The sequence below is a fragment of the Capra hircus genome, chromosome 10 (genome assembly GCF_001704415.2).
Source record: "Capra hircus breed San Clemente chromosome 10, ASM170441v1, whole genome shotgun sequence".
NCBI classification, from domain to species: Eukaryota; Metazoa; Chordata; class Mammalia; order Artiodactyla; family Bovidae; genus Capra; species Capra hircus.
The window spans coordinates 44,096,423-44,212,681 of record NC_030817.1 but is presented as its reverse complement, the minus strand read 5'-3'; the positions used below and the strand labels follow the sequence as shown (position 1 = coordinate 44,212,681).

The window sequence follows — 116,259 nt, the reverse complement described above, 5'->3', positions numbered from 1 at the left end:
AAAGAATTGATGCTTTCGAACTGTGGTGTAAGAGAAGACTCTTGAGAGTCCCTTGGACTGCAAGAAGATCCAACCAGTCCATCCTAAAGGAGATCAGTCCTGAATATTCATTGGAAGGACTGATGCTGAAGCTGAAGTTCCAATTCTTTGGCCACCTGATGTGAAGAACTGACTCCTAAGACTCTGATGCTGGGAAAGATTGAAGGCGGGAGGAGAAGGGGACGACAGAGGATGAGATGGCTGGATGGCATCACCGACTTGATGGACATGAGTTTGAGCAAGCTCTGGGAGTTAGTGATGGACAGGGAAGCCTGGCGTGCTGCGGTTCATGGGGTTGCAAAGAGTTAAACACAACTGAGCGACTGAACTGAACTAGGAGCAAGTTAAACTGGATTTTCTCCTGGCATCCAAAGGGACCAGATCACATTCTTTAAAACTATATTTGGGTAGTTATAAAGTAATTGTCCACCAATTAAAAATTTTTAAAAAGTCACAAGGAGAAAAAAGCCAGATAACATATATTAAAAAGAAAAACTACATTAGGGTAAGAACAGTTCATCAACTGCTCTTTTGGGGGACACACTTAATTTTATGCTGTTCTCACCCTTGCGCTTTACTATAAACTCAAAGCATATAAATGACCACTTTTTAGTCTGAAACAAAAAAAAATATAACAAACAGGCTCAGGTGAATAAGCCCTTCTAAGAATCAGGCTCACTTTACTATTCTAGATCAGGGGTTGGCAAACTACTGCTGTAAAGGGCCAGAAAATAAATGTTTTAGGTTTGGGGAGCTGTTACTCAACTTTCTTAGAGTGATTCAACACTGCCAGTATACAGCAAAAGTAGTCACAGCCTATAATACGCCGGTGACTGTGATAATACGCAAATGCCTCTGATTGTGTTGAATAAAACTTTATTTACAGAAATGATGGGCTGCCTTTGGCCCAAGGGTCACAGTTTGCCCATCCCTGTTCTAGATAATACCCACGAATGGCACCTTTCTTCTGAAAACTGCAAAGTGCCTCTCAAGGTTCTCGCTGGATTAATGTCCACTTGCACAGTGTTTGCTCTGAGAGCAGATCCAGATCTAGGGCAGAAAGACCCTGCAAGACCTGCAGATTCAATGTTTACGAGCCCAGCTGCAGGTCGGCATGGTCAGAAATTGACAGGAATCCAGAAGCGCCTGTTTCTGCTTCAATGCAGGCAGCTATTCCTGGCTTTGGCTAATTTTGGCGGGGTAATCAGGAGCTAAGGATGATGCCCACTTTGACGCTCTGGTGGCAGGTGAAGATGCAGAGAAAGGTAATAAGTTAGGGGTAATAAGGTACCTCAACAGCCTTAAAGGGTCAGTGCAACTTCCAAAACAATAAACATAAGTCGGCACTAAGGAATTTATTGCTCAGGCCACCAGGCTGATCAACTCAGAGGTAAATCTGCTCAGCCATGGCTAAAAGCCAAAAATAAAATCCAAAACCAAATACATAAAAGTTGCGAGAGCAGCAACAGCTAGGAATCACAGAATTCCCTACAGGTAAGGAAACCTTACCAATCAGCTTAGCCAGCCCTTTCATATTACCAGTGGGAAAAACAAGACCTAAAGAGGCAGAGGTAACTTGCCCAGCTAGTTTGTGAAGGAATTACCAAATGCCAGCCATCTTTGAGTTCCAGTCTGTTATTTCCCCCTACAGAATCAGAATTAAAGGGGAAACACCACATAAGCGCCCATGTCGTGCGATTATGACAGCTAATTACCTGACCGCCCTTAAAGACAAGTTTCCTATTGGGACACACATGGTACCAGAGAACAGCTGAAATTTACTGAGGGGAATAGAAGGCTTCCTATCACTGGTGTAATGCGGCTGACAGAAATTGCACAGGATAAAGCATTAAATGGCCATCTTCCCAAGAATACAAATGCTGGTCTCTCATATTGTATGATAACATGGCAAGAACAGACTGCGAAGTTCTTAGAGCAAAGTTTGCATTGATCTGTTTCCCTCCTAACAGATCAAAGGCAAACGTTATCCTCGTATCTTTGGTGTCAGTGACATAGAGGATCCCTTGGGCGATGAAGGCGTTGCCAGCCTTGGACTTGGGGTATGTAGTGTTGATGTGCTGCACCACGGAGAAGGTCCTCTCCTCCAGCTGTGCAACAAGGATGCTTGAGCCGTCCGCGCTGGAAGCATAGATAATCCAAAGGCCCTTTTCATCTACAGCTAAATTGAAGTACGTCTTGGAATTCGCAAAGAGGTATTTTCGATCAAAATACAAGGCATTTTCAAGCTTCAGAGTTTGGGATGTTTCTTTGCCAAATTCAAACCTGAAATGTGTAAAAGAAAAAAAAGTAGATATGAGACACCATTTTTACGGACAAGCGTGGTTTTTAGGACAAGTGTGGTTTTTAGGCTCCTCTGTTCACCTAGGGTGGGGCCTGGGATTCTGCCTTTCTAGTAAGTTGCAGGTTGTGCTCATTCTGCTATTACATCTGCAACACCGTGAGCAGTGCGGATGTAGAGGCTGGTGACTGCATCTCAGTGTCCACCTACTAACCATGTGACCCTGGTAAAAGTCCTCACTTCCTGAATCCTCAGGTGTCTGCTCACCTCCTGATATGCCCCCTCAAAGCTGCAAGGGGCCTTAAAAGATAATCTAGTCTGTCATTTCATTTTACTAATGAGAAAAGGAGATGTGACCAGCTCAGGAATACAGATAAGCAGTTTAAACTCAGGCTTTTGATCTCCACATTTGGGGTGATTCCTCTACTCCATGCTGGAGTTTTAAGATAAAAATTTCACAGCAGGCTCAATGAAGGAAGTCAGCAGCTGAGAAGTGAAGTAGCAAAGTCATGGCTGTGAAGTCACTTTTCTTTCTTTGGTAAACAAGGAGATCAATGAAGTGACGGCGTGAAACCCCATGCCCCTCAGCTCCTGGAGGCTGTTTGATCTGGCAGACTCCAAACCTACATCATAGCAAAGTGGATTTTGATTCAGCTTCAGGAATGAAAATTCAGGGACTCAAGGTTAAAAGAAAAGAAAAACACCAGAGGGCGCCATTGGGCAGCAGCAGAACTGTGACAGGCGCGGAGCTGTGGGTCTGCACTGGAGTACAGCAAGCTTGAAACCAGTTAAGAAATCCTGAAGTAAATCTGAAAAGAAACTAGATAAGAGTGAGGGCTTGAGAAGGTCTTTCATGCCCATCTCTGCTCTCAGGGCTCCCTTCCTCTGAATGCCAGGGATTCAGGACTGCCACTGGGTCCCTGTCTGATACTGGCGCTTACAGTTGCTTTTCTTGAAGAGGCTCGTCTCTTCCAGCAAAAAAGGGTCTAATTCCAGTCTGCCTCTGATTCTCCTCCCAGACTGTAGCCAGGCACTAGAGCAGGGCCCCAGTATAGTTGTTCTAACCTCACACAAGCTTAGTGTCATTAGAAGCCACTCTTTCTTAGGGTGGCCAATCCTCCTCTGGGCCTCATTTACCCCAGAATACCCCACGTAACTGCTCTCAGTTGCTCAGTCATGTGTGACCCTTTTGTGATCCCATGCAGTGTAGCCTGCCAGGCTCCTCTGTCCAAGGGATCTCCCAGGAAAGAATGCTGGAGTGGGTAGCCATTCCCTTCTACAGGGAATCTTCCCATAGATTGAACAGCTTTGACTGAGCCTGTTTGGCAGGTGGATTCTTTACCACTGTGCCACCTGGGTGGCTCTATATATGGCAGCCACAAGGCTTCCTAGTGGTAAAGACCCTGCCTGCCAAGGCAGGAGACAAAAGAGATGTGTGTTGGATTGCTGGGCTGGGAAGATCCCCTGGAGGAGAGAATGGCAATCCACTCTGTATTCTTGCCTAGAGAATCCCATGGACAGAGGAGGCTGGTGGGCTACAGTCCATGGGGTCGCAAAGGGTCGGACACAACTGAAGCGACTTGGCACATGTTCACATGCAGGTAGCCATGGGACTGAATGGGAACAAATGTCACAGAAAGCAGTGTGTGGGGAGAGAGGGCTTCTGGATGGGTGGCGGGTCAGTTATCTCTTTCTTTTAGTGCAAGATTCTGTCTAGATGAGGTAGCCAGGAGGTGCTGAGGTGGTGAGGGAACCCAGGGGGGGAGGTGGTGCAGAGGCACAGGAGGGGGTGCCTCCAGCCACAGCTGACGTGTGTGTCTGACGTGGTTGGTTTGACCACATGATGTACTAGCAAGCCCATGCCCATGAGGGAATCCAGTCCTCCCTCAAGATACAGGTCTCTTGTTTGGAATAATGAGGACCACAGCTTTCATAACACTGGAATTGTCATTTCCAATGGGAGTACAGTTGGAGGGCTGCAGAGGTTCTCATCCATCTTTCCATTTGTAGTGAGGACACAGAAATTACCAGAAGTGGTGTCTCTCCTCTGAGGTCACAAATAAGTAGGTGGGAGGGTTGGAACTTGATTGAGTTCACTGCTCCATTGATTTGCCCAAGATGACATCTGCTTCTAAAGCCCAGGACTTGATTTCTTCTTGAGCCATGCAGACAACCTTTAGCAATTCTTGTGTGGAGCCAGGAAGCCTGGGCCGCTGTCCTGGGCCCCGACTACCTGGGTGGCCACCTCTCCTGCCCATGGGAAAATGGAGGGCGTGTGGAGGCGGCTTGGTGAGGGCTCTGTCGGGACGAAAGAACCACCTGAAGGCCTTGCAGTCTCTAGTGCTCAGAGATCTCAGCTGTGACACGAAATTCTTCACACCCAACAGTTTTCAGAACAAAACTGATTTGGGGGTATGACACCTTCCTGCCAGAGGGAGGCCTGGATTCTGCTTTCTTTCCTAAAGGGTAAGAAAGCTTCTGCGTGCCCCCACCCCCGCCCCCGACCCCCCCATCAGTCCCAGCCTCCTTCTCGCTGGCCCTGAACTTACACTTGGTTCCAGACCAGCAATAAATGCAATGGGGGCTCACTCCTTGTGGCCTGCGGTTCATTCAGTCAGCAAACCCTGACTGACCTCTGGCTGTGTGCCAGGCCCCAGGAACATAAAGAGGGTAGACCCACAGTCCCTTCCCTTAAGTAGCTGAAGTGTGACTAAAGCGCCACGCACAGTAGGTGCTAGCTGGGATGGGTGAGGAGGGGCAGCGGGGCCCTGAAGGACTCACCTCACTATGGTGTTGGAGCCTCCCTTGTGGTAGTAGAGAGAGTTATTGTGAACAGTGTGCCCACAGCCGTGGAAATAGTACGGGAGGTGGATGAGCGTGTAACTGCCGTTCAGCAGTGAGGGCTGGTCTTCGAATTCCTTCACCCTGATGCCTGTAGGAGGGAAATCAGGGAAAGGCAGTCACAGCTCGGAGGTGAGTCGGGGGAAGAGGGGTAAAAGGACAGAAGGTGAGACTCAGACGTCCTGCAAGGGTCCTTGTCCAGTTTCAAGATCCCAGGCTCCCAAACCCCAAGGCCAGTTCTCTTCCGTGGATTCCTGAACCATCTTTTGAACACAGTAACCAGAGTTGCTTTTGCTCCTCCCAGGAAAACGGTACCATGCCCTCCCCTACAATTTCATCAACTTTTCTGCCAGACTGCCACGGGCCTGCATTGTGAAGAGCACCTGTGCGGTCACCTCCCACCACTGCACTCCAAGGGGGCCATGCTGCCTCAATGGCCTTGCTCTTCCCTTTAGAGTCACAGATTCCCTTTCAGCTGGTCATCTGGACAGTTACTGGCAGCTGATGAGTGTGCCTGGATGAAACCAAAGTAGCATGTCTGAGCTGTTGCTCTGACTAGTAGGCATGGCCAGGCCTCTTCCGGCTTGGGGCCACTGCAATTCCTGACCACATCTGTTTGGGACAGTGTGGTGCAGTAGACCTTCAAGATGGTACCTCACCCACTCCCCTGGGCTCTCAGATACTGCAGTATCTGAGAAAAGTGGCCAAAAGGATTCTCCTTAAAGAAAGAGAGCCTGTGCAAAAAAAAAAAAAATGTCTCTGGCATTTCTTCTTCATTATGGTTTCAGGGTTTATAAAGGGTTTATCAGTCAGGATGCTATTTGTTTCCTCCCGGACACTTTGCCAAAAAGCTACAGTGGAGGTACCCTGGTCATGTCCCTATTATCTGAACTGTGAGGTTTGTCACCAGTGTGCTCAACTGAGAAGAGCATTCTGCCCACTCATTTGGGCTTTCTAAAATTATAAAAAAGCAATTCTGTTACACCAGTGAGCAAGGATTTCAGACACAGAAACAGGATAAGCCTGAACGGAGGCAACAGAGGAAAGATAAAATTACGACAGAGATATGGATTATCTGCCAAGTAAAAGCACCTGAGAAATGTTCAGTCACCCAGATGCGTTCATCACTCTTGTTAGCAGACTCTCTTATCCAAGTCCCAAACGTCTCTTTAACTTTCAACACTTGTATTGGATTTCCAATGGATGTGATCATGGATTCTATCAAAAGAAGAGAAAGTTACTCACCTCCCAGTTATGACTGTCACCTACAAACTGGCAGTTGCCATTGGCACTTGCCACCTACCTCTACAAGGATTAAATCATGTGCTGATGCAGCTGCTGACTTTCCACATCCCCTGAAAGGAGCTAAGGGTGGAGAGCAGAAATGAGGCACGCTGTCCTCAGTGGAGGCAGAAGTGGGGGACTGGTAGAACAGGTCTTCAGAGATATTTTCAGGAGCTGATTTTATGAGCGCAGGCTGAAGAATTGATGCTTTTGAACTGTGATGTTGGAGAAGAGTCCCTTGGACTGCAAGGAGATCTATCCAGTCCATCCTAAAGGAAATCAGTCCTGAATATTCATTGGAAGGACTGATGCTGAAGCTGAAGTTCCAATATTTTGGCCACCTGATATGAAGAACTAACTCAATGGAAAAGATCCTGATGCTGGGAAAGATTGAAGGCAGGAGGAGAAGGGGACGACAGAGGATGAGATGGTTGGCTGGCATCATCGACCCAATGGGCGTGGGTTTGAGTAAACTCTGGGAGTTGGCGATGGACAGGGAAGCCTGGCATGGTGCAGTCCATGGGGTCACAAAGAGTCAGACATGACTGAGTAACTGAACTGAACTGAACTGAAGTCATGTTCATATGGTGGCTCAGACAGTAAAGAATCTGCCTGCCATGTGGGAGACCTGGGTTCAATCCCTGGGTAGAGAGATCCCCTGGAGAAGGAAATGGTAATCCACTCCAGTATTCCTGCCTGAGAATTCCATGGACAGAGGAGCCTGGCTGGCTACAGTAAGTGGGGTCACAAAGAGTCAGACATGACTGAGAGACTAACACTTTCACTTTCTAAATATCTAGAAAAGTACCCAAATCCTTCATGGTGATGACTGCTCCATGTGACTTGCAGAAACTTTGATTGCATGTACTCCTCCTTCACCAAAATCACATATATACTGACCTTTCCCCCTACCGTTCTGGAGCAGTTTCTCAGAGCTACCTGAAATGCCTTCTCCTGGGCTATAGTCCTCATTTTGCAACAAAAGAAACATGACTCACAACTCGCACATTGTGCTTATATTATTTTTTTAGTCCATATGACTTTAAGGTATCTGATTTCTGAGTTTTAAAACAGGATGCTCTGAGACTTCCCTGATGGTCCAGTGGGTAATAACCTGCCTGCCAATGCAGGGAACACAGGTTCGATCCCTGGTCCGGGAAGACGCCACATGCTGCAGAGCAACTAAGCCCGTGACCACAACTACTGAGCCCACACTCTGCAGCCCTCGAGCCACAGCCACTGAGCCTGTGCAACACAGCTACTGAAGCCAGTGCACCTAGAGCATGTGCTCCACAGCAAGAGAAGGTGCCGCAGTGAGAAGTCCTTTCACCGCAACGAGAGTAGCCCCCGCTACTGCAGAAAACCTGTACACAGCAATGAAGACCCATACACAAATAATTGAAAAAATAAACAGGATGCTTTGTTTCTGTACCTGCTTGTGGGGAATGGTGTTCACTGACTTTCTCATCAGTTTTTCCAACCAAGGTATCATCATTTGGTACAGCACACGTCTCACCTAAAACAACAAAGATAATCAGAGCAAACGCAGTTGGCGCGGTGAGATGTGTATAACTTTATAACTGGTGCTTTCAGCCACCTCATTCCAGATTCGAGTTCCATAAGCATCCTTGGTTTTTGCTTGCTTGCTTTTAAGCACCAACTCATATGCTTCCATTTTTTCCCCCTCTGCCTGGTGAGTTCCCAACAAGCATTTCATGACCATAGTTGCTAAGACTGTACAATCCCGAGAGGATGTCAGTAATAGGAAAATGTCACCTGAGTCAGCTATCCTAACCCTCAACAACCTGGAGGAGAGGGGGAAGGCTTACTGACACATTCCTGGCCACTCTGGGCAGGTGGGAATCTATCACAGTTTGCATTTTCTGGAGGGATTTTCACCCTCAGGGAAGTTGATGGGGATGAGGAGCAGCCTCATGATGGGGTGGCCCATTTCACCCTGTCTTCCTGAACTGTCAGGGAGCAGAGGAAGAAGAAGCCTAGAGACAGCCCAGACCAGAGAGGTCGGGGCCCCTTTCCCCTCCCCATTTTCCATGTTTTTTTTCTGCTCAAAGACCTGTGGGACCCAGGCCCTTGAAGGGCACCTGATTCATAGTTGGTTTGAGGCTATGAAGCATAGATTCATCTTCCTTAGCAAATGGGCTGAACTCAGACCTTTGGTGAAGAGGTGGCTCAGGTGGCAGAAGCAGCCCAGAAGGTGGGGGTAGTGTGGCCAGTGGGAGATGAGAGGGCGCAGACCGGCTGGCAGCAGGTCTCAGCAAATCGGGCTTTCCGGGAAAGGCCAGGACCCCACTTCCCTAGGCAAATTCTGAGGGTTTCCGATCACCTTGTGGTTGCTAGATAGAAAGGAGCACCTCCACCGTCACTAGGGAAACACACAGAATAAACTACAGAGGCATCTATATTAGTAAAATAGGGAGACTCTTCTCAAACGTTCCTTTAGCTGGATGAGCCCTGTCTCTCTGCAGCCCATCTGCCATGGATGAGAGTGGTCTCGGGGCTGTGACTCTCCACACACAATCCTGCCTCTCAAGTCCCCCCCCCCCCCCCCCCAGCCCCGAGTTTCCACTTAAGGGCCTGGGCTTCGCACAGAGAGGGTCAGAGAGACCCTCCCATTCTCAGTCTGAAGAAAGGGTCTCATTAACTTGCGCAGGGCTTACCCACCAGCTCCTGAAGCCGAGGGGGTGGGACGGGGTTAAAGGAAAGGGATAGAAGGGGCAGGAGCGAGGGCCAAGCTCGGATGCTGGATGCCTGGCAACCAGGACTCACTCCTGGGAGGCAGAGCAGAAGGAAACGCCTCTCTTTCAAAGCAGTTTTCACAACCCTGAAGCCCCACCCCTGCCGACCAGCCTCTTAGCAGATAGGCTAGGCTGGGAGGGTACCTCTCTAGCACCCCTCTAGCACCCCTCTCACTGCTGACAGAGCCTCTGGCAAGTCCGAATTCCACAGAATCAGGGTCGGACTTCCCCTCCTCTCAGGGGATGGTTCTGCTCAGCCTGCACCCCCAGGGAAGCTGAACAAAGGGCTGATGCTAAGGGAAAGGGTGGTGTTGAATTAACAGCCTGCTCACTGCAGGGCAGGGTCATAATCAGGCTCCATTTACTGGACGTGATGGTGACATCTCCGAAAGCTCAGATTCACCCATTTTGACAGGTGAGTGTGTGCCCCTCCACCCACTCAAACATCTTCCAGAAAGAACAGTGTACCAGACAGAATGAAAGAGTGTTTAGGAAAGTGGTGGAGAAATCCACAGCAAGTGAGAAAGAAACCCCAGTCAGGACCCTCTTCTCTGCTTGCCAGGAAGCCAGGCATCCAGTTGTGCCTCCTCATGGCCCAAGTTAGGGGAATAAGTCCCTGAACATCGCTGTGTGGAGAAGTTATAGCAGCATCTGAGACTGACTTTTCATTAGCATGGCCCATGATTTCTTCTTAGCTCTCAACCCCATGGCCACCCCTGTCACAACTGGCCGAAGAACAAGCCATCCAGGCCGGCCAGAGATCGGTGCCCTTGCATTACTTTGCCAACAAAGGTCCGTCCAGTCAAGGCTATGGTTTTTCCAGTGGTCAAGTATGGATGTGAGAGTTGGACCATAAAGAAAGCTGAGAGCCAAAGAATTGATGCTTTTGAACTGTGGTGTTGGAGAATACTCTTGAGAGTCCCTTGGACTGCAAGGAGATCCAACCAGTTTATCCTAAAGGAGATCAGTCCTGGGTGTTCATTGGAGGAACTGATGACGAAGCTGAAACTCCAATACTTTGGCCACCTGATGCGAAGAGCTGACTCATATGAAAAGACCCTGATGCTGGGAAAGATTGAGGGAGGGAGGAGAAGGGGATGACAGAGGATGAGATGGTTGGAGGGCATCACCAACTCAATGGACATGAGTTTGAGTGAACTCCGGGAGCTGGTGATGGATAGGGAGGCCTGCTGTGCTGCAGTCCATGGGGTCGCAAAGTTGGACACAACTGAGCAACTGAACTGAACTGTCCTTTGTTGGCTTATTCTCAACGTGTGGATTTCTGTCTCTGAGAGGAAAATGTTCCAAGCAGGGGCTTTACAGGCAGGCACACAGGTTTGAATCCCAGCTGTTGCTTACTGAGTGGCCGTGGACAGACTATGTAGCTCCCTGGGGTTTCAGCTTTGTATCTGTGAACTGGTCAGAATACGACTCCTATATCTTAGGGCTAGTGTAGAATTAAATGAACTGAGCACTTAGCCCTATGCCTACAATGTCACTAGCACTGTTAGCAAAGCTTAGAGGTGATGATGGCAGTACTGGGGTATCTATGGGGAGTTAGACGATCTGAATTTCCCCATAGTCTCCATCCCTCCAGCATCAGTCAAGCCCTCCATGCTCCAGAGATGGTGGATCTGGCAAGAAAGAGGAATAGTCTGGTGATGGCTCAGCCTTTATAGAGAATCCACCTGCCAAATAGGAGACCTGGGTTTGATCCCTGGGCTGGGAAGATTCCCTGGAGAAGGGAATAGCTACCCCATCCAATAATCTTGCCTAGAGAATTCCATGGTGGAGCCTGGCAGGGTACAGTCCATGGGGTTGCAAAGAGTTGGACACGACTGAGCAACTAGCTCAAGTGAAGGAAGAGGGATGAGGGCAGGAGGCAGGAGGCCTGATTCTAAACCTGCCACCAGTCCTTACCCTGGGCAGGCTATTCAGGCCTCCCAGGTCGGTGGAGAAGGGGAGGGAATACTCGCTTTGGGCAAAATCTCCCCTTATTTAAAACAATCTGGTCACAAAGTCTGGGTGAAGCCTGAGAGCTTGGCATTGTTAACTGAAGAGGTGGCTCCCTAGGGCAGGGGTGTGTGACCTGGGCACTGGCCGTTGAACATGTTTGGCTGCCGAGGGCCTTTGGATCTTCTGCTTCCAGGGGGACCTGGAGGACCTGGAGGGCCTGGGGGCCCAGGTGGGCCAGGTGGGCCAGGTGGGCCTTGGTCACCTTTGGTACCTGGAGAAAGAGAGAGAGAAGCAGGGGTGGGAGTTGATTAGAGAGCTGTAAGCAGAGATGGGTTCCACACAAGGGAAAAGGAGACGGAGCCGCTCCAGGGAGGCTGGCCAAACCCTGGACAGTGGTCCTCCAGCACTCACTCACACAGGGTCAAGGGAGCTCCCACAGAAGGCGCTGAGTTTCAACTCTGTGCCAGGAACTGTGCCGGGAATTTTAGAAATCTCCCCCTTCTTCCCTCCCAAGTACTCTGTGAGGCAGTACCAGCAGGTCCTCGGGTGACCCGGGTCTCAGGGAAGTTCAGGGCTTTGCCCCAGGTCACAGCTGGAGCAGAGCTGCCCCCTCCCCCCACAACACTCAGGGCTATCTCACTTCTTAGCTCATCCTCTTTTTGTTGGCTGATGTTGGGAGATCTCAACCCTGACTGTTTATTAGAATCACCCAAGGAGCTCAAATACAATTATAATGCCTGGACCCCATCCCAGATTACTTCATCAAAATGATGGGGAAGCTGGTCATCTGTAGTTTTTAAAACCTCCAAGGATACTTTCAGGCATGAGAAATACTGCTCCATGTTGTGGAAGAGATCAGGGGGTGGCTGTCCAGCTTTGGGACCTTGGGCAGGCAGTGTATCCCTCTGAGACTGGTTCTTCATTTCCAGATTCTCATATCCCTGCCCTGCCCTGTGAGAACCCACTGAGGTCACCAGGGTGAGTGTGCTGATGGTTGGATTCCCTACACATCAGCAGGTGGAGTCACTACACACCTGATTCTGGTGGCCACGTGGGTGCAGCCCTTTGCAGGGGCCTTTGGTTCTGCAAGTTGCGTAAAGATGCCGCTAGTCTGGGATATTCAGCCCTTTGGCTCTATACTCCTTTTCTGGGCTGACTGGTGATCTGACATCTCTTTAGCTGCCTCTTCCCAGCCCCACCAAATAGGCCTTTTCAGCTGCTTTAGAACTAAAGGGGCAAGCAGGGGTCACAGAGGCTGAGGGTGGTTCTAAGCCCCCAGCAGAAAAGGCAGAGATCATGGCAGATGTGGTCCAGCCCTCCTTTTCCTTCTCTGCCTTCTGGCCAGAGGACACACTGAGCTCTGGCCTAGTCTCTAGAATTGGAGTACACTCAGAGATGCTGCTTTCCTGAATGCTTTGTGGTCACCCTCATTTGTTTGGTAATATAGGGGTGTGTGATATTCTGGATGTGTAGATTTCCCATATAACTGAATATAACATGATCTTATAGTTTCAAAATATATTCACACACACATATATATATATGAACCCTGTTGAAACACCTCTTAAATTTTACATATTTTGTGCACAACCTCCTTTTTTGGAACAAGGCATGCTAAACCTAATTTGATTTTTCCTGGGTGCTTTGATCTTTACATAGTACCTGGTAAATGGCAGGTGCTCAAGAAATTTTGAAAGCTGGATGGGACACTGATTCAGGGTCACTGTCCTGAACATCTATCATCCTGGCTTCTTGAGGACAGATATCATGTCTTACTCATTTTCATATTTCCATTTTCAGCTGTTATAGCAAAGTCCCTAATTCATAAATGGTATTCTCTGATATTCAAAAATGCTTATTGAACACACGAATAGGGTAGTTATGCTTTTATAGTACAAATGGTCCCCAAAGTAAAGTGCTTTTAAAATTCTGTCTCTTCCTCCTCCATGACCATCAGCTGTACTCTTTCCACCATGTCATTGCCTTTCTGAAGCTTGCTGTGCCATAGACACCAATTACCTGCTTTTAACCTGGGCTGGAAACCAGATAAAGAAGATCAGCAACCATGTTTGCCTCAATCCTATGTTAAGAACCTTAGGATAAGGGTCTGAAGACGGCCTGAGCTCAACTCTGAAGCTTGTACTTTCTGCTGTCCTTTGAAATTTCTCACTTCTCTTGTTCTGGATTGCGCTGGATTTAACAGATATTTGAGGGAAGTTTCCTTCATCCTAAATCCAGCCAACCATGGCATGGTGCTTTATCTCAACTACTTATGCTTAGATCTCAGGTTTGGTCTTACTAGCACTGGGCTTACACATGGTTTTCTCCCTGTCAAAAGCACAGGACTGTAAAACATGCTAAGAAACAGATGGGCATCCAGGGCAGATAAGGAGAGATGACCCAGAGCAGCCTTGGTACAAGAAACCAGGATGGTTTCTGGGCCCATTTACCCCAGGAGAAGACCACAGCACCAGCCCCTTACCTGCGGGGAGCACATCATTGGACACGTCCCCTTTGTCTCCCTTGTCACCCTTCTGCCCTGCTGGGCCCTCATTTCCAGGCAAGCCCAGCTCACCAGGGTCTCCCTTTTCCCCTGGAGTTCCTGTGGCTCCAGGTGGCCCTGAGGAAAAAAAATGATTTATGAGCCTGTTGTGCAGGAAATTCTGGTATACTACTTTGCAATACTATGCTTTGTGTTTTTAAAGTGAAGCAGCTTCAGAAACCAAATACATAACACTTCATAATCATTTTAGGACAGCAGCAAGGTATAAATTCATGAAAGAATATACTTCTAGGTCATTCTGTTGAATTTTTTTTAGAGACATTTTGCTGGGCCAACAGGTTGGAGAGAGGAGTGAACCCCAACAGGGACAGTCACAGTGAGAGCAGAAAGAAGGGGAAGCCTCATCAGAAATCTGCCCTTCCCACCCCACAAGGGAGGGCTGAGCACTCGGAAGACTTTGTTAGGCCCTTGAACAGTGGATGTTGTCATCTGCATTATCTGGTGTATCCTTCACAATACTGGGGTTGTAGGCTGGTCAGTTTTCCTTACTCTCACTTGGTAGAAATTGTAAATTAGGCTTACAGGGTTTACAACTGAGGCTGCTAAGTGAGCAGCAAAAATCTTGATTCCATCTCCAACACCCTTTTCTTTGACATTTGGATGCAAAATCTTTTTAAGCAAAATAGCAAAACAGATCACACTGCTTTAGGACAAGCATTATGAGGGATGGAGATATTGTGAACAACAGGTAATGGACAAAATTTCTGTCTCTGCTCACAGGGAGACATCACTACAGGAACTAGAGTCCTATGAGGAGGAGTCAAGATCACGCAGTGACTCATCGCAGCATTGGAAAATGGGCAGCACAGCATTCTGATGCTGGGAGAAAGGAAACCAATCTCACGCATCATGTGATGCCCCAACTCGTAGCAGCTTCCACACAGCAGCTTCGCTGAGGTGAGGAGACAAAAAAGTAGAGTTTGGGGACATAAAGGTGGCTGGGATTCATGGGACAGAATATGAGAGAGGAGGTCATTGTGTAGAAAGAGCTCTGGTGAACTTCAGAGGGGTTTCCTCAAGTCTTTGGCAGAGTAATAGTCTGTATAAGGTGAAAGTCTACCAGGCAGGGAAAAGAATGAACAGAAAGCCACTCACTATATGGCTCTCAGAGCTTGAACAGGGAAGGGTCCTAATTCCCGCCAGTCAAAGCAGAGGGATCTCAGAAAACGGCAGGCTGTGAGGTAGAGCCCTGGAAAGACTTGTGTTAGTAGTGAGGCTAAATTAGCCCAACAGTCAAGGCTGCTGTGGATCTATCGTAACAAACCTTAAAAATACTGAGCCGTAAGCTTAACTGCCTGCCAGGATAGAATTCAAAATCTGAATCATTTAGTCAATGTAATGTAGCATATTAATAATTTAAGCAAGGAAAAAATTACATGATCATCTTGATGGATACAAAAAAGACATTTGATAAAATTCAACACCTATTTTGAATAAAAATTCTCGTCACACTAGGAATAGAAGGAAATGTCCTCAATATGAAAAAGGGAATTTATGGAAAGAACCTACAGCTAACATCATCTCTAGAGCTTCCCTGTTGACTCATATAGGAAAGAATTCTCCTGCCAATGTAGGAGACTCAGGTATGATCCCCAGGTTGGGAAGGAGGAGGGCATGGCTACCCACTCCAGTATTCTTGCCATGGACAGAGGAGCCTGGTGGGCTAGAGTCCATCGGGTCACAAAAGGTGGGACATGACTGAGTGACTAAGCAACAACAACAACATTCCTAATAATGAAAGACTAAATGCTTTCCCCCTAAGATCAGGAGCAAGACAATGGTACCTATTCTTGTCACTTTAAATAAAGTACAATAAGGCAAAGAAAAAGAAACAGAGGCAAACAGATTGGGGAGGGATGAATTAAAACCGTCTTTATATATGATATGATTATTTATGTAGAAAATTTATTAAAAAGCTGCTAGAACTTATGGGCACCTAGGGATACTAAGAGGAAAAGTGATTGCTTACTATGTGCAAAGATATTGCCAAATATGGATGAATTAATATGATATCCCATTGCAGGCATCGTTTGTTCATTTTGACAAGAGCCTCCTGGAGATATCACTCAACAGAGATATTTTTCAAAGGGGCAGAGATTTCAGGCAACAGAGCCAGAGGCAAGTTTCAGTGAAAAACTTCAGTTTCTCTCAACCTCTATAACCAAGAGGCCTTAGGATTCATTGTTTTTCTAATTATGTGGCCAATCCCAAGCCCGCCTTAGGATTCATTGCTTTTTCTAATTATGTTGCCAAGCCCCTTCTTAAAGGTTCTGGCTGAGTTCCCCACCAGCTTGGCCAGTCCTCATTCCCTAACTGTCATTCTATGACATTGCAACTGTCCTCCCTCCAGATTTAAAACCAATTCTGATCCCCACCCCCAACTTCCTACCAGCTACACAGGATTCCTATATAACCATCCCAAGAGAATCATAGAATTTCAGATAGGAAGGCACCTTAGAGGTCATTTAGATTAACCTCCCATCCAACCCTGAACACCTCTCGACTCCCACCTGACTGGCTCTTCTCAAGCCCTTGCAGCAGTGGGGAGGTTATTATTAATAAATCGCGTCACACCACAGATGGCGCTGCCATCCTAGCCCATGATTCCCTAAAATGTGCAGCTGGCACTCCTAGCACCTTTTCTCTATGCCAAGGGGGTGAGAAGCTCTTTTAGATTCAAGGGAGCCTACACAGACCATCCCAAGGAAGACAGCAGTGTATGAAAGAACCTGAAAGTGCTGATCACATTAAAAAATGCAACAAACAGGGAAACATTAGCTCAATTTCTGCCAATGGAGTTGCTGGGGACACGGTGCAAGAGCATGTGAAGAAGAGCAAGGGACGCCCCTGCAGGGTAGCTACTGGAGGCTCTGCCGTGGAGTCAGTCACATGGATGAGGCAGGCCCCACAATGCATCTCTCACACCACGCTGAGATCCCACGGCTGGGGGTCACCTCTGCCCACAGTTATCAGGACATCTTTCTGGAAAGAGGCTCACTCACTGAAAAGCCCTTAATCAGGGACCTCTGCACGAGCCGATGTTCTTTTGTCAGTATTTTAAATAGGCAATTTGGCACATTATCTGAAGGACACAAAAGATGAGAACGTTGCCATAGAGTCCAGCCAGCACAATGCACCAGAAGATAACTGACACCTCCGAAAGGTGTCGTGTGACTCACATTCAGCAGCGCTCAGGGAAATGGTATCTTCTAGTTGCTTGAGGGTTTTCTTTTTCAAGCATTTATTCTAGTCACAAAGAGCCTTTGGCATCATCATTCGATTTCCTCTTCTTTTATTCCTTCCTTTTATGCATTTTTCCCCTTTCTCAAAAAGGCCAGGTGTGAAACAGGAGAACATTCTCACAGCTGGCATAATGCTCAGGGGCTGGTGCCTAATGCTCGGGATATTAAGGACTTTGCTCATGGGTGTATTTTGGCGCTCAGCTGTGTGTGTGCATGATCACTTTCTTCAAGAAACGGGAGGGCACGTTTTGTCTCTGTCGTCTTTGCCACCTCCACAAAGTTGTCCCTCTTCTTGGTTGGTGCAACCACCTTGGCCGTGCCTGGCCGTAGCGTGCAGAAGCATACCACCACCTCATCATGTTCGCTGGCAGAGGTGGCGGATGTGGCACTGTCTGCCTTCCCTGACTTGGCTACGGGCAGGGACACTGTTAAACACTGAGTGGCCTGGACCAGGGCAGTGTCTGTCCCATGACTGCTGGCAGGCTCGGAGTCAGCACATTCTGCTGCAGAAGAAAGGCCAGACTCTGCTCTCCTTGCTCGGGTGCTGGGTGTGGCTTTCTGCTGTTTTCCTTTCTCGTCGCCAGTGCCCACTCAAAACAAGTCATTTTCCCAGCTTTAGAGTCTGGGGTTGTGTGATCAACTGGGGTAAACGCCATCTTCATTGCAGGGGGTGAAGGAGGACATCTTATTTTTGGCAGCGCCATCTGTCACCCACTGAGGTGGAGGAGATGGGAGCTGAGGGTATTATGCAAAACCCAGACCCAAGGCTGGGATGAATAGGAGGAGGATGTTTATTTCTGTTTTTGTGGGGACTCAATTTTTAGAGAAAACACTGAAGCATTAACTCTTGAGTGAGAAAGTGAGAGGCAGATGGAAAGAAAGAAAATGCTTGGTTTTGAGGCATAGCATGTCAAACTTCGGAAAAGACGCTGTTTGCAAAAATGTCCGATTCTCTCTAAATCTAAGTTGATGGTTTCAAATAAATGTAGGCATTTCCACTCAGATTTCCTTCCCCACCCTTTGAAACAACACTACCACGTAATATCTAAGACTAATGCAGCACTTGCTCTGTGTCAGACCCTATTCTAAGCACTTTATATATATAAATTTAATCTTCCTAAAAACACTATTACTATTCTCATTTTCCAGTTAAGGAAACAGGGCGATTAAGTAACTTGCCCAGGTGCACACAGCTAGTAAGCAGACAAGCTGGGATCCAAACCAAGACTTCAAGCTCTGACTCTGGCCTATTCCACTCTTGTTCTTAGCTTTCCTAAGATCAGAAGGTGAGGGTTAGCTTCATATTTCAATATCCTGGAAACAACCGTTAGTCTGGAGCTCTAAACTCTGGTCTCATTAGGTTGGTCTTCTCAAGAGCCCACAGTGGCTCCCGGCTGCCTCCTGCAGACACAGAGCTGAAACCCCTGCTCCCTCCCCACCCCACCATCCTCACCTGGGGCCCTTCTCATAGGCAGGGCCAGCCTCCCAAACAGTGCCTCCAAGTAGGGCCTTTTCCTTCTCTTCTTGCAGTGCCCTCCCCATTTTCCCCTCTATTTATTGCCAAGGTGTGGATCACATGTCTCTCTCTTGTCCTTTACACTTAGCTCCACGGTACAACCCATCCTCTATACAGGATCCTATTTGTCCATTATCTTCACAATTAAGTTCAGATTTTTCTTCTGGCAGCATTCCCTGCTGTACAGAATAAAGCATCATCATATCAGAATAACGAGTTACAGAATTCATGCTGTACATAAACTCTATCTTCTCTTTCAACAGGACTGCAAGCCCTTACGGACAGAAGCTATGTCCTACTGTTCTCATTCCTTCCTTCTTCACTCATCAGTTCTTTACTGAGCCTTAGCTGGGGTCGGCAGAGAGCTGTGGCAAATAACAGGATACACAAGGCACAGTCTCTCCTTCACAGACAAACACTGGAGCAGACTGTTTCAAAACTGGAAGCCATGTTAGAGTTGTTGGAAGCCCGGCTCCTCGGTGTACAGGTGAGGAGACCCAGGCCCTTGAAGCCAGGCAGAGTTCACGGCAGGTGCTCCCCGAATGCCTTTCCTGGCTCCCTTCTGCTTGCAGAGCAGGGGTAATTCTTTCCGCCTGACACGTGGGTTCTTGATGAACTGTGCATCCAGCCTGTGTCCTATGGGCTTCTCTGAAGGGCTGGTGTCTTCCCACCTTCCTGGTGAGACTCAGAATGAAGCTCAGCAGCATCCTTAGACAATTAATAGCACTAGCTCCCAGGGCCCGGGCTTCCTTCCCCCTGCTCCTGCTTTGTAGCATCTCGGGTAATGCCTCTTGGACTCAACCCCCTCCAGCCTGGAAGTGTTGCGTGCTGTCGTGTTTAAGAGCAGGGGTCCAGGAGCCAAGGCCTGGGAGTCAAGCCTGCCTCTTACGCTTATTAGCTTTTGGACACTGGGCCTGTTATGTCCACTATGATCACCCGCCTTCACTGGGTGCACCAGGCTCTGGAGCCTGGTTCTCACGGACCTCATGTTCTCCCTAGGTGGCCAGACCATCAGCACATCAGCGAGCAACACGAGCAGAGGAGTTCAGGGAGGGATCTATGCTTCGGAGGAGAGCAGGGGATGTTACTGAGCTGGTGAGGCAGGGGTGGGAGGGATTGAGGGGGGTCCAGACACGGAGGTCAGGGGCGATCTTGAAGAGGAGGAGGAGGTATCAGCTGCGATTGCTCCAGGGGAGGGATGGGCCGGGGCAGTGGTGCACAGGCCCTGACAGAGGGCCCGGGCCTGTTTGGAAAATGGAAAGATGAGACTTCTTCATCTGGGAAAAATAAGGCTCGCAAACATCCGCATCTCCTGGGGCTGTGTGAAGACTCAGTGAGGTAAATGTAGAGAGGATTTGGTAGAGTGCCTGACAGTGAATGTCAGCTATTAATATATACCATTGTTCAGAGACCACTGCTAGAGTGCACAGCCTGCTGCTGCTGCTAAGTCGCTTTGGTCGTGTCCAACTCTGTGCGACCCATAGACGTGCACAGTCTAACCCAGTCCTATCTCTGCGGAACACGGGCTCTTTAGCCTGTTTTTGGAAACAGCACTTGTTGTTCCCTCTTTCTGGAAGGCATACCCACTCCTCCCCTCTCCCAACCCTGCCTGCCAAACCACCAAAGATCCTGGAGCTCTCTGCTGACATGATGGCCCCTCCTTCTCCATGGCCATGACCCTGGCCCTGAGGGTCACATCCTGCATGTGGCGGGCAGAGAGACCCAAACCACCATGCAGAAGGCTCTGGAAGGGCCTGGCCCCCGCCTCCTACCTCACCTGGCTGTATGCCGCCTCCCCCAGCTGCCCTAGCAGGGCGTTGGCAGGTGTGTGCACCCCACTTGGGCCACCGTCTGCCTTGCTCTTGTCCCTCAGGTCTGACCTCCGACATGACCTCTTGACCCTCTTTCTCTGCCCCGCTTATAGCACACTGTTCTTTCCTTTCTGCACCTCACCCCGTGATTACAGATGCATCTGATTGTGGACTTTACGTCCGCCTCCCCACCAAGGACAGTAAGTTCCACGATACAATAGGGGCTGCATCTATTTTGTTTCCGCACCAGCACTGGGAACCCTCTCAATAAATGCCTGCTGAGGAATGTTCCCACCCTCTCCTAGGGCTCCTCCTGCTGCTCAGCCTGTCCTTGGCCTCCTTTGCTGGCTCCTCCCTTCTACTTGGTCACTAGACACTGCTGCTCCTCCTGGATGGGCCCAGGCTCTCCTCTTGGGTGGCTCCCTCCCGAAGGGGCTGGGCCCATGGCCCCAAAGCCCATCGCCTCGGGTGACTCCCTAAGGTACACCTCGAGCCCCAGGGTTTCCTCTGACTGCAGACCAGCATCTTCAAGGCCCTCTGACACCTCCTCCTGGACATTTCAAGGCGTTTCAAACTGAGCACATCCCATGCTAGAACCTAAGTCGGTCCAGGGCTCTCTCCACCTTAGGGAAGGGTGGTCATGCAGGAGGAAGATCTTGGAGTCAGCCTTGGTACTTCCCTCCCCCTTCCTACTTTTATTTGCCTTCCCCAAGTACTGTTGATTTTACCCCCAAAACATCACTCAGCTCATCAAGCTTTGCACATCCCACCTGCATCCCTTCTGCCTGCCTGCTGAGTAGCCTCTTCACTGTCTCCCTGTCTTGGCTCCCATGCTTGCTGGAGTTTGTCCTCCCCCAGTGGGGGTATCACAGAAAGGCAGATCTGATCATGTCCCTCTCCTCCTCAAAACCCCTCTGTGGCTTCTCTTGGCTCCCAGAACAAAGCCAGTTCCTCTCTGTGGCCCTGCCAGCTCTGGCCCCTCCTCCCACTCTCTGCAATTACACTGGTCTCTGGGTGGGATGAGAATGCATCCTGGGCCCAGGAAGGGAGCAGGGGAGGGCATTCACAGCCCCTGGGCTTTGGCAGGGTGGCGGGGACAGCACAGCCCTTGGTTTCTAGTCAGATGGTCCAGGCTAGAGTCTGAGCTGGTTGAGGGCTGAGCCATGCTCCCAACAGCCCATCCTTGGACACAGGGTTTTCACAACCTCCTCCCTTCCCTCCTGCAGCCTCCCTTGTGTGGCTGCCCAGGGAGGTGTGCAGGGCAAGGGGCCGAGTACAAACCCTGGTTCTTAAAATGCCCAGGGCTAACCTGATTTGGCTGTGTTACCTCTCTGGTGTCAATTTGACCACATTCACCTCTCATCCTCTCTGTCCAGCTACCCTGGCCAGGGCAGGAACTGACCCTTGAACAAACTTGGGGTACCAGTACAGACACTCTTTCCTCTTCCATCTGTCTGTTTGCATCAGAGCAAGCAGAGGAGTGGACATCAGTTCCCAGGAACACTGCTTCTCCCAGGCAGCCTGGACATACACCGTCATCAGGGTTGGACCAAAAAGGAGGCCCTTATAGCCTCAGAACACAGCAGCTTCCAGGCAACACTTCACCAGCCTTGCATTCAGACATGCAGCACTTTCCCCCACTGCACCAGTGTTGGCTCATCCAACATGCTATGAGGGAGACAAAACAACCAAGGGATTTAATTAGAAAAGCTGTGCCTAAATACCCATTTTTCCTCTTTTTCCATTGGCTCCTTTTTCGCCTTTTGGGCCCTGGGGACCAGGCTGTCCGTTTGATCCATTGTGTCCTGGTAATCCACTGACTCCGGGAGGCCCTGCATCAAAACACGGGAAACGGGAACACTGAAAAAATTTTTCACTGAGGTTAATTTCCTTTAGCCAGTGAGACTGGGCAGGCATCAAGACCTCTCCCAGAGCTTCTCCTGCTTCTTCCTTTCCTTCCCCACCACCACCCAAAGCAGTGTCAGGTAGGGAATGGTGATGGCAGGCTCTCAAGTGGAAGGGGGCCAGAGAGCTGGTGACTCGGGTAGAGAGAAGGTGGGGACACAGCTGTAGTCAAGGCTGCCTCTGGACTCTTCCCCTCTCCCTGCCTCAGTCCCTTCTGAGGGATCCTGGGGAGCCAGCCACCCACATCCTCCCTGCAAACTCAGAATATCTATAGGTTCTTACCTGCTGGGCCAGGTGGTCCTACAACAGAAGAAAAATTTAGATGATAAACCACAGATAGAAGTAAGCTAAGTTAACTTCCGAACTCAAAGAACAAAGAGCATCTTCCCCCTCTTAAAACATACTGATCATCTATGAGCCCTAAGGAATTGCCCTGTGCCTTTTATTTAGAACTCAGTATATTTGCCCAAAGAGCCTTAAAAACAATTAGACAAATACCCATAGCCCAGTCAAACCCACTTTTGCTCAAGTTCTAGTGGACTAAGAATAATTTCTAAGTGGCTTCACCATAGACTCCAAAGTCAACTTAATTATATGAGGTTTGGTGATCATGTGGGTGGGCCTGCAGCAGTTTGTGTGCAGCTAGGTGTCAGGAAGTGCTGCATCTGCAGGGCTGAGCCAGCTGTCCTGGGAGCAGCCCTGAATGCACTCATCCAGACAGCCTGTCTCCTCTGGGCCACCCAGGGGAGTTGAGAGCAAAAGCTGGTTTGCTGGGTTTCTATTTTGTTGCACAAAATTGCCTGAGAAAACCTGAGGGCTCAGATCAGGTAACAAATACCTTTCTTCATTTGTAATCACCCTAAAAACGATCTAAGGTGTTCGGGTGAATCATTTACACATAATCTAACACAATAAACTGTTCCACAAACAGTTTTAGTGTCAATTATTCCACTTAATAAGCACTCATACAGACCAGTCAGGTTGCAACATGAACAGTTGAGGGTCTTTGTTTCTCTGACCACATAAACAGTCACCAATATTGGAGTGGGTGCGTGCAGGCTCAGTTGCTTCAGTCATGTCCGATTCTTTACGACCCCCTGAACTGTAGCCCACCAGGCTACTCCATCCATGGAATTCTCCAGGCAAGAATACTGGAGTAGGTTGCCATGCCCTTCTCCAATTGGAGTGAGAAGGTCTGTCTAAAGATCCAAGTCCTGTGACTTTTCAGAAAACCACCATTTACGAAGCACTTACTGTGTGCACCAAAATCTACCCATAGAAACCCTGGGACTTCCCTGGTGGTCCAGTGGTTAAGAATCCACCTAATAATGCAGGGGACAGAGGTTCAATCCCTGGTCTGGGAAGATCCCACATTCCTCAGTGCAGCTAAGCCTTTGCACTGCAACTACTGAGCCTACACACCCTGGAGCCCATGTCCTACAACAGAGAAGCCACTGCAAGGAGAAGCCCATGAACCAGCCGGCAGTGAAGAGTAGCTCCGGCTTGCAGCAACTAGAGAAAGCCAGTGTGCATCAATGAAGACTCAGTGCAGCCAAAAATATTAATAAAATAATAATAATAATAAAGAAATCTTGGTCCTTGAATCTGTCATGTTTACAATCGAACTGAGTTAGGTGAATACTCTGAAACCACAGCGAGATATGAGGGAGCAACAGAGAAGCAACCACAGAGGTGCTGGGACAGTCTGGGCAAAGGGCAGTCTGAGCAGGACTTCAGAGAGGGTAAGCCTTCACTGGTAGCTCTGAAGGCCCAGGGGGCCTGAGACAGCTGCAGGGCTGAGGGCTGGGCACCCCTGCACGAGACCAACTGGAGCAAAGGTCCAGGGGTGAGAGAGAGAAGGGAAACTGGCCCAGCTGGAATGTGTGGTGACGAGGCCGGGGTACTTGGCGGAGGGATATGGCGCAGCAACGCTTGAAGGCCTGGTGGCGGGGCATAGGCAGTATCTGCAAGGCAGCGCGGAGCCGTAGTAGAGTTTTAAGAAGGGAAGATGACACAAATCTGCGCGCTTGTGATCCTTTCTGTAGATGGAAATAGAATACAACTAGGGAGAAGGAAATGGCAACCCACTCCCGTGTTCTTGCCTGGAGAATCCCAGGGACGGGGGAGCCTGTTGGGCTGCCGTCTATGGGGTCACACAGAGCAGGACAGGACTGAAGCGACTTAGCAGCAGCAGCAGGGAATGAGATGAGAGAGAGAGAAAGAGGCGGGGGTGGGGGTGTGGAGGAGAAAATATTCAGAGGATGTTTGTAGTTCAAACTTGGGACAAGGTTGAAGATAAATGTGGTTGGTGGCTGTAGCGTTCTAGAGGGAGCTAGAAATGCGAGAGGTATTTTCAGCAGAAGAACGGGCAGGACTCCTTGTCTGGTTGGAGGCAAAACAGAAGGCCTCTCAGATGATTCGGTGCCTGGAAGTATCCAGGCCTATTTGAAAGACATGAAAACTTTCAAAAGAGCAAGTGTTTGACCGTATTCTTTTTATATATATATATATATATATATAGTCCTATGTTGCGCAAAAATGATTTGCTGAAAATGACACGGCATTTTCTAGGATCAGGGTAGCCTGTAGTCATACCACAAGATGGCGCCACAAACGCCCTGGTAAGGACGCAATGTGGACTTTGCATAGCTGTCAGACAGAAATCAATCCACAGTCAATCCAGATTGCCGATAGAGCCAAATTCAGATGTGCAGGTTGGTAGAAAAAAGGTGAACAAGCAAGGATCAACTGTATATAGTAGGTTGCAAGAGTTCTCGGGACAGTCCGTTTCCATGCAATGGAGTATTAGAGAGAGGTCCTGGCCGGAGCTGTACACTTAGGGCACATTAGTTAGGGCCAAGGATGTTGCTATGATGAGGTGCTTAGATTAGGGTTTACTGACCCTGACCCGACGTCCTTGACATCCTACGGCTACAGTTCTTAGTCACTTGAGGCCTAGAGTCAACTAGAATGCTTGTAAAGATGCAGATACCTGGGACCAATCTGGAGATTCTGATCCAGTTTGAATTAGCATGAGGCCTGGGAACCTGCATTTTTACCAAGCACCACAAGTTACTGGAGTGCAGATGGTCCTGGGTCCCCTGGACCTGATGTGAAAGTTCTCTGGGAAAAGAATCAGTCATTGTCCTTACAGGGGTTCCTGACCCTAGAAAGACTGGGAGATACTACCCTTGAGGTAAGAGTGAAATATCTGAGCCAAATCTGGGGATGCAGAGAGGGGGACACACCCTACCTGGAGGGAGGCAGGAGACAGAAGCAGCACCAGGAAAGAGAGAGAGAGTGCTCTGAAGATGGAAGAGTGAAGCCAGCCCAGCAGGCCTCATGCATGCGTGCAAGCTCAGTTGTGTCTGACTCTGTGACCTCAAGGACTGTAGCCTGCCAGGCTTCTCTGTACATGGGACTTTTCGGGCAAGAATCCTGGAGTGGGTTGCCATTTCCATCTCCAGGGGATGATCCTGGCCCAGGGGTTGAACCCACATCTCCTGCATCCCCTACATTGGCAGGCAGATTCTTTAACAATGCACCACCTGTGAAGTCCACGCTCAGGCCTTGAAACTAGAGAATTTCAGAAAAGAAAGGATGACAGTTTCAAAGAGCTCAGGAGCAGAGTGATGGTGACTGTCCTAGGGTCCCCAGGATACCAACAGAGCTGCTCATGGCCCTTCACATCCAGAAGAAGCCCCAAATATGAGTCATTATAATAATGTCAGATGTCAAATAACATGTGCCAACTAGCCACTAGAAAACTGTCTTGCGGGATGTTTTCTCAGCTCCTGACCCTTGTCTCCTTCTGGAATAACAGACCCTCTAGGAACACGTGTAGGCAGTCACATTCATATTAGGGCTGTACGCAGAGCTGTTCCCTGGGCCTGCCACCAGTACACTTATACAAGGTTCCATGCTAAGAAGGGGGCTTCCCACTTGGGTTGGACTGGCTACAGCTTTGAGGCCTCAGCTCCCACCCTCTGTGTGCTGGTCTACCCTCTGCAACTGGCCCTGCTGCCAGCTATTCTGCCAGTCCCAGGGCACCTGATGTGGAAAAATATGTATCTTTCCCCACATGCCCCATTAAAGTGGAGCTTTGGTCTAATCTCTTTTATTTGGTGCATTTCAATTTTGGATTATGGCCATGAAAACCTTAAAAATGAGAAGAGTTGGATATTATTTCAAGTGCCAACTCCAATCAGTTAGGACAACTTTCTGCAATGCCACAAAAGAATGACCTGGGACCTGAGGCCATGCTAGGTAGCAACAGTGGTCCACGACTGATGCCTGGGTATAGGATAAGAAGAGTTATCACAGACTTGGAGTCATGTCTCTGCAAGGAGAATGGGCACTGTGGATCTGAAGCACCTTGGTCCCAACAAGCAGTTCAGCAATATGATGATTTAGAGATTTTCCAATAAGCCTATATGTGGAGGCCACTGGAAGTGAAGAATTACCCAAGACCTGCCTTCTTCACGATAGCCTGCTCTTCCAGAAGACACACTTCTGAGGTCCCAAGGAAACCTGGGATCAGGGGTAAGATGTATCCAGAAAACCATATGTCATTTGACAAACTCTGCATTAGCAAAATCCTAAAGCCTGACTACTCTGGCTTGTGAACTGCCCTCACTATTCACCTGAGATGTCACAGGCTGCACAAAACTCCACAGCATCTGTCCTTGCCCCCAGAGCAACCACAGCTGAGTCCTGGGAAAGGAAGAGGAAGGGGCTTTCCTGGTCACAGCTGGACTAGCCTCAAGTCACAAGCACCTGCTTTTTCAAAGATGACTCCAGTGAAGAGCTAGATCTTGTTCTCAGGCCCAAACCCAGGGTCTGTCCTGGCAACCCTTCCTGAAGGTGTCATCTGGGAGCCTTGTAACCTTGTAACCTCTGGACTGCTGCTCTCTGCCTCTCCCCCTGAAGCTCCCCAGTTCGGTCCTGGGTCCTCTTACCTCCCTGCCCCCAATACAGGCACCTTGGCCCATCCCTGGGTGCCTCCTTGCCTTGTAAAAAAGTACATACAACTAGTACTTTTCACACCTAAGTTTTAATTGAAGAGCTTTCTGTGTAAAAGAAGACCTAATTTCAAGCTGTCATGAAAAAAGGAACTGGCTTTTGAAAAGCATTTTTAGGTGCCAAAGAATAACCTCCTCAACCCATCTCCAGCACAGATGCGATCCTGTCAATCTCCCCTAAGTGGTCTCAATAGCTCTGGCCCACATTCACTGAACAGCCTGGCTCTCATTCTATCACTATAAAAATCAAAAAGGAAGAGGCTTTTCCTGTGCCTCTCAACAGGGCTTTTGTGCCTGTAATTCAATCCATTTGAGCATTTCTCTAGCGCTCATTACTGTCACATGCAGCAACGCTGAAAAGGGACTCCCAGAGACTGTAAGAAAGGTGCTTAAGCCACAAGGGTTTCAGAATAAAGGACTAAGCTGTTCTGAAGATATTTAATTTTCTGTAAGGGCTGAAATGTGACTTGAGTAATAACTCAATTAGCATTTTCTAAGAAGCTACAGGATTACAGCTTTTCTCTCAGGTTAAACTAAGCCAAGAGTCAGGTTTGGACTCAGAGTTCCCCAGGAAGCATCTTTCTTGCTAGCCCACCACTCCCATTAATCACTTACAAAAGTCAGATTTAGTCACTCTACAAATGCGACCAGAGCTCCTAATGCCCGGCAGGTACTGAGAGGTCCTGGGGAGAATATTGCAGCATGGGTTTCTTCCAAGTCCATGCACACTGTGCAGGGGTTCTCAGCCTTCCCCAGTGCAGCCCTGTGAAGTGACCAGGACCTCCTCAGAGCCTGGAGCCTAAGACTGAGGAGACCCAACACAAGCTCCAGCAGGCTTCAAAGTCTTGTGGGTATCTTTAGAGTCCATGAGAGCTGTGCATTTATTCCATAATAGAATTTTTTTTCAATTGAAGAATAGTTGGCATACAAATTATATTAGTATCAGGTGTAGTACATCATGATTCAACAATAATATATATTACAAACTGATCACCACAAGTCTAGTAATCTTTCACAATACAAAGTTACTGTGATAATATTGACTATATTCCTTATGCTGGACACTACACTCCCATGACTCATCTATTTTATAACTGGACATCTATACCCCTTAATCTCCCTCACTTATTTCACTTATCCCCTAACCCCTCCCTCTTGTCTCCTCTGGCAACCACCTGTTTGTGTCTGTGAGCCTGTTTCTGTCTTATTATGTTTGTTCACTTGTTTTGTGCTCTAGATTCCATATGTAAGTGAAATCATACATTTGTCTTTCTCTGTCAGACTTATGTCACTTAGCATATTACCCTCGAGGTCCATCCATTTTGCTTCAAATTTCGTTCTTTTTTAATGACTGAGTAGTATTCTATTGTGTGTATTTCTACCATACCTTCTTTATCCATTCGTGTATCATGGGCACTTAGGTTTTCATATCTTGGCTATTGTAAATAATGCTGCAGTGAAGACAGGGGTGCCTATATCTTTTCTAATTAGTTTCTTTTTTTTTTCAGATAAATACCCAGAAGTGGAATTGCTGGATCATATGCTACTTCTATTTTTAATTTTTTAAGGAACCTCCATACTGTTTTCCATAGTAGCTGCAACAATTTACATTCCTACCAACAGTGCATAAGAGTTCCCTTTTCCACATCTCCTTGACACTTATTTTTAGTTGTCTTTTTGATAACAGCCATTCTAACATGAATATGGTGATATCTCATTGTGGTTTTAAACTACATTTTCTTGATGATTAGTGAAAATGAGCATCTCTTCATGTGTCTGTTGGTCATCTGTATGTCTTCCTTGGAAAAATGTCTATTCATGTCCTCTATCCATTTTTTAATTAAATACATTTTTATATTGTGTTCTTTATATATTCAATATATTGGATATTAACTACTTATCAGATAAATCAGTTGCAAATATATTCTCCCATTTGCTTGGTTTGCTTTTCTGTTGATGTTTCCTTTGCTGTGCAAAAGATTTTTAATTTTTTATAGTCCCATTTTTTAATTTTTTCTTTCGTTGCATGTACCTGAGGATACAGAGCCAAAATTTATTGCTAAGACTGATGTCAAAGAGTATATTTCTTGTTTTCTTCTAGGAGTTTTATGGATTCAAATCTTATATTTAAGCAATTATTCTGTTTTGAGCTTATTTTTGCAGATGGTGATCCAGTGTCATTCTTTTGCATGTGGCAACCCACTTCCCCAACACGACTGAGCGACTTCACTTTCATGCATTGGAGAAGGAAATGGCAACCCACTCCAGTGTTCTTGCCCGGAGAATCCCAGGGACAGAGGAGCCTGGTGGGCTGCTGTTTATGGGGTTGCACAGAGTCGGACCCGACTGAAGTGACTTAGCGACTTAGCAACACCATTTTATTGAAGAGACTGTTTTTTTCCACTGTCTGTTATTGGCTCCCTTGTCATAATAAATTAATTGATGATAGAAGCATCTATTCTGTTCCATTGATCTATATGTTTGTTTTTGTGCCAATACCATACAGTTTTGATTCACTGTGTTGTACAGCAGAAAGTAACAACACTGTAAATCAACTATACTCCAATTTTTTTTTAAAGAACCATACAGTTTTGATTACTCTCTTTGCAATACTGTTTGAAATGAGGAAGTCTGAAGTTCTTTGTTCACCTTTCTTAAGATTGCTTTGGCTATGTGGGGTCTTTTGTGGTTTCATACAAGTTTTAGGGTTATTTCAGTTCTGTGAAAAATAAAATTAGCATTTTGATAGGGATTTTATTGATTCTGTAGATTGCTTTGAGTAGTATAGTCATTTTAACAATCTTAATTCTTCCAGGTCGTGAATACAATACATCTTTCCATCTGTTTGTGTCACCCTCAGTTTCTTTTATCAGTGCCTTGAAGAAAAGCTACCCAGACAACCCAGATCAACCCAGACAGCATATTAAAAAGCAGAGACATTACTTTGCCAACAAAGGTCCATCTAGTCAAAGCTATGGTTTTTCCAGTAGTCATGTATGGATGTGAGAGTTGGACTATAAAGAAAGCTGAGCACCAAAGAATTGATGCTTTTAAACTGTGGTGCTGGAGAAGACTCTTGAGAGTCCCTTGGACTGCAAGGAGATCCAACCAGTCCATTCTAAAGGAAATCAGTCCTAAATATTCATTGGAAGGACTGATGCTAAAGCTGAAACTCTAATACTTTGGCCACCTGATGTGAAGAACTGACTCTTTGGAAAAGACCTTGATGCTGGGAAAGATTGAAGGTGGGAGGAGAAGGGGACAACAGAGGATGAGATGGTTAGATGGCATCACCAACTCAATGGACATGAGTTTGATTAAACTCTGGGAGTTGGCTGCAGTTCATGGGGTCACAAAGAGTCAGACACTACTGAGCAACTGAACTGAATTGAAATGTAGTTTTCTGAGTTGTTTTTGTTGTTCAGTTGCCATGTCCGACTCTTTTGTGACCCCATGGACTGTAGCCCGCCAGGCTTCTCTGCCCATTGGATTTCCCTGGCAAGAATACTGGAGTGGGTTGCCATTACCTTCTCCAAGGCGTCTTCCTGACCCAAGGTCTGAACCCGTGTCTCCTGCATTGGCAGACAGATTCTTTACCACTGAGCCACATGGAAAGCTCAGTTTTCTGAGTACAAGACTTTTGTCTCCTTAGTTAAAGGTTCACATATAATAACTTATGTATAGAACAGTCTCTTTTAAGTTGGTGGTCACTTAAGTTTGAGCATGTTCTACAAGCATTACACTTTTACCTTCCTTTCTTTCATTTTATGTTTCTGACATCATATTTTACATGTTTTTATTTGTGCATCACTGAGCTAATTATTTTAGTTATAGATAATTTTACTACTTTTTGCCTTTTAAACTTAATATTAACTTTCTTGGTAGTTGATTCACTACCTTCACTATATGTTTGCCTTTACCACGGAGATGTTTTCTTTCATAATTTTATTTCTAACTATGGCCTTTTCTTTTCTATTTAAGGAAGTGTTTTTAAAAACAAAAAAACAAAAAAACAGGTTTCTTGTAAGCCCTCTTTAGTGGTAATGGACTCCTTTACAAGCTTTCTCTTGACTGCAAAACTCTTTATGTCTCCAATTCTGAATGATGACCCTGTTGGGTATTCTTGGCTGTAAATTATTTTTCTTTCAATACTTTCAATATATCATGCCACTCCCTTCCCACCTATAAAGTTTCTGCTGAAAAAACAGCTGATAGACTTATGGGGGTTTCCTTGTACATAATTAGGTTTTTTTTTCCTTGCTGCTTTTAAGATTCTCTCTTTAATTCTTGACATTTTAATTATAATGTGTCTTGGTGTGGACCTCTTTGGGTTTGTCTTTTGGGGGGATTCTCTGTGCTTCCTTTCCTTGGATGTTTGTTTCCTTTGACAGGCAAGGTAAGTGTTCAGACATTATTTAAGTAGGATTTCTGTCCCTTTCTCTCTCTGTCTTCTTCTGGGACTCCTGTGATGCAAATGTTAGTACCCTTGATCCAGAGGTCTCTTAAACTATCTGATTGTTTAAAGTTCTTTTTTCTTTTCAGTGTTTTGATTAGGTGGCTCCCACTGTTCTTCCAGACTGCTGATCTGTTCTGCATCCTCTAATCTGCTGTTCATTCATTCTAGTGTATTTTTCATTTCAGTTACCGTATTCTTCAGTTCTGATTGGTTCTTTTTTCTTATATTTTCTCTCTTTGTTTAAATTCTCACTGAGTTCATCCATTGTTTTCTCGAGTCGGTGCGCATCTTTATGACTGTTACTTTGAACACTTTATCTTGTAAATTGCTTATCTTTGTTTAATTTAGCTCCTTTTCTGGGGTTTTGTGTTATTTTTATTTATTTGTTTTTTCATCTGAAAGGTATTCCTTTGTCTGTTTATTTTGCCTAACTCTCTGTACTTGTTTCTATGTATTAAGGGTGTCAGCTACATCTCCTAGTTGTAGAAGAGTGGCCTTATGTAGAAGGTGCAGCTCAATGGTGCAACTGCCGCCTGGTCACCAGAGCACTGCTGCGGGCCTGCTGATGTGTGGAGCTAGCCTCCAGTGCAACTGGCTTTAAGGTCCGGCTGGGACTACTGTGAGTGCTCTGTGGTGTGGGGTGGGCCCCCTAAAGTGGGAGCTGCTTTGGAGGGGTGTTGATGCCAGCTAGGGCTGCCCTCTGGGTAGGGCAGGGCAAGAAGTATTTGGAGGGACTGGCTGGAGTCAGTCCTCAGGGGAGCATCAGGGTGGGGCACACAGTGTCAGTTTGGTGGAGAGTGACACAAATGGTGTCTGCCAGCGCTTCCATTCCCAGAGGAAGTTCCTCCAGATCCCTGTCCCTCAAGCACATGCCTTAAAATTCATCAGTGAATCTCCTTCTTATGTGACCCAAGCACTTTTCAAGCTGTTGCCTCTGTGCTGGAAGTTAGAGTGAATGAAAGTGTATGCAAGGAGCAGAGTCCCAGATTCCCACAGCCCTTCAGCTTTCCTGAATGAAAGCCTCACTGGTTTTCAAATCCAGGTGTTGTGGGGGCTCGTCTTCCCCATGCACATCCCACAGGTTGGGGAGCCTGATGTGAGGCTTTGACCCCTTGCTCTTCGGAGGGAATCTCTGTGGCTGTGACATCCCTCCTGCTTGTGGATTGCTGCACTGGGGGTGTGGGTTTGACTAGACTGTGTCTCTCTTCATCCTACATGGGTCTCTCACTGTGTCCTTTTCTTTCTGTCCTTAGTTTAGAAAATCTGTTCTGCTAGACTTCAGGTTGTTCTCAGAGATAATTGTTTTGTAAGTAGTTGTAGTTTCGGTGTGTCCACGGGAAGATGAGAGCTCAGGATCTTCCTACCCTACCATCTAGATCCAAACCTCTTCATAATAGATTTTTAATGCAAAAATAACTTCCCTCTGTTTCCTCAGAATGCTGCACTCCTTTCAAAGAGACAGGAAATGCAGTGTCTGAGACCAGGCACTGTAGGCCTGTCCTTGGTGGTCAGTGCCTGGTTGGGGCAGAGAGTGATGAATTGGGTGACTGGCCTCATTTCAACGTACTACACATTTCTGATTACCCAAGACCTAGTTATTTTCCATGGTGATACTACTATGGTAATAATGAAAATGTTATTATTTTTCATAATTATAAATTGATTTTTAGCCCATTAAAAATGTCTGATAAAAGCAAATCAACATGTATTTTCATAACCTAAAGTGTTTCTAGGTACTCATTCTGTCCCCAGCCCTTTGGCCAGAGCAGCATTCCGCATGTGAGCTCTGAAGGCAGTGGGTAGGCACTCCTCCCCTGAGACAAGAAGCCAGTCTCTGCCAGAGTCAGGTATAATCACACCAAGACCACTCCCCAGGGACTTCCCCGGCTGTTTAGTGATTCAGACTCCGCCCTTCCACTGCAGGGGACACGGGTTTCGGTTTGATTCCTGGTCAGGGGAACTAAGATCCTGCATGCCCGCATGCCTTGCAGCCAAAGAAACCCAAACAGCATGCCTCTCTTCCCCTGCTCCATCCATCAGCCACTCCAGGTCCTAAGGCTTGATGTGCCTTGAGGTTAATTCCCTCCTTCCTTTCTATTTGTTTTTGATTCACTGAATAGAAGGGGACAGGGTGTGACCAACCTCCAGTCCCATCGAGCACATAGTAGGCACTGCACAGAGAAATGGTCATAAAAAACATTTTCTTAACTGATTAGCAGTTTGCATCTAGAGCTTCCCATTCAAGCTATATGTATGATATGGGGAAATAACTACTTCTGGTAAGGGCTCTCTACTTCTTAGCAAGGGCTTTTTCCTTTCTTTTCCCTTTTAAAGCACTAATGGGAATTAGTGTTGGCCTCAGTTCAAGGTACCACATATTTCTAATTACCCAAGACCTGGTTATTTTCCATGGCTGGATTTCTATGGCAATACCAAAAATATTATTGTTTTTCAAAATTTATGTTACTACTGAGTTTTAGCCCATTGAAAATATCTGGTATACAAGTAAACCAACAAGCATTTTCATAAAGCTAAGGAGTTCCTAGGTGTTCACTCTACCCCAGGCCCTTCGGCCAGCACGCGCGTTCCCCATGTGAGCTGCTCTTGTTCAGTGCCGGCCAGCTTACCTGTGAGGCAGATCCCCCTGGTACTGTTGCACAGGTCCACCATCACCCGGATCTGTGGGAAGAGAGGACCATTACCAGCAGCACGGTAGGCAGTAGACCCTGAACTTGCTCTTTATTCAGAAACACAGAAAACAATAATAAAAATTTCCAAAATAGTTTCAGAAGAATAGTTAGAAGTCTGAGGAAAAGTTAATCTAAAACTTAAAAGACACCCCTGAAAGACCTAAAGATACAGATTTTTCTTGTATCAGCAGCTATTTCTATCGACATCCTCAACAGAATCTCCTTGATTTCTATCAAACTCTGAGAAGGCAGAGGATGGGGGAGGAACAGCCAAATCTAAACCCAAGCTGGCTCCCCAGGGGCTGAAGGACTCTGTGGATCTGAATAAACAGGACTGGTGAACTTAGCAGTCTGAAGCACATACTTAACTCTGTGAGTGGGTATGGATAAGGTACTTCGCTCCTTGATGTTTTGGTTTCTTCTGAAAATGTAGATTATGTGAATAGCTGCTTTTAGGGTTAGGGAGCTCCATGCATGGCGTGTGGAAACTACCCTGAAAGCAGTGATTCTCATGTCGTGGGGACACTGCTTACTTGCCATTGGATGGCCATCTGGAGTGCACGGTCACTGCACCGCACTGTCAGCCTGACACAAGATTCCCTCACACCATTTAACACTTCCCCCATTCGTTTTCCATGCTGTTGCTTGTGAGCTCCACAAAACCCAAATCTGATCAGGTTAGCCCTGATTCAATCACTTTGGTGATGCCTAGCTGCTCTAAAGATACAGCAAAATTCCTCTGTATCTGGCCTCATCTCACACCATCCCCTTCTCTCTTTCTGTTCTCTAGTTCCACTTTCCTAGTGGCTTAGTGATAAAGAATCTGCCTGCCAATGCAAGAGATGCAGGTTTGATCCCTAGGTCAGGAAGATCCCCTGGAGAAGGAAATGGCAACCCACTCCAGTATTCTTGTCTGGAGAATTCCATGGACAGAGGAGCCTGGTGGGCTGCAGTCAGGGCTATAGTCCATGGGGCTGCAAAAGAGTCGGACACGACTTAGAGACTAAAACAACAAATTCCATTCTGTCTCAGTTTGCTTATCTGTGAAATGGGGCTATTAGTAGTACTTCACATCTTAGGATTGCTGTGAAACTTAAGTGAAGTTATATATGAAGTTCTTAGAACAGCTCCTTTGATGTAGGAAGCATACACAAAAGTGTTTTCTATTTTGTGAAGGCAGCAGAAAGTACAGATGAAGGCATGAATCCTGAAGTCAAATTGCTTGTGTTCAAATCACGGCTTTGTCATTCACAAATAGTATGACTTTGGGAAAGTTACTTAACCTCTCTGTGCTGTCCTCGTCTAACCTCATCCTTGTCTAGAAAGGCGCTAACAGTACTTACCTTACTTATAGCATGGTTATGTGGATACATGATTGAATACACACAGTACACTCACAACAGGGCCTGGTATGGGATAAGCAAATTCTATTTATGCTATTGTTTTGATGGTCTCTTGGATATGCCAGGAATGATTTAGTTAATTTATCAATTTACCATCTAAGAATTTCAAATTCATACATAGAGAAAATTTTAAACCCAAGTAACGTGGCATTTCAAAACTGTGGGAAGAAACCTTATCAATTGGGAAATGGAGTTGACACAGCTGGATACACATCTAGGGAAAAACATAAATTCAGATCTCTGTTTCACTCCTTACACTAAAAAAGGTAATTGAGCAGCCTTAGTTGAAAATTTTAAAGTTAAAAACAAACTACTGAAGGAGACCTTTGGAAAAATATTTATAATGGTATTAGAGTAGGAAAGACTTTTCTAAGAAAGAAACAATCCCCATACTATATATAGGAAAAATGTGATAAATTTGACTGTCTAATAATTAAACATTTCTAGAAGACATAAAGTACTATAAGCAATAACAAAGGAGAAACACAAACTTAGAAGAATAATTATGCAAAGAGCTTGTATACAAAGAGTTGCTACAAAGCCTTAAGTAAAGGAACAAAAAAACAAAGGAAAATGGGCAATGGATCCATGCAGAAAGCTCAAAGAAGAAAAATAAAAGAGTGTCTTATCTTCACTTATATTTGAAGAAACACATCAAATTATGAAATACTATTTTTACCTTTCAGTTTGTAAATAAAAAGAATAACAGAGTACTTGTCACAAGGGTATCAGGAAAGGAGCACTCTCATACTGTGTTGATGGAAATGCAAAGGGACACTGCCCCTTTGGAGGGCATTTTGACAATATCTACTAAAATTTAAATGGATCTGTCTTTTGACCCATTATATTTTATGATTTATCCTACAGATATACTCATGTATGCATGAGAAGATATATGTACAAACATGGTTATTTTAGAAATGTGGGCAAGAGCAAAAGTTAGAAACAACCTCAGTATTTATCAGTGAAGTCTGGTTAGAGAAACTGTAGCATATTCATACAATGAAATACTGCAGAAAAGACTAAATTTAAATCCATAAAGCCAATATTGAAAGATCTCTAAGATAAATTAAAAAAAACACAAAATATAGAGCAGCATGTATAACATGCTTTCATTTAAGTAAAAAAGTAGTACATATGAAAATGCTTCTATACACTTTCTCTCTTGCTGCTTTCCAGATTCTCTCTTTGTCTATGACTTTCTAGACTATTTCTGGAGAGAATCCTAAAAAGGGGAACTAAAACCTAAAAACTCCTCCTCAAGTAAGGAGGAGTAGAGAGCCAGGGTGGAAGGGAGCTATACTAATGCCCACACTTAATAAAATGCACTTTTGTTTTATTCCAAAAATTTTGGTGATTTCTCTCTCAAACTCTTTTTAAAGGAAACTTGTTTTGATTTGAAGAGAAAATTTGTTTTGTCTTCTACCCAGGTTTATTTTGTTTGCTAGGGGACCTGGAGGAAAAGACTTGTACTGCATTTACTGTTTGTGAAGTGTGTCACAGGTGCTTACTGACTACTTTAGAAATTTATTGTGAAATATATCATATATACCACAAAAATATAAAATGTGTGCCAATAGTGCAAGACAGATAATAAAACAAACATCCATATACCACCTCCAGCCGAGCAATGCATTAGGACATCCCAGGTGTCCCTCCCAATACAAACCGTTCCCTCCTAGCCCCCAAAACTCTCTGAGCTGAAGTATGTTGGGCAGTGGGACTCTCCCTTTTGTATAGATAAGAACAGAGAGGCTTAGCAAGGTGATGTCGTTTACTCAAGGTCACACAGCTTGCTGGTGGAAAAGCTGGGCTCAACTCCAGGTTTCCTGATTCTAGGTGTGCTGTATTTTCTGTTGTGGCTCGGATGAGCATTATAACACAGGCAGAAGAAATGTCGATTCACTGCTTTGAGTCATTTTCATAAATTAATGCAATCAGCTGCACTACAAAATTTATCATCTTAAAATATGCATAATTGTTCACTGAGAGAACCATTAGAGACTTCACAAATGCCTCATTTGTTGCCTGGGGGATCACAGCAGGAGAACTAGTTGGAAACAACAGAAGCATCAATAGGGAAAATTAACCTTTCTCTCTTTTATGTTCATCACTGGTCTGGAGTTAGCACAGCTTCTATAAAAGTGATAAATAAGGAGTTTGCATTTCCTGACCTTTTGGCTTCATTTATATGCTAAAAGTTAATTTAGATATTTATCAGTGGATTGTGTCAATCTTCACTTGGGAATATTCTTTAACAAACATGGTTTATATAAGATTGTATCAAAGTAAAACATGGTGTGAAAAGGTATGACCATAAGGAAAAAAGAAACATTTTTTTTTCCTAATAATAATGCTTAAGAGTTTGGATGAAAATCAGAAAATTCAAAATTGAAAGTCATAAAAACCTAGCTTGTCAAGTTAAGGAGTCATATTTGGTATACCAGGCTTTCTAGATCTTCATTTAGGATTTGAGAATGGTGAATTGAAAACAGCCTTAAAACTCATAGCCCTGGGGGTTATGAGGATCCATGCAGGACGTGGCCCTGTCCTTTCTCAAGACCATCTACCCCCACTTCACCACTGTTGGACACCAATCACACTGACCATCACCACTGGTCTTTGCTAAGCCTTATAAACTGTGTTCACATCTTCATAGAGGCCTCAGCCCAAATGTCACCTAGTTAAGAAGGCTTTCCCTGACTCCACACCTGAGAGTAACCCTAGCAGCCAGTCCCCATCACCTCAAGGCTTTTAGCCTTTGTAGCACTCACTGTTATCCAATATTATCTTGGCTTCTGTATGCATTTGTTTATTACCTGTGCCTTTTCTCCAAAGAATGAAGGCATTTTGACAGCAGGAGAATTTGCTATTTTGTCTGTATCCCTGTGCACAGAACAGTACCTGTTTCCAGACCTAGAACTTTTCCACTGGTGAGATAAGGTTCAAGTAGGAAAGTATGTCAATGGTCTCCAAAAGACAGCTTGTCTTGAGAGCCGGTGACAACGGCTGTCAACCTGGGTGTAACATAAAGAATGGTACCCCCGGATAGCTTAGGTCAGGAGTTTTGCTGAGGAGGTGGGGCCATCCTCCCAGAAGAAATGCTGTGGCATCTCAGGGTCACCTTGAGGTCATGCTGCAGTGGACGAAGACATATCACAATACATGGGGACTTGCTTTCAACTTTTGTAACATATGGCAGCAATGAAGGAAAAGACAGCCCAAAGAGGTCCCATCTGTGGCCTGACCAGATCTCCCAGTTTTCTCTCTGGATACAGAACTGGTCTCACTGGATTAGTAGAACCCATGGAATCTTGGGCAATTCAGGGGCAAGGAAAAAGCCTCTGGAGAAAAATAATGGACTTCTTGCTAATTTGGCACCAGCTGGCTTGAGTTGTGTTTAATTCAAACTAAAAATAGATGGGACTAATTCAGCAGCCTCTATGAGAAAGACCCTGCTTATTTAACTTATATGCAGAGTACATCATGAGAAACGCTGGACTGGAAGAAACACAAGCTGGAATCAAGATTGAGAAAAATCAATAACCTCAGATATGCAGATGACACCACCCTGATGGCAGAAAGTGAAGAGGAAAGAAAAATCCTCTTGATGAAAGTGAAAGAGGAGAGTGAAAAAGTTGGCTTAAAGCTCAACATTCAGAAAATGAAGATGATGGCATCTGGTCCCATCACTTCATGGGAAATAGATGGGGAAACAGTGGAAACAGTGGCAGACTTTATTTTTCTGGGCTCCAAAATCACTGCAGATGGTGACTGCAGCCATGAAATTAAAAGATGCTTACTCCTTGGAAGGAAAGTTATGACCAACCTAGATAGTATATTCAAGAGCAGAGACATTACTTTGCCGACTAAGGTCCGTCTAGTCAAGGCTATGGTTTTTCCTGTGGTCATGTATGGATGTGAGAGTTGGACTGTGAAGAAGGCTGAGCGCCGAAGAATTGATGCTTTTGAACTGTGGTGTTGGAGAAGACTCTTGAGAGTCCCTTGGACTGCAAGGAGATCCAACCAGTCCATTTAGAAGGAGATAAGCCCTGGGATTTCTTTGGAAGGAATGATGCTAAAGCTGAAGCTCCAGTACTTTGGCCACCTCATGCAAAGAGTTGACTCATTGGAAAAGACTCTAATGCTGGGAGGGATTGGGGGCAGGAGGAGAAGGGGATGACTGAGGATGGGATGGCTGGATGGCATCACTGACTCGATGGACGCGAGTCTGAGTGAACTCTGGGAGTTGGTGATGGACAGGGAGGCCTGCCATGCTGCGATTCATGGGGTCGCAAAGAGTCGGACACTACTGAGCAACTGAACTGAACTGAACTGATGAGAAAGAAAATGCTATGAACTGGGAACCTCACTTGTAAGAAGACTATACAAGGATATCTGACGAGAATGTTCATCTCCACACTGTGATGGCCAAAGCATGCAAACAATCTAAATGTTTATCAGTAAGGCACTTATTGGGCTTCCCTGGTGGCTCAGATGGTAAAGAATCTGCCTGGAATGTAGGAGACCTGGGTTCAATCCCTGGGTCGGGAAGATCTCCTAGAGAAGGGTATGGCAACCCACTCCAGTATTCTTGCCTGGAGAATTCCATGGACTGAGGAGCCTGGTGGGCTACACAGTCCAGGGAGTCACAAAGGGTTGGACATGACTGTGCAACTAACACACACACACACACACACACACACACAACAAGGCACTTATTCAGTTCAGTTCAGTTGCTCAGTCGTGTCTGACTCTTTGTGACCCCATGAATTACAGCACGCCAGGCCTCCCTGTCCATCACCAACTCCGGGAGTTCACTCAGACTCGCGTCCATCGAATCAGTGATGCCATCCAGCCAGCCCATCCTCTGTCGTCCCCTTCTCCTCCTGCCCCCAATCCCTCCCAGCATCAGAGTCTTTTCCAATGAATCAACTCTTCACATGAGGTGGCCAAAGTACTGGAGTTTCAGCTTTAGCATCAGTCCTTCCAAAGAATATCCAGTACCAATCTCCTTTAGAATAAGGCACTTATTAAGCAGATGCAAAAGAATGAAGTAGATCTATGTGACTAATCTTGAAAGCATACTGCTGAGTGATTAAAAACAACACAAGCCACATAACAGTAGAACTTCTTGGTTGAAAAAGAACATTTAGATATGTCTGGATAAGCACAGAGAAAACTTTGAAGGCTTATGAACCAAACCACTGAGATTTTGTTTCCTCTTGAAGACTGAGACTAGGAGATTAAAGGGTAATTTTCACTTCTTAGTTTATATCATTTGAAAAGATATATTGGGATTATGGGTGGTTTTTACTTGCTGTGTTTTTAATAATTCAGAGTGAGAGAAGAGAGCATGCAAACATTATATGAGCCCAGAGGATGGTTTTAATTACAGAGCTTTCCCTAGGAATCTCAATGTCATGTATTCCTCATTACACCCATCACTTGCAATAACACGGACAGATCTCTGTTTCTTCTAGACAAGTGAACGTAGAATGAACTAGAATAGCTGTCTAGTGATTTTGAAGTTGTTCATTAATCTTAAGATTTTTCTTTTTCCCACATAAATTGCCAACCCCTCAATAGAAAACAAATAGAATGGAGCTACTTTGGGTTGACTTATCCATAAAATGAGACAGTTGGATGATTTCAAATTCTACTCCCAGGAGGAGTTGGGGAGGAAGTAGGGGGAGACAACCAGAGACCTAGAGTCAAGCGGAGGAGGGATGAGAAAGCTGAGGTCCAAAGAAATCAAGTGAAGTAGCTGGCCCAGGCTCCCAGAGCTGGCTTCCAGGGCAGAAGTCCTATTTCCTACCACATCTATATTTTTTGCAGCTTCCCAGGTGAAACTAGTGGTAAAGAACCCGCTTGTCAATGTAGGAAACCTACGAGATGAGGGTTTGATCCCTGGGTCAGGAAGATCTCTTGGCAACCCACTCCAGTATTCTTCCCTGGAGAATTCCATGGACAGCCTGGTAGGGGTTGCACAGTGTTGGACACAACTGAAGACTTAGCATGCACTACCATTTTTATACCATTTAGATTTTGCAAAAGGAATTGTGTGAAATTCAACAGGAAATGCAAATCTCTGCTTTAGTTTACTTTGAATGTGAACAAGACACTGGATTTTTACTAGTTGATTATGCATCAACTTCAAGCAGTCTCTTCTGTTCAAAAATGAAAGGCTTAATCAAATGTGTTTCTTTCTCATCAGGATGAATAGAGCAAAATTCCGTGTACTGCCACTTCTCATCTGCACACAAAGCCTCAGGTGGTTGGCTGGCTGCCCTCTTGAACTCCCTTCCTCTCACATTTTACTCTCAGGACTGATCATAAAAAAAAGTAAAAGAGCGAACCAACCCATCACCACCAGTTTGCATGCTGCTGAAATAATATGTCCTGTCACAGCTTCTCTGCCGTTCCCTAAGTACTGGCTCTGGTTTGCTGTGGAGAATGCTGTTTAATTTCAAGTCACCTTTCAGATGTGACCTATTTTGTAACTTAAATTCCATTTTTCTTAGACAACTGAATACCCTTTATGGGTCTCCTTAATTGTGCAAATTGCTGCTATTATGTGCATGAAAATGGTCCTTTAGAAACAGCTTCCTGGGAGTGGATAATCAGCCTGGGATTAAGCTAGGAAAGCCTTGGCCCAGCTGAAGGATTCGACCACAGGTGTTGGAGGAATCCCTCATGGAGTCTGAAGCTGGGGTCAGCTACCCCGGACTCATCCCTCTGAAAGGCAGGAATTCACACTGGGACCAAGACGTGGTGATGACAATCTATAGACCCCAACAGGAAGGCAGGCTTTGCCATGTCTGCGGATGAAATACTGAGGCATGACCTTTTTCTTGCAGCCCCACAGGAAGATCAGCCAAAGGTCCAGGCGTTTGTTGATACAAGGGAACAAATGTTGGCCATCCCATGCTGATGGCTTGGGGCTGAGTGCTCTTGGTTCAAATGGGTATCTTCAGAGTCCAGCCAAATCCTGCCCAACCTTCCCCAAAGACCTCCATCCCCACTGACTGATCCCTTTATAGCCCAGCAGCATCACTGTGCTCCTTCATGTTGCTCTGGCTCCCAAACCAAATAGGCACCTATTGGTGAGAACTCTTTCATCTTCTTCCTGTGTGCCCCATTCTCTCATCTGGTCCCTTTGCCAGCATTAGAATGACATTCAGCATATAGTAGATATTTCATAAGTATTAACACCTCCGTCTAGTCAAGGCTATGGTTTTTCCAGTGGTCATGTATAGATGTGAAAGTTGGACTGTGAAGAAAGCTGAGCACCGAAGAATTGATGCTTTTGAACTGCAGTGTTGGAGAAGACTCTTGAGAGTGCCTTGGACTGCAAGGAGATCCAACCAGTCCATTCTAAAGGAGATCAACCCTGGGATTTCCTTGGAAGGAATGATGCTAAAGCTGAAACTCCAATACTTTGGCCACCTCATGTGAAGAGTTGACTCACTGGAAAAGACTCTAATGCTGGGAGGGACTGGGGGCAGGAGGAGAAGGGGGCGACAGAGGATGAGATGGCTGGATGGCATCACCGACTCGATGGCCGTGAGTCTGAGTGGACTCCGGGAGTTGATGATGGACAGGAAGGACTGGCGTGCTGCGATTCATGGGGTTGCAAAGAGTCGGACACTACTGAGCTACTGAACTGAACTGATTGATTACTCAGTCACCTGGGAACAGAATGTGCTCTTCAGCCAAAGACATTATTCATTTTTGACCAGTAGATTATGGGAACCAAACGTCTAGCATGTGGTTACTGTTTCTCTTTGTGTCTATTTGCTTAAGATAACTTTATTTTGGCAAATACTCCATTAATCCCTAGAAAATGGGAGCCCAGAGATTTGAGGCTTATCTTATTGGGGTCCCTGAGACATGGCCATCTCTCTCTTGCCCATAGCAACGTCACTGCAAAACCAGGAGCTATTGATGTGCCCCTGGTTTGGATGGAAATAACACAAACCTTTCATGCTCTCTTGAGTAGAGACATCTGGTTAGGGCTGGGTCAGCCAGACAGAGACTGGGGTGCTGAATGAAAAGTGGTCTCATACATCAATGAAAATACAGTGTAAAATTAAAAGACTTGCTCCTTGGTAGAAAAGCTATGACTAACATAGATAGTGTATTAAAAAGGAAAAACATCACTTTGCCAACAAAGGTGTGTATAGTCAAAGCTATGGCTTTCTAGTAGTCATGTACAGATGTGAGAGCTGGACCATAAAGAAGGCTAGTCTCCACTGAATTGATGTTTTTGAACAGTGGTGTTGGAGAAGACTCTTGAGAGTCCCTTGAACAGCAAGGAGATCAAACCAATCAATCCTAAAGGAAATCAACCCTGAATATTCACTGGAAGGACTGATGTTGAAGCTCCAATACTTTAGCCACCTGATGCAAGAATCGACTCACTGGAAAAGACCCTGATGCTGGGAAAGATTGAGGGCAGAGGGAGAAGGAGGTGACAGAGGATGAGATGGTTGGATGGCATCATCCACTCAATGGAAATGAGTTTGAGAAATTCTGGGAGATAGTGAAGGACAGGGAAGCCTGGCATGCTGCAGTCCATAGGGTTGCAAAGAGTTGGGCACAACTTAAGAGACTGAACAACATAATCACTGCCCCCCCCCCACCCAGAAAAAAAGAAAACCCTGTAGAAGAATTAAAAGATAACACCCAGGGCTGAAAGGTGTGGTATAAAGTATGTGCGTTTTGGGAGTCAGACACAGTTAAGTCTGATGTGAGCGCCAGTTCCTTCACTCACTGGCTCTGTGACGTTGAACAGGATGTGTTATCTCTCTAAGCCTCAGTGACCTCAGGAGTAGATGGACTGTTGGTTAGAGTCTCCCTGTGTCCAGGTAGTGAATATTATCATGCTCGGCCTCCCCACTATTTCTTAGGTACACTGCCAGCAGGGATTCCCTCCCTCACAGACTCAGGTATTCAGCTGCCTCTTCAATATCTTCACATAAACATCTAACAGAAATCTTGGTGTTAACATATCCCAAGCTGAACTCTTGATATTCCCCTCAAAATCGTTCCATCTGCAGTTTTTCTATCTCATTAATGACAATTCTGTCTTTCCACTACTTGGGCCACTAACTTTGAAGTCATTGAACTCCTTCCCCCGGCCCTCCACCTCACATCGCAGGTTCAAGCTGTCAGCAAATTCTAGCAGCTTGACATCAGACATATCTAGACAGAGTCCACTTAGCATTCCACCCCTCAGCCAGTACCTTTTTTCACTGCAATAGCCAAGTAAATAGCTTCCCTGCTACCACTGCCCATGCTTCCCCTCCAAAGAATCTAGTCCACTGTAGTGATCCTTTGGCGGAGAAGGCAATGACACCCCACTCCAGTACTCTTGCCTGGAAAATCCCATGGATGGAGGAGCCTGGTAGGCTGCAATCCGTGGGGTCGCTAAGAGTCGGACACGACTGAACGACTTCACTTTCACTTTTCACTTGCATGCATTGGAGAAGGAAATGGCAACCCACTCCAGTGTTCTTGCCTGGAGAATCCCGGGGACAGGGGAGCCTGGCGGGCTGCCATTTATGGGGTCGCACAGAGTCGGACATGACTGAAGCGACTTAGCAGCAGCAGCAGCAGTGATCCTTTGGAAAGGCAAGTCAGATCATATCACTCTGCCTAAAATCCTTCAAACACCCCCCCACCCCACCCCCCACCCCCCGTGCATAAAGGCCAATGTCTTTACAACATCCTGCAAGGCTCTACATGAACTGGTCCTCTGGTCCTTTCTCTGCCCAGTTATCCTCTGACCCCATTTCCTACTACTCCCTCCCACTCCCTCTTCTTACTGTTCCTTGTGCTCTCTGTACACTCCCCCATCTCAGAGCTTTTGCTCTCGCTCTTCCTTCTGCCTGAACAGCCCTTCCGTAGATTTCCACATGGCTCACTCCCTCACCTCCTTCAAGTTTTCTGTTCAGATGTCACCTTCTTAGTGAGGCCTTTCCCACCCAGAAGACTTCTAACTGCATCTCCCCCTTCCTGCTCCCTAACCCTCATGCTGCTTTCTTGTTCTTCACAGCACTTTCACTTTCTAATGCTGCAGGTGATTTACTTACTTACCTTGGCTCTTGTCTGTTGCTACCCTCCCAGAATGTAAACCCCAACAGGACAGGGATTTGCATGGTTCGCTTAGACTGTTTCTTGTACACCCACGATAGTGCCTGTGATATAGTAGGTAACTACATGTCAAATGAATGAAGGAATCTCCAACAGGTAGAGCAGGCCTGCTAAATCAGTCTTACCAATACCTGACACAAACTCCTATTTGAGGGATAGCAAGAATTCTTAGAAAAGACTTTAAAAAATACTCCAGGACTCATCTCCAAAACTCCTCATGTGTAAAGAAACTAGATTCAGAAACCGGCAGATATCTTAGTCTATATTTGCCCTTGCTGAGTTGTAGATGCATGTATCAGTGAAGAGATATTCATCAAATACCTCGCTAATGGTGTAGCAGAGTGGTGAGATATATTTAAAGAGACAAAGGTGACTAGAGATGACAAATCAGAGACCAAAACTGTACACAAACAAAGTTTTAGTTGTGTGATACAGACGATAAGTGCCTAAGAGGTTATGGGTGGAAGAGATGAGTGTTTTGAAGTGAGCTAAGAATCACTTGTCTCCCCTAGGCCTCTAATGGATTTTTCTGAAGCAGGCGTGCTGCTGGAATAATCTTTCACTAACTGTTAATAATACTATTCCGTGCTCTCATTATTCCTTTCAACAAGCATCTTCAGATAATTTTGATTCTTATCTAAGTATGCTTATCTTCACCTTACAGTCAGAAAAGTATACATAAATGGTAGTTAAGTAACTTGTCCAGTGTTGGGGGGAAGGACAAAGAATTAATCCATTATCCCAAACTCTGCCCTCTGGCATCCTTTGTACATAGCAAAACCATTTGTGAAGATGTTTTGTCAAGCTACTCCCTGCTCAGCCCCCTCCTGCCTCTGCACAAGGAACAGCTATAAGAGGTTAGCCCAGAAAATATTTAGAGGAGGTCCCTGAGTTGAGAGGAGAAGGAAATGGCAACCCGCTCCAGTATTCTTGCCTAGAGAATCCTGTGGACAGAGGAGCCTGGTGGGCTGCTGTCTATGGGGTCGCAAAGGGTTGAATATGACTGAAAGGACTTAGCAGCAGCAGCAGCAGCTGGGTTGAGATGCTCACAACAGTTGTGGATGTTGTTAGCATTGAAATATTGGCTGGATGAAACTGTTGGTTTGACAAACATGCTGTTTCTGTGGCATTCAAAAAGCTTTGATCAACAGAAGGATGAAAGCATGAGTCCACCTTGAACATGAATATTTACAAATTATGCTTAGTGTCATTAACTTCCCTAAATTCAATACCCAGCATATATGTATGGTTTGAACCCATGAACCATAAAAACGACTATCTGGGAAATAACATTCTTTCTAGAGGTCATTATTTAGGCTTTGGGAACTGACTTTTACTTTTTAGACTTGTAAAGACCTCTCTGATGGAGAACACATAGTTCTTGGAAGAAGGGTATTCTCTTTTCCTTGAATATTCTTCCATTCTTCAGTTTTCCTTCCCCTTTTCCTCTATTTTCATCTCATGTTCAATCTCAAAACAAATGTAGCATTCTCACATCTAAACTAACCCACTTCAGTTTCCTCAATTCTGATCACTCCACCATCTTTGGATGGATGTGGACCAGGTGGCTCCTTTCTCTTTTCTTACATCCAATTAGTTCCCAAGTTCAATTCATCCTTATTTCATGGTATTTCTAGGATATAGATCTTCTCCATTTCTGATACCATCACCTCAGCTAGACAAAATCATTTCCTGCCTGGACTAAGGCAATAACTTCCTAACTTTCTTCCAGCCTCTCATCTCTCCCCAGTACAATCTTTCCTGTATTGTACAGCCAGATCAGTCCTATAAAATCGCTTCCTTCATGAGTGCCCCATGGAAAATTCTCCCAATTGCTCATCAGATTCATTCTCAGCTTTTCAAAAGGAGAAATTCAAGGCTGTCCTGTGGCCCCCTTAATTCCTCTCCCACAGCCCAGACTCCTCAGTGTAGGAAAGCTTCTTGCTCTCTCAGCCTTGCAACCATGTTCGTTCCTGTCCCCAGACCTTGGCTCAAGTTATTAACTGTACTTGCACTGATTTCCCCTCCTTGCCTGCTCAAATATCATCCACTCTTCATTACCCATTTCCAGTTCTGCCTGCTCCACAAAACCTTCCTTCATCACCTGAGTGAGGACTGGTTTTCTCTGTCACTGCCCTGATGCTCACTGTTAAAGAATTTTCTCTAAAGGCCTGACTATTCAGAGGGATGGATTCCAAGGACCTCAAGTATTGCCTATAGGAAGACGGCATTTTCCACTTTTGAGTGAAGATTCCAGACCCCAAAAGCACTGAGTCACTGAAAAACTGGGGAATTATTTTGCAGTTGCTAGCTCATCATTTTAGCTTGGGTACAGTTACCTACAATGCATTTCCAAGTCCTTCACAGTTTTTACATATAGCTTATGCAGCATCTCCAATGGAGAAGGTGATGGCACCCCACTCTAGTACTCTTGCCTGGAAAATCCCATGGATGGAGGAGCCTGGTAGGCTGCAGTCCATGGGGTCGCTAAGAGTCGGACACGACTGAGCGACTTCACTTTCGCTTTTCACTTTCATGCATTGGAGAAGAAAATGGCAACCCACTCCAGTGTCCTTGTCTGGAGAGTCCCAGGGACGGGGGAGCCTGGTGGGCTGCCGTCTATGGGGTCGCACAGAGTCGGACACAACTGAAGCGACTTAGCAGCAGCAGCAGCAGCAGCATCTCCAAAATTCCCAGCACTTTGACGAACACAAGAAACTTTCCAAGTGGCCGGAAGATGGGGTTACTCTACTTAGAGCATTCTGAACAATTCCACGAATTGCATTTTAAGTGATCTTTAGTTGGCCTTGTTCTTTTAACTCCACCTTTCAGTAAAGAAAATTGTGTCTGAACTTCAGTTAAACCAGAAGTAAATTATATCTACTTAAAATATAGAGCTGTTACAACTCAAAGAGCTACATAAAAAAAGCAACTGATGGGCTGAAAAATGCTCCCTTTGTAGCAGAATTACAACCTAAAAGCTTCAGCTTGTTTTACACAACATGACCTTTAGTCTGTAGATAAAATGCATGTAAATTAAGCTTGAATGTCAACTAGATTTGGCCAAGGATATTTTTCTGAGGCAGGGAGGGAAGAAGAGTTTGAAGAATGTAGATTTTTAAAATGTCTTTTTTCCCCAGATATGTTATGTCTTATAAGATCTAGGACTATTTTGATAGTTCCCACATAGGTACCCATATCCTGGAGAACATGAGACACCCCACCCCAAGAAGGAAATTGTTTCCCTTTCTTAGAATGTTTTTGCTCTACCTTCCACTCACATTTTATCACTCTTTCAAATGAAAGCATCCAGAACTTTTTTTCAGAACTGCCATCAACAGAAATCAACAGGAGTACACAAGAACTATGCCAGTAGCTCAGAATGGGGGTGAAGATGACTCTCCTCATGGGTGTCAAACCTCGTCATCAGTGACCATGAAGCAGGGGTGAGGCCCTGGGAAAGCCTGAACTGTTGAAGAAGCCACATCAAGGCTAATTCTGTTTTGCTTTCAATGACGAGATGATTTAGGTTGGTGTGATGCCACCCTAGGCTTCAAAAGGCAAAATAGGATCCCAAAGCAGCAGCTGATAACAGCACATATGATCAGACAACTCGGCATTCTGCAGAGACTAAAGATAAATAGCAAAGCCAAAAACAAGATACTGAGGGCATGGGGCAAGGAGGGCTACATGATAAACTCACAGCGATTAATCTCAGCAACAGCTACAGTGAACAGTTACTGGAAGTCTGGCTATACTGGGCACTGTCCTTTACCTACTTCCAAACAACTGTATGAGGTGCATATTCAATATTATTATCTCAGTCTTACAGAGGAGGAAACAGGCTGGGGGAAGTTAACAGACTTGCCCAAAGGTGCCCAGCTACCAAGCTGTGGGCCCAGGATGAATCTGTCTGATTCCCAGGTTCACACTACTTACTGCCATAACATACTTCAGGGAAGCAATGGGGAGAGAGAATTTGCTTGGGAACCTGACCATGAAGAAGAAGGAATTTCAGGTCTCCCGAGTTAAGGGCAGCCACATAATGGCAGCAGCATCACCTGAAGGCAAGCCTGGACCAGCCAAAAAGAGATCCTGAGATAAAGGCTTTGTGGAGGGTGAACAGTATCTCGGCTTTGGAAGATTCATGGTCTGAGAAGTTCTGCAACGCACCCAGAAAGAGCCTTCTACCCAGAGATCTCTCAGCCTGTCATCTAGTGGGCAGTGGTGTGAAATGACAGGCAGGTCTGAGGGATTCAGCCATCTCCCCGGAGTGGAGTGGTGCTTTTCCAGAGGGTGGAACATGACCTTGAGTTCATTTTATCCTTGGCTCAGAAGGTTGAAAGAAAGGCAGGGAAACAGCAGAAAAAGATGGAAGTGGACAATTCACCAGGCCCTGGGAGGTTCATCCTGCTCAGGTTGTATGGGCTCAAGGAGCCTTATTCCTGCTGCCCTCATCTCTGCTGCTATGGCTAGAAAGAAACTAGGAGCTTTCGCATAACCACAGGACCTGAGAGTAGGTCCAGACAGTTCAATGCCTTCCATGTGGCCAACACAACTTCCCTGTCCCACAGGTCCAGATGCTCAGTCTTGACCCACTTGTTTCTTCCATAAGTCCTTAGACAAGCATGACAACTGTACATCTTCACTGAAGGTTTTATCTGCATGTGCACAGAATATGTATCAATTAAGAAAGTGTCTGAAGGATGTAGCTAAGGGGCCAGCTCTCTCCTGTCTTCCTCACATACCATCACGACCTGATACATGAATAAAATTTATGAGTGTATTCATAGTACCAACACCAGACAGTCTTAGCTGAGATGTAGCTTCAGGTTTTCTCTTACCCTTAACTGATACTTGGACATGGCTTCTGACACGCAAATTAACATGTGACATCCCAAGTGCCCATTAGCACATGCTGCTATGAGAAAGGCTGCAGAACCTGCCCTCCTCTCCCGCCACAATCAGGCTCCGCATGTGGGTTACTGCTTTGGCCGCCCGGTCTTATTTTGTTCTGCTCTGTCAGGCCTCTGAGCTCTCATTAAGGCCCAGTCTATATGACAGGACCTAATGGGGTATAAGTGTCTCCCCTGCAACTGAACAGAATAGATGTGGTTTGAAACAAGGCCTTGATATGCGGCTGAAGGGGTGGCTATTCTAACATTATCCATTCCAGACTTGGGAAGTCAGCTTAGAAGGAACCAGGCTTGAGGGCTGGCTCAGTCCCATTGCCTCCCTCTAGAGTGAATCCCTCTCAGTGCAGCTCTGTCCTGGACTCTGTCTCCTGCGGGAGGGCTTAAACCCCAAGGTTAACACTCTGCTTAAACAACCCCGATTTAGTAGCTTAGCTCTCCAAAGGTACAATGACTAGGGCCCTCCAATCCCATGGGCCACTGTCTAAATGAGAGGTCGGTAAACTTTTCTGTAAAGAACAAGATAGGAAATACCTTAGGCTTTGTGGGTCATATGGTCTCTGGTGTGACTACTCAATCCTGTGGTTGTCATGTGACAGTAATCACAGACAATACATAAACAAGTGGGCATGGATGAATTCCAATAAAACTTTATTTATAGTTACTGAAACTTGAATTTCATACAATGTTCATGTGTCACAAAATACTGTTCCTCTTATTTTTTTCCTATGCACGTGTAAATGTAAAAATCATTAAGTCACAAGCTGCACAAAAACAAATAGCAGGCTTGATTTGAACTTAGGCCATGGTTTGTTGACTCCTGATCTAAATCCTCAGCTTTTACACCATGGAAGTGACCCAGTTCAAGGGGTGGGAAAGGCAGGTAACCCCTGCCATGATGAAGCTAAGGCCTTCAGGGAGATACAGCATCCATGCAAGCAGAAGCTGTGACTACGGTCATGTGACTTTTGTTCCCTGTAAACAAGATAATGTATAGATCCATGCACCTCAAGGTGGTCATTATGAAAAGCTGTTTGCTACAATGCAATACTAGTTAACATAGCTGGAATCTCCTCCATGAGAACTGCCCACAGTAAATGCTTTTGAAAAGCCACGTGACAGGAAATCTCCATCCACTGAAGGTAGAATTTATGTTTTGTGCTCGCATTTAGTCGCTAAGCTGTGTCTAACTCTTTGCGACCCTATGGACTGCAGCCCACCAGGCTCCTCTGTCCATGGATTTCCCAGGCAAGAATACTGGACTGGATTGCCATTTCCTTCTCCAGGGAATCTTCCCAAACCAGGGATCAAGCCCGCGTTTCCTGCATTGGCAGGCAGATTCTTTACCACTGAGACACCAGAGAAAGCCCTATGGTTGATGTTTGATCCAAAACCAAAACAAAATGAATGCAACAAGCAAACCAAATGAAATGCAAAAAACCAACTCCACTTAACCACCAATAATGGTAACAGTGGCACAGATTCCACTATCCTTTCAAAATTAGGCTGGGAAATCAGTGGTGGGGGTGGGGGTTGTGGTGGAACTACATAAAGCCATTTTGTTCAAAACCAAGTCTTAACTCAGCCCCTAACAATGTGAGTGTTGTTTGGCCAACACACTGTCAGTCAAATAAAAAACATGTTGAGAAAATTTTTGTCAATACTTAAAAGCCAAGAGATTTCACATAAAAAGACAGATTTTTAATACTTTTCTTGACAAAAATCAAAAGATCAGGCACACGAGGCTCTCGTTCATGTACAGCAACCATTAACAAAAGCCTCCCCTGTAAACAGAGCACATGATCCTTGGGTGGGCACAGTCCCTACTGCGCCCTACTGCCCCCAGCCCAGTGGCAGCTGCCATGTAATCTCGGGCTTACAGCCTTTTCACTCACAATAAGAGTAACACAATCACATGGTTCAAAAGTCAAAATAATGCACAGAGCTATGCACTGAAAGGCTCATGCCCACCTTATCCCTAAGTAAGTAATTTTGTTCATTTCATTTATTTTTACCCTTCTTCCTTACACTTTTGTCATTTAAAAATATATCTTCGGGGTTGTTCCAATAGCAGAACAGAGAATTTACTCATTCTTGCTTTACAGCTACCTAGTATCCCAGTGGATATATATGTCAGTTTATTTAATTAGTCCTGTAGTGGACACAGGATGTTAGTCTTTTGTTTTTACCAATATTCTGCAGCAAATAACTATGTGCATATGTCATTTCATAGGTGACAAAGTCTTGTGCAAGATACATTCCCACAAGTAAGATTGCTGGGTGAGAGAGTAAATGTATTTGTTATCCAAAGGTATTGCCAAATTGCCTTACTTATGGGCTGTAGCATTTTGCATTCCAAACAGCAGTATAAAAGCAAGTCTGTTTCCCTTCAGTTTCCCCAACAGAATATGTTGTTGAATTTTTGCAGTTGCCATTCTGAAAGGTAAGAATTATATTTTGGAGCAGTAATTGCATTTTTAAATCAAGAGTTCTTTTCCTGTGTTTTTAAGAGAAATTTGCATTTCTTTTCCTGAGACCTATGCGTTCCATATTCCTACTGGATTCCTATTTCTGTTACGGATTTCCCTATTAAATTCTTACCTTGTTAAATCAGCTTCTAGAACTGCTATATATATATATATATATATATATATATATATATATATATATATCTTCTGCATATATATAATCTGCATATATAATATATGCAGAGGATTAGCCCTGTACCTATGATATGAGCTCCAGATATTTCTTTCCAGTATATCATTTATCATTTGCCTTTGATAATGGTGTATGTGTTTGTTTCTATAATTGTTTGTTATGCAGTTTTTGTTGTTGTGTGTGTGCTTTTTAAATGTGGTTAAATTTGTTCATTTATTGTTTGCTTTTGGCTTTTGAGTTATAGTTCTCATTTCCCTTTCCAAGATTAAAAATGAACTTACTCATATTTTATTCTAACAGTTTTAGAACTTCATTTTTTAAATGTAAACTTTTGACCCATTTAGAACTTTTTAAGGCACACATTATAAGTAGTAAAACTTTCTTCCTACTGGGTGCTCAACCCAAGATTCTAGGGAGGATGATAAAGCTACCAGAACATCAATAAGGGTGAGATTTGAAGAATGGGATGAAAAAGAGAAACTGATGGCGGGGAGGAGTGAGAAGAGCAGTGGGAGGGAGTGGAGACTACATAGCACCAGCATCTCTTGCTGGAGCTCCTGGCAGATGGGTTCCCATTACTAGTCTAGCTCAGTGGTACCCAGGACCCTTTTTATTACTTTTCTCCAAAATACTCACTTCCTTTTAAAGACTTAATGGTTATACCAAACTAATGGGCTTCCCAGGTGGCTTCAGTTCAGTTCAGTTGCTCAGTCGTGCCCGACTCTTTGCGACCCCATGAATCGCAGCACGCCAGGCCTCCCTGTCCATTACCATCTCCCGGACTTCACTCAGAATCACATCCATCGAGTCCGTGATGCCATTGCCTGACAAGCAGGAGACGTGGGTTCGACCCCTGGGTTGGGAAGATCCCCTGGAGGAGGAAATGGCAACCCACTCCAGTGTTCTTGCCTAGAGAATCTCATGGACAGAGGAACCCGGTGGGTTACAGCCCACCCATGGGGTCACAAAAGAGTCAGACACGACTTAGCGACTAAACAATAACAACCATACTGATTGTACTTAAGTAATAATTAGTTATTCTGTCCTTTTAATAAAATCATTTACAGCTGCCAATCAGTTTCTGGTCAGACTGTGCTAACCAGAATTAACATGCTGAGTTGAAGTGCTTTCAGCCAAAAGCATAGAACTTAGAAGCACTGGTTGGCTTGAGAAGGCTCATCTTGGATAAATGAGCCATTTTTGGAAGACTTTTTGCAATGCTGAAATTAGTGTGCATACAGTTTCTTTGTTCCGAGATCTCTCAGGACATGGGACTTCAGTAGTGAGGGGACCTCTGATCTCACCCTCACTGAAGACCTACTGGTGCTATAGAAAAAGGTGAGGTAAAGTGTAGACTTCAACCCTAAGAAGTTGGTACACTCACCTCCATGCTGTATACTACATCTTTAATAGTGCTCTTAGCAATTTTTCTACTTAGGTGCCCTGTTGTTGTTCAGTCGCTAAGTCATGTCCAACTCTACATGCCCTGAGAAAGTTCTTTTTAAAAATTGTTTCCTCATGTGAATAATTCTCTGTTCTGAGAAACACAGAGAGTAAAGATGAGGAAAATCTACAGAGGTGGATGGTGAGAATGTTGTCACAATAAAGTATGCAAAAAGCTTTTCACCTTAAGTTTGTTCCTTTGCCTAAAGCAGAGGCCTCAAGGGAGACCTGGTGAGAATGAGGTGCTTAATACAACTGACCATCATCAGGAAGGCATGCCAAGGCCCTTTGTGTTGGTGAGTGGGCACCCGCCCTCGAGCTGCACTCCTAACAATTAATTAAGAATCTCTGGGAGATGGGTCCTAGGCATCAGTCAAGTTTAAACTCCCTATATGGTTTCACTGTGCCAACCACTGCTCTAGAATGGAGTTATTTAAAGTGTGGTTCTCAGACCAGCAGCACCAATATAAGGGGGAGCCTGCTATAAATACAGAGCCTCAGCCCCCAATTTAGAGCTTCTGAATCAGAATCTGTATTTTTTATAAGATCTCCAAGATCTTCATATGCACATTAGAGAAGTGGTGGTCTAGAGGAGAGTTTCTCAAAGTGTTGGCACCTGGACCACCCGTATCAAACTCACCGAGGGGTTGGGAGGGTGGGAGATGGGTAGGTTGGGGGACTTAAGGAAGCTGGTTTTGGAGATTACAATTCTACAAGTCTGAGTGGGACCCTGAAATCTGCATTTTTAATGTGTTCCCAGGTGAACCCTAAGTCTACTGTTTGGGAACTACTTCCAAAAAGACTGTGATGGTGACTTTCTCCTGGCTTGCATGGAAAATCCCTCAGTGACTCCTAAAGGTCAAAGCATATCCATTGCAAGTGGGGGATGAGTTGGGGATAATCTTCAAGTGTTTCTCATCCAGATAAATGTAACGTAATGTCTCTTCTCTGACTTGCTACAGAGCAGGTAGTGGTAGTTAAATCAGCTTTCATACTGACACAGATATGAGTGTCTGCATTCTCTTGGATTAATGATGAACAGAATGCAATCTGGATACATAAGCCTCTACCTTAAAAGCAGGATTTAAAATATAAAAGGTTGGTGCTCAGGTGCAACCTTCTTGGATGGTTTAACAAACCCCTAAAAATGTACAGTGGAGAGCCAAGAGAAAGAGTGAATTTCCCTAAAGAGATTTCTTTACTTTACAGAGGTCCTTTTCTGAAACTTTTGCTTGCATCCAGATTTTTAAATGATAATGTGGGTAAAAAAAAAAAAATGAACTCGGGAATGGAAAAACGTGATCTTTCCCAAAAGATGTGCTTGAAGTGCGTAGTACTTTCATGTAGTTATGAAAGCACTTCAGCTCATGTAAGATATTTAAAAGCTTCTATGATAATAGGATTAAGTGAATTTATCTTCAAACACCTAGGATTCTGAAATATGGCTCACACTTGAGATGACAACTGAAATCTTTGTAAATTTAAAGTAAAATATCCATCACAGCTGTAATAGATAATGAAACAGAATGGGGAACTGCAATGTGATCCAAGTGTAATGGTTAGATAATTACTGAGCTAATATCAGCAAAAACAAATGAAGTTAAAACTGGAAGAAAGATTTTTGAGGCTTTGCTTTAAAGACTTTTTAAAGTGCAGTGTTTCTGAAATCATTTTTGGGGAGCACAGTGGCCTTTGAAAATCTAATGAAAAGCTCTGGACTCTCCCCTAGATGCATGAGCCTGTGAAGAGCTCACTCTGACATTTCCTGAGGTTCGATAGACTTCTTGGGGGCTTCCCAGGTGGCACTAGTGGTAAAGAACCCTCCTGCCAATGCAGGGGGCGTAAGAGAGGTGGGTTCGATCCCTGGGTTGGGAAAAACCCCTGGAGAAGGAAATGGCAACACACTCCTGTATTTTTGCCTGGAAAATCCCATGGACAGAGGAATCTGGTTGGCTATAGTCAGTAGGGTCTCAAAGAGTCAGACACGGCTGAACGACTAAACTGATAGACTTCTTGCAGCCCACATGATAAACCCCAACCTTCACATTGCGTTTTGACAAAGTGGCTCTATGTTGATTTCCATTATTTGTAACCACTTGGTACCCAAGAGTAAGTTTCCCCTCAAAAAGGTCCCAGGGGTTGGTAAAATTAGGGCTGTTTTCACATAAACCGAAACTATTAGGTTGTCAGTCTTGGGTGGGATGAGCTGAGGCCAGGTGAAAAGCCAGACCAATAGATGATGTCAGAGAAAGAATCACTTTACAGAAGTGTGTGCTCTTCCAGAAACGTTGCGTCTGTGCTCTCAGGGGCCCCCTACGAATTTCACAGGCAGAGCTTAGGCCGCTGTGGTTCCTGTCACACCAGAAGGTGAAAACCTGTGTTCAAAGTTACAAAGTAGGCTCTTAAGAACATTGCCTGTCCCCTAATTTATCTGCAGTCTGAACGACGTCAGAGCTGGAAGACTTACCCCCTCCCCCATTTAACAGATGAGGAAACTGACCACAGATGGGATAAGGCGCTCGCCAGGGTGATTTCCCCAGCGGGTTCACACCCAGGACTTCTCCCCAAGGCACCCTGCCATCTGGCCAGGGGAGGAGAGGATGTCCGAGGCGCTCTTCCTACACTGCCCGCTGCCCACCCCGGCGGGGGCGTCAAAGGGAGCTGAGACCCCGCCTACCGGCACCATGGAGTAGGTCATCATCATCAGCATGTCGTGGCTCTCGGCACGGATGTGCTGCGCAGGCTCCCCGCCGTGACTGCGCTTGTTGCGCGCGGCGCTCGCGGGGTCTGGGGGTGGCGCGGGCGCCCGGCGAGGCGCGCGACTCAGCTCCGCCAGGAAGGCGCGCAGGGCGCTGTCCTCGCGCTGCTCCCGGCCCCGCTGCGCCTCCAGCGCCCGGAGCGCAGCGCTCAGCCCGCGCCACTGGCACAGCGCGAACACCGTGCCTGCAGCATTGAGCGCCGAGAGCAGCGCCACCGCGGCCAGGGCGCCGCGCAGCCCCCAGCCCGCGCCCCCGCGGCCTCGCTCCGCGCCTGCTGCCATGCTCTGCGCGCCTCGGACCGGGTCCGGCAAGGCTCTGCCGCCTCTCACCCCGGCAGCCTTTATATGCCTCGGGCAAGCCGTGGGCTGGTGGCAGCGCCGTGAGTCACGCCGCCCTTTGGCCCTGCTGGCGGGGCGGGTTGGGGACAGTAGTAGTGGGGCTCGAGCAGCCCGGAGGGACAGGCCGGCGGAGTGGGGGACAGGAGCGAGACAGTCTGCGGAGGCGGGCAGGCTCACACTCCTGGTGCCTGGCCAAGCAAACTAGCAAACCCGCTTCTCCTTCCTTCTCCCCCACTGCCCTGACCGTGGCCATTACCATGGCCCAGACGGGCAAAAGGAGGGTCAGACTGAGGGGGAGAGCAGGAATTCTTATGGCCTGAGATGTCGCTGGATTCCACCCCCTCCTCCCCCCACACTGCCCTCTCTGGAGAAAAAGATCAGCATGCCCAGATGCCAAGGCATGTGCCCACTGCCCCTGGGCAGTCTGCTGTTGGGCTGAGTCCCAGGCTGCCTGTCATTCCTCCCCAGGGTCACAAGGCCTCATGTGGCCACTGAAGACCCTACTCCATCTTTCCTGGGAGAATGGATAGAGACAGGGAAACAGCTGGCATTGGATGGTTCAAAAAGCCATCCATCAGAAGGAGAGAGGCCCAGCCCTGCATGACAAGCAGGGGGCATCTGTGAAGGCCAAGAACTTTCCTATGAGATCCATATCTGGGGGGTAGCAGAGAGATGAGAAAAAAAACCCGAGTGGAAACTGGGAGGAAAAAAAATAGTCCTGGTTCTAACCTTATTCTGCTGCTACCCAGCTGGAGGGCTTTGTCCCAAGACCACTCTGGTCTGATTCTGAGGTGCTGTCTGGCTGAAGTTTGGGATGGTGGCCAGGCCCCTACTGGACTTTACCTTACTTAGTCTGTCTTACTTGAGGGGGCAGTTGCTTCATACCTCCTGGCTACCTCTTCACAGCTCCCTCCAACTCCTGTTACCTCATATGCTTCTTGTGCCTCAAAGGCCACTAACCACCCCTGCCCCTGCCCCCCAAGGCAGAGTCACTTCTCAGTCTCTCCCAGGACCTCTTCACTCCCCATTTTTCTCAGCTTCCTCTAGAATGACTGCCTCCCTGGGGCCCCAGGGCCTTCAGGAGGCCCTGGTGGTGTGGAAGCCACAACTTAAAACCAAGATTGCTGTTTCCATAGCCCATTATCTCAGAGAAGGAGCTGGCTCCCTGCCATTGAGCCAGCTGGAGCTGTCAAGGTTCTGTGTCAAGGTCTGGATTCCTTAGTTTTAATCGAGGCTGACCAGCTTGCTTATTCTTAAAAGAACATCCAGGATGAGGAATCAGGAGAGCATAAAGGCCCAAGTGCTTCATGAACGACCTCAACTACAGGGACATGAGGTCTGGTAGGGGATGGACGTGATATAGACAGTGTCCCAATCCCAGCATACTATGACCTATTGGAAGAATTGCCATGTATCCTCATCTCTTTATTTAGGCTTAGGATGGCAATTGTCAGGCTTACAACCAATAGGGAGAAGTCACAGAGAGGCAGACTGGGGGTCAGCCCCAGTAAGATCTTCATTTAATTTATGCTCAGAGGTTAAAGAGTCTGCCTGGAATGCAGGAGACCCGGGTTTGATCCCTGGGTCGGGAAGATCCCCTGGAGAAGGCAATGGCAATCCACTCCAGTACTCTTGTCTGGAGAATCGCACGAAGGGAGGAGCCTGGTAGGCTACAGTCCATGGGGTCGCAAAGAGTCGGACACGACTGAGCGACTGTACTTTCACTTTGCTTACTGACTGCCTACTGTATTTCAGGCACAGTAATGGGTGCTGAGTACAGAAATGAATAAGACAGTTTGCAGAGGAAGCAGTTGGAGTCTCATGGAGCCTCCTGAACGTCGTTTTAGCCCAGTGTTCATATAGTTACTGTTGCCTGACTATCTGTTACCAATGTCCACCATTAACGACAGTGTACAGCTTCTGAAGTCAGGGGCCACATCTTGCTTAACCCTGTCTCCTCGCAACACCTGACACAGTCCCTGGCTTAAAATGGGCATTCAGCAGTTACCTGTTGAATGAGCAAATTAACAAATGAATGAACGAAAGGCTGTATGGTGAGCGCATGGCTTTGTCAAATGATGTGTGTGTAGCGATAGCAGAAGTTAAGCATGAAACTACTTATGCCACAGAACATGCCCCCCTGTCCTTGGCAGGCTGCCTGTCTAATGGTCATGGGAGTGAAAGCAGCCTGAAACACACATCCCCATCCCTTCTGGTTCAGAGCCCACAGCCTGTAGAAGGAGTTCCCCTTGGAACAAGCCTGGCTTTATCTGACAACCTCAGACCAAGTTGCTGCCCATCTTGGGATATAGGACTCCAAACCTTCGGCATGTACACTGGGCTGGATGGTTAGAGTACCTGAGATATTGTATTGAGAGGCTAAGAAGTGGGCAAGAAGAGGACAAAGGAAAAGCCAGATTTCCCAGAATCTCCCACCTGATTCTTCTTCCCATTCCCTCTCCAAGTCTTTCTGTGCAAGAATACAGTGTTTTACAAGAAAGGAGAAAGGTGGGGCATGTTACGGTGGCCTATGAGGCAGATCTCTTCACTCATCCCTCACCCCAGACTAACTGTATGCAAGCAGCTGACTTTGCTCTGTTCTCTTTCCCTGTTCTCCTCTCTCCTCCCTGTGCCCTGTTCACCGCACACCCATCTTTCTCCTTCTCCGGTCTATCTCAGGGCTGCCCCTGTTTAAGATCTAGCTCAGATCCTCCTTCCTCGTCAGGCCTTGCCATCTATGCCCACCTCAAGCTTTCCCACTCCCTGAACTCTGCAAGCCTCAGGTACTCAGAGGTTCTGAGCAAGGGCTTTGGAATCAGATGGAGCTGAGCCTGAAACTGCTTTTTATGCAACTTTGGGTACCTTACTCAACTCATCTCCGGAGACTGTAATTATACGTATCTCATGGGGTTTTGAAGATTTAATGAGAAAATGCATGTAAAGCACCTGGCAAAGAGTTAATATTCCATGGGCTTTAGTGCGGTTGGCTATGGGCTGTCTGAACTTGCTGACACCCATACACTGTGCCTTGTGCTACTGACCAATTTCTTAGTTCTTCCGGATCTTAGTTCTTTAGTTGGGTTATAGTGTGCTTAAGGAAGGGACCTCTCTTCACTGTGTCTGTCACAGCAGGGACTTGTGCCAAGTAAGAATATTTGATTAATTGATTGTCAGTGTTTTTTTTCAGGAACAGAGCTTTGAGTGGCTGGTAAACTTGGCCTCTTGTCTGAATACAGTGACTTTGAGGTTGGTTATAGGTGGCCCTTCAATCTTGGGCTTCTTAAGTCTCCTGAGACTTTTGAGAGGCAGGTATGTCTGTAGACTGCCTTGCCTAGTATACTCTGGATGAGCTGGTACATTCTACTTATTATTAAAAAATAAAGTTAGCTATTAATCTGGCCTGTTGTGGTCACATAGAGGGTTCAAGGTACAATGGGAACCTGGGGAGATATCTGAGTTTCCTTTGCTGGAGACCAAAGGAGCCAAGAACATCATGTGCTGTCTTTACAATGATAAGTAGTTTTTCCATTAAAAGGCAGATGCTTCATTTTCAAAGGTTAAATAGAATGGTCTTAAAAAATGATTCCAGGTTAGCTTTAGGGCCCCAGAGTATAAAATCCAATTCAAGAATATACTCCAACTTTAATTCCATAGCATTTTCTCCTGATGGTGAAGTGAATAGTTTTCATTTACTTTAAGGCCTGGCACTTGGGTATTTTGGTCCAAAGGTTGGCAGCTATGTTGTGACTTCTGATGGTGCTTTGCTGCCTCCCCAGCCCCATTCTTCCTCTTTACCACCAGTTAGGGAGAAAGTCTCTCTGATTTTTGTCAGCATGTACATCTATCTCCCACCCAACCGCCTCTGCTTTTAACTCCCTATTTCTACATTTTAACCCCAAGAAATTCAAGTCACCCAACCGAAGTGAGAAATTCTCTCATTTTCCTTGTTTGTTCACTCACTCATTCATTCAATGTTTGTTTATCCACTTATTCGACAAATTGAGTGCCTACTTTCTGCCAGGAACTGTGCCGGGATCTAGGAATAAGATGGAGAGCGAACTGGGACACCATTCCTGCCTTCCTGCAACCTACAGTCTAAGTAGGGAGGTAATTAACCAAATAGATCTCACAGATGTGAGGGTATAATTCCAAATGAGATGATGAGATAGACACCCTGAAAAAACTGAATGTGATGCTGTGAGACGGGACCACTGAGGAACCCGTCCTACATGTGGAGCAGGGGGCCAGGGAAGGCTTCCCAAAGGAACTGATGATGGTCGTGTTGGAAACTAAAGGTGAGTTGTCATTAACAGGTGACAGTCTGAGTGGGAGAGTTGCAGGCAGAGGGGACAGCATGTGTGAGGCCCTAAGGAACCATAAGAAGGCCAATGTGGCTGCAGCGTGGAAAACACTGGAAACAAGGAAGGGAGAGCGTGCAGTGAGCCTGGAGAAAGAGTTAGGGGCCAGTTTCTGTGGGTTAGACCTCATTAGGCTGGGGTCTTTACTGAAGAAGGAGTGGGAAGCCAATGAGGAGTTTTAAGTGTGTGTTTTGGGGTGGTGGGAAGTTCGTTTGGTGGACCACAAATGACAGATTTTCATTTTCAGAGATTACCTTTTATTGTAGGATTTTCAGTGGCTCCTGTCACTACTGAAACTATGTATAATCCCTAACCCCCACCAGACTAAATCTGTCTTTAAACACATTTTTCTGAATGAAATAAGAAAACAGTGAGTTCCAGGAAATGCCACTTTTTCTTTCACTGCACATTTAAAGGCAGTTGAAACATAAAACCCTAACATTTGGACGATTTGGCTAATCTTGATATTAACTGAGGTTTTTGTATAATACCCAGTAACATTTGCATTTTCTGAGAAGTCAGCCTTCGGTGCCTTAGGCTGAGACCACCAAATCATGTTATGCCTAGGACTGAGATGATGAGATAGATGCCCTGAATAAGGCTGGATGATACTGCGTCCCTTATGAGATTTTGGTAGTAGCACATTTCCACCTATCATAGTTATAGTTTCTTAGACATCTGGGTAACCCAATCATTGATGGATTGGAGCTGTCCCAGGTTGTACAATAGTGCTATTTCAGATTTCCCCTCTACCTTTCCGGTGCTTTCTTTGTTCCCTTTGTTTGCAGTAAACCTACCCCTCCCCCAAACCCATCCTGCCCTTTTTGAGCATGGTAGCCAATTGTCACAGATTGGATACCCTGGAGTAGATGCTGAGATGGAATTTGGGGTACAAGATATTCATTAGGGATCAGTACCTATGAAGGAAAGAGAGGAAGTAGAACTGAGCAGAAGAAGTCCAGTTCAGTGTAGTTCTACCAAGCCTTAGCCAGACCAACTGGGAGGCTCTGGATTGAGTACTGCCCATCAGTTATTGTGTCAGGCCAGAATGACTGGGCTTTCTTCCTCGCCTCTCTGGGTCACGGGGGCAGATGTGGGCTGTACTGGGGAGGGTGTGGCCTTAGGCCAGGCAGCTCTTGAAGCTGAGGCTCACCTGCCCTACTCCTTGCAGCAAGTCCTTCCTTGAAGGGGGACGTGGGCACATCCCCACGTCTACATCTCCACCTGATTGGTGACAGAGAGGGCCCCAGACTCCAACATTAGTAGAATCTAAGTTGTAACCTTGTTACACTGTAAAGAGAAGCTTTCTTTTTCAACCTGAGTTAAGATCTTTGAGTAAATAAAAGAAGTGATTGTTTTCAGAAACTGAAGGAAACATATGAAGAGGAGCTTTGAGTGGTTCTGAAATGGCTAAATCCATGGAAGTAAGTTAATACTGCAAAGTCCCACTTAAGAAACTTGAACCACTGTTTTCAAAAGAATAAAACAAAGCTTTATATGTGTAGAGCAGTTCTGTTTTCAAAGTACTTTCTCATGTCATTTGAGCCCTATAATAAGCCTGTGAAGTTTGCAGGGTAAGTCTTACAACCATTTTACAGATGGAAAAGCAAGGCTCAGGTTGGGTAAGCAATTTGCCCAAACATCACTCTATTGTAACCTCACCAACATCTATCCATGCCCTTTTCATTGAAAGTGGGAAACTTTTGGGCCCAAATCTTGGCCAGTCAGGAATGCTCAAGATGATGGGCAGGAAGTAGGGAAAATAGGACAGGGAAAGGATTCAATTTGATGAAATGGAAAAGGGCTTAGAGCGGCGCTTGGCTCCAAGGCTTAAAAACAAAGGCGGGGTAAGCACTCACTGCTAGAATGTGTGAGCTTTGCAAGGGAGAGGAAACCAGTCCTAGATCTGGCATTTTATGGTGGGTTCACAGAGAGCAATGATGTCAGAATATGATCTCCTGGAGACTAGGTAGTGGAACCATCATTTCTACATCTCAGAGATGAATAATAAACCTGAAAGAAAGATGAACTAGGAGACTAAGAGCCCAGGACCTTTTCTTCTTGGGGTCAAAAGGCAGAGTGACAAGCAAGATTATATATGCCTCATCTCTCCAGCGGCTAAGTGGGAGGGACCAAAGGGATTCCTGCCAATATCAAGACTGGTGAAGATGGCACTCTATCTACAGAGCCAGGGGACTGAAACCAGGCATTGGAGGACTGCCACCAGCCAGGGGGAGTTCAGGTCAGACTACAGATCCTGACTTCGATGGCTTTCTTTTTTTAAGAGATGTGCACAGCTGTGATATTGGGCTATGTCTCACCTATCTTTCCCTCTCTCTCATTCTTTTTTTTCCCCCCACTATCTTACACAACAATTAGGAATGAATTACTCTTGTGTATCATTTTACCTTCTTTCTTTTTAAAACATTTGTTGTGGTAAAAACACTTAACATGAGCTCTACCTGCTTTACAAATTTTAAGTGTGTGATACAGTATTGTTGACTGTAGGTACAGTGTTGTACAGCAGTTTGCTAGGATGTAGTCTTTGTGCTTAACTAAAATATTATGTTCTTTGATTAGAAACTCTCCATTACCTCCCCCGCGCAGTCTCTGGCAACCACCATTCCACTCTTTGATTCTATGAACTTGACTATCTTAGATACCTCACATAAATGCAATCACGCAGTATTTGTCTTTCATGACTGTCTTTTTTCATAATGCCTTTTTAGTATAATGTCCTCAAGGCTCATCTATGCTGTCTTGTATTGCAGAGTTTCTTTATTTTTTAAGGCTGTGTAAATGTTCCATTGGGCTTCCCTGGTGGCTCAGACAGTAAAGAATCTGCCTGCAATGCGGGAGACCTGGGTTCAATCCCTAGGCTGGGAAGATCCCCTGGAGGAGGGCACGGCAACCCACTCCAGTATTCTTGCCTGGAGAATCCCCATGGACAGAGGAGCCTGGCGGGCTACAGTCCATGGGGTCGCAAAGAGTCAGACACAACTGAGCAACACATGACTGAGTGACTAAGCACACACACAGACGTTCCATTGAATGTATATACCACATATTTTTAATGCATTCATCTGTTGATGGACATTTATGGTTTCCACATTTTGGCTATTGTAAATAGTGCTATAATGAACACAGAAGTGCAGAAATTTCCTTGAGATCCTGATTTCAATTATTTTGGATGAATACGCCAAAGTGGGATTGCTGGATCATGTGATAGTTTTAACTTTTTGAGGAAACTTCATACTGTTTCCCATAGCAGCTGCACTATTTTATAGTCGCACCAACAGTGTACACGGAGAATGCAATGGCACCCCACTCCAGTACTCTTGCCTGGAAAATCCCATGGATGGAGCAGCCTGGTAGTCTGCAGTCCATGGGGTCGCTGAGGGTTGGACACGACTGAGCGACTTCACTTTGAGTTGTTACTTTCGTGCATTGGAGAAGGAAATAGCAACCCACTCCAGTGTTCCCACCTGGAGAATCCCAGGGACAGGGGAGCCTGGTGGGCTGCCGTCTATGGGGTCGCACAGAGTTGGACACGACTGAAGTGACGTAGCACAACAGTGTACAAAGGTTTCAATTTCTCTACATCCTCACCAACACTGTTGACTTTTGCTTTTTGATGATAGCCAGTGTGAAATGATATCTCATTATGGTTTAGATTTGCATTTTCATAATGATTAGTGACATTAAGCAGTTTTTCATATACCTGCTGGCCATATACAACAAATGTTGGCATATGTATATATTCTTTGAAGAAATGTCTACTCAAGCAGTTAGCCCATTTCTTTAATCAGGTTATTAATAGTTTTTGTGTTATTGAATTGTGGGAGTTCATTATATATTTTGGAGATTAACCTCTTATCAGATATATGGTTTGCAAATATTTTTTACCACTCCCTATGTCATCTTTTTACTCTGTTTATTGTTTCTTTTGCTGTGCAGAAGCTATTTAGTGGGATGTAGTCTCACTTATCTATTTTTGCCTATGCTTTTAATGTTAGATCCATGGAACCATTACCAAGACCAATGTCATGAAGGATTTCCACTATGTTGCCTTCTAGAAGTTATAGAATTTCCAGTCTTACATTTAAGTCTCTAATCCATTTTGAGTTAATTTTTGTGTATGAGGGTCCAATTTCATTCTTTTTAATATTTATATCCAGTTTTCTCAACACCATTTGTTGAAGAGACTATCCTTTTCCCTTTATGTATTTTTAGCACCCTTGTCAAAGATCAGTTGATTATACATGCATGAATTTATTTCTGGGTTCCCTATTCTGGCTCATTGTCTATATTTCTGTCTTTATGCCAGTACCATACTATTTTGATTACTACAGTTTTGAAGTATATGTTGAAATCAGGAAGTGTGATGCCTCCAGCTATGTCGTTCTTTCTCAAGATTGTTGGTCTTTTGTTGGTTCACGTGAATTTTAGAATTGTTTATCCTATCTCTGAAAAAAAAAAAAAAGTTGCCACTGAGATTTTGATAGGGATTGCATTGAATCTGTAGATAACTTTGGGTAGTATGGACATTTTAAAAATATCAAGTTTTGTTATCCATGATCACAGACTCTCTTTCCATTTGTGCATGTTTTCTTTGATTTTTGTTGTTGTTGTCAGTTTTGTAGTTTTAAGTATGTAAGCCTTTTACTTCCTTAGTAAAAAGACTTTTACCTTTTTGGTGCTGTGGTAAAGGAATTGTTTTCTTAATTTCTTTTGCAAATAGTTTGTTGTTAGTGTATAGAAACACAGCTGATTTTGGTATTTTACAACTTTACTGAATTTGTTTATTCTAACAGTTTTTTTTTTAATGGAGTTTATAGGGTTTTCTATTTATAAAATCATGTTGTCTGCAGACAAGAATAAATTTACTTCTTTTCTTCCAATTTGGATGCCTTCTGTTCCTTCTTCTTGTCTATTTGCTTTAGCTAGGACTTCCACTATTGTACTATGTTGACTAAAAGTGATGAACGTAGGCATCCTTACCCTGCTCCTGATCTTGGAAGGAAAGATTTAGTTCTTCAATAATGAGTATGGTGTTAGCTGTGGGCTTCTCATTTATGGCCTTTTTTTATACTGAGGTATCTTTATGCTATTTCTAGTTTGTTGAGAAGTTTTTATCATGAAAGAATGCTGAATCTGTCAAATATTTTTCTGTATCTATTGCAATAATCATGTGATTTTTATCCTTTATTCTGTTAATGTGGTGGCTCACATTAATCAATTTTCATCTGTTGAAAAATTGTTGCAACCCAGAGATAAATTCCATTTGGTTATGGTGTATGATGATCTTAATGTGCTGTTGAATTAAATTTGTTATTAATAGTAAGGATTTTTGAGTCTATATTTATCAGGGATGTCAGCCTGCAGTTTTTTTTGTTTTTTGTGGTATCTTTGTCTGCCTTTTGGTATCAGGGTAGTCTCATAAAGTGAATACGGAATTGCTCTCCCCCGCCTTTAAATCTTTTGGAAGACTTTGAGCAGGACTGGCACCAATACTACTTTAAATGTTTGGTAGAACTCACCGATGAAGCCATCTAGTCCTAGGCTTTTCTTTGTTGCAAGGTGTTTGATTACTGATTCAACCTCTGTATGAGTTACAGGTCTGCTCATATTTTCTATATATTCATAATTCAGTCTTGGTAGGTTGTATGTTTCTAGAAACTTATCAGTTTCTTCCAGGTCATCCTAGTTTGTCAGTGTAGGATCATGCATAGCAGTCTCTTTTAATCCTGTTATTTCTGTGGCATGGGTTGTTTTGTCCCCTCTTTCATTACTGATTTTATTTGAGTCTTCTTTTTTTCTTAGTCTAGCTAAGGGCTTATCAATTTTGTTTATCTTTTCAAAGAACAAATTCTTAGTTTCATTATTTTCTATTAATTTTTTATACTCTATTTCTGCTCTAATCTTTATTATTTCCATTCTTTTGCTAGCTTTGACCTTAGTTTGTTCTTTATTTTTCTTGAGCTGTAGAGTTAGGGTGTTTAATATCTTTCTTCATTTGTAGTGTATTTATCTCAATAAAATGCCCTTTTAGTATTGTTTTGGCTACATCTTATAGGTTTCAGTATGGTGGCTCAGATGGTAAAGAATCTGCCTGCAGTGCAGGAGACCTGGGTTCGATCCCTGGGTTGGGAAGAAACCCTGGAAAAGGGAATGGCTATCCACTCCCATGGGGTCACAAAGAGTCAGACACGACTGAGTGACTTTCATTTTCACATGTATTTATTTGTCTTGAGGTATTTTTCTAATTTTTTTTTTGACCTCTTCTTTGAGCTTATTATTGCTTAACAGTGTGTTGATTAGTTTCAACACACTTGTGAATTTTCCAGTTTTCCTTCTGGTGCTGATTTCTAGTTTCATTCCATTGTGGTCAGAACAGGTAACAATCTTCTGAAATTTATTAAGGCTTGTTTTGTGACCTAATATGGATCAGCCCTGGAGAAAGTTCAATGCATAATTGAGAAGAATGTGTTCTGCTGTTGCCTAGAATTGTCTGTGTATATCTGTTAGGTTCATTTGGTCTACAGTGTTGTTCAAGTCATATGTCTTCTTATCAATCTTCTGTCTAAATGTTCTATCCATTATTGAAAGTGGGGTATTGAAATATTCTATTTTTTATTGTTCTCTATTTTTCCTTCAGTTGTTATAAACATTCTGTTGATGTTTACTTATATGATGAAGTGCTCTGATGTTTAGTGTGTGTTTATGTATATGTGTATGTATGTATATATGTGATATCTATCTATCTTCCTGGTAGAATGACACTTTTATGTAATATACTTCTATGTAACAGTTTTTGCCTTAAAGTTTATTTTGTCCGATATAAGATTAGCCACTTCTGCTCTCTTTTGTTTATCATTTATATGGAATATCTTTTTCTATCTCTTGCTTTTCAGCTTATGTGTGTCCTTAAATCTAAATCGAGTGTCTTATAGAGTATTTGGGTGCTGTTTTCTTATCTGTCTAGCCACTCTATGTCTTTTCATTGAGGAGTTTAATCCATTTACATTTAAAGTAATTATTTATAGGGAAGGATTTCCTATGGCCATTTTCTTGTTTTCTGATAGTCTTGTAATTCTTTTGCTTGTCTTTTCCTGTCTTACTGTCTTACTTTGTATTTTGTTGATTTTTTTTGTATTGCTATGTCTTGATTTTTCTTTTGTGTAACTTTAGGTATTTTGTCTCGATGGTTACTTTGAGGCTTACATAAAATATCTCATAGCTATCAGAGTCTATTTTAAGCTAATAATTTAAATTCAATCAGATACAAAAGTTCCACCCTGTAACTTCTCCTGATCCTTCCTTCTGTTACTATTGTCACAATTTACATCTGTTCATGTTATGTATCTTTTAACATATTTTAAAATTATAGTTATTTTAGTATTTTTGTTTCTTAATATATACACTAGAATTAAAAATTATTTACCTACCACCATTACAGGAATACAAAATTCAGAATTTGTGTATGTATTTACCTTTACCAAGGTTTTCATATTTCTTATACTATTGCGTTGTTGTTTGGTACACTTTTATTTTAATTTGAAGAACTCCCTTTAGCATTTCTGATATGGAGAGTCTAGTGGTGATGAACTCCTTCAGCTTTGGTTTGTATGGAAATTCTTTGTCTTTCCTTCATATCTGAAGGATAGTTTGCCAGATGTAGTATTCTTGGTTGGCAGTTTTTTTCCTTTGAGCACTTTGACTATCACACCATTCTCTTCTGTCCGGCAAGGTTTCTGCTGGGGAATCACTGATTGTTTTTTGGTGGCTCTCTTCTATGTGACAAGTTGCTTTTCCTTTGCTGCTTTTAAAATTCTCTCTTTGTGTCTGAATTTTGACAATTTGATTAAGTTTCAATGTGGGGTGTTTTCTTTTTTTTAATTTGGTTCATCTTATTTAATATTCTCTGGGCTTCTTGGGTCTAGAAGTCTATTTCCTTCTCCATATTTGCTAAGTGTTCAGTTATTATTTCTATGAATAAGCTTTCTAATCCATCCTCTCTTTTCTCTTTCTGGGATACTCACAATGCACCTATTGGTCTATTTTATGATGCCCCATAGGTACCTAAAGTTTCTATATTCTCTCTCTTTCTTTTCCTTTTGCTCCCCTGACTGAATTATTTTCAATGATTTGTCTTTGAGTTCATGGATCCTTTCTCTGTTTAATCAGTCAGTTGCTGAATTCCTCTAGAAAAATGTTCAATTTAGTTATTGTGTTCTTCAACTCCATGACTTCTGTTTGGTCTTTAAAAATGCTTTCTGTCTTTTTGATAAAATTATAATTTTGTTCATGCATTGTTCTCTTGACCCCAGTGAGTATCTTTATGACAGTTATTTTGAATTCTCTGTCACGTGGATCATATAATTCCATTTCATTAGGGTAGTCTTCTGGAGATTTATGTCTTTTCCTTGTTTGGCACATCTTTGCCTGATTTTTTATTTTCCCCAACTTTCTGTGTTAGTGTCTGTGCTAGACAAATTAGACTGGCCTTGTATAGGAGGAGACATCGACCAATTAGCCTAGCCAGCAGTTCTGAGGGCCTCTCGTCTTTCATGCTAAGCTAGTCTACTTCTGTTGTTATTTGCAGTCTGCAGATATCTAGGGTTATTGGACACTCTTTGTAACTTTTTTCTTTCCTAAAGAGAATCTGGAAACTAGGTATAAAAAAAAAAAACCTGCTTGCTCTATGCTGTACAATGAAAGGGTACTATGCAAAGAGCCTCTTGATGAAAGTGAAAGAGGAGAGTGAAAAAGCTGGCTTAAAGCTCAACATTTAGAAAACGAAGATCATGGCATCTGGTCCCATCACTTCATGGAAAATAGATGGGGAAACAGTAGAAACAGTGGCAGACTTTATTTTTGGGGGCTCCAAAATCACTGCAGATGGTGACTGCAGCCATGAAATTAAAAGATGCTTACTCCTTGGAAGGAAAGTTATGACCAACCTAGATAGCATATTGAAAAGCAGAGACATTACTTTGCCAACAAGGGTCCGTCTAGTCAAGGCTATGGTTTTTCTAGTGGTCACGTATGGATGTGAGAGTTGGACTGTGAAGAAAGCTGAGCGCCGAAGAATTGATGCTTTTGAACTTTGGTGTTGAAGAAGACTCTTGAGAGTCCCTTGGACTGCAAGGATATCCAACCAGTCCATTCCAAAGGAGATCAGTCCTGGGTGTTCTTTGGAAGGACTGATGATAAAGCTGAAACTCCAATACTTTGGCCACCTCATGTGAAGAGTTGACTCATTGGAAAAGACTCTGATGCTGAGAGGGATTGGGGGTAGGAAGAGAAGGGGACAACAGAGGATGAGATGGCTGGATGGCATCACCGACTCAATGGACATGAGTTTGGGTGAACTCCAGGAGCTGGTGATGGACAGGGAAGCCTGGCGTGCTGCAATTCATGGTGTCACAAAGAGTCGGACATGACTGAGCAACTGAACTGAATTGAACTGATGGTGACTGCCAGCTAAAATCTATGTCTTTGTTTTCACTAGCCCCAAGTTGTATAGATTTTGCCAGATCCCATCAACATTCCAAGACAAACAAGTTAGAAGCTAGTCTTGCAGGAAGCCCTGGGAGAAGTTGTGGTATTGGAAATCTGGGCCAACTCTTTCCCTTGCCAAGGAGAATCAGGCAGCTATGTCTTTTGTTTGCTCACTCTGTGCTAAATAGAGAGGAGAAGCCATGGTATCTACCAGTCCACATGGCTGTCTCTGTTCTCCCCTGTGCGGTTAGACTATGCTGGACATATCAGAGCTCTAAGACTGGCAAGACAGAAGTCAGTTCTCTGAGTAGCCCCCTTGAAAAAAAACTGGCACTGGACATGTGGAACAGCTTTTTCCTTCCTAGGAGAAACTTGGAGCTATGGTTTCTCTTCTTGGTCATATGGAACTGTACTGGGGTAGCAATTATTGCAAACAGGTGTCTTGACTTTCCTTACTAGCTTCAGCAAGTCTGGCTTAATGTTTGCCTATGGTACATGAAATTTTCAGTTGGTTTCTGGGTTTCTCACTGAAGTAATTTTGTCCACAAATTGTTGCCGAATTGGTGTGTTTGTAATAGGAAAGAGGGCCTAAGTCTCTCTACTGTAATATCCATCTCAGATATCACTCTGAAATGATTTCCCGAATGGAATCATACTGTTTTCTTAAAGCTGGGCATGTGAGCACCTGATCTCTACACTGCCCCTTCTTCTGTGATCATAGGAAAGCACCAGTATCTGGCACCAGTAGGTATCCTGGCAAAGGGACCTGGCTGGGTGAGAGGGAGAGGAATCATACAGGTGTACTGAGTTTATCTTTGTTCCTGAGAGTAGGAAGTGAGAGAAAACTGGGGAATGAGAGTCTTCCTCCTGTGGCCTTGATAAGGGGACTAATACCCACCACCTGTGGGGCTGCTGCTTCTTAAGCTTCCCTAGCAGCTGGCACTGAGCCCAGGGATCAGACAAAAGGAAAGACTACCATAATACCTAAGGGGCCCAGCAATACTCTTAGAAGAGACTTACATGAAACCAAGCCAATAGAGAACAATGATAACTTTAAAAATAAGATTAGGATGTAACGATTGCACTGAACACAAAAAGACTTTCTGAAACTAGAAGGGAAGCTCTGCAGACAAATTAAGTAGATGGAAAAGAGGTCCATGGGGGTCACAAAGAGTCAGACACAACTGAGTGACTAACACTTTAAGTAATAGGAAGTAAAATTTCCAAGCTAAATTAAAGTCTGCTGATTGGAAGGTTTCAGTAAGTCGTGGGCAAGACAAATGAGTCATAGCTTGGTAAATTCCTGAAGTCTGAGAATAAAAAGAAAAGCTTGTTCTCTTCCAGAAAGAAAGTACAAGTTACTTACAGAGGAAGAAGTATCATGAGGGCATCAAATTTCTTGTCTATGACACTCAAAGCAGAGAAGACTAGAGTGAATCATGTGAGGATTACCAGAAAAAAAATACTGCGTACTGAGAATCCTGTAGCAAGATCTTACCCTCCTGTCAGAGCGATAGAAATATATTTGAGGATATGCAAGAATTCAAAGGACATGTCACCCACATCTTTTATCAGAGAAAATGATACTAAAAAGAGAGCTGATCAAACAATGAATGAATCAGTTTAAAGGCTTCAGAATGAAGGGAGGATAGAAAGGGAAAAAAAAAAAACAACTGTTGAACAAGGATCTGTAAAATATATAATTAGTTACATTTGGGTGGATAATAATAGTCCATTTAGGAATGTGTAATAGAACTGCACAAAATAGAAGAGACATATTTCAAGGGAAATGTTAATAATAGCCTGGAACTAAAAGTACTAAAGGAGAAAGAGGGGAAGTAAAAGTTTTCCACAGGTCTCATGTTGCTGTGTGAGAGTGGGAAGTGAAAGCCTTCTAAAGATTTTATCCTGCAGAGGAAGAGAAATAGCAGGAGAATAGTGACTTTGGAGGAAATAGTTGGACACATCTTCATATAATGGGTCTGCCTGTGAGTGACACAACAGAGATGGCAGCTGGTAGAACGGAAAGGTACAGCTCCCAAACTAAGAAGGAAAATAAAAGAAATCAATAGCAACTTGAGCTAATTAATACAAAGGAAATAGGGGGAGGGATGAAATAAGTAATGAATATTAAGTGAAATAAAAGATATAAGTCACCAATGACTTGTTTGCTAAACACAGCATATACTTTTCTGCCTCATTGTCAGTCTTGCTCGACCTCTCTGCAACATTTGGCCACTTACTCCCTCCTTGTCCCTCCTTCCTGCCTTGGTTTCCATGATATCGCTTTATTCTAGTTTTCCTTCTATCTCTCTGAGCATTCTTTCTCCCCTCCTTCAGCTGCCCTTCCATTTCTTTTCACCTCAGTGGCCAGTATACTTCTGGATTTTGCCTTCTGTGCATGCTTAGTCACTCAGTCTTGTCCAGCTCTTTGCAACAACATTGGACTAACCCCATTGGACTGTGGCCCACCAGGCTCCTCTGTCCGTGGAATTTTTCAGGCAAGAACACTGGAACAGGTTGTTATTTCCTACTCCAGGGGATATTCCTGACCCAGGGATCAAATCCATGTCTCCTGCATTGCAGGCAGATTCTTTACCTGCTAAGCCATCAGGAAAGCCTGGGTTTTGCCCTTACATCCTCTCTATAGACTCAGACTCTCTTGGTGACTTCATCTACTTCCAAAGATTTTGATCACCGCCTACCATGAAGACTTTCAAACTCTGTCTGTAGCCTGTGCTTCTCTTTCGAGCTCTAGACCCACAAAGTCAACTACCAATGGACTCTGCCTGGAGGTCCACAGGGACTTCAAACTCACATCCAAACTTTCTGCAAGTTTCCTACCACTTTATTCCCTTCAGTTCAGTTCAGCCGCTCAGTCATATATGAATCTTTGCGACCCCATGGATTGCAGCACGCCAGGCTTCCCTATCCATCACCAACTCCCAGAGTTTACTCAGACTCATGTCCATTGAGTAGGTGATACCATCCAACCATCTCATCCTCTGTCGTCCCCTTCTCCTCCTGCCCCCAATCCCTCCCAGCATCAGAGTCTTTTCCAATGAGTCAACTCTTCGCATGAGGTGGACAAAGTCCTGGAGTTTCAGCTTCAGCATCATTCCCTAAAAAGAAATCCCAGGGCTGATCTCCTTCAGAATGGACTGGTTGGATCTCCTTGCAGTCCAAGGGACTCTCAAGAGTCTTCTCCAACACCTCAGTTCAAAAACATCAATTCTTCGGCGCTCAGCTTTCTTCACGGTCCCACTCTCACATCCATACATGACCACAGGAAAAACCATAGCCTTGACTAGACGGACCTTAGTCAGCAAAGTAATGTCTCTGCTTTAAAATATGCTGTCTAGGTTGGTCATAACTTTCCTTCCAAGGAGTAAGCGTCTTTTAATTTCATGGCTGCAGTCACCATCTGCAGTGATTTTGGAGCCCCCAAAAATAAAGTCTGCAACTGTTTCCACTGTTTCCCCATCTATTTGCCATGAAGTGATGGGACTAGATGCCATGATCTTGGTTTTCTGAATACTGAGCTTTAAGCTCACTTTATTCCCTTCAAATGAAACAAAAACCCTTATCAAGTTCATAGAAGGAAATACCATACCCTTTTACTTCTTATTACTTTATTAGTGATGGCAATATTTTTTTCATATATATCGTGTGTGTGTGTGTGTGTGTGTGTGTGTGTGTACACACAAACCCTTCCCCCCTTGATATTCCTTATACCCCTTCCTTCCTCCCCTGTGCCTTAATTTGCCTCAGGCAGACTCCTGCAACATTGTCCCTAATGCTTTGACTGTTCCCAGTCTGCTTTGACTCTTCAGTCTCCGTGATATGTTTATTACACAGATCTGATCATGTAACTCGTTTGCTTAAAATGTTTCAGCTGCTTCCTACTGCCTTCACAGTGAAAACCAAACTTGCTGACGTGATTCACACAGGGACTTCCGTGACCTGCCCCCGTCTGCTTTCTCTGGCCTGTTTCTTACCATCCCACACTGCGCCTTATATTCCTTCTTCCAGCTTCCAGGCGGTACCCGCTCCTTCCCTGACTTCTGCCACCACAGCACTCATCTCTAGCCTGTTTTGTCCTTCTTCTCTTCTCTATCTGCCCCAACTTAAATTCAATCTTCAAAATTATGCTGAGTGAAATGAATCAAATACCATATGATAGCATTTATATGTGGAATCTAAAAAAACAAATATAACAAAACAAACAGGCTCATAGATACAGACAAAAAACTAGCGGTTGCTGGAGGGGAGAGGAATGGGACAATGGGCAAAATAGGTAAAGAGGATTAAGAGGTACAAACTTACAGTAATAAACTAAATCATGGGGTGTAAGGGCTTCCCTGGTGGCTCAGACGGTAAAGTGAGATCCCCAGGAGAAGGAAATGGCAATCCACTCCAGTACTCTTGCCTGGAAAATCCCATGGACGAAGGAGCTTGATAGGCTACAGTCCATGGGGTCGCAAAGAATCGGACACGACTGACCGACTTCACTTCACTATGGGGTGTAACGTACAGCATAGGGAATGTAGCCAATAATATTGTAATAACTTGTATGGTGACAGATGGTAACTAGACTCATAGTGTGATCTTTTCACAATGTATAAAAATACTGAATCACTATGCTTTACACCTGAAACTAACAAAATATTGTATGTCAACTATACTTTAATAAGCAGAACATCTTACCTCTGGTATTCCCTCTGGGGAAACCTGCTCATCCTTGGGAGGGATAAACGCCCCACCCATATGCTTTCACTGTGATTGTGTTTACTTCTCCCGGTGTGCATCCCATCATTATATAATTGCCTTTTTACCTGTCTATCTTCCTGTCAGGCAGTGAGCTTCTTAGTGTAGGCCTACATCTTGTTCATCACTAAAGTCTCAGAACTTAACGCAGGCCTGGCATGCAGGAGACATTCAACGCATTTTTGAATGAGTGAACGAATACTTGATAAAATGAAATCCCCTTTCTCCAGTTTCTTTCTGAAGCCTTCTTTCCTGACCACAAGATTCAGTCACTAAAGGGGAACTAATCAAATGATCACATTGCCATTCCCTGTGCCCAGAGAGAAAGGGTGTGCCTTTGAGAAACTTTCTTCATCCCAGGTGGCATTTGAAGGGGTTCTCTATATCTGCCTACTTTGTAAAATTCCCATCTTTGGTCCTAGCCTTATTGGCCTCCTGGGAAACACTACTAATACCAATGTCTTTCTGAAAAGGTACTCTCTGTTTCACAGAACACTCTAAACCTGAATGTCCAAACAGATACTGAAAAAGGGCCCAAGCCCCGGGGGGCCAATCAGCTGTAAGAGCTGCTTGTTGGCCGTCCCTCCCATTCCTGTCTGCCACTCCCTGCTTCCCGCTGAGTTTGGGGTGGGGTCCTGTGTGCTGCAGCTGGAGCCTCCTGATACAGTGCTTCAGGGTATCTTAGGGTGGACCAAGGGCTCCGATGGCGCGAGCCCAGCACCCTGGAAGGAGGCAGGCCAGGGCAAGGACAGGGCTCAGACTTGTGTGGGAGTGTATTAGACAGGGCCCTTCAGAGAAACAGAACCAGTATAATGTGTATATAGCTAAGCATAGATAATACATAGATGGTCTATATACACACATGTATGTACACACGTGTGCACACACACACAGATTTATTATAAGGAATTGACTCATGGTATTTTGGAGGCTGACAGATTACTCAGGGTGTTGGCAAGCTGGAGAACCAGAAATCTGATGGTGTGGCTCCATTCTGAATGCCAGCAGGCTTGATACCCAGGAAGAGTCCTTGTTTCAGTTTGAGGCCTAAGGCAGGAAAAAGTCGTTTCAGTTTGAAGACAGGCAGGAGGAATTTTCTCTTACCCAAGGGAGTCTCAGCCTTTTTGCTCTATTCAGGACTTAAACAGACTGGATGAGGTCTCCCCACATTAGGAAGGGCAATCTGCTTTACTCAGCCGATTTAAATGGGAATCTCATCCAAAAATACACTCATAGAGAACTGTATGGAGGTTCCTTAAAACACTAAACAAATAGAGCTACCATATGCCCCTGCTATCCCACTCCTGGACACATATCCAGAGAAAACCATGACCCAAAAAGATACATGCACCCTAATGTTCATTGTAGCACTGTTTACAACAGCCCAGACATGGAAACAATCTAAATGTCGACAGAGGAATGGATAAAGATGTGGTATATACATATACATGCAGCAACATGGATGGACCTAGAGAGTGTCACACTGAGTGAAGTCAGACAGAAAAGGAGAACTACCATAAAAAAGATACAAATGAACTTACTTACAAAACAGAAAGAGACTCACTCACAGACTTAGAAAATGAACTCATGGTTTTCAGGGGGATTAGATAGTTATGGATTTTGGGAAGATCATGTACACACTGCTATATTTAAAATGGATAACCCACAAAAACCTATTGCATAGTACATGGAACTCTGTTCAATGTTATATGGCAGCCTGGATGAGAGACAGGTTTGGGGGAGAATGGATACATGTATATGTATGACTGAGTCCCTTCACTGTTCACCTGAAACTACCACAACATTGTTAATTTTCTATACCCCAATACAAAATGTTTTTGGTGTTAAAAAAAATAAAATTTAAAAAATTAACTATACTTCAATTAAAAAAAAATAACTAATCTGAAGAAAGTTTATGTTTGTGTACCAACTCTGTGACAATTTATTGTAACTTCCTCCTTCCTAATAATAAATGATTTCAAGTAAAAAAACAAAGAAAGAAAGAAAGAAAAACAGCAACAAAAATACACTCATAGAATCACCCAGAATATTTGGCCAAAAAGCAGGCACCCCATGACCCAGCCAAGTTGACACATAAAATTAAGCATCACAGAGGGCAATCGGAGAAGGCAATGGCATCCCCCTCCAGTACTCTTGCCTGAAAACTCCCATGGGCGGAGGAGCCTAGTAGGCTGCAGTCCATGGGTCGCTGAGTCAGACACGACTGAGCGACTTCACTTTCACTTTTCAATTTCACGCGCTGGAGAAGGAAATGGCAACCCACTCCAGTGTTCTTGCCTGGAGAATCCCAGGGATGCCGGAGCCCAGTGGGCTGCCGTCTGTGGGGTCGCACAGAGTTGGACACAACTGAAGCGACTTAGCAGCAGCAGCAGCAGAGGGCAATAGGGTAAGCAGAAAATCCCTAACTCTAGTTATTGGAAGACACTCCCTCCCCCACAATACACCCCTGCCCTCTAATTTAGACTTCCCAGAGAGAGTGGTTCCACCTCTTAAGAGGCATTTTTAGAATTTATGGAGGCATTTGTCACAATGATGGGGGGGGGGGTTGCCACCGACACTTAGTAGACATGGGCAGAAATTCCAGGTGTTCTGCAGTGGTCAGGACAGTCTGCACCACAAGGGACTATCTTACTTGACTTTCAAACATCTCACTGGACGTTCATGTCTGTGAAAATCTTATTCATAACTAACAGGGCTGAGCTTCCAACTTCATTTTATATATAAACACAAAGGCGGGATTATTTTTTGTTTTTGCTTTTAGCTTTAACACACATTGAACTTTTCAGGATGAAAAGGCTGGATGAAGGTGGTAAATTTTGTTCCGAACTTTACTGAGGGTTGTTCACAATTCTGGGAAATAATATTACAAATGGCAATGCCAGTCACAGCAGTTGAGTGGCCCTTAAAACACACGTGCACCTGTGCGCACTCATACGCACTGAATCCACAGTCATTCTGCACGTAGGGGCGGACATCCAGCTCCTTATTAGGTCTTATAAGTAGCCGTGTACACTATTTTTTTTCAGGTATTGACATACTTATTATTTTACTATAAATTGTTTTTCTTTGTTCCTTGAATATAGTGCAGTGAATGTATGATTCTATTTTTTTTAATTATGGATTTTAGAGGGTAAATTTTGTGTATAGGCAGATTGTTTTATCTCTGGCTTAGCTTTCGTTTGAGTATGAGAGAGGGAGAGTTACAAATTATTTGTTATAAAAGGTGCATCAGATCTAATGTTACTAAGAGCCACTATTCCAGGTGATCCAGTGTCCTGAAGAAATGCTTCTCTATCCATCAGTCACAAGCCTGGCCCAAGGGGCCTGTACAGTGAGGAGACTGGGTCCTCACAGCCCAAAGTAAAAGATAGTAATATAAGGTTATTATCTTTCACTTTTGGCTAACTTCAGAAATTAACAAATCCCTTGGCAAGTACCTGATGTGTCCTGCTCCTTAGCGTCGTTGAGATATTACTTTATTTAACCAAGGGATGGAAGGATCAAGGGGCTTCCTACTTAGTTACTCCCAGGAGCTTATCGACTCTGCCTCCTCCATGAAGTCTGTCTGGATCAGTTCCACCTCAAACAACCTCTCTCTTCCCTCCCTAATCTGCCTATGCTTGCTCTGTTTTAACTTCTTTTCATGGATTCATTTCGTATCTCCTCAAATGAGCTATAAATTCCTTGAGGGGAGAGGTTGATGTGTCCTGTGTCCCAAGGTACTCATGAAAGAATTTTGAATGAATGAATGGGTGAGTGAATAAATAAGTGGATGTATTATCATGTGGAAGGAATATTGGATAGCTCTACTAACTTATTTCTAGTGTCTGTGGAAATAAAATAGAAGGGACTGTTTCATACTTTCTAACCAGCCAGCTCACCAGCGAAACCCCTAGTGGTGCCTTGGGCTTTAATCAGGAATTTAATTAGCCCTGGCACCTGATTCTGGAAGAAATGGAGAACAGCAATGAGTTCAAGCCAGAGAGAGCTGGGCTGTCACCAGTGTGACATATGGTGCCTTGTATCACCTGCCAGCTTTCACGTAAGTTACTTTACTTCTAAATGTTAGAAGTGTTTATTCTTTTGAGATGCTAGATAACTAAGATCTGTTATTGACTGCCTGAAACCAAGAATCTGAGCCAGTTTGGCTGATTAGGAGCGTATGCAAAGTAGCTGGAGGTGTAGAGGGTATAGGGAACACAGGTCTAGATTTGGATTCAAGAGGCTGACTTGATCTCTGGCTTTTTACCAACTAGCTATATGGCCACGGACAAGCCAGTTCATATTTCCAGGTTGAAAGTCTATGAGTCAGTGAAATACAGTAAACTACTATTTGAAGGAATTTCACAGTGATGCGTTGGCAGAGGTACATGTGCCATGAAGTGAAAGACACTTGAGCTTTAAAGCCCCTCATTATACTGGCTCTTCCCAAAGCCCTGTGCCTTTGTGTTTGAATGCTGTCATATGTATATTGCTCCTTTCTTTAGGTACTTCCCATAACTTCAGACAGTTTTGATTAAAAAAATATGAAAGTTTAGATACCTGGGATTTACTAGTTTAATATTAAGCTTTAGCCATGTTTTATGCTTTATTGCAGTTGAGATTTATTCCAACAAGATTTTTTTTTTACTGTAAGGTCCATGTCATGTTCCTATTAGTTTTGCTATTGTCTTATTCTTTGTTATCCAGGAGTTCTGGACATTTGACTTAGTTACTGCAGATGGATTTTTTCTTTCTTCATTTTCCTAGAAGAACTTTGCCTCTGGCCTCTTGGAAATCATGGCTAGGAGATGTTAGGTAAATTATGGATTGAGCTGACTGCATTCAGTTAAATCGGTCCTTACTCCATAGCAACCTGATTTGGACACCTACCTTAATCAAATGGGAGAGACTAAGGAGACTCAGGAATTCTCTTGGTTACTTGTTGGATAAGTATGAGACAAGCCCCATGGTTTAGCATCATACTGTGAGCACAAGAAGACAGAGCAGAGAAAGCAGATGGTGAAGGAGGTGAACATCTTTAGGCTGCAAGTTCTTACAAGCACCCACAGGATATCTCTCCTCAGCCTGCTTTTCAGAATCACTATAAGGGCTTTGCAGTGCGTACTCCCTCCAAACAAACTGGGCCAGTTTATCTGGGCTTAGGAGTTCTCTTAATTACTTTGTCTTTCTTGTTTACTGGTATTTTATTTCCTTTTATGGGAAGCAGAGAAAGAACTGTTTTCTTTGTTTATTTTTCCTGGTCATTTTCACCAAAAATGAGGTTACATCTCCACTTCTGACTTCAATTTGTGTCAAAGACAAGACCCAGCATTTTGTTACAGTTTTTTTTTTTTTTACCTATGACCTTTATTTTCCCAGTATAATCATTTCCTCCTCAGAATTATGGCCCATAGAGCTCCGTATGGCTGACAGAAAAGACTGTGCATCAAAAAAAAAAAAAAAGACTCTGCATCAGAGGACAGCTGAAATGGGTTTACTCTGTCTGTCTGAAACTTGCATTACCCACTTATGCTTTTTCTCATTTAAATTTAATTTCCATATGTTTGTTTACTGTTGGATTTAAATCAGTGTTTAGTTTGTTTTAAAACAGCTTTGAATTGGCCTTTTATCTTTTTGGCTCATAATTACCTTTTAGCTTATATTATTTTCTGTTTCATTCTCAACCAGCCATGAGTGGATTAGGAGAACTGGGTTCTCCCCCAACTCTGATCAGTGTGTGACTTTGTCACCCAGCATGCATTACTTAATTTCATCAGCCTGTGGCTTAATAAACATAATGGCACCTCTCTTTACAATATTTGAGTGTCCTATGAATTGGCTTTCTAAGAAAAAATAATTCACTCATTTCTGTTAGCATTTTAAGAAATATTTTCAAGCACATTGTTATCATACAAGCCTAATGGTAATTAGGAATAGCTAGAATAATTGCCAGTGTAGTATTTATAAATATTGATTTGGGGAAACTATGAGAAATGTTTACATTTAAATAAGGAGAATGTCCATTATGTTGGGTGTTGGAGGGCTGTCCTTTGACTGAAAGAAGAGTGTGGGAATAGCCCCATTTCATGGGCTGCCTCATTTTAAAATAGCACCAAAAAGTGTTGCCCAGTCTTTAAGGGGGCTGAGAGATGCTATAAATAGTGCCAGAAGGGCCACATTCTTGTCTTGGTTTAAAAAAAAACAAACCATGTCTCTGGGTTTTATCCGCAACACAGACCCTCCCCTCTCCTGCCCTGCGTGCCAGTCTCCCGCTGCCCTGTTACAGCCCAAGCCAGAAACCCTGCCTGTGGTGAAATTCGGTGTTTTCTTGTGGGGCCAGGATCCCTACAGGGATTAGGAGGTGGGAAGGGGAGAGAGCATGATCCGCAGGCTGGAAGGGAAAGTGCCGGCTGGCACCTCTCCCTCCCCAGGGCTTCTGAGTGGCAGAGCTGTGGCAGAGCCGACTTGAGGAGGGGGCCGCCTCCAGGCGCAGGAGGAAGTGGTGAGGGGCACCCACATGCTGTCCTGCTGAGCTTTACAGTTGCAAGCACTCTCACATGATCGAGTGGGCGTAGCTCAGAGGCTCCAGAGCTATTTTATGGTCATAAAAGTCAGATTTCAGAGTGGTTAGATAAATTTCCCAAGAGCACACAATTTTTAAAGACAAGGTAAAGCCAAACCCAAACCCAGAAATTTGGTGTTGGAAGCCTTCTGCGCCACAAAACATCTCGCTCTCTTGGTTCATCTTTGATGCCTCAAATTCAACTCTTCAAAATTGATTTCTGTGGGAATGTAATGGCTTCTTTCCTCCTATGAGATGTCCATATTTCCATTCCTGAGGGAACGTCGAACCTGAGTGTGAGTTAGTCAGAAGTCTCCTTCCCACTTGAGTGCAGATCCTCTAGAAGGAGTTTCTTAGCAGTCAGGGGAGGAGAGGGCCGGAGAGCCCCACAAAGTGGGCAATTGTAAGCTGCCCAAGGGCCTGGATTTGTGGGGCGGTGGGGCTGTGAAGAGGGGTCCAGAGGAGGCAGCCCAGGAGGCCACTGAAAGAGTGAGCTTGGGAGGAGGGCAGAAGGTCAATTTCCTCCTTTCTGCTGGGCCAGCTAAGGCCTGTCCAGGGCCCCTGTGGTTCCGGCAGTCATCTGGTACAGAAGAAAAAGCTGAATTCCTTGGAGTCATTATTGAGGCTTGAAAGTTTGGAACCTCTGTGTAAGCAGCAGTGTTGGGAACAGTTCAGCCAGAAGAGGATGGTGCTCCCTGAAGACCCATAATTCTAGGAACTGCATTGTTTCCTAATGGGATCACTGGTTAAAGACTCATGGAACTGAAAGGGGCTCCAGAGTGGAAGAGAAACCTAGAGGTCCTGCCATGAGGGACTTGCCCAAGGCCACACAGTGAGCTAGTCTCACCCCAAACTGTTGAAATTAAAGGTACTTGCGAGGCCCCGACGCGAGAGTTTGGAAAGCGAAGGTGGACACTGTGTTGTCAAGCATTAGAGTATGACAGTTTCTCTCACAAAGTTCTCTATTCTTCCAAGGATTTAAAAAATGACAGCTGAAGTGGGGGTGGGGGGCTATGATATATTTTAAAGCAATTTGATGGTGTTATTGACATTTGAGTACTTCCAATTTGTTTTTACTGCTTGGATGGTGAACAGCAAGCAGCAGTAGCAGCAACAAACTCTTACATCACACTTCACTCTAAAAGCCAAAGCAGTTCCTTTCTGTAAATATAGTACAAAAAGAGACAGGCATCTGCATACAGTAGCTCTCTATCTTAATATTCCCTTCATGCTTCCAAATCAGGTAAGGGACTGAACAGTTCAGAGAAAGCGTTCATCTGTTCTCGGCGGGAGGTCAGGAGAGAACAGGGCCTGGTGAGCAGGCCACCTTTCTCCAAAAATGCCAGGGCCCTTCAAACTCACAGATGAGCCCCACCCCGACCCAGCAAGGTGGCAGGAAGGAGCACTCAGTCCACCTGCAGTCCAGGAAGCAGCCCTGGCAGCCAGCAGTGGGAAGGCCCTGCAGACAGGGCTTAGGAATAGAGCCTGAGCTCTACACTCTCACCTCTGACACAGGGGAGTAGCATGCTCCCTGGCTTAGCTGCTGCTCTCAAGAATTTCAGTTTCCAGGCTTCTTTTCTAAACAGCCTTGCTCTCAATGTAATTCACAGGATATTGATGAATTTCCCTTTTTCTCCTTCTAGGGAGCTCTTCCCACAAGAGCCTAGGCAACCTCCTTCCCAGGAAGGGGTCCCTCCTGCACGCTGTTTTGCAGGCAGGCCTCCAAGGCCAGAGGATGAGCCCCTGGTGCTGTCCACTGCTCTGTTTCTGTCTGCTCAGTTCAGTAGGTGTTCACTGGGGACAGCCTCTGGGTCCAGCCTGGTATGTGTGGCAATGGAGCCGTCCACTGTCTGACCTCGCAGCTCCTATAGGCCAGTGAGGGAGACGGCTGTGGGGGTCATGAAGGGACAGGGCAGAGGGGGCCCTCCAGAGTGGGGCTGAGGAAGAGGCGGATGGTGCACATCCTGTCTCTCAGCTTGCTAGGGCCACAGAGCGCCAGAGCCTCCGGGACTGTCCTATTTTTCTCGCTCCCTTGGCACCTGACCATGTGCTGTTTTGTTCGGGACTGTGGCTCACCTGTGCATCTGAGTTCTGGCCTCAGCCAGATGACAAGCCTCTTCTGCTTGCCCTAGTGCTTACTCAGCCCAGGGCTGGGGTGGAGGCAGAGGTTCCCTCCACAGGGGTTTGGGAAACACACTTGTATTGCAGGGAGTCAGGTGGCTGGGGCCTAGGAGAGGGCTCATGGGCAGTGGAGGCGTTGGGGGCTTGACTACTTCCTTTATTCCCTTTCTCCCCAGAGACAACCAATTTGCTCCCAGACTTAAGGCCAATGGCTCATGACAGAATGGTGAGAAAGGACGGTGCCAAGAAGCTGTGCCATTGCATAGAGGGGAAGGATCATTTGACAAAGGCGAAACGAAAAGTAAATGTGTGTGAGAAAAATGACGAATATTTGATTGTTGTTTCATGGCCTTTGATTGTTGCTTCATGGCCTATCAAGGATTTCTCATCCTTGATTAACCTCAGATGAGGTGCGCATTGGTATCATTTCCATTTTGCAGATGAAAAACCTGAGGTTCAGAGAGTGTTGACCTACTAGAGATCACACACTATTAAGAGGCAAACTGGGCCTGGATCCCAGCCTTACTTAGACCAGTCTCTGCTGTTGCTTGGCTAAAGGAGAAGCTAGTACATGTGCAGTAGTACAGATTTCAGAGTTCCTTTTGTGCCCATCAGCTGGGTGTAAAAGGGTGTAGCTGCTGCTACTGCTAAGTCACTTCAGTCGTGTTCGACTCTGTGTGACCCCATAAACAGCAGCCCACCAGGCTCCCCCATCCCTGGGATTCTCCAGGCAAGAACACTGGAGTGGGTTGCCATTTCCTTCTCCAATGAATGAAAATGAAAAGTGAAACTGAAGTCGCTTAGTTGTGTCTGACTCCTAGTGACCCCATGGACTGCAGTCTACCAGGCTCCTCCGTCCATGGGATTTTCCAGGCAAGAGTACTGGAGTGGGGTGACATTGCCTTCTCTGGGACAGCTACATGTAAAAATATGAAATTAGAACATCCTTTAATGCCATATACAAAAATAAATTCAAAGTGGATTAAAGACCTAAATGCAAGACTAGATACTATAAAAACTTTAGAGGAAAACAGAGGCAGAATACTATTTGACATAAATCTCAGCAATATCTTTTTTGATCTGTCTCCTGCTGCTGCTAAGTCACTTCAGTCATGTCCGACTCTGTGCGACCCCAAGACGGCAGCCCACCAGGCTCCTCCGTCCCTGGGATTCTCCAGGCAAGAACACTGCAGTGAGTTGCCATTTCCTTCTCCAATGCATGAAACTGAAAACTGAAAGTGAAGTCACTCAGTTGTGTCCGACTCTTAGCAATCTCATGGACTGTAGCCTACCAGACTCCTCCGTCCATGGGATTTTCCAGGCAAGAGTACTGGAGTGGGGTGCCATTGCCTTCTCCGGATCTGTCTCTTGGAGTAATGGAAATAAAAACAAAAATAAATAAGTGGGACCTAATTAAACGCAAAAGCTTTTGCGCAGCAAAGGAAACCATAAATAAAACAAAAAGACAACCCACAGAATGGGAGAAAATATTTGCAAAGAAAGCAACCGACAAGTGATTAATCTCTAAAATTTACAAACAGCTCATGCAGTTCCATATATATTAAAACAAACAAACAACAGAATCAAAAAAACCAACAGAAGATCTAAATAGACATTTCTTTAAAGAAGACATACATATGACCAAGAGGCATGTGAAAAGATGTTCAACATTGCTAATTATTCAGTTCAGTTCAGTTCATTTCAGTAGCTCAGTCATGTCCGACTCTTTGCGACCCCATGAATTACAGCATGCCAGGCCTCCCTGTCCATCACCATCTTCCAGAGTTCACCCAAACTCATGTCCATTGAGTCGATGATGCCATCCAGCCATCTCATCCTCTGTCGTCCCCTTCTCCTCCTGCCCCCAATCCCTCCCAGCATCAGAGTCTTTTCCAATGAGTCAACTCTTCGCATGAGGTGGCCAAAGTACTGGAGTTTCAGCTTTATCATCAGTCCTTCCAAAGAACACCCAGGACTGATCTCCTTCTGAATGGACTGGTTGGATATCCTTGCAGTCCAAGAGACTCTCAGGAGTCTTCTCCAACACCACAGTTCAAAAGCATCAATTCTTCAGCACTCAGCTTTCTTCACGGTCCAACTCTCACATCCATACATAACCACTGGAAAAGCCATAGCCTTGACTAGATGGACCTGTGTTGGCAAAGTAATGTCTCTGCTTTTGAATATGCTATCTAGGTTGGTTATAACTTTCCTTCCAAAGAGTAAGCGTCTTTTAATTTCATGGCCACAATCACCATCTACAGTGATTTTGGAGCCCCCAAAGATAAAGTCTGCCACTGTTTCCACTTTTTCCCCATCTATTTCCCATGAAGTGATGAGACCAGATGCCATGATCTTCGTTTTCTGAATGTTGAGCTTTAAGCCAACTTTTTCACTCTCCTCTTTCACTTTCATCAAGAGGCTTTTGAGTTCCTCTTCACTTTCTGCCATAAGGGTGGTGTCATCTGCATCTGAGGTTATTGATATTTCTCCTGGCAATCTTGATTCTAGCTTGTGCTTCTCCCAGCCCAGCATTTCTCATGATGTACTCTGCATAAAAGTTCAATAAGCAGGGTGACAATATACAGCCTTGACGTACTCCTTTTCCTATTGGGAACCAGCCTGTTGTTCCATGTCCAGTTCTAACTGTTGCTTCCTGACCTGCATATAGGTTTCTCAAGAGGCAGGTCAGGTGGTCTGGTATTCCCATCTCTTTCAGAATTTTCCACAGTTTATTGTGATCCACACAGTCAAAGGCTTTGGCATAGTCAATAAAGCAGAAATACATGTTTTTCTGGAACTCTCTTGCTTTTTCCATGATCCAGCGGATGTTGGCAATTTGATCTCTGGTTCCTCTGTCTTTTCTAAAACCAGCTTGAACATCTGGAAGTTCATGGTTCATGTATTGCTGAAGCCTGCCTTGGAGAATTTTGAGCATTACTTTACTAGCCTGTGAGATAAGTGCAATTGTGCGGTAGTTTGAGCATTCCTTCCTAATTATTAGGGAAATGTAAATCAAAATTACAATAAGACATCATCTCACACCAGTTAGAATGGCCATCATCAAAAAGTCTACAAAAAATAAATGTTTGGAAAGGATGTGGGGAAAAGGGAACCCTCCTACACTGTTGCTGGGAATGCAAATTGGTACAGCCACTATTGAAAACTTACGGAAGTTCCTTAAAAAACTACAAATAGAGCTACTGTATAATCTAGCAATCCCACTCCTGGGTATATATTCAGAGAAAAACATTGTTTGAAAGGATACATGTACCCCAATATTCATTGTTTTATACAATAGTCAAGACATGGAAGAAATATTCATTATTAGATGAATGAATAAAGAAGACGTGGTACATTTATACAGTCAAATATTACTCAGTCATTAAAAAGAATGAAATAATGCCATTTTCAGCAACATGGATGAACCTGGAGATTATCATACCAAGTGAAGTAAGTCAGACAAAGATAAATATATGAAATCATTCTTGTGTGGTATTTAATTTAAAATACTACAAATGAACTTATTTACAAAACAAAAACAGACTCACAGAGAATGAACTGATAGACACTGGGCGTATGGGTAGAGAGGAAGGATAGATTAGGAGTTTGGGATGGACATGTACACACTGCTATATTTAAAATAGATAACCAACAAGGACCTACCATATAGCACAGAGAACTCTGCTCAATACTCTGTAATTACATAAATGAAAAAAGAATAGATACATGTATATGTGTAACTGCATCACTTTGCTGTATACCTGAAACTACCACAGTATTGCTAATCAGCTATACTCCAATATAAAATAAACATTTAAAAAAATAAAACAAAGAGAAAACTTTGTCTTCACCAAATTTAAATTTCTCTTTCATGTCTGATTTCAGATACTTTAAATGGTACATGAGAGAACAAGAATATTGATGATAGTATTTATAAGGAAATGAATGAATATTAATAACTATTAAAATCTGCTAGACTTAGGCTAAGTCTGATATATCACTGATATATCTAGTCATAGTAAAATAAGGTGAACGTATTCTGTCTTCAGCCTGATTAGGGGAGCATGTGTAGGGGTGAGAATCTTAGACTGAGCTTGGAAAGAAACAGCAACTGTTTGGACAGAGGAAAGGGAGGTTGTGCAAGACAAGAACAGGGTGGACATGTGATGGCCTAGGGCAAAGCCTGGCATAGGGCTTGTCCCTCATACTTAGGCAGTGGATGAAGAAGGACCAAGGTCTATCCGTTGCCTTCAGCTTTGCAGGCTATGGTATCTCAGGGTGTTTCCGGTGGAATTTCCAGAAGAAAACTAGGGTGGTCAGCTTAGGGGAATATGTGGTTCATGTTGGAACACTGGACATACCACATTACTGGAGGGATACACACTGGATGATCAGCAAAATGAAACTCAGCTTTGCAAATGCTGGCAGCGATAGGAGATTCAGTTCCAATGACCAGTTGTTTATTGACTGAATGTCAGTGCAAATTAGAACAAATGCATTCTAACCATGACAGTCACAGGATGGCCACAAAGAACGAAGTGTCCCTGATCCCATGAAACAGCTTGCTGGAATCTGTGAACTCTAGAACCTAGAATGGGAGGACTCTGATATCCCTGCCCCATGACCAGACAAAATTGAGAGCCCTCACAGAGGACTGGGCATCTGTGGGCCCACTCTCCCCCAGGAGACCCCTCGCCCACGCGGGGTCCGGTGCAGAGCATGGTGGTGTGGCTCCTGGCTGGGACGCCGGTTCCGGATGCAGGCGGAATGAGCACAACTGGAATCTGGCAGCAGATTCTTAGTGCTGGTCAACCCATCAAACCAGGTAAGTCCTGGCAATCTGCGCAGGAACAGGAGACTGCTCCATGCTTTGGCAGAGACTGGGGAGATGTTAGAATGTGGGGCTCAGAACAGGTCTATGGAGTTGAATGAACATGGCTTTTTACCTCAATTTGCCATCAACTGAGCAACATTGGATAGGCGACTTTATTTCTTGAGCCTCTGTTTCTTCATCTTCATCTGTAAAACAGGAATGGACATTATAACTTTATTAGGCTCAAATAAATGAGAGTAATCAGATAATGTATAAGAGCAGGCAGCGCTGTACCTGACACTTGGGGAGGGTCTTACTCCACAGTAAAGGAGCACCCCGGCCATGGTAGCTGCACAGAGGTGGCTAATCAGGGGGCCCAGAAAGGGTTCTCAGATGTAAAGGTAGGTCTGGCTCCTAGATTTCTGGCAATTCCCAAAGCTCTCTCCTGGAGGGGGGGGGGGGGCAGGCCACTGGAGCAGTACACGCTCCAACTCCCTGGCTATGTCAAAGTGTAGAACCTCCATTTCTTCTCTTGCTGCTCCAGATCCTTTCAAATGCAGAACAGAATTTCAGGATGACACCAGACTGAGTGTCGAGAGAACTGAGATTGACTCTGTCACTCCCTGGCTGGGTGGCCTTAGGCAAGCCCTGTAATCTAGGCATGGATTTCTTTGTTTGCAGTGGGGGCAAGGTCATCTACTTGTTTGTCTGTCATAGGATCAAATCCAACCGCTTTGGCCTGGCAGTCAAACTCCTTTCATTACATTCTCTGGTCTCGACTCCCATAAATTCTTTTCATGCCCACATGGACCTGCAAAACCAAACCTTTCTTCTTTTTTCCTTCATATCCAGAGAGAACCTTCTTGCCTAAGTCTTGTGTGTCTAAATCTTATGTATCCCTGCATTCCCTACAGTACTTAGTACAGGATCTTTCATAAAACAGACGATCATTTTATCAATCAGGATTAGGTTTGTTTACATGTGACGGGAAAAGAAAAATAGTATCTTAAACAAGATAGGAATTATTTCTCTCTTATGGAAATGAGATCCAACAGAATTGGCCTAGAGCTGGGATGATGGCTCCAGGAATCAGGAACAAATGCTCCTTTTGTCTTCCTGCTCCAACATTCTTAGCACATCACCTCATGGTACACTGTGGCTGCCAAGTTCTAGTCCTCTTATTCTCATTCATCCAGCATAAAAGAGAGGAGAAAAAGCACAAAAGGTGTCTTCTCTCCCTTGAGGAATATATTCTGGATGCTATATGCGACTTCTGCTCACATCATCTTGTTGGCTAGAACTTCAGTCACATTGTCATTCTAGCTGTAAGGGAGGTTGGGGAATATTCTTTATAACTGAGCATATTGCTATTTCTAATAAAGTTGATAAGGAAGAGATGCTGACATACCCATACGGTTGTCTCTGTCAGTTATTTAAAAGAATGAAAATTATGAAAGCACACTACCAAGTTCAAAGCCTCATACAATGGGTAAGATTATGATTACAAAACACCGTGTTTGAAATGGTATGGGTGTCCTGATCTTTAGGTTGGAGACATCTTGATTCTTCTTCACCTCAGGTAAGAATGTGGTGACATGGTTTTTCATAGAATGATAATTCAGAGTTCTAAGTGAAGATACATTATTGGCCCTTCCCCCTTTCTACATTTTACAAATGAGGAAACTGAACTCAAGGAGGCTAAGTAATTTGCCCGTTGTCCCATGATTAAGGAAGGAACCAGGACTAGAATGTGAGTTTCTGGACTCTGTCAAGGGTTTTTCTGCTCCTCTGTGGAGGAGTGGCCCATTCAGTTTCTAGAGGCCTCGAATTCTGTGGGTCTTCCCATCCTGTCTTGGCCCAGGTTCTAGCCTCCGACATTAGTTCTAAGGACTGCTGCAATCTTCCCGGGGACCCCTTTCTAGGGGCACTGGACCCTGACAGTGACCTCTAAGGTAACTAATTACAACCACTTAAGGAGCCACAGTGCCCCAGATCTGTGCTGGACTCTTCATGCCATCATCTCTAATGCTTACGATCCTCTTGTGAAGCACATATTATCCCTTTTTACTGAAGAGGAAATTGAGGGAGATTAAATGGCTGCCCAAAGCCACCAAGCCAAACTGTCCACTGTCCCACTGTCCTGTTTGTGAGTCAGGGAAGTCCAAGAGAAATCGTCAGCAGCATTGTGCTAAGGCACTTCACAAATGTTACATTTTTATCCTCACAAGGGTTTATCAAGATAAGTACTACTATTGCCTTTTTACAAACGAAAACACCCAGACTCAGTTTACTTATTCCAAGGTCACATAGCCAAGAAGAGACACAGGTGGGATCCAGACCTAAGCTTGTTACCAAAACTTCCTCTCTCCACCTGTCTAGGTACCTAGGTGAGCATCAAACCTCATTTCCTGAATCCAGACTCCAGTGCCCAGGTAGAAGCACACAGATCCAGGGACATAGTTACAGAAGAGTCGTGTGCCTGAGGTCCTTTCCTAGCCCACTCATGTGAGCCTTTTGGAGTTTTTATAGAGGGAAGAACCAGGACCAGAGATGAGCAAGGGCTTTGCATAGCACCATTCAACCACTCTATTTTCTCAGTCCCTCTGCTCTCTTCATGCCTCATGGATATGGTTCCAGGGGTTTGGCCCATGATCCCAGCCTACACTCCACTCCTGCAATTGGCTGCACCCCGCTTCTCCCCCACCCAGCCTCCTATTCCAAAGCCAAGACTGCTCAGCTTTGATTCAGGCTGAATGAGTCATTAAGGATAAAACAAAGAAGAGGAGGTCTATTGCTTGGCTGGACGAAATGAGCCTACCCACCTTTTGTCCTTCTTTTTGTTCTCAAATGACAGTATGCAATGACTCAGTATTCACACTCAAAGAAGACTACTTTGTATTTTTTGTTTTTGAAAATGAAATGAAATAAATGAGCTGAAAATGGCTCATGCTGGGAGGGAAAGAAGTCCTCTGAGCACATCAATGCAGCCTGGAGGCTGAATGAATGTGCAGGAATGTGAGGGGACAGAATTCCATGGTGGGGAGGAGCAGATGACAAGGCCACACAGCAAAGCCCTTCACAACTCCTCAGTGGTAAAACCTGAAGAAGCAAGCACCGATCCCCAAGTCTACTTGACTTAGCAAGCACGTTCACAGGCACTGGAGGGAGGGAAGAAAGGACTTTTGCAAAACTTTTGCAGGGTCGGGGGATGGAGAAGCCTGTGTGTCTCATACCAGAGAGCCTCCCCAGCCAAACAGCCTGGCTGGAGGCAAATGAAAGGATGGGAAAGAAAGGGACCGCATCTCTTGGAGCTGACTCTCAACACTGTGTTCCTCTTGGGAGGAATGAGCCCAGAGGCTCTAATCTACTACATCCTGCCCTCCTAAAGTGGGGTAACTGGCCCCGTTCCCAGTAGCTGTAGCTCACAGCTTGACTCTGGCACTACCCAGGGCCTCTGATTGTTGGTGTGGGAAAAGAGCACAGAATTGGGTGCCAGACTGTTGGCGCTTTCTCCAGCTTAGTGCTGGATGGTCTGGGGTAAAACCTCTCAGACGGTTTTCTCTGAGAAAACAGGAGGTGACTGCTCTCACCTACCTGAGGTGGTGGTTGTGAGGATGAAATGAGAAAATGTGTGAAATGAGACCTATTCTATTAACTGTAAGATGCTACACACATGGTAGTTATCACTGTGTTTACAGACGTGGTAAATTAAATGTTTTCTGACAGACTTGATGTTACCCTGGGAATCCAAGGCAATGGGGACATTCCATTCCATTTATTAGCATCTGAAAAAGCTGACATTTGAAATGAGTTTATTGGGAGTGCAAGTTTTCTATGGTGCTTCCTTTCCTTTGCCATGAATTCCAGCCTTTCCACGGTGTTTGAGATGTTCTGTTAGGAAGCTGCTGGGGAAAGTCGACCTCCGTTCTGGTTGCTTTGAAACTCCAGATCTGGTTTTGTTCAGTGACCATCTCCATTTCAGTCAATGCATTTCAGTCATTACAAAGGGTGCAAAATCTGTGGGAGGACAATGGTCTCTTGTTTCACAGTATTGGATTTGATAAATAATGTTATCATTTTTGAATAGAAAAGTCTACATAGGAACTGCTAATGGATGTCTTAGAGCTGGAAGGGAAATTAGGAGACCATTTAGCTCAAACCTGAGATTTTCCAGATGAGGAACTGAGGACTAGGCAGGGGACCTAGTGTTCCCTGGGTCTCACACTTGACTCAGTGAGCCAGGATTAATCATCTCCCACGTGTCTTATATGTCTGTGCTCCTTCCCTGGCACCAGGGTCAAGAACTCAGATGTGTTTAGGGTCTAGGCAGGCGAGAAGGAGGGCATTGGTGGGTAAAATGGTTCAGTTTTCTTTAAGTCTATCCTGTTTGTGGAGAATCTGTAAATTTCTGCCTTTCACCAAATTGGGGACATCTTCAGCTATTATTTTTCCAAATATTTTTTCTCTACCAACCTCTTTCTTGAGAACACCAAAGACATGGATGTTAGACCATCTGATATCTTCCCACAGATTCCTGAGGTTCTATTCATTATTTTTCAAACATTCTCTCTCTGTTCTTTAGATCGAATAATTTCTATTTATCTCTTTCAGCCTACTGATACTTTCTTCTGTCTTTTGCCTTCTGTATTAAACCTATCAAGTGAATTTTTATTTCACGTATTTCCCAGTTTTAAAATTTCCATTTGGTTCTTTTTAAAAAATTGTTTTTGTTTTTCTTTTTTACTGAGAAGTTCTAGTTTTCCATTCTTTACAAGAATGTTTACCTTTACAAGAATTTTTACCTTTACGTCATGAAGGATGGTTATAATAGCTGCTTTAAATTTTTTTCAGCAATTACAACATTATCTTGTCTTTTCCTTGATAAATGGTCAGATTTTTCTGCTTCTTACCATGTTGGGTAACTTTAGATTGCAATCTGGACATTTCGTATGGTATGCAATGAGACTCTGGGTCCTCTTAAAATCACAACAAAGTGACAAGAGAAAAAATGAGGACTACCCTCATACTCTTTCCATCACAGGATTCTGTGGGTTTTCCTGAGTTTCTCAATCCAGAGGTAGACGTTTTCTCTCGGGGCTTTTAGGAACCTGAGCAGCTAGCATGGTGGTGGCAGGACAGTTTGGGAGCTGCATCTGGCCTTAAGGCTGAGCTAAAAAATTAAAAAATGAGAAAAAAAGAACAGGGTTTTCTCCCACTCTCTGGATTATTGGGTTCAATTTTTCAGGTTATTTGACCAGAAAAATGGGCTGTTTCTTGGAGCTGCTGCTGTCCTTGACTGCCATGCAGTTTCATAACTGTACAGCAGTCATGGACAGGTCAAATCCAGTAAAAAAATTTCAAGAAACTGGCTTCTATCATATTGATCATTCATCATATTTTTATTTTCCCCCCAGACTGCCTGCTTTTACCTACTTTTCAGAGTCCTCAGTTAATTGCCTTTTTTTTTTTTTTTTTGTATCTTGTTCAGAGTGTTTAACTGTAATAAGCGGGAGAGAGTGCCATGTGTCTCCTCCCTTTGGTTGGAACCAGAAGTCTAGTAGCACACGTAGAATCCTTTTTTATTGGTGTTGTTGGTGTTGTTGTTGGTAGCTGCCCACTGATAGAACTTGTATTTGAGGATCCTATATACCTTTGTCTGGTGGTGCCAGCTCCCAGGAGTCTGTGGCTCCAAGTTTTCTGCCTTATTTGGGTAGATATTCATTGCACATGTTCACTTGGCAAAGATGTATTTATATGCCCCTATGTGCTATATCCTGGGGAAACAAAAATGCCTAAAACTTGATCCTTGCCCTCAAAGGGCTCACAGTATAGTGGAATAACAGGAATCTGGACCAGAAATTTAGGACCCAAACTTGGTTCTTTCTCAAGGTCTTTTGTTAGCCCCCAAACCACAATACATAGAGAGCATTTCCCACCCATTCTGGGGCTCTGCCTTTCTAGAAAACATCTATAATTGCTTCTCTCCTCTAAGGGGGACCAACCACGAAGCACTTCTATCAGACAGTATGTAAAGTACTACTTGTAGTTTTGTGAACTCGACAAAATGCCAAGATTACTCTCTATAGAAATCTTTTTGTCCACTACATATAGTCTTAGAGAAGACAGCCTGGTTTGAGGTTCCAGAACTCAAAAGGGAAGTGAAGACACTGGAGTTTCCAAAGTAGTACTTGAAATGGAAAAAGAATGGAATCTGATATTCAGTTCAGTTCAGTTCAGTTCCTCAGTCATGTCCGACTCTTTGTGACCCCATGAACTGCAGCACGCCAGGCCTCTCTGTCCATCACCAACTTCTGGAGTCCACCCAAATCCATGCCCATTGAGTTGGTGATACCATCCAACCATCTTGTCCTCTGTCGTCCCCTCTTCCTCCTGCCCTCAATCTTTCCCAACATCCGGGTCTTTTCCAATGAGTCAGTTCTTCGCATCAGGTGGCCAAAGTACTGGAGTTTCAGCTTCAAAATCAGTCCTTCCAATGAATATTCAGGACTGATCTCCTTTAGGATGGACTGGTTGGATCTCCTTGCAGTCCAAGGGACCCTCAAGAGTCTTCTCCAACACCACAGTTCAAAAGCATCAATTCTTCGGCACTCAGCTTTCTTTATAGTCCAACTCTCACATCCATACATGACTACTGGAAAAACCATAGCCTTGACTAGACAGACCCTTGTTAGCAAAGTAATGTCTCTGCTTTTTAATATGCTATCTAGGTTGGTCATAACTTTCTTTCCAAGGAGTAAGCGTCTTTTAATTTCATGGCTGCAGTCACCATCTGCAGTGATCTTGGAGCCCCCAAAAATAAAGTCAGCCAGTGTTTCCACTGTTTCCCCATCTATTTACCATGAAGTGATGGGACCAGATGCCATGATCTTAGTTTTCTGAATGTTGAGCTTTAAGCCAGCTTTTTCACTCTCCTCTTTCACTTTCATCAAGAGGATTTTTCGTTCCTCTTCACTTTCTGCCATAAGGGTGGTACCATCTGCATATCTGAGGTTATTGATGTTTCTCCTGGCGATCTTGATTCCAGCTTGGGCTTCTTCCAGCCCAGCATTTCTCATGATGTACTCTGCATATAAGTTCAATAAGCAGGGTGACAATATACAGCTTTGACGTACTCCTTTTCCTATCTGGAAGCAGTCTGTTGTTCCATGTCCAGTTCTAACTGTTGCTTCCTGACCTGCATATAGGTTTCTCAAGAGGCAGGTCAGGCGGTCTGATGTTCCCATCTCTTTCAGAATTTTCCACAGTTTATTGTGATCCACACAGTCAAAGGCTTTGGCATAGTCAATAAAGCAGAAATAGATGTTTTTCTGGAACTCTCTTGCTTTTTCCATGATCCAGCAGATGTTGGCAATTTGATCTCTGGTTCCTCTGCCTTTTCTAAAACCAGCTTGAACATCTGGAAGTTCACAGTTCACATGTTGCTGAAGCCTGGCTTGGAGAATTTTGAGCATTACTTTACTAGCGTGTGAGATGAGAGCAATTAAAAAAAAAAGAGTGGGAGAAGCGGAGGCCACATGCCAAGGAGATAATCCTTCACAAGGAAGATGAACATCTCCCTCCCTCTGCCTCTGCCTCCCTGCCTTTTCTCTTTGAAAGAACTTATCTTCTCTTTCTACATCAAAGTAAGACCAGAGTATTGAATTTGGGAAAGGAGATAAAAATGCGGGGAAGAATAGGGGCCAACCACTGAATTAGCACAAGTACTAAACGTCAGCAAGGGTGCTGACTATCTTGCCATTCTTACCACACTGTGATAAGATTTGTGGTTCGCAGGTGGTACACAAGGAGACCGGGACTCAAAGGGTGACTTGATTTTCTCTTAAAGCAGTAAAACCATAGACTAGAATCCAGGTCTCCTGGGTGTGGGTTCTATTTTGTCTACTGCATCAGCATCTAAGATTCTGGGGTCTGAATATGTTCCCTTCTCACATTACTAGAGCCATAGCAGTCTGATGAGTGTGTCATTTTGAGGAGGACTTTGGGAGAAAGAGACCCTGCCCCTAACAATGGGGCTCACAAAAGAGGAAGAATTCTGCCAGGAAGCCATGTCCCAGCTTCTTCAGACCTAGATCTCCTTGGAGTATAATTCAAGCAAGTGTTAATCCCCCTCTCTAAAAAAATTAAAAATCAGAACCTATTATTATACAAAGGAAGAAAAGTTAAACTATAAAGGAGGGCTCATTTTCCAAGACACTTTCTTCTGAGCAGAAGGGTGATTTGCAAACAGAGGACAGCCAGCAAGTAGCAAAGTAGCAGGGTTACCCCTCTGAGTTCCTCCCAGGCCTCAGTGCTGGCCCTTGCTCAGAGGGGAGCTGGGAGCTCCGAGGGGGGAAGACTTCTCTTCTTCCTAACTGGTTGGTGAGGAGCAGCTTCTCCTCCTGCTCCAGGAGGGTGGGAGTTACCTGCATGTTGCATTCAGACAAGGCTTCTCCTTGCCCATCTCCCTTCTGGCTCCTTTTGTGTTTTTTCACCATCTCATGCCCTCTCTATAATTTAATAACAGGGAGGAAAGAAATGAATGTTGATTGAGCCCCATTTGTACCAGACACCTTGTTAAGCACTTTACGTCCATCTAGCAGAAGGCCTGGTACATTGTAAATATTCAATAGATAATTAGCTCTTACCTTTAGTGTCTCTTCATTTCACTAGAATCCAGGTACAATCCACCTAAGCAGTAGGTGACTGCTTAGTCTGATTGCTGAAGATGTAGGGAAGAACAATGTCAAAATGGCAGGGATTAAAATGAAACTAACATTAGGGCTGATCACACAAATTTCTCAAGGAGGAAACTAAGGAAACCCAGAATCTGATGGCTTAGCAGGGAGCCAAGGAAGAAGATATGTGGAAGCCTATGGAAACTTAGGCCCCAAGCAGCACCTCTCAGCATCAGTTTGGACCTAAAGAGCATCTTTAAATCTTGGCTCACACTTGCCCTGGAGGAAGCAGCCTTTCACATCATTACCATGCTCTGTTCCTGATGTGGCTAATTTTTAATCTCTGAAATTCTCAATTAGGCATGAGCTAATTCTGTAAAAATGTCAGAATAAGCCCATGTATGATTATATTTCTCTGCAAAGAGAAAGAAGTTTGCCTAGAGCACTTGGCCTCACCAAACAAACAGGGTCCCTGCCAAAACCTTTGAAGGCTTGTGAAGCCAGTAGATTCCCTAGAGAGGCACCATGTCTTTTTGAATTTTTTTGTATGTGTATATTGTATTTTGAATGCTATCTTCTCCTCTCCTTCCAATGCCTTGGCTTGGTCTTTATCACTTTCGCTGTAAATTCCCCATTGGCTCCCTGCCATTGATCCAGACAAACACAGCTAAACACGGATTTTCATAAAACATTTGCTTTTGATGGATCCAAATGACTTTAGCGGCTTTCCACTACATACAGGAAAGATCTAGACTCAGTAACCAAAACTTTCCATAGCTGCTTGCTTTTCCAGACATCTCTACTTCCTGCCATGAACTCCACCTCCAACATAACTGGTTCACTTAATATTACACAAATATGCCTCGACTCCTCCAGCCTTCCCAACTTTTTCCTGCATGGCCCAGAGGTCCCTTCCTTCTCAGTCCTCATCACTGATGGGACATTAACCTTCCTTTAAAGATGGGCTCAAGGTTGGTCACTTGGTCTCTAAGCAATTTCCCCATCTCTACAATCACACCTTTGTCTGGACTCCTCATGTCACATGAAATTAGATTGCTGTTATATCTGAAATGTGTTTCCATGTGTGGATGTGACAGCAGCACTGTGATAAACTTTTCTCACAAAATAGAATAGCACTTAATGTTCTATTGAGAGGGTGGGATGAATGGAGACAGTAGCATGGAAACATATACATTACCATATGTAAAACAGATTGCTATTGTTAAGTCGCCAAGTTGTGTCTAACTCTTTGTGACTCCATGGACTGCAGAACACCAGGCTTCCTTGTCCCTCACCATCTCCAGGAGCTTGCCCAAGTTCATGTCCGTTGCATTGCTGATGCCACACAACCATCTCATCCTCTGTTGCCTTTTCCCCCTTCTGCCTTCAATCTTTCCCAGCATCAGGGTCTTTTCCAATTAGTAGTCTCTTTGACTACTAATTGAGATGGCCAAAGTATCAGAGCTTCAACATCAGTCCTTCCAATGAGTATTCAGGGTTGATTTCCTTTAAGATTGACTGGTTTGATCTCCATGCTGTCCATGGGACTCTCAAGAGACTTCTCCAGCAACACAGTTCCAAAGCATCAATTCTTCGGCACTCTGCCTTTTTTATGGTCCAGCTCTCACAACTTACCTGATTACTGGAAAGACCGGAGCCTTGACTATATGGATCTTTGTTGGCAAAGTGATGTCTTTGCTTGCACTGCCTAGGTTTGTCATAGCTTTCCTGCCAAGAAGCAATCGTCTTCTAATTTCATGGCTGCAGTCACCATCCGCAGTGATTTTAGAGCCCAAGAAGAGGAAATCTGTCACTGTTTCCACCTCTTCCCCTTCTATTTGCTATGAAGTGATGGGAGCAGATTTTTTTTTTTTTAATATTTAGCTTTAAGCTGGCTTTTTCACTCTCCTTCTTCACTCTCATCAAAAGGTTCTTTAGTTCCTCTTCACTTTCTGCCTTTAGAATGGTATCATCCACCTATCTGAGGTTGTTGATATTTCTCTCCACAATCTTGAGTCCAGCTTGTAACTCATCCAGCCTGGCATTTCTCATAATGTGTTCTGTGTATAAGTTAAATAAACAGGGTGACAATAAACAGCCTTATTGTACTCCTTTCTCAATCCTGAACCAGTCAGTTGTTCCATACAAGGTTCTAACTGTTGCTTCTTGACTGGCATACAGGTTTCTCAGGAAGTAGGTTACATGGTTTGGTATTCCCATCTCTAAAAATTTTCCACATTTTGTTGTGACACACACAGTCAAAGGCTTTAGTGTAGTTGGTGAAACAGAGATAGGTGTTTTTCTAGAATTCCCTTGCTTTCTCTATGATCCAGTGAATGTTGGCAATTTGATCTCTGGCTCCTCTGCCTTTTCTAAACCCAGCTTAGACATCTGGCAGTATCTATGTAAAATAAGATAGCCAGAAGAAATTTGCTCTGTGATCCAGGGAGCTCAAACTGGTGCTCTGTGGCAACCTAGAGGGATGGGATGGGGTTGGAAGTGGGAGCAAAGTTCAGGAGGGAGGGGACATATGTACACCTATAGCTGATTCATGCTGATGTATGTCAGAAACCAACACATACATAAAGCAATTATCCTTCAGTTAAAAAGAAAAAATAAATAAAATTCAGTTCAGTCACTCAGTCATGTCCCACTCTTTGCGACTCCATGAATTGCAGCAAGCCAGGCCTCCCTGTCCATCACCATCTCCCGAAGTTCACTCAGACTCATGTCCATCGAGTCAGTGATGCCATCTAGCCATCTCATCCTCTGTCGTCCCCTTCTCCTCCTGCCCCCAATCCCTCCCAGCATCAGAGTCTTTTCCAATGAGTCAACTCTTCGCATGAGGTGGCCAAAGTACTGGAGTTTCAGCTTTAGCATCATTCCCTAAAAAGAAATCCCAGGGCTGATCTCCTTCAGAATGGACTGGTTGGATCTCCTTGCAGTCCAAGGGACCCTCAAGAGTCTTCTCCAACACCACAGTTCAAAAGCATCAATTCTTCGGTGCTCAGCTTTCTTCACAGTCCAACTCTCACATCCATACATGACCACTGGAAAAACCATAGCCTTGACTAGACGGACCTTTGTTGGCAAAGTAATGTCTCTGCTTTTCAATATGCTGTCTAGGTTGGTCATAACTTTTCTTCCAAGGAGTAAGCGTCTTTTAATTTCATGGCTGCAGTCACCATCTGCAGTGATTCTGGAGCCCAAAAAAAGAAAGTCTGACACTGTTTCCCCATCTATTTACCATGAAGTGATGGGACCAGATGCCACGATCTTGGTTTTCTGAATGTTGAGCTTTAAGCCAACTTTTTCACTCTCCTCTTTCACTTTCATCAAGAGGCTTTTTAGCTCCTCTTCACTTTCTGCCATAAAGGTGGTGTCATCTGCATATCTGAGGTTATTGATATTTCTCCTGGCAATCTTGATTCCAGCTTGGGCTTCTTCCAGCCCAGCATTTCTCATGATGTACTCTGCATAGAAGTTCAATAAGCAGGATGACAATATACAGCCTTGATGTACTCCTTTTCCTATTTGGAACCAGCCTGTTGTTCCATGTCCAGTTCTAATTGTTCCTTCCTGACCTGCATATAGGTTTCTCAAGAGGCAGGTCAGGTGGTCTGGGATTCCCATCTCTTGAAGAATTTTCCACGGTTTATTGTGATCCACACAGTCAAAGGCTTTGGCATAGTCAATAAAGCAGAAATAGATGTTTTTCTGGAACTCTCTTGCTTTTTCCATGATCCAGCGGATGTTGGCAACAAAAGAGTCTGAAATGCAGTACTTGGATGCAATCTCAAAAACAACAGAACGATCTCTGTTTGTTTCCAAGGCAAACTATTCAATATCACGGTAATCCAAATCTATGCCCCAACCAGTAATGCTGAAGAAGCTGAAGTTGAACGGTTTTATGAAGACCTTCAAGACCTTTTAGAACTAACACCCAAAAAAGATGTCCTTTTCGTTATAGGGGACTGGAATGCAAAAGTAGGAAGTCAAGAAATACCTGGAGTAACAGGCAAATTTGGCCTGGGAATGCAGAATGAAGCAGGGCAAAGACTAATTGAGTTTTTCCAAGAAAATGAACCGGTCATAGCAAACACCCTCTTCCAACAACACAAGAGAAGACTCTACACATGGACATCACCAGATGGTCAACACCGAAATCAGATTGATTATATTCTCTGCAGCAAAAGATGGAGAAGCTCTATACAGTCAACAAAAACAAGACCAGGAGCTGACTGTGGCTCAGATCATGAGCTCCTTATTGCCAAATTCAGACTTAAATTGAAGAAAGTAGGGAAAACCACTAGACCATTCAGGTATGACCTAAATCAAATCCCTTATGATTATACAGTGGAAGTGAGAAATAGATTTAAGGGACTAGATCTGATAGATAGAGTGCCTGAGGAACTATGGAATGAGGTTCGTGACACTGTACAGGAGACAGGGATCAAGACCATCCTCATGGAAAAGAAATGCAAAAAAGCAAAATGGCTGTCTGGGGAGGCCTTACAAATAGCTGTGAAAAGAAGAGAAGGAAAAAGCAAAGGAGAAAAGGAAAGATATAAACATCTGAATGCAGAGTTCCAAAGAATAGCAAGAGATAAGAAAGCCTTCCTCAGCGACCAATGCAAAGAAATAGAGGAAAACAACAGAATGGGAAAGACTAGAGATCTCCTCAAGAAAATTAGAGACACCAAGGGAACATTTCATGCAAAGATGGGCTTGATAAAGGACAGAAATGGTATGGACCTAACAGAAGCAGAAGATATTAAGAAGAGGTGGCAAGAATACACAGAAGAACTGTACAAAAAAGATCTTCACAACCAAGATAATCACGATGGTGTGATCACTCACCTAGAGCCAGACATCCTGGAATGTGAAGTCAAGTAGGCCTTAGAAAGCATCACTATGAACAAAGCTAGTGGAGGTGATGGAATTCCAGTTGAGCTCTTTCAAATCCTGAAAGATGATGCTGTGAAAGTGCTACACTCAATATGTCAGCAAATTTGGAAAACTCAGCAGTGGCCACCGGACTGGAAAAGGTTACTTTTCATTCCAATCCCAAAGAAAGGCAATGCCAAAGAATGCTCAAACTATCATACAATTGCACTCATCTCACATGCTAGTAAATAAAATTAGGGAGATGAAAAAAAATATTCTATTGCACAATCTACTAGAGATCTGAAATTTAAAGATAACTTTTTCACTTGGACTATTTTATTGTTTTTAGTAGAGACTTAGGGCCCTTGAGATGGTAGAAGAAAAAGAGATAAAGGATTTCCTTTTTAAAGCTATTTGTCTTTCCTGTGCATATTATATAATCTCTTAATTATTCCCAGTATTAAAGAAATAATCCCTCTGAATCCTTTAAAATGATTCAAACATTGAAATGATTCACCAGTTTGAAACTGGTGTCACCGTTCCAAAATTTTTTTTGAAGGAAGAAGAAAGAAAAACCAAATATTGGCTCTTCTGAGGGAAAAGTAGACTGGCTGTGCTTTTCTTTTTTTTTAAAAAATGCACCACAGAATGGTGAACTTGTTTCTGTGCCTTTGGTAGCAAGTAACAGAATGAAAGGGCTTCCCAGGTGGCACTGGTGGTAAAGAAGCTGCCTGTCAGTGCAGGAAATGTAAGAGACATGTGTTCAATCCCTGGGTCAGGAAGATCCCCTGGAGAAGGAAATGGCAACCCACTCCAGTATTCTTGCCTAGAGAATCCCATGGACAGAGGAGCCTGTCAGGCTATGGTCCATAGAGTCACAAAGAGCCTGACATAACTGAAGTGACTTAGCACATACGCACACCATGAAATAAAGTTCTAGGAAATGACTAAATTTCAGGGAAGAAATTTGCCAAGTTTCAAGAGACACAAGTGAAGGGCTTGCCTTTGACTGAAACCCAATGTTGATACCTTCCCAGGGTGTAAACTTCATCTCCGGATCCTCTCCTCTGAACTAATCTCCTATTGGGTGGGAGAACTCACAGACCGGCAGCCAGCACCACTTACCTGAGCTTTCTTCATGAGAGGGAAAGACATGGGTTTAACCCCTACCTCAGGGATCCTTAGGAAGAGGGGGAGGCTTCTTTGCTTGATATTATATTTCAGCACCACTCACTGAATTCCTCGAGCTGGCCAGGATGCTCTTTTGCTTCCCAAGCTTCCCAAAGGACTTTAGATCTTACATCCTCCTCTGTCTTCAAGGATGAAAGAAGACACCCTTTACTGATTGCACTAGTTTTCCATTGCTACATAACAAATTACCACACACCTAGTGTCTTCAACAATAGAAATCTTTCTTGCATGGGTCTGGAGTCCATGTATGAGTTGGCTGTGTCCTCTGCTCATATTGAAATCAAGGTGTTGGCCAGGGTTGAAGTCTCATCCGCAGCTTAGGTTTCCCTTCAAAGCTCTCTACTTGGAAGAATTCAGTTTCAGCTCCCAGAAGCCACCTGCTGTTCACCGTCACGTAGCCCTTTCCACAACATGACAGGATTGCTTCTTCAAGGCTAACAGAAGAGCATCTCTGCTGCTTGAAATCATTCTGACTTGGAAAACCTGGACTCTTTTCAAGGGTTCACCTGCTTAATTCAGGCTCACCCAGAGAAATTTCCCTTTAAATTAACTCAAAGTCAACTGATTAGGATCACTGACTTCATTTACAACATCCCTTTTGCTATACAAGGTAATAATCACAAGAGTGAAATTCCCTCATATTCATTAAGTCCTGCTCACTGGCAACCCCCTCCAGTATTCTTGCCTGGACAATCCCCATGGACAGAGGAGCCTGGTGGGCTACAGTCCATGGGGTCACAAAGAGTTGGACACGACTGAGCGACTAAGGGCAGCTCATTCTCAAGGGGTGGGGAGATAACACAGACATGTGCATGGCGGTGAGGGGGCGGAATCTTGGGGGCTGTAGAGGTAGAATGATAAGAATTACCTTAGAATCCTACTTACCACATCTCTTTCCCTCATGTCTGAGTTCAGCGTGGCTCAGGCTTCCACTGAATATTTTGGCAGAACAGGCTGCAGATGACTCTACATTCCCAAGCCTTTATCATGATGTGGCCCCCTGGCCAAAGCAAGGCCCAGCAGCCAGCCAGCAGAGAGTATGTGGGGATGTAGAGGGAGTCGTCAACTGGCCCAGAGCACTGGGGCATGAAGGCACAAGTGGAGCAGTGAGCAGCAGCAGTGCTCACGGGTTAAATTCGTATTGAACTTGGTTTTGAGACAGTCCTAACCATACGACTGCTAGCTGAGTTTTCCTGCTAGAAATATGACATAAGTCATATAGGTTATGCCTTATTCTTAGGAATCTTCCCAAGTCACATTTTCCTATAATGCACTGAAGAGTTGATATTAAGAGAAGAGAAGCAGCCATGTGGGGGCTAGTAAATGCTCTATTTTGAGGTGCAGTCCTAAAGTTTACCTTGCAGAGTTTATGCTCATGCATCTTTTAAAAAGTAAGTTGAAAATCTTGAATACTATGCCAGGAATATTCTCTCAAAGGAGACACAGAGGTATTGGCATATCACTAGGAATCTCATGGCTTCCAGAGATTCTCTTGGAAGACTAAAGAGTGATGACTCCAATCATGTCCAGTCTGCTTTTCTTCCTTCAAAACAAGAAAATTAACTAAGTAATATTTGGAAAATGCATGAAATGTAAAGGAAATAAACATTCCTCATAACCTCATTACCCACTGAAAACCATCATTAACAAGACTTGGACTGGGAAAAAAATAGGGAGAGTTATACTCCTGCAAAGGACTGTTTGTCCCCCTTCAGTAATATGCATCAATCATTAGCTAAGTGACAGTGGGTAGATGGAAAGGTGACTTCTTTATTCAGTGATATTTCCTACCTGGCTGGCAGCTAAAGAGAGAACTGGGAGAAAGTAATGGTTTTTGCAATACCCCCAAGGCAAGAGATATATTCATACTTATGCAAACCTAGCACCAGGGAGATGGCTAAGTGGGAACTTCAACTCAACATTTATCAAGCCCTCAATATATCTCCCAATCCAGAAAAACAATGAAGATGTTAATCTTTCAAATCAGTAACTAAAGACCACATCAACATTCATTTTAAACAAAGTTGCATGTAGAGCACACTTTAGGTTTCTAACAACATTCTCCTCCTTCCTGGCCTTATATTTCTAGATTTTTCTGCTGTAACTGGTGAGCTTGGAAGCGCTAGAAGTTCCACTCCTATCACTCTATGGTCACCCCCACCCCCAACACTTTCCAAGGGACACCCCCTGCACCCCACACCCTTCCTTCTCCCTCATACTTGCTCCTGTGCAAGATTCACTCACACCAGTGAGCCTAGGCCCCACCTCTTCACTCTCAGCCTAGAAACTTCTGGCTCCTAGGGGACTTCTTACTGACCCACCAGCACATGCAGTTGTAACTCCAGCTGAATTCATCATGATATCTCCTTCATCATGGCCCCTCTCTCCCCTCCCACTGCCTCCTGCCATCTAACCAGCTCCACTGGTGTCTCAGGAGGGGCCTCTCCCCAGTCATTGGCCATCCCCTGTGCACACATAACCTGCTGTTTTCACCTCCTTGTCTTTGCTCAAACTGTTTCCACCACCAGGGAGGCAGATACTTCCTTTCAGAAACTTATTTTCAGAAACTCTGCCTAACAAAATCCATCTACATTTCCTGCTTGGCACCTCCAAATGCTCATGTGTTTAGGGTGGGCTATGTCTGTTTTCACTTGGCTGTCTTGTTGATATTCTTGACCTATTGGTAATGACAATATTAAGAATGATTACTATTTAAGAGCTGATAAGTGCCAGGACATACACCTTTTAAAAAGACAAAGGCATAAAGAGAAGGAAACCCACTCAGAATACTAAGGGGCAGTGATTGAAAGAGTGTCAATAAATAGCCCTCTCAATCCCCTAAATTCCTCACTTGCCCAGCCTGTCATGCCCAGACCCTCTAACATACATGTCTTTGAGGAGTAAAGGTTCACACCTTCACCTCCTTCAAAGCCCCCACCTCCATCTTTCCCTCTCTTCAGTGCAAAGACTTCTGGGAATAGCAACATTCTAAGCTGTTAACAGCTGAAGCCTTCCCAGAGAACTCTGTCCCACAGTGACAGTTGGCTGAAGGCAGTGAAAGAGAGATGTCCTTCAGGAATGGCTGGGATTGAGAAAGGGAGGGAAGACGGAGGCCAGTCCCAGGAAGAGGTAGACTCCACACTCCAGGCTACCAGCAGAGCACACCGTATCATTGTTAGAGCCTCCCCCTTCCTTAGCCTTTTCTGCATGCCTCAGAAAGCGTTCACAGGGCTCAACCCTGCAGGGGATCCTGAGATGTATCAGACATGGATCCTGCCCTCAAGGAGCTTACTGTCTAATGTAGAAAATGCCAAGTACCACAGCAAATACCATTCTAAAGGTCACTGGGGCTGCAGAAGAGAGAAAGATGCAGGTTGGACCTCAAGAAAGGCCTGCCAGTGGAGGTCGCATTTGAGCTGGACCTAGGAGGCTGAGAGGAAATTTTCCACAGGCAGAGATTGAAGGTGGTAGTAGTTATGGTGATGGGTAGCTGCAGTCTAAAACTGTGATCTGAAGGGGGGATAGCTGGAGAAAGGTGAAAAAGAGGCCAAGGTGACTCTGGGCACATTCTCTAGAAAGAGCACACCAAGGATGACACTTTGCCTGCTTTACCTTTTTTCCCAATACTGCTTAGAGGGAAATAGGCTGCTGTTTATCGGGAGCAGTGATTAAAAGTTGAGAACTCAGGGCTGGAATGAAAAGTGCTCTCTGAAGGCAGTTAAGGTGACCCTCAGCCCCATTAACCTATGAGTTTGTGATTTGGAAGGGCAGCTAATGATACACCTTTAGACCTAGGCAAGATATTTCAATCAGTGAATACCCTTAAGTGAACAATGAGGCTTCACAGCAGAATGGGACATGGGACCCCATAGAGTGAAGATGCTCAAGACTGTTCATTTGAATCTGCAAGCATGTCAGGTCCATGTTTAGTTCATGTCTGTCAGCAAAAATAGTATGGGCACATGTTGTGAAGTGTCTGTAGGCAGAATTGAGAAAGATTAGAGCTGACCCAAGGTGGGGAGGAGAAGGCAAGAACTGCTTGATGCAAACACACACACACACACACACACACACACACACACACACACACACATTCAAGAAGGGGCAACAGGATAACAATACAAAGACAAAAGGGGAAATGTATGTAGGAAGTCTACACTTCAATCCAGTTCTCCTTTTCTCCTTCATCGCTATTTTAGAATTGTAGCTCTGCAACTTTTGTAGAAAATTTGTGAAAATTTTTCTTTGGCAAGGAAATTGTTACCTAAGTTTTACTGTTTTAAAAATCTTTATATAAATTCCAGAATAATTTTTGCTTAATTATCAGTGATATCACACCCTTTAGACTTTTGGGTTTTAAGCCCAATCATAACCAGTATTTCCCCAGGATTGTAGTCACTCCCAGTAGTCTGAATTTAATCAGCAGTAATCCTAGCCTTGGAAAGACAAAGGAACCTGAAGATACTTTATGGAAAAGAAACTGGCAGTTAAATCAGGTCTAGTCCATCAAAGGATGAAGAACAGAACACTCAGGCCTGAGAGAGCAGCAGTAGCATGTCTTCATGGCCAGATAAGAAAAGGAAGAAAGGCATTGTTGGTCAAGCCAGAGTAGGGTCAAACATGTAGGCCCGTGAACCCTCAGGAGTAGGAAAGGGACATTCATTCTCTGCTTGACCTTTTATACACCTAGCTCAAAGGGGAGGACCCTTGGCCTTGGAAGTGTAGCCCTTGCTTCCAGAATTAGGTGAATCCTGCCATTGGTCAGCTCAGGACCATAAAAGGCCAAACCTTATTTGGAAAGGAAGCTTTGTGCCCTTTCAGGTACATGCTCAGTGTCTGCCCTTGTGCAGTGGGAACCAGAGAATAGTGCAAATAACCTGAGGGTACCAGAAAGGGGAGGAAAAGAAGAGGAACAACATGGCCAAGTCCAATGCAAGAAACTGCCTTCGGGAATTTCCCCACATTGGTATTCTTTCAACCTCCAAACTCAGTCTTTCCAGCCTCTGCCTTACAATTTGCCTCCAAAGACCAACTTTCCCATGCCCGTTCTAAGCCCATCAAAGTACATCTTCAACCCTTAGTGTGGCAGGTCTCCTTGGATCTGATTTCTCTCCTGATGGCTGCTCCCACCTGCCCCTGGTCTGATTCCATTATCTTCCTTGGGGAGGTGGTTTCCTTTCTTAGCTTTCTGTTCACTTCTCTTCACCTCTTTCTCTTTCCTGCTGTTTCTCCCATCACACTTTGCCAACCTTCAATCATATTGGTGTCAATTCAGTTTGTCCCCTTACTATTGTTTTCTGCTTCTGGGGGGCAATGATTTTCTTAAAGGGAATATCCTTCTTATTAAACATATTTAAACAACAACAATGAAAGTTACACTAACAGGGATCTCTAATCACTTGATATACTGAAAGGGCATAGAGGATGGGTATAATTTGGGGGAAAGAAAGGCTGTTCCTTGTAGGAGGGAAAAGCAGCAGGGAGCCGGTTCCCCTTGTAGGGCCAGGGCTAGAGGAGGAGCTAGCGGCGGCCCTCTTCAAACTCTGTAGGCCTCCAGCAAAGGGGGTGGTGCTAGAGCTGCAGGCCTGCCAGGTATGGTGGTAGCACTCTTCAGGATCTTATTCCAGAAACTCTCTGTCTTGACTATTGGCAGGGGAGCAAAGGGTCAGTTTCACTCAATGCTGTCAAACCTTTCTATTGCACCCTGGAGATGACTTTGAAAAGCGCCAAAGTGATTTCTAGAGACTCTTAGCTCTATACAACAAGTTAGTATGCTGTTGGTAGCCCTTCTTATCAGCTGCGGCTTGGGGTAAAACACAGAGCACTCAGTAACCTATGTAGAAAATGCTGGAAGATTCCAAACATTTGTTGGAATGATTTCCAAAGAAGCCTAGAGAAAGTAAGTTGAGTTGAGATCATAGAGTTGCTCTTTAAGTGGACTCCATCAGGGCTACTTCTCCCTCAAAAATCTCTTGGTGAATTTCTAAGAAGAAAGGGGTCTAAAGAGCATTGACTCAAACTGAGCTCAGGACTCCTGGTGGGCTGGCTGATGAGCTGGAGGAGCCTATTGTGGCAGCGTGATCAGTCCTGCCTCGTTGGCTGCCTCTGCATTCTCCCTGCTGCTCAGATTGGCTCCACATTCTCCTGCCTTCACACAGAAGAATTTGCACAGATGAGAGCCTGCCCATCTCCATGTCTGCCCAGTGAAATCCTGCCTCTCCTCTAAGCCAGCTCAGATCTCACCACCTCCGTAGGACCCCCCATGGGTATCCTGTCGGAAGTCCACGTTCCCTCCTCTAGAGTAAGTGACCATTCGGTTGGGAGCTTATCTGAACTCTAAAAGCTGAAGAGTTAGTAAGGATCTTGTCCCCCCGAATAGGCCATAAACTAAATGTGAAAAGTAGACTGCTGAACCCCAAAGTCAGGACAAACCAGAAAGGCAATGCTTGTTTTCTGAACCATTACACACTATCTTTGTATGTGGAAGTACCTCAAAAGGGTTCCTCACAGCCTTTTCTTCCTGAAGACACGGTCAGGTCTGCAGATGTAGGGTTTGAGCAGCTGTGGCAGGGCATCTCTGACCACATGGCCCATCTTTTCCAGGCTGTAGCTGACCTAATCAAAGGCCACTTTGGAAACAGCTCTGTCCTAAGAGCCACTAAGAACTGTGGAGGCAGGAGTAGGGGAGGAAAGACAAACATCAAAATTCTTGTATGATCCTGAGTAGCAACTGGCCAACTGGGGGATGAGAATGGGTGGCATAGCCTTTCACCTTTGGGGTCAGCAACATGCCTGGCTGCAGGGCAAGAAGGCCAGAACATCTGTCAGCTGGGCAGCAGCTCCTATGAATGAATCGCCTTTGTCTTGTTGGTGGGGGGGACGGATGTGTTTGTTTGCTCAACAGAAAGCCATGCAAATCAGGGATCAAAAGGAAGCCCTGGTGATGGCAAGAAGCCCAGGCGCCACCAGACAGAAGATGCCACCCACAATGGAAAGGAGTGCACAGGGGCTCAGGAGAAAGGGTCCTCTGTTTTGGCAGAAGGTACCTGGCTTCTGTATGGAGCCTTCTGAGGCAGAGTATTGAAGGAGCCAGAAAATGCCTTTGTTGGTTCCCAGGAACCTGCATGGAGCTGGCAGATGGGGGCCTGACCCTAGGCACTTGCCTTCCTTGCTTTCTGCTAGCTGTAGGAACAAGCTCACAGTTGCACTCAGCTGAGGCCTGGTTTTTCTAATTTGAGGAAAAGCAGTGATCCATGATCCCAAGGGCGATTCTTTGCCCCCGGATCAGCTCCTTTTTTTGCACTTTGTTCCAGCCCTGCTGGCTTTTTCTCAGCAACAGCTAAAGTGGGACAATAGCATTGGTGGTTGAGGCCAACTCTTAACTACTAACGCCAAGAGTTCCTGAGAAAGCAAGGATTCAGGGTTTTGGAAGCAAACATTACATAAGGTTGATTGGTGTGGAAGGGAATGTCCTAGACCACTGTTCAGTAAAGGAATCCTTTAGAACTTCTTCACAGAAATGGCAGAGCTGGAAGAGTCCTTAGAAACCATCTATTCCATTTTTCCCCTCCCTAGGCAACTGCTTCCCTTCTACAGATGAGAAAGTGAAGTGGATGGTAGTTAGAGATGAGGCATTTACTGTCAGGGCTGAGCTGGGGAAAGAAACCAGGTCTTTCTGATTCCCATGTGAATGCTCTCTCCCCAGAGATAGAATATGTTTCTGGATTCCTTTATGTTAATTTTCAAGAGACACATGCTCATGACATATCCCCAGCTAAACACCTTATCACTGCAAGCATCACGAAGTGGCCACATCATTACTGAAGGGCATAAAGGATAGTGAGATGTCAATATAACTTGTCAAACGTGCCAGGGTCAAAGTTAAAACATTAATTTACTATATTTTATTTTTTATGGCACGGGCTCAATAAAGCTTCATTTTTCCACAAAGTCTAAAAAATGTAATTAGACAACCCCAAAATACAGAGTAACTTAAATGGCATTTGGGCATTAAATCTCAGCTTAGAGCCAGGGGACAGATGACCTTATTTTATCAGGTGGCGGTCATAACCCAAGTGAGTAAGGAAGGGCTGTTTGGTTTTACACTATCGCACATGGTAGCTGCACCCCAGCTGGCGGGTCCTCCCTGGCTCTCAGTGTGAGTTTCCTCTGTAGCTGCTGCTATGCTCTCTGGGGTGTGTTGGTTTTATGAAAAGGGGCAGGGAGCTGGATTTGGAAAGTCCCCTCTCTGTCTCTTAACTCATTCTTCCAGACCCAGCTCAAATGTCTTCTCTGTGAAGCTTTCCTGGGTCCTACCCCTGTTCCTCAGAGTGGCCCCAATCCCCCCCTCCCCATTCTAACTTCCCCGCAGTGGCCCTATTCACCATGTCCCTTACAGCCAAAGTATGAGGTGACGCTGCTAGGTCTCCCCAGCCCTAGAGGTGCCCTTGTTTATAATTTCCAGTGTTTTAACCTCACAGACTACTGTGAGAATTTTTATACCAATCAGTTCACCTGGAACTCTCATGAGGTCTGGTTTGTAAAAGACAAAGATTTCACTCTTGGGGCGGGTGTGGGGGTTTGTGGGGGCATGGTATTGAACTAGGGAGGTTGGGGAGGGGACAGGGAGCGGAGACGTTTGCAGGAAAGCCTTGTTGAAATCGTGGAGGCTGAGGTGGACTATGACTTCTGGGTCACTGGAAGAAAACTCCTCCCCAGGAGGGGACCACAGCTACAGCAGCAGCTCTGAGTCACACAATCAGAAAGGCATTAAAGATTGGAGGCAAATAGCCATTACTACAAAGGATAAAATGGCATTCTTCTTTGAGTACCACCTGGTAGGCCTAGCATGCTGGGCCAAGGCTGCCATTGTTTGGCTTGAAGCTTGCTTGCTGGGGAAGAAGGGGCTTGCCATAATTTTGAATTAGGAACAGGTGGAGATGGGAGAGCCCTGATTGGGGGTTTGGAAAGTGGGCCCGACCCCTCTTTCCTCTTGACCCTGCTAATGGTTGATGATTCGGCCTCAGACAAACCTGCTCCCTTAAAGAGGGCCTCAGACAGAATAATTCAGATTAGGTGACAAGATGAACTCTGGAATTCCTTCCAGGTCTCAAGGGCTGGGTTCCTAGGGCTGCACAAGCCCCATTCCCACCACATACCTGTTCATTGGTGTCTCTGGAGGGAGGTGTATACATAAAAGTTGTCATGCGGTCCTTTTGGAAACGAGTTGAAAAGGTTTGACTTCCCACTCATCTTCAAGGCAAGCCCTGCAGAAAATAGCTCATGGTGCGACTGGTGCACTGGCAGAAGGTGATAAATCCTGACCCAGGAGACCAACCCCCAAACGTCTTTATTCCAGCATTCTGAAATACTTTATATAAAATAATTCTGCTGTATTTTAGAGGTATATAAACATGAGTTTGAGAACAATGGTTCCTAAGAATTCACTTTACAAACAAAAATATGAAAAAAGGTGGCGGCAGCGAGGGCAGGCCGCACCAGGAACAGCGTTTTTTCTTTTGCTAAGATATTAAGGGAAAAACCCAAACTCTGATCTATGATCATTGTTTCATGTTTAGCAAAACACTTTAATATAAAAAAAAAAAAAGGGTGGGGGAAGGATGTAATCTCAGCATAAAGGCATTGAATTTAGCTCTATGAAAAAAGGACCTCATTGTCCTTATTTCAGTGAGAAGTTCACCACGGAAGGACAGTGGTCCACGACTGGCCCTGGGGACCCCTGGTTTAGAGGAGAGAGTGTCCTCTGATGGTGGTCACTGGATCCACCCCACTGCTCATTTGTCCATTTTAGCCACTAGCCCACACTGCAAAGAGATGACTGTGATGTCTCCATACTGCCGCCCACTGTGTCATGTTGATGTGGGAGAGGGAGACTCATGAACACAAATCAAACCTGTAGCCCTTCTTTTCTATTTCCTTCCAACTTCAGGGAAACAATACAGTTCCTCTGCTCCTCAGATTCTTTCCCTTAAGGCCTCTTCTGCCATAATGGCTGCCCAGAGGGTTGCTGCTAAAATAAAACTCCAGTGTCCATTCCCCTTCCCAGCCCCAGTGACATAGCACCCCCCCACACACACACACACAGCCCCCCATGTCAGTTTTTATCCTCTGCTGCTCTGGAAATGTGTGGTCTTTGCCTTACCCTGCCCTACTGCACCCCACTCCTCACCCCCAGCCCCAAGCCCCTCTTTAACCCTCCTGTTATCTAGCATCTATCCTCACCCCTCTGGAATCACTGGAAAAATTTAAAAGTAACTTTTGGAAATCAAGGGGCCTTTTCTTGGTTGTCCTCAAACTCAACCTGTGATCCTTCAAATGTTCCTGTGCTCCTATAAACAAGGCTCTGCCTGCCTGGCCACATCACATTGTGTCCCTTCTCTCTTTTCTCACTCTTCTCTCCACTCCCCAGACCTCTCAGCTGCCACAGCATTATGACTGACATGCAGCCTGCTTTCCCAGAGCCACAGCCAGAAGAGGACAAGAGAGCCCTGACTGGGCTGGCACTTCATTCACTCTTCCTGGGAAGTGCAAAGATGTGGAGACAGTGTCAGCCCTGTCCGGCAGCATCAGTCGTTCTGAATTTGGTCTTGGTTTATCGGCTTTTATTCCGTCTCTCACCTAACCCTAGCTTTCTGTACCCAACACAAGTGCCTCCCTGAAAGCCTCCCAGGCGTACACTACCCTGCTGCCTGCTTCTGCGGACGAGGATAACACTACATGCTTGCTGCCCTTTACGGGGCTCCCCAAATCCTGGTGTTTCAGTTACCTGGAGACAAGGCAGCTGGCAGGAACTCTGTGAGAGAGGGGCGGGATATGAGGAGAATGAAAGTCAAGGAAGATCCCTGGCGGAAACGGAAAGAAAAGAGGCGAGAGTGAAGCTTGTCTGGACTTTCGCGTATCACGTTGGCTAATGTTTCACCTGTCCTGAATTACCCTGGCATTACCAACAAAGAATAATGCGTGATCCTTCTTGAAGTAAAAGGAATTTAGTAATGCTTCACAGAAAATTCTATTGTAAATATTGTGCCCTACCTCAAAATATACTTTTTTTTATAAGGAACGTTGTTAATTCACTGCAAGCCCACTCAGCCACTGAAGAATTTAGGGTATTCAGCTGGAGAGCTTTGTAATGAACAAATAGCTCAATTATTCTACTTTCATTATACAATGTATCAGACATTCTTTGGCATCAAGGAATTAAAGCATATTTTCTCTGGCAAATGGCAACAATTTGAAGACTATCCTACATAAGTGGTTCTTGAGTAAGTGTAGCTCCCTTTTAAAATAGGGATTTCCACATG

At 44.5% G+C, this 116,259-nt stretch overlaps 1 protein-coding gene across 2 annotated transcripts; it reads right to left on the bottom strand.

The window, feature by feature from the left end:
- Positions 281 to 58,009, bottom strand: GLDN (gliomedin). Of its 2 annotated transcripts, XM_018054194.1 has the most exons (10): positions 57,635 to 58,009; positions 34,317 to 34,368; positions 22,495 to 22,512; positions 22,032 to 22,139; positions 13,658 to 13,795; positions 11,309 to 11,446; positions 7,896 to 7,979; positions 6,272 to 6,397; positions 5,120 to 5,270; positions 281 to 2,322 (listed from the first exon to the last, which is right to left on the bottom strand). In XM_018054194.1, exons 1-10 carry the CDS (start codon positions 57,995 to 57,997, stop codon positions 1,845 to 1,847), a joined length of 1,656 nt encoding a protein of 551 aa, XP_017909683.1. In that variant the 5' UTR covers positions 57,998 to 58,009; the 3' UTR covers positions 281 to 1,844. The 2 variants fall into 2 exon arrangements, with proteins under 2 accessions (XP_017909683.1, XP_017909685.1); XM_018054196.1 differs by lacking the exon at positions 22,495 to 22,512.

Bases quoted from the DNA above. Each gene is read 5' to 3' on its own strand.
- GLDN (XM_018054194.1), bottom strand. From the start codon at position 57,997: ATGGCAGCAGGCGCGGAGCGAGGCCGCGGGGGCGCGGGCTGGGGGCTG. The intron at 34,369-57,634 runs GTAGGCGGGGTC...CTCTTCCCACAG, and splicing joins TGACCTACTCCATGGTGCCG to ATCCGGGTGATGGTGGACCT. The intron at 7,980-11,308 runs GTCACACACCCC...TTGTTGTTTTAG, and splicing joins GTTCAACGGCCAGTGCCCAG to GTGAGACGTGTGCTGTACCA.